Genomic DNA, 126141 nt, shown 5'->3' on the forward strand with positions numbered 1-126141 from the left:
AATACTACTAGGCAATAAAAATGAATGTACTATACACATATCAACATAGATGCATCTCAAAAACATTTTGCTGAACATAAGAGCCAGGTCCCAAATAGTACATACTATGTGGTTCTATTTATATGAAAAACTTTAACAGAAAAACCAGCAGTTGGCTGTGACTTGAGTGAGGAATCACTGCAAAGGGGCATGAGGAATTTTCTGGAGTGATGGAAGTGTTCTGTATTTTGATTGTCATGGTGGTGGTTACATGGGTGTATGCATTTTTAAAATCTCAGAGTTCTACACTAAAATGAGTGCATATTATTTACATAAATTACACCTCAATAAAGTTAATGGAGAACTATGGCCTCTCAATAAAAGCAGGGCCACTAAGAATTTAAACTTTTGGCTGGGCGCAATGGCTCACGCCTGTAATCTTAGCACTCTGGGAGGCTGAGGCAAGAGGATCACTCAAGGTCAGGAGTTCGAGATCAGCCTGAACAAGAGCGAGACACCGTGTCTACTGGAAAAAAAATAGAAAGAAATTAGCTGGACAACTAAAAATATATAGAAAAAATTATCTGGGTGTGGTGGTGCATGCCTGTAGTCCCAGCTACTCGGGAGGCTGAGGCAGAAGGATTGCATAAGCCCAGGAGTTTGAGGTTGCTGTGAGCTAGGCTGATACCATGGCACTGTAGCCCAGGCAACAGAGTGAGACTCTGTCTCCAGAAAAAAAAAAAAAATTTTAAACCCACAACATTGAAGGTTTGGATCACCACTAGGTTTAGGATCTCAACCAGCTGAGATGCTGGCTAATAGCACAGAGAACATGGAGAGGGTTAGTAAAAGAAGAAAATCACTCATATTGACTACAACTTCAAAACCAGTTGTATAAATGAAAATTGTAAAAGCTACGCATTTTCTTGTTTTTCTGGTGTGTATAAAATAAGTTTTCCTTCTTTCTCTTCCTTATTATTTATTAAGCAGTTTTGGTAGTAATTTTCGTTAGTTTTTGGGTCATAGAATTTCCAGGTGAATCAGAAAAGGATTATTATCCAGACATTGTTATGGTGACTACTAGGACTTTGTCTTCGCCCTTCTGGGAGTGAGAATGAGAGCAACTCCTGCCCCCCCCCCCCCAGTATGGTAACATCATGTTGAAAGGAGCATGAAGTTTTTGCCATTTTTGTTGTGTACAATTTTCAATATAGCTAGTGAGGTATGTAGCAATGGTGAGTTAGTTGCTAAAGGAGTAAACTGTGAGTTATGTATATGTTGTCATCTAGCTTCATATTTACCTTTTTGTTCCTTGCTTTATTACTGGAGCTGGGAGTCTGCAATCTACATTTCCTAGATATTTTGAAAGCTGGCTTTGAGTCAGATCCTGACAATAGGAGGCACTGGCAAGAGATTAGAGTTGAGGAAGACAAAATACCTTTTGCTGTTGGCTCAGACAGCAAGTAGTGGCTTAGCAGCAGTGGAGAGGGGTGTGCTGAACTCCTGCAGCCCAGGCAGTGACAAGGCCACTTCTGCAGTCCTGGCACCTGCAGCATAGGAGTGGGAGTAGCTTCTGGATTCCTGGGTATCTCACCTTCCTTTTGGCTCTTCCAGCACTTTCAACTCATTGGTAACCGATTCCCTATATAAATTTCTCTCTGTTTAAATATGTAGTGTGGTTTCTGTTTTCTCGACTGGATCATGACTAATAATAACTTACAGTATCAAAAACTGTGATCTGGTCAAGATGGCAGATAGAAAACATATGTTCAATTTCCTTATCTCCCAGAACCCACCTAAAATAAGGGTGGGTTTCCAAAACTTATGAACCCAAATAGCAAAAAGAACAAGAGGGACAAATAAATATCAACAGGTAAGAGAGTTCAATACATTTACCGAAAATTAAATGTGGATAGAAATCTGTTAACACTTGAAATGGGAGAGCCACATTCCAGACACAGTGGTTATCAGTAGGTGACTGTCTTAGCTCAGGCTGACACAACACAATACCATAAACAGAAAGTAAGTTCTCACAGTTCTGAAGTCTGGAAGTCTAAGACCGAGGTGCAAGCCCACTTGATTTCTAGAGAGAGCTCTCTTCTTGGTTTACAGACAGCCTCCTCGCTGTGCCCTCACATGGTAGAGAGACAGAGTGACTTCTCCTTGTCTCCTCTTATAAAGATACTAATCCTTTCAGAGCAGGGCCCTGCCCTTATGACTTCATTTAACCTTAATTATTCCCTTACTCCAAATACAGTTACATTTGGGGTTAGTACTTCAACATATGAATTGGAGGGAAAGGGTGATTACCATTCAGTCCATAGCAGTGGATCACAAAAAAATACACTCTCTAATTCCTACCTCTGGAAGCTCTCAGATTCTTTATAATGTAGATTATACTAGTGATGTTTTGGCATCTCAATTAAAATTTTTTTTTTATCTCAGCATATTACAGGGGTACAAATGTTTAGGTTACATATATTGCCCTTGTCCCAACTGAGTCAGAGCTTCAAGTGTGTCCATCCCCCAGACAGTGCGCACCACACCCCACTTCCACCTGCCCGACACCCGATGAATGTTATTACTATATTCAATTTTATTAGGCCGAGGTTTTAGTTTGTCAGGCAAACAAACATTAGAGTCACTCCCCGTTGGTGGAGTTAAGCATTTAACCCAGAATCTCAGGAACTGGCATGTAATACTGGTAAAATTTTTCTAAGTTAACAGTATATTCCATCCTCACTGAACTACCATCTTTAGAATCATTCCCTACACATGTCATCTGTTCCTTATGACCTAATTTAACCTTAATTACCTCCTAAATGCCCTATCTCCAGTATAGTCACATAGGGGGTTAGGTCTTCAACTTACGGATTAGGACACAATTCAGTCCATAGGGAAAACTTTGGGTGGAGATGTGAGTTTTCCCCGTCTTCATTCCCCTACAGGCCATCCCAATCAGAACGCTAATATCTATTTTCAGAGAAAAGTTCTCTTCCCCATTTTCTGTTCTGAATCTATGCTTCACCCCTGGCCCCAAGCCATGGGGCCTAGGACATCATTCTGCTCTCACTGTTTTATACAGCCTCTTTCATCTGACTATTTCAAAGAGTCCTCCCAACATTAATTAGGTAATGAATTAATCAACAAAGTCGCTGGTTAATTGGCTTTCATTTTTGGAAATACTTCCAGAAATGTCAGGAGAAATGACATTTGTCAGAGTTTAAAAATGCGTTCCCCAGCCTGAAATGCTGGACTACATAAGTTTTCCTGCCAGGCCAGATCTGAGTGCACAGTGGGAGATGGAAGTAGGCAGGATGATTTCTCTGTTTCTGTGGCAGTCTGTCACAGTCTAAAGTATCCTCTGCTCTTGGATTCCACTTCAGCAGGGTAATAGGAAAGAGCACTACGCTCAAAGTCAGAAGACCAAGGTTTTAGTCCCTGAGTACACCCCAGCTCTGTCACTAACCAGTTGCCCAACCTTGCATGCCAATGTCCTGAGCCTCATCCATAAAGTAGATATAAATTACCTGGTCTAGCTTTTTGAAAAGACAAATGATTCTGTATGTAAAAGGACTTTGTAAACTGCAAAGTATAATTATATAGCCCTTTTTACAGGATGGACATTTAACTCAGGCTGGGGTAGGGAGGATGGGGGAAGGCTTTCTGGAAGAACTAATAACTGAGCTGAATCATGAAGGCTAAGAAAAGAAAAGGGGGACATTCTGGGTCAAGAAAGCAGCATGGCAAAGGTGATAAAGGCTTGGAACATCTGATAAAGAGCCCAAAATTTGCAGAGCTACGTTTAAAGACTGAGGAAAATGTGTGTGGGAAAAGGGATGGTAGGGTGACATCATGAAACACTTTGCACACCATCCTAAGGAGTTGAGACTTTCGATGGATGTGGAAAACAATGAAAGCACTTGATGAGGGGAGTGATGTGATCAGATTTGTATTTAGAAAGCTCGATTGGGAGGCAGTACAGAAGATGGACTGGAAGTGGTCAAGACTAGGCAGAGATCACTCAGGAGGCAGGTACAGTAATGCTGCAGAGGACCTAAGTTACAGCAATCATGACAGAAATGGAAAGGAAGAGCTATTAATCCAGTGGTTCTGAGAAGGTGAAATCCACAAAATGAATGGCCAGTGAGCTTAGAGGTAAAGGAAAGTATACTCCCCAGTGTCTGATTTGGGCTAATGGATAGATGGTGGTGGTTATACTCAGTTCTACTACTAGAAGAAGCAGTTTTGAGGAAAAAGAGTAAATTGAGTTTTAGAATGATAATCCGTGGGGTAAGAAGTAGAGATATTTAACAGGCTGTTTAAATATAGGGTTTTGAACATAGGACAGAGCTATGGGATGAATAAATATAAGATGAATATAAGACAGTATTTTGTTGTTGGGCTCACTAAGTTACAACTAGTATGAAAGATACGCTAGATTCAGTAGTTTTTCAAACTCTGCAACCCTATTCCACAGGATTTTTTAAAAGGAAATCAAACAGGGAACACCCATATCTAAAATATATTTTAAAGGTTCTTTAGACAGTTTAACTCTTCATCTTACACAGATCATGGTTTAAAGACCCTCAGATTCATAACAATCTACCCTAGGAATACTGCTGCCTAGATAAGCTTTTCCAGGATGGAGAATCCTTAGTACCATCGCCAGTGTGACATAACACTTAGTCAAGAATTTCCCTTTGCATCCAACATAAATCTCTTTTGTCTAATTAAGCCCATTGTTTTGGTTTGAGTCCTCATTGGAAATAGATTAGTTTCTTGCTGTTGGCTTAGACAATAATACTTGACAACCTTAAACCCGTGATTGGACTATTCCAAACATATGGATGACAAATTAAAAATGCCATTGTTTCTAAATTTCAACCAATTAACATTCTTTATATGTTTCCCATGCTCCTAGAATAGGAACCAAACTATCATTATTATTAGTATTATTATTTTAGCAATAGGGTCTTGCTCTGGTGCTCAGGCTAGAGTGCAGTGGCATGATTATAGTTCACTGTAACATCAAACTCCTAGGCGCAAGTGATCCTCCCACCTCAGCCTTCCAAGTAGCTAGGAGCACAGGCATGTGCCCCCACTGGTGGCTAATTTTTAAAAATTGTGTTTGTAAAGACAGGATCTTGCTATATTGCCCGAGCCGGTGTTACATTCCTGGCCTCAAGCAATCCTCCCTTTTTCACTTTCCAAAGTGCTAAAATTACAAACATGAGCCACCACACCCGGCCAGGACCAAAATAGTTTAAATGGTCCAGAAAGCCCTGCATGGTCTGGGCTCAGACTGCCTTTTCAGCCTTATTGCACAGCCTCTTGCCCAATCTTCTCCTGTCATATTGGGCTTCCTTCCATTTCTGGGAGGCACCAGGCCTTATTTTCATTAACTGCATCTTTATAATGAGAGCAAAAGCTGATATATAATTTAAGATCAAGGGCAGAAATATCACTTCCTTCTTCTTCATCTATAAAATAAGAGAAGAGAACTAGATTGGGGTTAAACTCTAAGGTTGGGATCCCCGGATTCCCAGGGGCCCTCAATGATACGAATGTAGAACTTAATAAAACCAAACATTTGCCCATGGAAAGGCTAGACAAGAAATAAACATTTACTAAGTACCCACTTACCAGGCTCATTTTTCCTCATGGTTACTTAAAAGCAGTTGTTGTTACAACTATTTTATCATTTCCATTAGCAGATAAGGAAATAGTCCCACAAAGAGGTAAGATGGCTTTACTAAAGCAGAGCTAGAGTTAACAAGGCTAAATAAACCACAAACCAACTTTCTGTTTTGGAAGGGAGGGAGTTCATTTTTGTAGAGACTGTCTCTCACTATGTTGCTTAGGCTGGTCTTGAACTCCTGGCCTCAAGCAATCCTCCTGCCTCAGCCTCCAAATTTCTGGGATTACAGACATGAGCTCCCACACCAGGCCACAAAACCAACTTTCTTTGCTTTTAAATGGAATTATATAAATTCAATAATGTAACTAAGAAAATCCAGTTAGAAAAAAATAAAGGAAAAAAGTGTATCCTTGTTTGACAGATAACTTTCAAAACATAAATGCAGAGGGGGAGGCAGATAATCAGTAGTATCCTTCTTGATAAAAACTTAGAACCACTGCAATAGATATTTTCTAAAGCAGGGACCTTCCAGTTAAAAAGTACCAGGATTCTAAGAAAACCTGTTGACATAATATATCCACTGACAGCCAGCTGCCACGAGATGGCACAATTCTCAGTAAAAGAAATGTTGGTCCAAGTCTGAAATCTCACTTCGGCTTTCTCCACTTAGAATATACTTTTTCCTTTAAAAATTCAGTCTTTATCTTTCAATTTAATAAGAACTAGCTTACATAAATGTGGTTATTCCTTTGAACTGGAATCTCTCTCACTCTTTCTTCCCTCCTTCCCCTTGCTCAGTCACATTCACCTTTAGTTATCACCTAAAACATTTTCTTATAGAATCTCATCTCCCTAGACTAGGTTTGTTCCCCAACCACACACTCCCAGAATGTCTTTCCTTTAGCCATAATAATATTTCATATTCTTGAAATTTCTAACTTCTAGTTTTAAGTTTCATGTAAGGGTAAGGAACTATATTGATCTTATTTGCAGTTCAAACCTAGAGGTCAACCCAGTGTTTAAGTCACAGTAGGTATTCAATAAACATTTGTTCAGTGAATAAATTAGTGATAGACTAGTGACAGAGAAATAGATAACCTCTAAAGTTTCTTCCAGACTCAAACTTAAAAATTTTAGTGGAAAAAAAATCTTCCCATCAAAAATAAACAAAAGATCAACCTACAGCTACCAACCAAGTCTCTGTCATATCTGGTCTGTATAATGGTGAGAGATTAGCAATGCTTATGAACTACTTAATAATTCTGTAGTGTCACACTACTATCCGTAATTGTTAATGTAATTTAACCGTCAACTCATGGGGCAGTCATCTTAGAGTAGTAACAACTGAGTCTCTGATGGAGGATGAGAACAGCTTAGCTTGGCAGCTGAATTACTTTTCTCCCGCAGCAGAGGCCTGAAATGTGGCATTCCCTGGAGAAGTGTGCTGTAGCTGCCCTGTACCTTCAAGCCAGTCCAGTTTGGTGTGTCCAAAAATCCTGCCCACAATCCATCAGGAAGCCTTTAATATGATTCTGCTTTTTCATTTGTGTGCTAATTTCAATTTTCTCAAATTAAATTTAATTCCACACTAAGCACCTGCTGTGTGCAAGAAACTGTGCTGAGTGCTTTAGGTTACGGGTCCCTAACCTATGGAGAGCTGTATAATTATTTCATTATGATTAATTATCAATCATTATTATTAATTATATAATAATTATTAATTATTATATTATTATATTTATAATTATTAATAATTATATAATCAATAATTATTATTAATTATTAATAATTATTATTACAATGTAATAATAATAGAAATGAAATGCACAATAAATGTAATGCACTTGAATCATCCTGAAACCATCCTCCCGTCCCCAGTCCATGGAAAAATTGTCTTCCATGAAAATGGTCCCTGGTGCCAAAAAGGTTGGGGACCATTGCAATATCAAGGCATGAATGGCAGGACTCTTATCCTCGAGAAGTTTCCAATCTGGTAATTTTTAACACTATGATTCTATAATTAACAACTTTATAGTTTGGACAAGTGATTCTTAATCCTCAGGAGAATCTAATAGGTTCTTGTGTTAGGTGGCAGGTGGCAGCAGGGGGAAGTCATAAAGTCACTGAGAAGGGTATATTCAATATGTTCTTAGTGATTTTATCCTTCTAACTCCAGAAAGTAAAGCTCAACAAAACAATTCTTTAGAGGAGATATGCACAAGATTAAAGGCTGAATAAATATTGATTATATGCATTTAAAATTTTAAAGGTGGTATCAGACTCTGATGTACAATGTGTTGAGCACAGAGGTATCCTGTTTACAAAATCCTATCTCTAGTTTCACCACTCCAAATATGCCAGCAATAATCTACTTGCTAACAGTTCCCATTTAATGAATACCCATCCTGGGCTTTAGAATTAGCAAGTACAATTCATACTGTCAGTTTCCCTCATATCCTGTGCCTTCCCATTTGCTGTTGCCTCTGTTTGGGCAGCTCCAGTACCAATGGCTTGGTAAACCACCTAGCTTTAAAACCCAGCCCAAGCTTTAAGTCCTCCCAGGAAGCCTCCCTTCTCCTCTGGGGCTTCAATGATCACTTTGTAGTCACTGCTTGTTTGTATAGACACTGCCTGCCCCCACCCCAGACTGTAAGGGTAGGCACCTTGCCTCATTTCTACAGTACTTCCAAGCTCTAGCTAGGGCCTCCGGACACTGAAGTGCATCATTCCCTCCATGTGTGCTCTACATCTTCCATAGATGAGGTGGGAGCCCTTGTAAATCAGGAGTCAGAAATTCTTTATCTTCCCAACATATTCATAGCTATGGCCCTAAAATACAGATTACTTATAATGAGAAACTGTCCTATAGGATCTCAAGAGGTCATCAGATGACTAGAAATATTAGATTGAATATTATTCTTTCATTTGCATACTATTTTCTTAATATTAAAGTACTTTAGGTGCATTGTTTTCTTTCAACTCTTACAAAAACTGTTTTAAGAATCTTAAAATCATAAGAGCTGGAAGAGACCTTAAAGATCACATATAGGCCGGGCGCGGTGGCTCACGCCTGTAATCCTAGCTCTCTGGGAGGCCGAGGCGGGCGGATTGCTCGAGGTCAGGAGTTCGAAACCAGCCTGAGCAAGAGCAAGACCCCATCTCTACTATAAATAGAAACAAATTAATTGGCCAACTAATATATATATATATATATATATACAAAAAATTAGCCGGGCATGGTGGCGAATGCCTGTAGTCCCAGCTACTTAGGAGGCTGAGGCAGAAGGATTGCTTGAGCCAGGAGTTTGAGGTTGCTGTGAGCTAGGCTGACGCCACGGCACTCACTCTAGCCTGGGCAACAAAGCGAGACTCTGTCTCAAAAAAAAAAAAAAAAAAAAAAAAAAAAAAATCACATATAACCCTCTTTCAAATGAAAATTAAGGCCAGAAAAGTTATGACTTGTCTCAAGTCCTAAGATTTTACAAGAAAAGGAAGGTGCATTAGTTTTCTATTACTGCATAACAATTTACCACAAATAGAGGCTTAAAACAACACCAATTTATTAGCTCACAATTCTGTAGCTTCTAAGTCCAGCGTAGCGTCGGAGTCTCACAAAGCTGAAGCAAGATGTCAGCTGGGCCGAGTTCTTCTCTAGAAGTTCTGGGGAAAGACCTGCTCCCAAACTCATTCTTGTTGGCAGATTCAGTTCCCTTCAGTTGCAGGATAAAGATCCCGTTTCCCTGCTGGCCACTGGCTAGGGAAGGCTCTCAGCTCCATGTGGTCTCCTCCACCAAGGCAAAACAATGCATTAAACTCTTCTCATTCTTCAAATCTCTCTGACTTCTGCTGCTGCTGCTGCTGCTGGCCAGAGAGAATTCTCTGCTTGTAAAGGTCTCATGTGATTAGGTCAGGCCCATCCATATACTCTCCTAATATCAACTTTGCCATGTAACGTTTACTGCCATGTAATCATGGCAGTAAAATCCATCAAATTCACAGTCCCAAGGATTATAGAGGACTTTGTGGCGCATAGGGGTGGCAGGGAGGGAAGTCTTAGAAGACACAGAATCCTGCCTACCACACAAGGATTTTGGAATCATAGACATGGATTTGATAGCAGCTTTACCACTCACCATCTCTGCAACTGGACAAATCATTAAATTTCACTAAGCCTATGTTTCTTCATCTTTAGGATGAGAATAATAAATACCCATGCAGGGTGCAGTGGCATGTCCCTGTAGTCCCAAAACTTGGGAGACAGAGATGGAACAATTGCTTGAACCCAGGAGTTTGAGGCCAGCCTGGGCAACATACGCCCCAACTCTAAAAGAAAAATACACCAGCAGGTTTTTGTAAGGGTCAATGAAAAGATGGATGCAAAAGTGTTTTTTAAGGTATGAGGCACTACCTAGCAGAGTGTAATTGATGAATATGTGCAAGTGTATGGCACCACTAGACCAAAAGTTGCTTAAGGTTTGAGGCTGCTTCTTTCAACGTGACAAAATCAGGGGCTGCCTCCCCTGTGGTGTGAGCCTTACTATAGATGGAAGTCACAATAAGATGGAAGTTTAGCACACCAAGAAACAGAGAGCAGATAAAGGGTTTCAAATGGCCGTTTGGTTCCTATCCAAGATAATGCCAAACCATATTCAGATATATCTGGAGTGCTTCTGGCCCTCCGCTGAAGGTGGGATTTCTTCAGCCCTGGACTCCCAAGCTGGCATGACTCACCTGGTACAGCTGGGAACTAACTCAGAGGACTGTCCTACAGATTAGAGCAAGGCACTGCAGAGACGGCCAGGCCAATGTTTCAGCAAAGAACACAGCATGTCTACCCCTCCTTGCTTCCAAACATTCCTTAGGGCAGAAACTGTGAATTGTGGTAACATCTGATCATAACTCTTAATTGAGAAAACTGAGGGGCAAGATTCTTTACTGTCTGAAAGAACCACCCTAAGCAGCCCAGCATAAGCATCTCTTGGAGCCCCATTTTTCTCTTCCTTCAGTGTGGCTTAGTTTCTAAGAAAGGAGCACACAGACCGTGATGCAACTTGCTTAATACTGATCATAGGACATTAACTCCATTTCCCTGTAAGTAGGAGAAATCATTATGTGATGTCTCCCTGAACCCTTTCTTGCTAGAATGCACAGAATGTAACACAGAACCTGGCACATGGCAAATAGTTCAAAAAGCTTTGCTGAATGTCTGAGTCTATAAAACAAACCAGTGAGCTGGAACTCTCCCCATCTACTACTCTTTCTATTACATCACTCTGCTTCCCACTATACTAGCCTGGTCAGTGTCTTCTGAACAGTTTTAATAAGCAGGTCTTAAGGCTCCAGCTAAATTTAAATGTACTAGCTCCGAAGCCCCCTAGAAATTTCAAGCCAGCCTGTCAAGTTGAAACTGTCTCTAGAAAATAGCTGTGCAGCTGAGGAAGTCAGCAGCCACATTGCCCATCTGTTGCCTTTCGTCTCTGGGGAGCTGAGTTGAAGGAATTCAAGATTAATGAGCTTTCTCTGGCTCATGTAGCCTTGTACAATCTGTGAGTCTGGTCTCATCCACTTTAGAAGATAAACACACTTGAAATGTCTTGGGTGTGCACATGCCTATACATTGATTAGAGTTCTCTTGAGGTAGTGACTTGTGAACTTTTTAAAGGCTATAAAGACATAGTGGGAAACTACTTGGCTTTTGTAGTCAGCTCTTTGTAGTTCAGGGTTTCAAACCTTGATTCCTACACTTATTAACTGGGTAACTTTGGTTCCTTGTACCTCTCTGAACCTGTTTTTTCATGTATAAAATGGGAATAATAAAAATAGTTATACCTTACAGGGCTATCATGAAGATTAAATGAACTCAGCATGCAAAGTGCTTAGTACAGAATAGGCCTTCAATGGGCTGTGATTATTGGTAAATAACTAAACTCCTTCTTGAATACCTACACATTTACTTCCTCAAACTACCCATGGTATTGAAATTAAAGGTTATGAAACCATCCCATAAGCACTAACTGCATCAGTAACTGCACCGGGTGATTAAGACTGAGACAAAAAAGAGGATGGGACAGAAGGGGGAAGAAATTATCACTTATTGAGAACCCATATTGAAGTAGGCCCTGCAGTATGTGTTGGGAATCCCAGGCAGTAAGTCACAGCATTTGAACCCACACGTATTTTCACGTATTTACCAGACATTGTGTTTTGTAAATTGTCATGACTTTTGCCCATTTTGCAAATTGTGCAAGTACTTTGTTAAGTGCCCTTTGTGGATTGTGAATATTTTTACTAATTTATTTATGTCTGTTAATATTTGTTTGCTTTTTTTTTTTTTTTTTTTTTGAGACAGGGTCTACTTTGTTACTCAGGCTGGAGTGTAATGGTGAAATCATAGCTCACTGCAGCCTAGAACTCCTGGGTTCAAGCAATCCTCCTGCCTCAGACTCCCAAGTAGCTGGGACTGCAGGCATGTACCCACTCACCAGGCCAGTTTTTATTTTGTTTTCAGGAAATAATTTCGTTTGTGGGGAATTTATGGCCACAGAGAAGATTTAAATGTTTTTCTCAAAAACATTTGCAGTGTTTTAAGCCATTAAGTCAGTGGTGATTTGCTATGCAAAGCTGTCTAAGATATGATAAGTAAAAAACAGATTATGAAACCATATTTATGACATGATTTTTGCCTTTGATGTCATGCTTAGAAATTTTTTCCACCTAAGGGTATAAAACTTTTCACTAATTTTTGTTCCAAAATTCTCATGGTTTTATCTTACATTTACATTTTAGTTGTTCTAGAATTATTGTGTTGTAAAATAAAATGATGGCTGTGGTGACTGTGACAAGGTTTTTCCTAACATTGAGTTGTTCTAGGATAAATAACTCTAGACCTGTCTTAAAAATGAGTAACTTGTTACTATATATTTGTGGAGAATATGCTTCTTAGTTTTCATTTCACATATTCATTCTTTAAGAAACATTCAGGACATAAAAGCTCCTGTGGCTTTCTAGTTACTAGAATCTCTTCTCTGAATCTCACTGGAGCAGAAGAGTATACCTCAGACATTTGTTTTACATTCCAGTCCGGCCTGAGCTGTCTCAGCTTCTTACTCCTCCCTGTCTTCAGTTGCCCATTTGCAGTGATGAATGACTCCACTTCCTCAGCAGAAGCCTCAGTGCCCTTAGCCTTAATTTTATTGCTTTGTGTTGTGGCAAAATCATCCTGCCCTCTTAATCAAGGTCTTTTATGGCTTGGTCCCTGTCTCACCTCCTCCTGGCCCATTGTGCTAATTTATTCTTTGCTGTCAATTTGTCTCAAATAAGTCCTCTCATATAATGCTATTACAGCACAAGTGACACACTTTCATAAAACTTCAGAAAAAAGTAGGCATCACTGGAAAAAAAGTCCTTAGAGAACCGTATGATGAAGAAGTCTGAGTTCACTAATCAAACAAATATAAATTAAAACAATGAGAAATAATTTTTCACCCAGTATATTGGCAAATATTAAATTTATGGGTAATGCCAATGTTGGCAAGTTATATACACAAACCAGCATCTTCATACATTTTTGGAAATGTAAGTGGACTTAGTTTTCTAGATGGCTATTTTGCAATATGTAAAATTTAAAAAAAGATTTAAAAAGTATACACCATTTGACTCAGCAATTGAGAAGTCACAAAGGTATCCTTATTTATATAAGGATATCCACTATAACACTGTTTATAATAAAAGAAAAATTTGAAACAACCTAACATTCATAGTGGGTAGTTAAATAAACTATGTTCCAACTTTACAGTGGAATATTATGCTACCATTAAAATTATAATAATTCTCTCTTCCTTGTTGGATTTAAAGAAGTAATCTTCCATGTTGTGAGGTCTATGGAGAGGACTCCAAGGCAAGGAACCGAAAGAGGCCTCTAGGAGCTGAGAGTAGCTCCTTGTTGATAGGCAGCAAGAAAATGGGGACCTAGTAGTCTATAGCTGCAAAGAGATGAATTCTGCCAATAACCTAAGGGCATGTAAAGTGGACCTTTTCCCAGTTGACCCTCTGATAAAGACTGTAGTCCCAGACAATATCTGAATTGTAGTCTGGAGACAGAAACTGTGATAGGACTTACAACCCACAGAAACTGAGATAATAAATACGCAGTGTTTTAAGCTATGAAGCCAGTGGTTATTTGCTATGCAAAGCTGTCTAAGGTATGGTAATTAAAAAATAGATTACGAAACAGTATTTATGATATGATCTTATTTAAAAATACACTTACGTTGGAATAAATATTCACAGAAAAACGTTTTGGACAATATATTCAACGTGTGTATTCTTCATACTTTTCTGCCTTTCTTGAAATCTATTTTCAATGAACATGTATTTTACAATTAAAGACAGACATATTCCCATTTTTAAATAAAAAATATATATTCAAAACCTTGGGAGGAGAGTTTATCTGCAATGGTGTCATTTTCATGTCATGATGATGTAAGAGTTTTAAGCCCTTAGAAATTTAGAAAACTAAAGAATTTATGTATAACATAAATAATATAGCTACCATTTTTTCCACTGGGAAACCTTGTTATTCAGCTGAAACTCCAAGAAGGTTGTTAGGTAAACATGGGATGAAGTAAAATTGAATAGGGTTTTGCATATATTAATCAAATTTTTGGTGGAATACTCATTCACATTGCAGGAGAGAAATGAGGTATACACAGACCAGATTTCCCATAACAGTGCTAAATTTAAAATACTAAGTTATTTAATTTTTGGTTACAAAATATGATCCCAATAACTACAGAATATATCTTCCAAGTGACTGAAATACAATATTTATATCCAGTTATAAGATGTGAAAAAGAAGTAACAAGATGAGTTTGCTAAAGAAAACATCACATATGACTTCTGTCCTTGATTGTGCTCTCCATCCAATCTTATAATCTTTTTATGGATTCAAAGGGAATTCTCCCACCTCTTCCATAGTGGGGATATTTAAACACTCACCTCAACTCTCTATTATATTACTTTTCCTCTCACTCTTGGCAATAATCCAATTGCCTAACTAGAGTCACACATCCATCTGCTGGTTGGGGGAACATAGGGCATCTTAATAATACCAACAAGACTACACATAAGGTGGAGAACTAATTCCCCCAAGCAAGAGAAAAAATGGATGTTAGTGGTCAATGGATGCAAACTCCCTGGCATAGCATATATGATCCATCATGACAGGACACTGCCTATTCTTCAGTATGCTCTGCTACCCCTTCTTTCTTAATATCCAGCAGTCAAATATGCTACCTTCTTTCCCATCAACATACGTTTGTACTATCTGATCCCTTTGCTTGGATCACCATTCCCCTTACTTTGCTTGGTCCTCTCAAGCTTGATTTTCAAGACTCAGCTCAGGCATCATTTCTTTAGAAAGTATTGTCTAACAAGTCCCTCTTTTTTCTTCTCCTCCCCTCCAGGTTGGATGCCCTTCTCATGTGCTCCAAATACAGTTATCATGATATGTTCAAATTGTCTGTCTCCTCATAGACTGTGGGCAGGGCAATGTCTGACTCACCTTATTAACTGTTGATGCTTAGGGCAGCACAATTACACAACAGGCATTGTTTATTAAATGCACAAAGCCAATCCTACTGCATATTAATAAAACCAAGTATGGGCACTATTCTTCATTAGATAATGCTGAGAAATATCGACAACTTTTTCAAATCTCTTTTACACCGTTTACTAAAAATGTTTTTTTTTTCACATTACATATTGGTGTTTAGATGCAACAATATTTTTGCATTGCTGTATATTACATAGGGCCTGCTTCCTGAGCTACAGGCCAGTGTCTTACCCTCATCTTGTTTGTCCCTTCTTGTGACAGCTTTAGACAGTAATCTTAGTACAGAAAATTATATTCCTTAGGTCCATGTGCTTGCAACATCATGCAGCCAACTCCTATCAAGCCAGTTGATATAACTAAAAGCCCCTCTGCATTGTAATTTGTCACCATTTATACTCTCCAGTGTCATCTGCATGAGGCCAATAATACCTGCCTTGCAGAATTAAATAGGAAGATATAAAGCATCTAGCACAGGGTCTGGCACAGACTTATGTATTAAATATTTGCCTAGTAAGTTGTTCTGCACACTCAGGAGGACTTATTTCTATTGAGCTGTGTGAGATACAGGACCACTTGCAAATTCATTCTTCCCTTCTTCTTTCAAAGGGGATTTAATTAAAGGCAGCGATGTGCCTAGTTAAGGCATTTCCCTGCTAGGTGAGGCCATGTTGCTAAATCAGTCTACAAGATGTAGGTAGAAGTTGTTGGGTGGGGCTTCTTGAAGGGTCCTTTCTAAAATAAGGACTGATAGCTGGAATTCCAACTACAACTTTGGCCCATGAGGTAAATTTGTGCACGGGAACAGGCTCCAAGGATGACAGAGCCGAACAAGTCTGGGTCCCTGGGGGTACCCACCTAACAGTTTCTTTTACGGGAGAGGGAAAATACCCTTACGGGTTTAGGATACGGGAATCTGGGGTTTCCGTGACACGCAGGCGAACCCAGTCTTGCTCTCATCCACCGATCTGCTCTTTGGATTTCTCTGGACTATGCGGAGCCAACTGGAGGCCAGGATGCCGGCAAGGGCTGGGCCGAGGACCAGCAGGAGAAAAGGCGGGGACGAAGCGCGCTGGGGGCTGGTGAGGTCAGACGTCTGGTTCCGTCAGCGATACTCCAGAGCTCTCCATGCTCGTCCTCCTTCACCCACCTCCGCAGTCTGCGTCCGCAGAGCGCCAGAAGCCAGCGCGGCTGAAGTTGGTCCCCACTGCCCGGCGCCCCTCGCTGCCGCCGTCCCCGCACAGTGCTTTCATGGCCGGCGCCGTCCCCTCACCGTCCTCGCGCCATCCCCTCAAGCTGAGTCCCCTCGCAGTCCCCTCACGCTGGGTGCCTCCCTGTGCCTGCGCCATCCTCTCCTAGTCGCCCGCGCCAGTTCGAAAGCACCCGGAGCCGCCGGTACCATAATGGGCCACTTCGGGCCGCCATTGGTGGGAGAGTGTCGCGTGCGGCGGGCGGCGGCTGCCATTGGTGGGGAGCGGCGCGCGGAGGGCAGCGCCGCGGACGAGGCGCCTGCGCGAGCGCCCGGTCACGGGGCGTGGCCGAAGCGCGCCGCAGGGACAGACGTTGCGCGGCTGGCAGCGCCGGGCAGGGCAGGGCGGGGGCGGGGTCTCCTCTGCCCTCACTGTCCCCTCTGCCCCCGGCGCTTCGGGGGCGGGGCCGAGCCGTGAGGGCGCGCGGGCTGCAGCCCGGCCTGGTACCCGCAGACCCTCCGCGGGGTAGCGCCTCCGTGCGGGCCGCGCCCTAGTCCGCCTGCGCCCGCCGGCCCCGGACGACGTGACAGACGGACAGCGCGTCCTGCCGGCGGGAGAGCTCGGAATCCGGAGCGGGGAAAGGTTCGGAATCCGCAGTTAGCTGCTCTAAAAGATTTGTTATTTTAAGCGTCTAATTTTTAGGTGATGCGTGCTTGGAGGCAGATCATTGAGGGCCGTGAGCGTCTGGCTTTGAGAGTCGCACATTCAGATGGCTGCAGGGGCGGGTGCGGGGAGAACGCACACTCTGGGGAGGGGAACGCCCTTCAGCTGCCGCTGAATGATCGGCTCTTTTGATTTTTTATGAGAAGTTGAATATCTGAATTTTTATGTGAAATCTGATTTTTAAAAGTTAGCAACCAATAAAAAATCTCAAAAAACCTGTGAGCCAAACAAAAGACATTTATAAGCTGGTTCCAGTCTGTTTGTGATCTCAAATTTAGACCTAATTCTGCCAGTAAATTAGTCACATGATCTTGACCAAGTCGCTTCTCTCTCGGACATGCATTCTCAACATCGGTGATATTGATCATGTTCTGGAGGGGCAAAAAGATCTTACATAATATGATGCTTCGTGGCCTTCCAAAGGGCCAGAAAACAAACAGATAAACAGTATATCTGTGGCATTGAAATTGTATGGGGCAGTAGATTAGGAAAGAAAATGTCTAAAAGGTCTAGGAGGAGAGGAGGAAAATGAAAAACAGGTTGAGAAACACTGCTTTAGGGAAATAGATGAGCAGGTGTCATATTAATATATGTCAAAGGATTAAGACACACCGGCGTAGACCATTCATAGACTCAGAGCTGGAGGAACTGGGGAGGTTCTATACAAGTTTCATGCCAGGTACGTCAGCCAGCGTGCTTACAGGTACATACATATACGCACACACATATAACCATACAATTGTGTTTGATCTCCACAACAAAGTAAATGTCATTCCGTTTTCTATACGATAAAACAAGCTCAAGGTTTAGATGACTTGCTACAGTGAGAGCTATTAAATAGAAGAATTGGGTTTAAACCCCAAGTTTTTATGGTTCCCAAACCACCCACTAATCATGTTGTCTCCCAGCCTCCAGTCCAGTTGTGTCCAAACCTCTATGTACAAAAGTGTTTCACCTTGTGGCTTTTTTAAAATGCAAATTCCCAGCCACCACTCCAGAAATGTGGATTCAGTATTTGGGACTGGGCCTAAGGATCTGTGTTTTAACAACCACCTTGGGTGATTCCCTTTTGATTGTCCAGGGACTATTTTGAGAACAAGTGCTCTAGTCTCATTTCCCACCCAGTCCCAATGTCTTCATGGAGTTGTACCCAAAGGACTCAAATTCCCAAGCAGACAAGCCATCTCCACTTGCAGATAGGTGACCATCCAGTTTTGGAAGGAAATTCTTTGTTGGGAGAAGCAAAAGTTTAGGAGACAGCACCTGGCACTGTAGACCCACTCTCATTTTGAGAAAGTCCTTACAATTTTGCTTTGCTTTTTTATTTTTTATATGAGGTATCTTCAATACTATTCTGATCCTTCTTAAAAACGAGGCTCAAGACATTTATTTTAAAGTTAATATTAAACTTTTAAACACGGTGAAAAAAAGTTTAAAAGCCACAATTCACCCTTAACAGTAATCTAACAGTAATTTTCATGTTCTGTTGTATTGCTATACTATTAATTAATTAATGATCTCCCCGTTGTTAATCACTTAGATTGTTCAGGTTCACAAAATTTAGAAAATTCTTCTAAGAGATGGGATTGAACTTTGAAATTCCATCTGGAAATCTGAAAATTATCCCAAGACTAAACTGTAAATCACAGTTCTCTTAAAGGCACATCTCATCCTTTTTCAAAACCAAAAACTGCCTCAGAATCTGAATATTTTCTTTTGTTCCAAATTAAGGAATATAGTGGATGCAAAAATGTATACATTGAAATATTTCTTCGGAATCATCTTTTCTTGTCACTTTATCTGTTGTTTCCCTTATCATTTTAACCTCACCAAAAGATAAATTTATTTAATTTACTTACATATTTGCTGTTCTAAAAATAAGTTGAATAATCAAAACATTTCTTTGCAAGTATTATCTGGATCATTTAATGTACTTAATGTATTGATACTGAAAAAGGTACACTTTGTTCTTCTGGTTCTTGTGGAGGTAACATAAGGTAGAGGAAATAACGTGGGTTTTGGTTTAAAGAAGAACTGGTGTTCTCATTCCAATTCCATGACTTTCTAGTTGTATGACCTTTGGCCAATGACTTTCTCTCTCTTATTCTTACTTTCCTAATCTTTAAGATGGGGACAGGCCTCCAAGGTTATGAAAATTATATGAGATAAGATGTCCTGGTAGAGTGCTAAGCACAACTGTTTTTCTATTAATATTAGTTCTGTTTCACTCTCTTTAGAGCAAATTTGTGAGTTCTGGTTCTGCTGTAATATTTAAGATCATTTTCCTAAAAGGTACCTTTTGTGGGAGGATATAGTAAATATATATTTAGAATATAGTAAATATATATTTACTATATGTGAAACAAATTATGTAAAAAGAATGAAACATCTTTTTAAAAACATTTGCTGAGAAAACTAAGAACACAATGACTCTAGCTCTTTATCATGTTTTGCTCTCTATGACCAAAATTAACCATTTGTTAATTCATCAAATATTTATGAGCACTTATTATGTACCTGGCACTATGTAGATGTATGTGACAAGGTATCTGATTTAATAGAAATCATATATGAAAAAGACAGTAAGCACATAAAACAAGATAATTACAGATTATAAAAAATGCTTAAACAGTAAGTCTATAAATAATGTCAGTGAAGTTAACATGGTGAAAACAATGTGCTCCTTAGGAGTTTAAATTTTGTGACAAAATATTAGTTAGGAAAATCTCTTGAACTCTGAAGTCTCAATTAAGATTGTGAAATTAAATTGTGTGTCAGAAAACAGGGGATTTAAGGAAAATAAATGGGAGCACAGTTAAAGATTGCCCAGGTCTGACATTTTTTACAATTGATCCAGGAGATGTGATTTACATTTCTTTCATTATAATGTCAATGTTTTCATAATTCTTTTGCTTAACTTCTAAGAAGTTATAATTTTTTTTGGAAATCATTTCCTTTAATAATAATTAGCACAGGCACCTATTTTGTTATAAGATTGTGTCCAAAAAAATTTTTTCTCAGTGGTTTCCCTGAATTTTAAAAAATTTATTACAAATTGACAATTTATAATTGTGTATATGTATGGGGTACAAAGTGATGCTATGATTTATGAATACAATGTGATATAATTAAATAAAGCTAATTAACATATCCATTACCTCAAATACTTGTTGTGGTGAGGACATTTGAATTTAGTAATTTCGAAATGTACAATGAACTATTATTAACCATATTCACCATGCTGTGCAATAGATTTCAAATACAACTTATTTGTCCTTTCTAACTGAGGCTTTGTACCTTGATATCATCATCTCCTCCTTCCCCACAACCCCAGCCTCTGGTAACCCCACCATTTTATTCTCTGCTTCTATGAGTTCAAGTATTTCAGATTCCTCATGTGAGAACATGCAGAATTTGTATTTCTGTTCTTGGCTTATTTCACTTTGTTAATGTTTTCTAAATCCATCCATGTTATTGAAAATGACAAAACTTCCTTCTTTTCTAAGGCTTAATAGTGTTCAATTGTGTATATAAACCATATTTTCTTTATCCATTTATCTGTTAATTGGACACTTAGGTGATTCCATAACTTGGCGATTGTGAATAGTGCTGCATTGAACAGGGCATGCAAACATCTCTTGGACTGTTTTAAAATCTTTTGGGTAAATACTCAGAAGTGGGATTGATTGCTGTATCATATGGTAGTTTTATTTTTAATTTTTTGAGGAACCCATGCTCTTTTCCATAATGCCTGTGCTAATTAATATACATGCCCACCAACAGTGCACAAGGGTTCCCTTTTCTCCACATCCTCAATAAGTCAAAATACTTACCTTTTGACTCTGTGATAATGGCCATCCTAACAGATGTGAGGTGATATCTCTTTGTGGTTTTGATTTACATTTCCCTCATAATTAGTGAAATTGAGCACCTGTTGTCATGTACCAGTTGGCCTTCATATGTCTTTTTTGGAAAAATGTCTATTCAGATTTTTTGCTCATTTTAATTAGATTATCTGGGGGGTTTATGACTTTTTTCTTTTTGTTTTTGTTTTTTTTGGTTTGTTTTTTTGCTATTGAGTGATATGAGTTCCTCATATATTTGAGATATTAACCTCTTATCAGATATATGGTTTGCAAATATTCTCTCCTATTCTGTAGATTGCCTTTTCATTTTGTTGGTGGTTTCCTTTGCTCTGCAAAAGCCTTTTAGTTTATTGTAGTCTTCCTTGTTGATTTTTGCTTTTGGTGCCATATCCAAAAATCATTGCCAAAACTAATTTCAAGGAGTGTTCTCCCTCTGTTTTCTTCTAGGACTTTTATAGTGTTAAGTCTTACATTTAAATCTTTAACCCATTTTTTAATTTTTATATGTGGTATAAGATAAGTTTTGTGTTTGTTTTGCATGTAAATATCTAGTTTCCACAACACCATTTATTGAAGAGACTGACCTTTCCTCAATGTGTATCTTTTGCACCCTTGTCAAATATTAGTTGACCGTGAATGCATAGATTCATTTAGATTGCTTTTTGTCATGGCTTAAAACCTACAATTAGTCCCTTTATGTGGTAAACCTCATAATTTAATTCATAACCCCTTGAGTGGCAGGTTCTGTCACAAGGCCATCACCTAGCCTGATTCTGACTGCTACAAAAGAATACTTCCTCTCTTTGTTGTTTTTGTGTGGGGATAAATAAATATTAGTATCAATCTCTGGATCAGACTTCCCTGGCTGGATATTCCAGTGTTTTTAGTACAGGGAGCTGGCCACTCTAGGTGGAGAATGGTTAGTAATAATTACTTGAGGGAATAATTACTTGAGGGAAACAAAGTCATGTTTTTTCATGTCTAAGAGTCATTTCTATTCATTACAGTTCAAGCAGCACCATTTGTTCTGCTGACACCTATTTTATCCAGTAATTTGTAGCATTCTATCCTTCAAAAGGAAAGTTGCCTTGCCCTGTATATGAACTCAGGACATTGTTTCATCAAAAAATTTTGAACACTTACTATGTGGCAGGCATTGTAATAATGGTTTAAATGGATCTACTAGGAGATTCCATGGCAAATTCCTGTATACTTAAGGGGCATGCAACCTTAGCTATTTGTGAAACATTTTCTCATTTAGGGTCATGCCTTTGCAGAGTCAATCTTAATATGTTACTTTTGTACCTTATAAAGATTAATTCAACTCTAGGTGGAAAATGTTCTAGAGAATTTACATTTTCTCCATTTTCTTCTGTTTTATGAATTAAATTAAATTAAACAAACTGTGTTTGTTTACTTAGTGTTATGGCTGTTTTTTTATTTTATTCTGTTCCCAACACTGTTTCCCAAGAAGTTTGCAGTATTATATAATTGTCTTTTAAAAATAATATTTTTTCTTTCTCTGTAATATGAATTAAGCATCAAATTTAGAAAATATAAATAATCAGAAAACTAAAACCACCCATAATCTACCCTGTTAACATTTTGGTGTGTATTCTTCCAGTTTTTAGTCTATGTACATTTTTTAATATGTATGTTTCTTTTATAAATATGAGATCATAACTCTGTGTTCTATTTTGTGGCTTGTATTTTTTATCTAATAATATATGATAATAAGTATACTTTTTACTCACATAATTTCAATTCTCTTTAAACATATTTTTTTTGCTAGAATTGAGACCAGAAGAATCCTGTTAATAAATTACTATACAGGATAGATTCAGAAACCCACACTATGACCAAGAACAAAATCTACTTCTCTGCTCCTTTCCTTCCCTCATTCCTGTTCCACCGCAACATAGGAGGGTTCCACTGGAGGAGCCTCTGAAGGAAGCTTTATCTAGTTAGACATATAGTTAACACTTTAAGTTCTCTTTTTTGTAAAGCTTTTCAGCCAACTTTTCAGAATATTTTTATTTTTACTCTATTGCTGCTAGAGGCAAAGCTTTAAGAATGAAGTTAAGAGGATTTGGAGTACTATGGGAAGGTCAGTGCAATCCCTATTAAAATACCATCATCATTTTTCACAGATATAGAAAAAATAGTTTTACACTTCATATGAAACCAGAGAAGACCCCGTATAGCAAAATCCATCTTAGGCAATAAAAACAAAATAGGAGGTATTAATTTACCTGACTTCAAACTATACTACAAGGCTGTAGTCATTAAAATAGCTTGTGGCTGACACAAGAACAGGGACATTGACCAGTGGAACAGAACAGAGAACCCAGATATAAAACCATCCTCATATAGCCAACTAATCTTCAACAAAGCAGACAAAAACATGCATTGGGGAAAAGAATCCTTATTCAATAAATGGTGCTGGGGAAACTGGATAGCCACATGTAGAAGACTGAAATAGGACCCACACCTTTTACCTCTCACAAAAATCAACTCACACTGGGTAACAGACTTGAACATTAGGTGTGAAACTATTAGAATTCTAGAGGAAAACATTGGAAATACTCTTCTAGACATTGACCTAGGCAAAGAATTTATGAAGAAGACCCCAAAGGCAATCACAGCAGCAACAAAAATAAACAAATGGGACCTGATCAAATTAAAAAGCTTCTTCACAGCCAAAGAAACTGTCAAGAGAGCAAACAGACAACCCACAGAATGGGAGAAAATTTTTGCAAGCTACACATCTGATAAAGGGCTGATAACTAGATATATCTAATATATTTAGAACTCAGGAAAATCAGCAAGAAAAATCAAACAACAAATGGGCAAAGGACATGAACAGAAACTTTTCAAAAGAAGACAGAATAATGGCCAACAAACATATGAAAAAATGCTCAACATCTCTAATCATCAGGGAAATGCAAATCAAAACTACAATGAGGTATCACTTATTTCCAGTAAGAATGGCCTTTATCAAAACGTCCCAAAACAATAGATGCTGGCGTGGATACAGAGAGATAGGAACACTCCTACACTGCTGGTGGGACTGCAAACTAGTTCAACCTCTGTGGAAAGCAATATGGAGATACCTGAAAGCGATACAAGTAGATCTACCATTTGATCCAGCAATCCCATTACCGGGCATCTACCCAAAAGATCCAATGACACTCTACCAAAAAGACACCTGCACTCAAGTGTTTATAGCAACACAATTCACAATTGCAAAGCTGTGGAAACAACCCAGTGTCCATGAATTCATGAGTGGATTAATAAAATGTGGTATATGTATACCATGGAGTACAATTCAGGTTTAAGAAACAATGGTGATATAGCACCTCTTGTATTTTCCTGGATAGAGCTGGACCCCATACTACTAAGTGAAGTATCCCACGATTGGAAAAACAAGCACCACATGTACTCACCAGCAAATTGGTATTAATGGATCAACACCTAAGTGGACATGTAGGAAAAACATTTATCAGGTGGTGGGAGGGGGAGGAGGGGATGGGTATATACACACATAATGAGTGAGATGTCCAGCATTTGGGGGATGGTCACGCTTGAAGCTCTGACTGGAAGGGGGGGCATGGGCAATATATGTAACCTTAACATTTGTACCCCCATAATATGCTGAAATAAAAAAATTATTAAAAATTCAAGTTTTAGGGCCGGGCGCTGTGGCTCACGCCTGTAATCCTAGCTCTTGGGAGGCCGAGGCGGGCGGATCCCTCAAGGTCAGGAGTTCAAAACCAGCCTGAGCGAGACCCCATCTCTACTATAAATAGAAAGAGATTAATTGGCCAACTGATATATATATATAAAAAAAAAAAATTAGCCGGGCATGGTGGCACATGCCTGTAGTCCCAGCTACCCGGGAGGCTGAGGCAGCAGGATCACTCGAGCCCAGGAGTTTGAGGTTGCTGTGAGCTAGGCTGACGCCACGGCACTCACTCTAGCCTGGGCAACAAAGCGAGACTCTGTCTCAAAAAAAAAAAAAAAAAAAAAAATTCAAGTTTTAGATTTTTATATTCCAAAGAAAATGGCCTGATTTCAAAATTCCATTTTGCCTTTTTATATGGCCTCAAATATTCTAGCAATATTGTTATATTCTACTGCTAGCATAAAAATATATTTGATTGTTAAATTATCCCAGTTTTGACATACTCAGTATTTTTATCTTCATTCTAAATGTCTTCAGAGTATTCTATGAGAAATTCTATACAAATGAGGCCAGGCCACAGATTAAATTTATACTAGGTATTAAAAACAATGGTAGGGATGTATTAATTAACATTTTAAAATGTAGCATGAAAGTATGTTCCTAAAAAATGTATATAATAGTAACCAATGCAATTATAGTCATTTAAAAATTGCATTTTTATTTCCTATAAAAGTATAATATTGAATATGAAAATTTGGAAAATATCAATAAGCCAAAAAGAAAAAAAATCCACTTATAATCCCACCACTATTATTCATTAGTTTACTAATCTAATCTTTCTTAATCTATGCTAGATTCTATTCATAATAGTAATATCAAATGACAGCTCTTCTGTGAGTGTTTTTTGACCCATGTTAAAAATAAAATTTCAACAAATTTAGTTTAAAGATTTACTAGGGATTTATGAATTGTGCAGCATTCCATCTAAAGATTTTGAAAGCCACCCTAATGAGCTGAGCAGAGGAGGTGGGCTTTATAGGCAGAAAAACGCTGAAGGAAACAAAAAGAAGCAACAAAAAGCTGATTGGTAGTTAACAGAGTTACTTTCCTTATAGTGTTAAAACAGAGGAGAATTCCTTATTATGACATCTCAGGTAAACTCTGCCCTTTCCTATTGGTTGCTGCAAATCTCTTGTTTCTTTTTCAAAATTGGCTTGTTGCAAAGTTTGGTTTGATTAGGTTCATGAGTGACTCCACATGGCCTCTGATCATTTTTATTTAACTCCTTCTTTATTAGAATTGGGTATGTATACACTAAGTATTTATTTTAGCTTATTCCATAAATGTATGGTCTTATTCCTTTTTAAGGTCAGAATTTTTTGTCTACCTTGTATATAAACTACAGCAGATTTTTAATTCCAGGTTGACTTGCCCTGGATAACTATAGACATCTGGGCCATCATGTCTTTAGGGAAAGGTATGAGTAACGGAACCTTTTAAGTTTGTTTTAGTCATTTGAATATAATGATAAAACAATTATGTATGCAGGAAAAGTCAGCCATACTCTCATCAGCAGCACTTTGGTCAATGTCTTTCAAGTCCCTTTTCTATGCATATTTATTTTTACAGACTTGTACACAATTTTATAGTTGACTTCCCTTAAATTATAGAAGTTCATACCATTTCTAAATTGATTTTTAATATTTAACATATTGTTGAAATAATGTACTGCACCTAATATCAGCACCTGTCTCTCCCACTCCTCCTATCTGAAGTCTCCTACAGTCTCCTCCTGCCTGAAGTCTCCGAGATGCTGACCTTCCTGACTTGGATCATTTTTATAATATTCACTAACATCATTGCTATCATTTCTTATGTAAATATAAAGTACGCTTCTTATGTACTTTCTATCAGTGGCTTATCTGAATAAGCATACCTTCACCATGCCCTATTGATCGCTATTTATTGGACTGCTCTTTCTTTCTACCCCATAGCTGAGTTAATGTTCTTATATTTATATTCTTATATTCATGCTTACTAATGTCCACGTCTTCCTCCATTCTATATACCTATTTTGCAAAAGTCCTAGCATGCTTCTAACTTAGCCTGCCTTGTTTTGCTGGTAAGAGGCTGTACAGAATCGACTAACTCTAGTTCAGTGTTTTCTTTCCTTTGAGCAAAAGCTCTTTGAAAACAGAAATGATAAGCAAAAGACCACAGGGGAGGCTTTCTTCTCTCTGTGATTAGTTGTGTGTGTTCCCTGGTGCACATGGGAAAAGTATTCTCATTTAGATCATTTTCTTCTCTTCCATCTGATGCAACTGATTGGATAGTTCAAAACAGGGAAAACAGTTCTACTAATTATTTGTGGATTTATAAAGTTTGAATGCCCTTAATGATTTAAATTTTTATAAAGAGATTATAGAATAATTACACTTTTAGACTCTATCTTCCAAATTCTGTTCTATAAATGATTATTACGTGGTTCAGTGGTAGACCTTGACAGACAAATCAACTTAAAAACCCCTCATATTGTACAGATGGCAATAAAATTGAACTATTTTTCTCTATATTAAATTTTAAACTTTTATGTTTTTATACTTTTTAAAAATTAACTTTTCTAGGTGATTATCACAATAGAGAATGGAAGTAATATCTTTTTGTTACATAATTATGGTGAAATATATTGATTTCAGCAGAGTGAATCTTATGTTGGGCATTTGGGAAAGAGATCGTAACTTATATTAATCACTTGCTTTGTGCTAGACATATAGTCCAACTCTGCCTGTTGGAGAATTTATCCTTCATTCTTAAGTTTGTCCCTCAAATCATGGTAAACAAATCTGATTCTTTTACCATACAACGGTCCTTTAAATATTTGGATTCATTACTCTCTGGCCATATTCTTTCATCCTTTCTACTAAAGAGTTAGCTTTTAAAGTAGTCCTTCAGAAGCTATTTTATTTATCCTTGCATTCCTCTCTGTCTCTCATAGTTCTTGATACCCAGTAGAGGCTCAACTACTGATTAGATTGGATTAGACTATTGTTAATGTGAGCTCCTGACCTTGTCTTTTCTCCTCTGAACATGCTCCCGTTTGTCTGTGTCCTTTTTAAGTTCTGTTCCTGGTATATTCTATCCGCCTACCTTAAACAAACATACCTGCTCAATAACACACTTTTATATGATTAAAAGTTGGAAAAATATCAAAGATGACTAAGTTCTATTACTGTTGTGCATATCAAGGTTTTCTTTTGCTGGCCAGTTATAACTGAATACTGCATTATTTATTTTGTTACTCAAATTGTTCCAGCTTTTGCCATTGGGGGCTCTTTCAGTTGGCTTCCGTATCTCTCTGACATTCCCATCAGTCTATATTTTGAGCACTTTCCTACTTTCTGGCACTACAGGATGCTCCAGGCTTATCTTGTATATTTCTTGCTCCAGCCCTAAAATCATTTAAACAAGGATCCCTGGTTCCTGATTTAGGAAAATGGTATTAGAAATTTAGGAAATGGTATTAGAAGCAATGACACTAGAAGCAATGACAGGTGTCATTGCTTTTAGGCCCTGTCAGCTAAGAAATATATGTATGTAGATTAACCTGAACTAGGAAATTTATGTATGTAGATTAACAAGTATATGCATAAATATCTGTATTCTATTTTTACTCATCAGTATCTGTATTAAGTGAAACATCCTAATGTCTTAGAACCTAACTCAAAACTACATGGTTCATTATAGTCTTTCTCCCAGTCCACAGTGAGAAACCTGGCTTTTACCATTCAACAGCTCTTTATTCATTTTGCAATCCAACAATACATGTTCAGCAGTATCAGAGCTGTTATCTTGAACCACTGTAAGAAACAACATTGCTAACTACATTACAGTGCTTAGCAAAGTTACTTATACCTCATTCTCCCTATCCCCTTCAGTGAAGTATGTTGTACAGGCATACCTTATAGATATTGTGGGTTTGGTTCCAGACCACTATAATAAAGTGAATATTGCAATAAAGTGACACACACAAATATTCTGGTTTCTCAGTGCCTATCAAAGTTATGTGTACACTGTAGTGTAATCTATTAAGTGTACAATAGCATTATGTCTAAAAAATTACCATGTGTTAATTTAAAAATACTTCATTGCTAAAAAAGACTAGCAATCAACTGAGCCTCAGCAAGTCCAAATTGTTTTGTTGGTGGAGGATCTTGCCGCGATGCTGACTCTGACTGATCAGGTTGGTGGCTGCTGAAGCTGAGGGTGCCTGTGGTAGTTTCTTAAAATAAGACAACAGTGAAGTTTGCTGCATCAATTGACCTTTTCACAAGATTTCTCTGTAGCATACAGTGCTATTTGATAGCATTTTATCCACAGTAGAACCTCTTTCAAAAATAGAGTTAATCCTCTGAAACCCTGTCACTGCTTTGTTAACTAAGTTTATGTAATTTTCTAAATACTTCATTGTTGTCATTTCAACAATGTTTGCAGCTTCTTCACCAGAAGTAGATTCCGTCTCAAAAAACCACTTTCTTTGCTCATCTGTAAGAAGCAACTCCTCAGCCATTCAAGTTTTATCATGACATTGCAGCATTTCAGTCACATCTTTGGGCTCCACTTCTAATTCTGCTTCTTGTCCTATTTCCACCACATCTGCAGTCCCTTTACTGAAGTCTTGAACCCCCTCAAAGTCATCCATGAGGGATATACTCTCCCTCCAATCCTAAATCTCTGAAAATGACTGCTGTTAACAGTTATTTGGCATGTATACTGCCAGTGAGGGTTGGAATAGGCTTCTTCGAAACTCCTGTTAATTTTGAATGTTTTTCATTTGTGATTCATAAAAGAAAGTTTCTGTTACTTTCCATCCTTGCCAGCACTGGATATTGTTAGTTTTTGTTGTTTTTAGTCGTTCTAATAGATGTGGAATGGTGTATCATTGTGGTTTTAGTTTGCACTTCCCCTATACGGAGCATCTTTTCACATACCTATTTGCCATCTATATTTTTTCTTCAGTGAGGTATCCAGTCAGCTCTTGTGCCCATTTTTTTTATTTCATGGGAAACTTTAAGAATACAGTATCAAGGTTTTATTTGTAATTTTAAAATGATGTCATTTCTTTATTTTCACATTTTCAGCAGTTTATTAGTTACATATACTCATAGCAAAAAGCAGGAAAGTACTGTAAGCTATGCTGCTGGCCCACACAGGGATCGCACTTGGCAGCAGAGAGAACGAACAGGTGGTGTAGGGGAAAGGCTTTGTATTCCTACTATCAAGAAGGTGAGGGGCCCCTTGATTGCCACAGGAGAATGTTATTGGTTTATCTGAGTAATTCTGTGGGCTGGCAAGGAATCTGGAACGTGTTAGACTACCAACTTAAAAATAATTTGGGTAGGCGGGGTGCAGTGGCTCATGCCTGTAATCCTAGCACTCTGGGAGGCTGAGGTGGGTGGATCGCTCAAGGTCAGGAGTTCAAAACCAGCCTGAGCAAGAGTGAGACCCTGTTTCTACTAAAAATAGAAAGAAATTAATTGGCAAACTAAAAATATCTAGAGAAAAACAATTTTTTAATAATAATTTGGAAGTAAAGTTCAAATAATACAGAAAGGTATAAAGGGAATAACATATGATATACTCTCCCTCCAATCCTAAATCTCTGAAAATGACTGCTGTTAAAGTCATTTGACACATATGCTGCCAGTTTTTCCCCATTCTTCTAGTAACACAAATTCATTTTTCTCTTTTTGAAAGTTTTTACACATAGATTTGACTACACTAGAATTATTAGTCTGCAACTTGCTTTTACTCTTTTAATTTATCACTATATTAGTCAACTTTCCAGGTCAGTACATAAAAATATAACTTGTTAAAAATATAACTGGTTTATTTTCCACGAGGAATATATGCTATAATTTGCTCAACCATTTCTTACTAAGAAATATTAAAATTATTACCAGTATCTTTTCTGCAACAAAAATACTACAGCAAACACACGTTTACACATACTAATGGTCTTAGGACCTGTGCACTTTAGGTTTTTACTTAAATAAAAATGTAATATATAGATATCTGTAATATCTATACTTTACCAATATGTAAACAGAGAACAGAGTAGCAGACTTCTTGGAAATGTCATTTTCTCTCAATCTTAAAATATTTTCTTCTCTCTCTCTCTTACTGTTTGCCCCTTTTTAAGTTGAATTGCTTATATATGCTGGATTCATATCCTGATAAGTTATGTGATTCGCTGATATTTTTTCCTAGTCTGTGGCTTGTCTTTTCATTTTCTTAACAATGTCTTTTGCAGAATAAGTTTTTAATTTTAATTAAGTTCAACTTAAAAATTTTTTTTCATGAATTTTGCTTTTGATAATATATTTTAAAACTCATCAGCAAATCCAAAATCATGTAGGTTTTCTCCTATATATTCTTCTAGAAGTTTTATAGTTTCTGCATTTACTTTTAGGTCTATCATGCATTTTGAGTTAATTTTTATGTAAGATGTGAGGTTCAGTTTGTTCCATATGGACTTCCAAATGTGTTGCATCATTTGTTGAAAAAATTCTTCTTTCTCTGTTGGATTGTCTTTGCACCTTTGTCAAACTTAGTTAACTATATTTTTCTAGGCCTGTTTCTGATCTCTCTATTATTTCCCATTGATTGATGTGTTTATTCTTTTGCCCTCTATATTCATTACTGCAGCTTTGTGATGACTCTTGAAATCAGGTAATATGAATCTTGCAACTTGGTTCTTCTTTTCCATAATTGAATGGGCTATTCTAGTACCTTTCCCTTTTCATATCAGTTTTAGAATAAGCTCATGTGTGTCTACATAAAACCTGGCTGGGATTTTGATATGAATTTCATTAAACCTATATAACAATTTGGGGAGAATTGACATCTCTACTATGTTGAAATCTCCAATCGAGAACACAAATTCTCTCTCCATTTATTTAGAATTTCTTTGATTTCTTTGATCAATGATTTGTAGTTTTATATAGATATTGTGTTAGCTTTATATTTACCTACTTCATCTTTGGGGGTTGCTATTATATATGTATTATTTTCTAATTTCAAATTCCAAGTATTCATTGCCACTATATAGGAAAGCAATTGACTATTTTGTATTGACTTTGTATCTTGAAACTTTGCTCAACACTTACTATGTGCAGGAGTTATTTGGTAGATTCTTTGGGGTTTTCTTCATGCATAGACAATCATGGTAGACTATCATGTCTGTGAGTACAGACAGCTTTATTTCTTCCTTTCTAGTATGTATCTCTCTATCTCTCTCTTTCTCTCTTTTCTTGTCTTATTAACTTAGCTAAGACCATCAAGTCTCTCACTATTAAGCATGATGTTAACTGTGATTTTTTTTCTTATTTCAGCATATTATGGGGGTTACAAATTTTAAAGTTTCAAATAATGCCTTTGCCCCCCCCCACAAGTCTGAGCTTCAAGCATGACCATCCCCCAGATGGTGCACATCTCACTCATTATGGATGTATATACCTGCCCCCTTCCCCCTCACAATACCCAATTAATGTAGTTCCTATGTGTCCACTTAGGTGCTACTCAGTTAATACCAGTTTGCTGGTGAGTGTATGTGGTGCTTGTTTTTCCATTCTTGGGATACTTCACTTAGTAGTATGGGTTCCAGCTCTATCCAGGAAAATATAAGAGGTGCTATATCACCATTGTTTCTTAGAGCTGAATAGTACTCCATGGTATAAATATACCACATTTTATTGATCCACTCATGAATTGATGGGCACTTGGATTGTTTCCACAGCTTTCCAATTGTGAATTGTACTGCTATAAATATTTGAGTGCAGGTATCTTTTTTGTAGAGTGTCATTGGATCTTTTGGGTAGATGCCCAGTAATGGGATTGCTGGATCCACTTGTATCACGTTACAGTATCTGCAAATTGCTTTCCACAGAGGTTGAACTAATTTGCAGCCCCACCAGCAGTGTAAGAGTGTTCCTGTCTCTCTGCATCTATGCCAACATTCATTGTTTGGGGACTTTTTGATAAAGGCCATTCTTACTGTAAATAAGTGATATCTCATTGTAGTTTTGATTAGCATTTCCCTGATGAGTAGAGATGTTGAACATTTTTTCATATGTTTGTTGGCCATTATTCTGTCTTCTTTAGAAAAGTTTCTGTTCATGTCCTTTGCCCACTTTTTGATAAGGTTGTTTGATTTTTCTTGCTGATTTTCGTGAGTTCTAAGTAGATTCTAGTTATCAGCCCCTTATCAGATGTGTAGGATGCGAAAATTTTCTCCCATTCTGTAGGTTGTCTGTTTACTTTCATGACTATTTCTTTGGCTGTGCAGAAGCTTTTTAATTTGATCATGTCCCATTTATTTATTTTTGTTGCTACTGTGATTGCCTTTGGGGTCTTCTTCATAAATTCTTTGCCCAGGCTGATGTCTAGGAGAGTGTTTCCAACATTTTCCTCTAGAATTCATACCTTAGGTTTAAGTCTGTTATCCAGCATGAGTTAATTTTTGTGAGAGGTGAAAGGTGTGGATCCTGCTTCAGCCTTCTACAAGTGGCTATCCAGTTTTCAAAGCACCATTTATTGAAAAGGGATTCTTTTCCCCAGCGTATGTTTTTGTCTGCTTTGTCAAAGATTAGATGGTTATAGGAGGATGGTTTTATATCAGGGTTCTCAGATCTGTTCCACTGGTCAATATTTCTATTTTTGTGCCAATACCAAATTGATTTAATTACTACAGCTTTGTAGTATAGTTTGATATCTGGCATATTAATACCTCCCATTTTGTTTTTATTGCCTAGAATTGCCTTTGATATGCAGGGTCTTCTCTGGTTCCAAACGAAGCATAAAATTATTTTTTCCATATCTGTGAAGAATGACATTGGGATTTCAATAGGTATTGCATTGAATCTGTAGATCAGTTTGGGTAGTATAGATATTTTAACAGTGTTGAGTCTGCCAACCCAGGAGCATAGTATGGATTTCCATCTGTTTATATCTTCTGCAATTTCTTTCCTCCATGTTTCATAGTTCCCCCTGTAGAGGTCTTTTACCTCCTTGGTTAAGTATATTCCTAGGTACTTTATTTTCTTTGTTGCTATTGTGAAGGGTATTGAGTCTTTGATTTGGTTCTCAATTTGATTGTTGTTGGCGTATATGAATGCCTCTGATTTCTGTGTATCCTGAGACTTTACTAAATTCATTTATCAATTCCAGGAGTTTCTTGGTTGAATCCTTGGGGTTTTCTAAATATAATATGATATCATCAGCAAACAGTGAGAGTTTGATCTCTTCTGCCCCAATTTGGATACCTTTAATTCCACTTTCATGTCTATTGCTATAGTCAGGACTTCCACACTATGTTGAATAGAAGTGAAGGTAGTGGGCAGCCTTCCTGGTTCCAGTTCTAAGTGGGAATGCTCTCAATTTTTCCCCATTCAGTATGATGTTGGCTATGGGTATGTCATATATGGCTTGTATTTTTAGGTATGTCCCTTCTGTGCCTATTTTATTAAGTGTTCATATCATGAAAGGGTGCTGAATTTTGTCAAAAGCTTTTTCTGCATCTATTGAAAGAATCATATGGTCTTTGTTTTTGCTTCTGTTTATGTGGTGAATGGTGAATTACATTTATAGATTTATGTATGTTGAACCATCCCTGCATCCCTGGGATGAAGCCCACTTGGTTGTGATGGATTATTTTCTTGATAAGCATCTGGATTCAGTTTACTAGGATTTTTTTTGAAAATTTTTGCATCTATATTCATAAGGGATATTGGTAGTTTTCTTTTTTTGTTGCATCCTTTCCTGGTTTTGGTATCAGGGTTATGTTCACTTCATAAAAGGTGTTGGGGAGGCTCCCATTCTTCCCGATGTTGTGGAATAATTTCTGGGAGATAAGCACCAGTTCTTCTTTGTAAGTGTGGTAAAATTCAGATGTGAAACCATCTGGGCTGGGACTTTTCTTTTTAGGAAGATTTTTAATTACTGTTTCTATTTCGGCTCTTGATATTGGTCTAGTCAGGAATTCTGTTTCTTCCTGGTTGAGCCTAGGGAGGCTGTGTGTTTCTAGCAATTTGTCTATTTCCTCCACATTTTCCAGTGTGTGCATAAAGGTTTTTGTAGTATTCATAAATTATATCTCCTTGGGATCGGTTGTCATATCTTCTTTTTTGTTCCTGATGGAGCTTATTAGAGATTTCTCTTTTCTGCTTTTCGTTAGCCTAGCCAAAGGCGTGTCAGTTTTGTTTATTTTTTTCAAAGAACCAATTTTTGTTTTATTAATCTTCTGTATTGCTTCCCTGTTGTCAATTTCATTTAGTTCTGATTTGATCTTGTTAATTTCATTTCTTCTGCTGGGTTTGGGGTTGGTCTGTTCTTCTTTTTCCAGCTCTTTGAGTCAATTCATTAGAGTGTCTATTTGTGATCTTTTTGAATTTTGGTTATAGGCATTTATGGAAATAAACTTTCCTCTCAGTACTGCTTTAGTTGTGTCCCAGAGGATTTGATAACTTGTCTCGCCATTGTCATTTTGTTCAAAGAATTTTTTTATTTCCATCTTCATTTCTTCATTTATGAAGTAATTATGTAGTAGAAGGTTGTTTAAATTCCACATTTTTGTGTAGAAATGTGAGTTTCTGTTAGGGTTGATTTCTACTTTTAATCCACTGTGATCTGAGAAGATACATGGTATGATTTCTATTTTTTTAAGATCTTTTGAGACTTACTTTGTGTCCTAGGATGTGGACAATCTTAGAGAATGTCCCGTGAGCTGATGAGAAGAACGTATATTCAGTGGGTTTTGGGTAGAATGTCCTGTAAATGTCAGTCAGTCCCAATTGTTCTGGAGTTTTGTTTAAGTCCATTATTTCTTTATTAATTTTCTGTTTGGAGGATCTGTCTTGTGCCGTCAGTGGGGTGTTGAAATCTCCAGTGATTATGGAGCTGCTATTAATCCAATTGCTTAGATCCAGTAAGGTTTGCTTTATGAATCTGGGTGCACCTAAGTTGGGTGCATATATATTAAAAATTGTTATATCTTCTTGTTGAACTGTACCCTTAACCATTATATAATGACCATCTGTGTCTTTCACTACTTTTTTTGGTTTAAAAACTAAATAATCTGAGATCAGAACTGCCACACCAGCCTTGTTTTGGCTTCCGCTTGCTTGAAATACTGATCTCCATCCCTTTACTTTTAGTCTATATGCATCTTTGCAGGTTAGATGTGTTTCCTGAAGACAGCAGATACTTGGCTTGTATTTTCTTATCCATTTAGCCAGCCTATGTCTCTTGAGTAGGGAGTTTAAGCCATTCACATTTATTGAGAGAACTGATAGGTGAGGCAGATTACTGTTCATTCTGTTGTGTTGGACATTGTTGCTTTGTTTTCTCTCTTGAGCTATTGTGATATCTGGCCTTTAATCTTTAGGTTTTGAGTGTTTTTATGTTCGTGAGTATTTATTATGCTGTTCTGTGCGTAACACTGTTTTGAGTACTTCCTGTAGTCCTGGTCTTGTCTTGGTGAATTCCCTCAGGCTTTGCTTATCTGAGAATGTCTTGATTTCTACTTCATATATAAAGCTTAGATTTTCAGGGTACAAGATTGTATGCTGGGCCTTATTTTGTTTCAAAAGAGTGAGAATGGGGCCCCAGTTTCTCCTTGCTTGTAATGTTTCAGTTGAGAAATCTGGCGTTATTCAGATGGTTTTCCTCTGTATGTAACTTGCTTCTTTTGCCTTGGAGGGTCTCTTTTGTTGATATTTTGGTCAGTCTGATGACTACGAGTTGTGGTGTTTTCCTGTTTGGATTGTATCTCCCAGGAGTCCTCTAGTCCTCTTGTATTTCTAATTCTAAGATATTGGCCAGACCTGGGAAATTTTCCTCAATTATTTCTTCAAATAGCTTATCCAACCCTTACGTTTTTTATTCCTCCTTCTCCGGAATCCAGTGGAGCCGCAGGTTATTTTCTTCGTATAATCCTACAATTCTTGTAAGCTTTGCTCATGTCTCTTATTTTTCTGCTCTATCTCTGTGATTAACTTATTTGATTTGAAGGTGTTATCTTCAGTCTCTGACATTCATTCTTCTGTTTGGTCCACCCTATTTTTGAGGCTTTTTACTGGTTTTGTATTTCCCTGAATAAATTCTTCATTTCCAGGAGATCGGATTGATTTTTCTTTAAGATCTCAATTTCCTTAGTGAGTTTTTTTTCCAAGTCCTGAATTTTCTTTGTGGTTTCTTTGTGTTGGTTATCCATTTTTTTCTTGCATATCATTGAGCTTTCTTACAATCCAATTTTGGAATTCTTCTATCATTTTAGTGTTTTGGGTTTAGTCAGTCTCCATTTCTTGAGAGCTGGTGTATCTCTTTGGGGTAGTGTTTTCGGTTTGATACTTCAAAGTTCCAGAATTCTTTCGCTAAGTCCTCCCCATCTGGATCAGCTGATAGTTTTTTGTATGATGCCCAGGGGTCCTCTCTTCTGTGGTTTCTTGATCTGCCACTGGGTGGAGCTCTTCCACCACACTTGGAAGGTTCTCCTGATGGGAGGGGTTACTTGTGGAACCTATTGTGGCATCTTTGGGGGGATTTGTTCCTTGACCACAGCCCTGACTTTGGCCACTGACAGGGGAAGGAGATCCAGTTCCAGTGTTTTGATCAACTGGGTGACCTAAACTGTTCTGGGAAGCAAAGTCATTTATACTGCCCGATTTTGAATGGCACACAGGCCCAGCGGATTCTCCCTAGATCTGGGGGAGAGTGGCTTTTCTTGTCTCACCCCGCCTCCAGGGGTGGAGCCTACCACTTTTGGTAGGAGAGATTCAGGCTAGGGGGAGGAGGTAGCCTCCCAGTCTGCCCTGCACCCTGGCGCCCCAGTGGCTATAACTCACCTTGATGTTAGTCTTCTCAGTAGCCAGGCTTGGCGAGCGATAGCCGCAGATTGTGTAGGGGTGGAATTTGTCAGGAGAGTCCCTAGGCTGGGGGAGGAGGTCTACCCGCCGCACCATATCACACCACGGCAGGTGGGCTGTGGACCCCCTCAATGGCAACCGCTTGCCCACTCGCAAGGTACCAGCACTGGGGGCGACTGGTTAGGAGGTTGCAGGTGCCAGGTTAGGGGTCTGGGTCATCAGGACGCCCCATTGCCTCCTCTATGCCACCTTCCCGCAGACTCACGCCTGTTCAGCCATAGTTCTTGCTCTTACTGACCCACCTGTGCAGACTTATTCACCTGAGGCAGTTCCAGCTTAGAGTCCCCGACTTAGTGAACAGCTCTGTAGTGCTGGCCCCGCTGGTTACCAGAGGCAAGATATCTAACTGCCTCCCCTATCAGCTCAGTCCAGTTCCCTCCCCTCTTAGAGCCGTCCTAGCTTGGGGCTCCGAGGAGTTCACGGTGCTTTCCACTAATGAGCGCACTCTCCAGCACCCTCTTCTCCTGCCGGGATTTCGCACCAACTTCAGACAGGTTTCTGGCTAGGTGGGTGTGGAAGTCAATGGGGAAGCAAGGAGTTCTCCTGTGGGTCTGATCCCACTTCACCCCTGGCTCGGTGGGCCAGCGCCCTCCCACGCTCTATGCCCTATTGTTTGTTTTGGGCTCTCCAGAGAACACTATCTTATCTCCCAATCACCTTGTTTTTTCCTTTTTTGAAAGTACTGCGCTGTGTCCCTCTATGGATTCTCAATGCTGTCCTTGTAGCAGGAAGATCCACTTGTGTGTAGGAGACCACGATCTGTGTCTCCTTCTCTGGGAGCAGGAATCTAGGGGGTTACCTTTAGTCTGCCATTTTTTCTCCTCCAACTGTGATTTTTTTAAAAGAATAGTCTTTATTAGGTTAGGGAAGTTCTTTGTCTAGCTTTGGTGTTAGGTCAATCCTGGCCTTGCAGAATGAATTGGGAAATTATCTCTACTCTTCTATTTTCTGGAATAGATTGTAGAATTGGTATTGTTTCTTCCTTAAATGTTTGGTGAAAATTCACTAGTGAAACCATCTGAGTCTGGTCTTTTTCTTTTTTGGAAGATTTTTTTTTACTACTAATTCAATTTCTTTTGTAGATATAGGGCTATTCATAAATCTATATCTCTTTGAATGGGTTTTGGTAGTTTGTGCCCTTCAAGGAAATCATCCATTTTACCTAAATTATCAAATTCATGGGGTTAGATGTGTTTGTAGTATTCCTTTATTATCTTTTTGATGTCCATGCGATTAGTAGTGATGGCCCCATTTTTATTCCTGATACTGGTAATTTATGTCTTTTCTTTTTTTCTTGGTTAGTGGTTTATCATTTTCTTCTTTTTGCTTAAGTTTGATTTGGTTTTCTTTATCTAGTTTCCCAAGGGGTGGAAGCTTAGATTATTGATTTTAGATCTTTCTTCTTTTATAAAATGTGCTTTTAATACTATAAGTTTCCCTCAAAGTGCTACTCTAGCCACATCCCATAAATTTTGATGTTGTATTTTCCAAAAATTATTTTTGATTGTGGTGAAATACATATAACATAAAATTTACCATCTTAGCCATTTTAAGTATACACTTCAGTGTATTAAGTACATTCATATTGTTGTGCTAGATAAGTTATATTTTCACTTTTATTTAGTTCAAAATATTTTTAAATTTCTCTTAAGACTTCTTAACCCAGGTGTTATCTAGAAGTATGGGATTTAATTTTCAAATATTTTTAATTACCCAGCTGTCTTTCAGTTACTGATTTCAGTTTAATTCTGATGTTGTATGATTTCTATTCTTTTACATTTGTTTGGGGTTTTGTTTTTTGTTTTTGAGACAAGCTCTGTTGTCCAAGTTAGAGTGCAGTGGTATCATCACTGCAACCTCAAATTCTTGGGTTCAAGTGATCTTCCTGCCTCAGCCTCCTGAGTAGCTAGGACTATAGATGTGTGTCACCATCCCTGGCTGATTTTTCTGTTTTTCGTAGAGACAGGATTTCACTGTGTTGCTCAGGTTGGTCTTGAACTTCTGGGCTCAAGCAATCCTCCTACCTCGGCCTTTCAAAGTGTTGGGATTAAGGTGTTAGCCATCATGCCATGCCTTATTCTTTTATGTTGTTAAGGTTTGTTTTATGTCCCAGAATGTGGTCTGTCTTGGTGAGTGTTTCATGTGTACTTTTGTTGTTGGTTGAAATGTTCAGTAAATATCCATTAATTCAAGTTCATTAGTAGTGCTGTTCAGGTCGTCTGTATCCTTACTGATTTTGTGCTTGCTTGATTTATCAATTACTAACAGAAGGATGTTGAAGCCTCCAACTATAAATAGTGGATTTTTCTACTTCTCTTTCATCTTTGCCTTATGTTTATAAGTTTATGGTTTTGGTTTTTGCATTTGGGTGTATGACCAATTTTGAGTTAATTTTTGTACGTGGTATGAGAGGTTGAGCTCATCAACACATTTTTATAATTATTGCCTTATGTAGGTATCTTTTAAAACAGATCAAGAAAAGAGTTATGTTTATGTGTATTTTTATAATACCTATTTAGATACCTTTATTGGTGTTCCTTATTTCTTTGTGTGGATATGAGAGTTACCATTTAATGTTCTTCCATGTCAGCCTAAAGAATTCCCTTTAGTATTTCTTGTTGAGCAGGTCTTCTAGCAACAAATACTCTCAGGTTTGGTTTTGTTTTATTTTAATCTGGAAATGTTTTAATTTCTCCTTCATTTGAAGGAGGGTTTAGCTGGATATAAAATTCCTGGTTGACCATCGATTTCTTTCATTACTTTGAAGAAGTGGTCATCTCACTCTCTTCTGACTTCTATCTTTTCTAGTGAGACACAATCCTCTATGTTACAGAGGAGGTACCTACCTCCTGTAGTACCTTCTTTATAGTCATATTCTGGACTACAACTTCCCTCACTCAGTTTTAGTTACTTCTTCATTTTCATGGGCTTTCTGTCTTCCAAAAACTTACTGAGATAGCTAATCCATTGATAACCCACTCCTGCTCTATGGGCTTATTCTTTTTTAAATTTCTGTAATGGTTTTAGGAGGATGGTGTGTGAGCTTAATCACTACTTAAATCAGACATCCTATGTATCTTGCTATGGAAGATCTGATCTAAGTCTGGGAATTCCCAGGAGCCTTACACCTGCCTGTGTTTTAAGTCACCCAGGCACCTGAAGTATGTTTCCCAGAATAACAGTGTGGGAATTGAAGAGGTAGAAATCTTGTTATCCTTCCTTGTCTATATGTAAATAGGAATAGTAAAGTGAAAATCAAACTCTTCTTTACCTAGTATTTTCAGGTTTTCATGTTGAACTAGTTGAAATTACTAACTGAAAAAAATTTTAAACAATGTTATAAAATATGTATTTGAAGATGAACATAATTATATATCCACAATATTTATATAGTTATTAAAAAGGATGTTATCATAATGAACATATATTGATCAGGAATTCAAATTATGGTGTCCAAAACAGTGTGGCACTTCACCAGAAAATGGCTAATGTTGTGGGTAGTCTTTGATTTTGTTGATACTACCTATGTAGCAATGCCCTGATTTTAGGTGATGTGTTTGGTTTAAAACAGAATTTTGGTAGCCAGTTCTCATTGAGGAATATGAGTCTCTTTCTAGATCTGGTTGATGATGTGGGGCTTCTTAATGTATTTCATTGGCTCGGGAACTGTAAAAAGTAGGGTTTTAATGCTTGACAACGAAACAGAACCCTGGAAACAGACCTTCACAATAACCTATATGAATATGAATACCTGCTGTTAGGAAAATGCAAACTGCTTACCTAGTGCAGGGGTTCTGAAAGCATCAGCCTCACTTGGAAACTAGTTAGAAATGCAGATTCTTAGTCCCACCCTAGATCTACCCAGTCTGGAAACTCTGAAGGTTTGGCCCAGCACTCTGGGTTTTCAAAAAAGCCCTCCAGGTGATTCCAATGGGTGTTAAATTAGGAATTGTCAAGCTGTTGATGAGCTTAGAAGTATCTGTGCTTGTATCTTTGCTTTGAGGTTAGGTCAAACTATAGGAATAACTAGCCGTGTGTGGCTGCTTGTGGGAAAAGAATGCGGAATAGGAAACCCTGGTTGTAATTATGAACATTTAACATATTTGCTTTATCATAATGTGTTTTCTCAAGAATCTTAATCAAATGGCATATTTGTTTAAATGATGAAATAGCATGGTTCCTGCTGAAGCATTGTTTTTCTCTGATCTGTGACTAGTCTCCTGAGAGCCTTGCAGCCTTCTCTATGGTGTATTTCAGGTATGAGATCACAGAAGCCAGTGAAGTTTATAGTGAACTGCCAGATATAATGTATTTTCAAGGTGGCTCTTAGTCTTATCCCTGAGGACTAACCTTGTTAGAAATGTTGCGGTGAATAAAAAAAGAAAAGGTATTTTTTAAAATGTTGCCTGCCTGCCTGTGGGGTGATTTGAAAAGAAAGAGGATTTTATATAGTTCTGTCTTTTGTTTGTTTGTTTGTTTGTTTTTTAGGTTACAAATTCAGAGGTAAGGACATTTTACTTTAAAAGAAATTTGTTGTCGTTTTGTTTTACTACATAAGGAATCATAAGTGCTCTAATTCTTTAAGAAGAAAATACTGCCATAGTATTAGGAGGCTGTTTTTATAGCATGTGAGCCACATATACCTAGATAAACCTTCACTCAGCCCTATATGATGAGGGAATGTGAATAAAATATGCAATTAATATAACAGAAGACATCCTAAACGAAAGAAAATTTGGCTGAGGGTTGAAGGTAGTGTCATCATGCATATGTAGCTGAAAAAAAAAACAGATTCACTCCTCAGAGTAGAAAGAACACAAATCTAACAGATAAAATATGAACAAGAAGTTAGAAACATAAATGTTATCAGGAAGACTAAATAAGGATAAAGCTATTCCTTGTATTTGCGTAGTATTGCCACATAATTGCCACATATATGCTCTGAGCAATAATACTGAGATGAGTAAGGCATGATTATTATTCCTAGTTTACAGATGAAAAAGCTAGGATTGAGAGAGATTAAATAATGGGGGGGCAGCTGCCTTTTATTGAATGTTTATTCATGTATTGAGTACCTCCTGTGTTTATTCATGTATTGAGTACCTCCTTGTAGGCTTTGGAGAAAAAGCAGTTGACAAAGCAGACAAAATCTGTCATCATGAAGCTTATATTCGTGTAGGGAAGGCAGACAATAAATAAGATAAATAAAGAAATTATATAATACATCAGACATGTTTTCTTCACCGGTACTATGAGAAAAATGAAATGGGGAGTGATTTAAATAAAGTGTTGTGGAGAGTTTTGAAGAGAGGGTGACAGGACTGACTGAGGTTCACAAGATCTCCGTGGCTGCAGTATTGAGCATGGGCTGAACAATGTGTCAGGCATGGAGTTAGGTCTGTATATAGGCTCTCATGTAGTCTTCACAATGACCCAGTAGGGTAGGTAGTAAGTTGCAGAGATGTTAATAAGTGTGTCTAAGACCACAAAGCTAGTTAAAGTGCCAACTGCTATATAGAAAATGTGTTTGACTTTTAAAATCTTATGTGTAGACTAGCTGTATTCCTGTTTCTGTTAGGAGGGTAAAGGCTGACATTTGTCTTTGGAACAACAGTGAATGAAGATTTGGGTGAAGAATCAGTAAATTATGTGCACAAAGCAAAACAAATTTGAAAATCTCACTGTGAATCTCAGGATCTGCAAAGTTTCATGTGAACAAAGGAATTATAAATGTAAATTAACAGTGCAGAATCCAGTATAGCTGATTTAAAATTCATACAATAACAGTGAAATTCCCCATTATTTAGTGTGGGATTTGTTAAATAAAATCTGTAGGAGATTTCTGCACTAGACCCCAACAGTCCAAATCAATATGAAGTGACTTATGCTATGTGCCATGTAATCAAACAGAAACTTAAAAACAAAAACCAGGAAATCCCTGAATAGGCCAAACTAGGAGACTTGTAGCAACCAATCAAAAGGGACCTACTCAAATTGGCTGGCATAATAGGGAATGCTTAAACTCATACAAGGAAAGTAACCTGATGATAACCAATCTATTTGTACTGAGCTGTTTCCTTTTTTTTCTGCTGCGAGCTGGCTTATAAAATCTGATTGTTCTGCCATACCCAACAGAGCTCCTTTCTGTTCTATAGACTGGATGCTGTCTGGTTCATGAACTGCTAATAAAAGCCAGTTAGATCTTTAAAACCCCATGTATTGAAATTTTTTTCATTGACAGGTCTTTATTGTTGAGAAGCTATATGTATAGTGGGTAAGAGCACAAACTCTGGAGCTGAACTGTGTGATTTCACCCAACTCTCTTTCTTGATAGCTGTGTGACTTTAGGCAAATTATTATCTCTCTTTGTCGTAGTTTCCTCATCTGTAAATGGGGATAATATACAGAATTAAATATATGTTTGTCATATGATCTAGCAATCATGATACTTGGTATTTATTGAAATGGGCTGAAAGGTCCACACAAAAATATGCACATGAATGTTTATGGAAACTTTATTCATCATTGCCTAAACTTGGAAGCAACCAAGATGTGTTTCAATAGGTGAATCGATAAATTCTGATATATCTAGACTATGGAATATTATGTAGTGCTAAAAAGAAATGAGGTACCAAGCCATGTTGTTTTTGGCAGAACACTATGTGCCTGGAAAATAGAAGGGAAAGTAGTGACCTAAGAATTCTTCAGTCCATTTCAGAACCCAGTCTCTTGTCTGAAATGACTTTTTTATGAAGTAGAACATTCTTTATATGTCAGACTCTTCGTGACTGCTCTTAACAGTATAAGTAATAGTCCACTGCTACACTTAAGTTTTAAGTATTTTAGGTATTAATTAGTGAGCATGTGACTAATTCTAAGGAGGAGACTTAAATGCACATTACTAAGTGAAAGAGCCAATTTGAAAAGGCTGCATAGTATATGATTACAACTCTGTGACATTCTGGAAAAGCCAAACCATGGAGACAATAAAAAGATCATTAGTCTCCAGGGCTTCAGGGAGAGGGAGAATCTTAGTCTGTTTCTGTTGCTATAAAGGAAAACCTAAGGCTGGGTAACTTATAAAGAAAAGAGGTTGGCCCACAGCTCTACAGGCTGTACAAGAAGCATGGTGCTAGCATCTGCTTCTAGTGAGAGTCTCAGGCTGCTTCCATGGTGGGAGGCAAAGGAGAGCAGGCATCACATGGTGAGAGAGGAAGCAAGAGAAGGGGTGAGAGTACCAGACTTTTCAACAACCAGCTCTCCTGGGAACTAAGAGTGAGAACTCACTCTTGCAAGAAATGGCACCAAGCCATTCATGAGGGATCCACCCCCAAGATCCAGATACCTCCCACCATATCCCACCTCCAACACCACCATGTTGGGTATCAAATTTCAACATGAGATTTGGAGGGGACAACATCCAAACTGTAGCAGGGAGAGATGAATAGTTGGAGCACAGAGGATTTTTAGAGCTGTGAACCTACTCTTTATGATACTATGATGGTGGATACATGTCATTATACCTTTGTGTTGACAGCGGGGGAGGAAGTGAGGGGGACAAGGGCATGATGGGAAGCCTTTGTACCTTACCCTCAATTTTGCTGTGAATCTAAAACTGCTCTAAAAAATACAGTCCATTTAAAAAACAAATGGGAATGAAAGTGGTACTGAATAGTGTGTGGGAAAAATTAGATAAGATATATAAAGCACTTGGAACAGTGTCTCACATAGAGTAAGCTTACATGATTTGGTTATTATCATTATGTAATTAAGGAACATAAAAATGTTTAAATAGCTTTCATAAGTTTACTCAGGTACTTGAGCTTCCATCCCTATCTTTTGCCTTCCAAGCTTATGTTTTTAGCCTCAAATTCTTCCACTATGATTGCTGTCCAGAATCTAATGTTATTGACAGTATTTCTTAAAGTGTGGGCAGAGGGCTTCCTACATCGGAATAACCTGGAGTGTAAATTGGTAATACTCTTCCGGATTTACTAACTCAGATGTTTTGAGGTGGGGGCCAAGGAATTTGCATTTCTACAAGCACCCAAGGCAATACTAGTGCCTTCCAAAGTTGGAGAGCTAGTGCTGTGAGAGTCTGGGAAGGGTGTACCACTTATGACCTCCCAGGCACTGCTTAATACAGTTCCCCACAAATTCTCTCCAAAAAACACACATGTTGATTTTGGCAGAACACCATGTGCCTGGAAAATAGAAGGGAAAGTAGTGACCTAAAAATTTTCAGTCCATTTCAGAACCCAGTCTCTTGTCTGAAATGACTTTTTAATGAAGTAGAACATTCTTTATATGTCAAACTCTTCGTGACTACTCTTAACAGTATGAGTAATAGTCCATTGCTACACTTAAGTTTTAAATATATTAGGTACTAATTAGTGAGTGTGTGACTAATTCTAAACAGTTGAGTCATTTTGAGGGCTTTTAGGGATAAAAACAAACTGTAGGAGAGAGTGAGCAAAATATCTGTCACTGACAACAGGAAATGAAATTAAGTAATATGTAACTATATAGTGAAGTGATAGGATTATTATTCAAACCCTTCTTCTCACTTTACAACCAGGGATATGAAATAAATATAGTTGTGATTGGAGATAATGTTTTCATAATTCTTCTTGAGGAGCTCAACCATCACTAACTACTAGAAGAATTGTTGGACAGATAATGAATATAATTTTTTTACAAATTCTTATAAAAATAAGAGGAAAGTAAAGTGAATACAGACAAAGAAGGGAAAGAAACAAAAAGATAGTACAGCTCTTGGTTTGCAAATTAAAATACTAAGTAATTGTTGAATACCTATGTGCCACACTTTGTGCTAGAAACACGTGCACACATACACAATCTTCCTTCATTCTCATAACAACCTAGTAAAGTAGATACTACAATCCTCTTTTTACAGAAGAAATTGAAGCTCAGCACAGTTCATATATCTGACAGTGAACAGAGTTAAGACTTTAAACACACCCAACACAACTTTTGACTCTGAAATATAGTTTAACATACTTAAACTATAATTTTTCCTCAGCGATTATATACAATTGGACTATGAATTAATATTTTTATGCAAAAGCTTTGCATAGTGGGCACTGTTTCAGAGTTCTTCTGGATTTGAGTTATTTGAAGATGGCCAGGGAGGATTTCTGCTTCTAACCAAGATGAAAAACGAAAGACTAGATTTACCTTCCTACTTTAAATAACTAGAAAACCAGACAACATATACAAAAAATGGTTTTCAAGTGTTGGAAAGCAGGCAGCTCAGTACTGTCATTTCTGAGAGAATAGAAACAAACACTGCACCAGCTGTTGCGCTGGGGGCAGTTTCCAGGGGACCCAGACAGCGCCTTTCCAGAGATGCGCAGAGAGCAGAGTTCAATGTGCCCAAGGCGGCTAGAATTTGCAGAGTGGGGTCCTGTAGAGAAGGGAGCAGCACGGGAAGCCCAAACGTGTGCAGAGGGCCCTCAAGGCTTTGCTGGCCCTAGGTGTTGGTTGAGTACTGATCTGCCCAAACTAATGGAGGGTGGGAAAAGATACAGGAAAGAAATAGAAAAAATCCCTGGGTTCTCAGAGTGCTGGTAGTGGTTCCCGTTCCCACGAGCTGTGAGAGGAATGCCTAATATTCAGAAGAGCAGGCAGAATCCTCAGAAAGATGTTGCCTTAGCAGCGGGTCTAAATTAGCCTAAAGGCTGCTCAGGAGCTGCCTTAACAAAATTTAAAAAGCAGACCTTGAAAGGATCCAAATGATTATTAACTAGTCTAATAAGAGAGGGAAAAGGAGTTAGTAGTTGAGACCTGTTGAATAAATTATGGGATTTTCTTGAGCAAGGTAGACTGGAAGGAATTAAGTAAGGTAAAAAGAAAGAATGTTATCACCAGTGTTTGGGCAAAGAGGAAAGCTATTTAATTTGTAAAGCAGTGAAACTGAAGCACCTAGATTTTTAGATGAAGGCATATGATTGGCAACAGCAAGAAGAATGAAAAAAGGAATCTTCACATATACTCTTGAGGAGTATACAGATAGAGCTTATTTTGTACTATAACTCTTAGACTTTGAAAGGTCTTGAAACTGATGTTTTATTATGTAGCTCAGACCTTTGAAAATTAGCAGTTTAACTGTAAGCATATATATAATAACATGAGTAATTAGACCATTAAAGAAAATTTTCCATTCTTTTACTTTTTACTAGGATGGAAGAATTATTTTTTTCATAAAAAGCATCTGTTCATGTTGTTTAATAAAAACATAGTATTGAAGCTTTACAAATGTAGATAATTTACACATAAATCATTTTTTTTCTCTTTTTAAAGACTAATTTTATAATAACATTAGAAAATACATGACATTCTTTGAGGGTGGACCATCATTAATTCTGTAAATTAACTATTAAATTTTAGCAATATTATTGCCAACCTGCAACAAAAGGACAATATTTATCACCCCAAAGTCAGAGACATTCAGTTGGGATTTATATCTTGAATTGGAGAAGCCTTTTTTATTGTGGCACTCAGGCCAGAAAGTTAAAAGAAAAATCTTACAGGTTGGACTACATGGAAAAGTAAGGCTGCTAGGCATAACACACCATTATCATAATTAAGACATCATAAACTGATTTAAAAAAAAACGTTTGCAATATATATGATGAAAAATTGACATAAATGATGTCAATGTTAAATGGTGATATAAGAAACAATGTGTCTGATGAAGGGAGGGGCAAATACCCCTGTAGGAAAAAGGACAAAGCTCTGAAGCAGGCGCTTTATTAATAAGAAATTCCTATGAAAAAACCTCTGAAAACCTATACTACTAAGTAAAGAAATGCAGAATAAAACAATAAGGAGGTAATTTTGTTACGAAGATTTAAAATGCCCAGCATTAGTGAGGGTAAGAGAAAAGACACACCTTTTAATAAGTTGTGTAAATTGATCTAATCTTTCTGTTGGGCACAGTGGATTGGTATAAGAACATCAGCTTTGTAGGCTAGATTCACATGATCTCAAACAAGGTTTCCCATCTAAGAAAATAGAGATAATAATAGTACATACCTCACAGAGTGATTCCATGAGAATGATAGGAATTTTATAAAGTAAAGCACTTAATATAAATCATGGTACATGTGCACCATCAATTTTAGCTGCTGAAGGGAACATTAATTTGCATATTGAAAGGGCCCACCAGGAACTAATCAAGGTGAGTGAAAAAGACCTGCTCCCAATACACATCCTTGTATAATTTCAGAACACCAAAGTAAAAGATCCTTCCTGAAAAGTTTACCTGTTACAAGTCTCTGGCATCAAACTTCTCATCAGCAATATTGTTTGCTATAACGCAGTAGAACAATGCTTTCAAAATTCTGATATGGCATGGCTTTCAGCCTAGAATTCTGTAAGTAGCCAAATTATCAGCTGAATATGTGGATAAAATAAAGATATTTTCAGAATGAAAAGACTTAGAAAGTTTAACTTCCATTCACTCTTTCTGAAAAAAAAAATTATTTGATAATAAATTAGCAAAGCCAAAGCAGAATCCAAGAAACAATAGGGCCTCAACTCAGAGGTGCAATTAAAAGAAACCCCAGGCTGACAGCTATGTAGTAGGCCTAGGAAACTTTGGCCCTCATTAGAGTGGGAATTCAAAGGTCTCAGAAAAGAATCTTGAAAAAGCAAGTAGATAATATGATTATGATACTATGATTAAGAAGTCTAAATAGCATAGAGATGTAGTGAAGATTTATGTAACTTTTGTCAGTAAGAAAAAAAAATTAAAAACCAGAAGGAAGTCTGTATCAGAAATGTATTGTCCAAATTTGCAGCAAAACAAAATATGCTCTTGTTTTAAGCAACTGATGGAATGAAAGAAAAGATAATCCATTTGATACTGATGTTTGGAATGTTTTACTTTGAGCAGACATATTTGGTGATACAAGATTATACTTTTCTGTATTATATAGATCCAAGTGTCATACTTGGTTTAAAAAAATGTGTATAGATTGTATGAGTATTATATATAATGTAATTATAGATAATATAATTATATATATTATATTATATATTATATATATTTATATAATATAATTATATATAATTATATATAATATATATAAATATATATATAATATTATATATATAATTATAATTATATTATATATAATAATTACATTGTGTTATGTCTCACATTTTAGAATAAGCCTATAGACAAGCATGAGAAAATTGTAGATTTAACTGAAACTTAAAAGTTAAAAATCTTAATATAAAAGAAATGGGCAGAACTTGAAAATAGAAGGGAAGAGATAATGGACAGTAGTACAGGTAAACTAATTTACTTATTTTACAAAGGAATCAAGATACTATTGAAAGTTGATAGAATAAAAGATGGCTAAAGGATGTTAACCTTTTAAAATTTAAAATGTGCAAAGATAATCCAAATTTAAAATTACAAAGATGATCAGAAGACTTTAAAATATTGTGTTGTATTAAATGGGGGAAGGTTTGGCATAGTGCAAGGTAGGGTGTAAGAGCCAATTTCCTCATCTTTTACACCTGGAATTCAAGACTGTGGTTTAAAGATGGTAGCATAAGGACCAGAGATCTAAGTATAGAGATTACCCCCCCAGAATAACTAAAAGGAACATTTAAATTGTTTACCTCTGAGGAATAAGAATTGGCTTGGGGGATAGGAGGTCGAGACTTTCACTTTTCATTCTGTATTGCTTATTCACTTCAAACTTTTATGTATGTTTAATTATCTTTAGTGAGTATCTATTTTTTAACCTCAAAATATATTACAAATAAATTTTGGGCCAACTTTTTTCTTTGACTGTTATATCCTGATGTGTTTTCTTTTTTTTTTTCTTTTTTTTTTTTTTTGAGACAGAGTCTTGCTCTGTTGCCCGGATTAGAGTGCCGTGGTGTCAGCTTGGCTCACAGCAACCTCCAACTCCTGGGCTCAAGCAATCCTCCTGCCTCAGCCTCCCAAATAGCTGGTACTACATGCATGCACCACCATGCCTAGCTAATTTTTTCTATATAGATTTTTAGTTGCCCGGCTAATTTCTATTTATTTTAGTAGAGATGGGTCTCGCTCTTGCTCAGGCTGGTCTCAAACTCCTGACCTTGAGCAATCCTCCTGTCTTGGCCCTCCAGAGTGCTAGGATTACAGGCATGAGCCACCATGCCCGGCCTCCTGATGTGTTTTGAGACTACTGAAAGTACTGATATAATCATAGGCCACATATACTATTGAAACAAGGGAAGTGACTGATTTTGTTTTATTTTTGATCATCAGACCACATCTGGGGAATAAACTTTAGCCTGGGCACTAGAATATTAAAAACTACAGAGTGTAAACAGAAAAGGACATCCAAAATGGTGAGGTGGTCTAGAACCATTACATATGAAAAAGAATAAAGGGAACTGCTGATGTATCATATAGGAAAATAGAAATTGGACTGAAGGGAACATAATCACCAACTTTACATGGAAAAAGGATGTATTGTTATATGTGTACAGACATAGGACCAGTGGGTAGAAATTACAGAGAGAGGAAGCATTATAAAGAACTTTCTATCTACCAGAGCTGTGTAATGATGTCACTGTTATTGTTCAAACATTGATATTTTAGAGATTATGCTCACGTTTAGTTAGAATTCTGCTAGAGCAGCAGTCCCCAACCGTTTTTGTCACCAGGGACCAGGTTCATGGAAGATAGTTTTTCCATGGACCCAGGAAGGTGGGGGTGGGGGATGGTTTTGGAATGATTCAAGCAATTACATTTATCGTGCAGTCAAAGCTCTCTGCTAATGATAATCTGTATTTGCAGCCACTCCCAGTGCTAGTATCACTGCCTCAGCTCCATCTCAGATTATCAGGCATTAGATTCTCATAAGGAGCACACAACCTAGATCCCTCCCACATACAGTTTACAGTAGGGTTTGCACTCCTGTGAGAATCTGATGTCCCCACTGATCTGATGGGAGGCAGAGCTTATGTGGTGATACAGGTGATGGGGAGCATCTCTAAATGCAGACTGTAGTACTAGAGACTTGTGAGGTTCCTTACAATTTTGAATTTCTGAGGGGATAGTTAGAAATTTTTAAAATAGTTCATAATCATACTTGTACTCTTTGTGACCCAAAAAGGTATGATTAATTCAACACACACTTTTTTAATAGGCAAGTTTTCAACAGCCTTTAGGAGATAGAGATAAATAAGACATGAATAGATACAAGGAACTCAGTCTAATTGGTCCACTTCGGTTCAGCAGATATGTCATGACCATGTCCCATACAGGCCTTCCCCTTCCCTGGAGACATAAACATGAACCAATCATGGCTTCTCCTCTTCTGACCCCATGGTTCACAAGGGAGACAGTAAAGTAGACTTGTTTCATTACGTTGCAGCTGAAGAACGAAGGGTGGGAATAGGGAAAGCTTCACAAAGAAATCGATGACTGGTCTGAGCTTGTCACCAACACACTGTCACTTTACATACTGGAGCATCTGGGACAAAGCAGGAGTTTTCTCTGGGACATGGTTCATAACTTCTCATTTGCAAAATAACCAGGGCCAGAATCTCAATTGCTCCAAAATTTTGTGATTCTAATATAGTGTTAATTGTTTTTCTTGCCAAAGTATGTTTTTAGAAAATAGTCCAGATTATGAAACATAAGATGGTAAAAATGTTTCTTCTAAGTCTAATCTTAGTGGATATCCTTTCAAATTAAGTTTTTGCTAATGCGTGTCTTGGAACAGCTGTTCCATTAGTCCTTTTACTTCATGTCTTTATGTAACATTCACTTGAAATGTTATGGACATTGATAAAATTTTGCATTAATTAGTATGATACCCAGTTTGTGGCATTATTAATATTTCAGGAAGCATTCTTATTTCATTTTAAATCACCCCTATGATTTTAATTCTTATATTTCTTTTGAAGGGATACAAATTTATCAAATAGGATATTAGATTTTAAATTTTGTGCCTTTTGAGCATGTAAAAATTGCTTTTAGAAGTAAAATTTTAGTGAACTTGAAATTCTCAAAGAATCACTGAGATTTGTGAAGTGCCTTTTTTCTCACAGTAATAAAATGCTCCAAGGAAAAATATTAATTAGGGCTGAATATAATTATCACTGTTAATTTATTGGTGTAAGAAGTTTCAACAAGTTTTTAAGTCCTTTTAAAAAATTCATGGCCATTTATTAAGCTAATAAAATTATAATGTTTGACCTCCCAGTCATTAATGCTGAAATGATAAACATTATTTTGCAAAGAAAAATATTAAAATTATTATTTAGAAAAAAACGTTAAGAATTATATATGACTTTCTCTTGTATGATGATTAATTCCATAAACTTTTCTGGGTTATGTGCTTGCATCTTATGAAAATAATTTTGTAGGCTGGGCACGGTGGCTCATGCCTGTAATCCTAGCACTCTGGGAGTCCAAGTCGGGTGGATTCCTGAGGTCAGGAGTTCAAAACCAGCCTGAGCAAGAGCGAGACCCCGTCTCTACTATAAATAGAAAGAAATTAATTGGTCAACTAATATACATAGAAAAAATGAGCCAGGCATGGTGGCACATGCCTGTAGTCCCAGCTACTCAGGAGGCTGAGGCAGGAGGATTGCTTGAGCCTAGGAGTTTGAGGTTGCTGTGAGCTAGGCTGATGCCATGGCACTCACTCTAGCCTGGGCAACAAAGCGAGACTCTGTCTCAAAAAAAAAAAAGAAAAGAAAGAAAAGAATTTTGTAGTTTATAAAATTCCACAACTGATTTTTATTTGTTTTCATCAGTATTTCAGTTGAGGTACAGTAAGTCTATGACTATAGAGTTAACTCACACATTTGTTTTTCTGGAAGCTCAAAAATGTTGAGATCATCTTTCTTAGGATTTCTTTCATTTGCAACCATGCACTAGTTAGAAAAAAAATGAACTTGAAGCTGAAAGATGGGATTAACTGCCACCATGCCATTTAGTGTGCATGTTAACTGTACTGAAACGACTTCTACAGCTTTAAGAGGGGACAATAGCTACTTTGTACAGTTCTTATTAGAAAGAAGTGATTTAATATTTGTGTCTAGCACATAGACAAAACTTAAGAAAGGTGTTAATTTGGGGGTTTTGACAAATAAAAAGATTTAATTAACTTTTCTCAATGGAAACTGTACCAATTGGGCAATATAGATAGCACTCACTTAACCATATAATTTAGCATGAGCTTGATGAAGACTGTTAAATACAATTAATGTCCTAAAAATGCAGTAAGATAAAAAGAATCAGGGGGAATTACTTTAATAATATATTTTATTTAACCAACTATATAAAAAATAATTATTTCAATATGTATTCAATGTAAAAAATTATTAATGAGATATTCAACAATTGGTTTTTTTGGTACAAGATCTTCAGAATCTTGTGTGTATTTTATACTTACAGTGCATCTCAACCTGGACTAGCCACATTTCAGGTATCAGTCGCCACATAGCTAGCATATTATGGATGATTAGTAAATGAATATGCCAGAGAAAAATTTCAAAAAATAATTTTTTTTCCCAGCAGACTACCATGGCTGCAGGAGTTTTGCCTCAGGATGAACAACCATATTCTACTTTGGTGATTAACAGCGGGCATGCTGAAAACATGAAAGGTAGTAACTCTTTAATGTACTTTTTGTTTCTCTGTGCAAAGTAATTAACTAGTATGAATTACTTTTAATGACACTGTTACTAATTATTAAAAATAATTATGTGAATGGAAATGAAAGAAAAGGCTCTGTTCTTCATATTGGAGGCCCAAGTTGCAGGCATTACTTACAGCCTTTTGTTTATTTCTGCCTTACCATTTTGGCCTGTTAGAATTCCTGTTTGACATCCTGAATAATGATCTTGGCTTTTTAAGAAGGAGTGTTCCAAACAATGTTTGTCTCCTGGGTTATTATCACAGACTGAGATTATGCATTTGTTCCTATCATCCAACGCCAACTTGTGACTCAAGCTTTTGTTTCTTTTGTCTTTCCTTACTTATGAGTGTCACTTATGAAGCACATTGAGAAGCACTCTAGCCCTACTTCTTCAAGTGTTTTTTCTCCCATACCCTTTTGATTTTTATATGGCACCCCAGGCAAGGACAAGTACTGTGACTTGAACTCTTACTTACAGCCATACTGACCCCTCACTCATTCTGTCGAAAGCTCTGAGCTGGGGGGCACTCTGATTCTGCTTTGACATTGCTAGTCTTGCTGCCATCACCAGCAGAGATGTTGAGTAATTTCTCCTGGCAATATTTTCTAACTCTCCTCTCTGGGTTTTGCCCAAGTTCACTTTAGCCATACTGTATAGGGAGCTTTGAAGGATTTTGTCCCTTAGTGTGGATTAGATGATAGAAGAAAGAGTAAAGAAGTAAGGGTCTATCTAAAAAAGATACTGAGTTCAGCACTTGCTGGGAACAGTTCTCAAAGTTGATTGAGTTCTTGTTGGAATCTGACCATGCCACCAGGGGGAGTTCTCCTTCATCAAGAAAACCAGTGTTTCCTACTTCTGATCTTGTCTAAACTCCAGATCCTTGTAGACCCTTCTTCATCCTTCTATCCTATTAGTACTCTAGAGGTGCTAATACTACTGGTAACTACCATTTGTGGACACCTTCTGTGTGCCAGACTTACTATGTCAGTTTTCTTGGTCCTAGAAAGAAGTACTGTCCAAAATAAACACAATAATGATGTCTCCTGGCTGCTCCCCTTATAAAATACCTCAGTAACTCTCCAGCTAACAACTCCAAGAGTCAGACAAACCTTTCCCCCTATTCTTTCTTCTGCTGGAATATTACCTCTTAGTTGGTGTTTCTCAATGGGGGTTCTATTGGCTTTTGGAGTGGGACAACTCTTCATTGTGAAGGACAGCCCAGAGCACTTGAAGATATTTAGCATCCCTGGCCTACCCACTAAATTCAGTAGTATCCCCAGCTTCCAGTGACAATGAAAAAACCCTGGATATTTCCAAAGACCCCCCAGGAAGGCTGCACTACCTCTGTTGTGATCCACTAGGTAAGCTGATTTTTACCTTTCTAAAATACTTTTTTAATTAAATTTTCCTTTTGATATAAATGTCGCTAATTTTTAATTAGGAAAAAATATGGAAAAAAAATTACGTCATATGTAACTTTCTTAAAGTATATGTCATATAAAGGTAGTCAGTTATACCTTGTTAGGTTTGGGAATGGGAAGAATTTTTTTTAAATATTAGCTAATGAATCATAGGAAATTTTAATGGGTGAGTACATAAAGTATTTAATTTATTTTTAAAGGAAAATAGAAACTCATCAAGAACTAGCTTTGCAATGAGACAGACCTAGATTTAAATCTTGATTGTACGCTTTAAAAAAATTTTATTATGGAAAATAGCAAAACATTTACAAAAGTATATAGAATAAAATAAAGATCTCCATATATGTATCATCCCCCTGTTATGTACCACCCCCACATAATGTACCATTGCTCAAATATGTACCATCACCCAGCATTAACAAGTTCAGTCATTCACTGCCTCTGCTCAGTTCCCTGCATCCATATTACTTTGAAACAAACTCAAGGTATAACATCATATTATTCATTAAATAACCACATCATATTACCATACCTAAAATAATCAACAATAATTGTTTATATCAAATACCTAAATAGTGCTCCAATGTCTAATTGTCTCATAGATATATTTCATAGATATATTTACATGTAACATTTATATATATATATTTGTTTGAATTGGGATCCAAAAAGGTCAATACATTGTAGGTGGTTGCTGTGTATCTTAAATCTCTTTTAAACTTGAGTTTCCTTCTGTCTCTTTTTCCTTACAGTTTATTTATTGAAGAAATCCAGATTTTTTGCCCTGTGAGAGATTGCCACAGCCTGTATTTTGCTGATTATATCTACATCATATTTCCTATAAATTGGTAAATGGATGTAGAGTCTAGTCAGATTGTTTTTTTCAATTGGCGAGAATATTTCATGGGTGGTGTTCAGGATCTTCCCTCAGGATGCCCAGGCTGTCTGGTTGTCTCACTTTTTGTGATGTTAATTTTTTATTTTGAAATAATTTCAAACTTAAAGAAAAATTGTAAGAAAAGCACATAAAAAACCTTCTATATACTATTCACCCAAAGACCCTCATTCAAGTTTTGTCAACTGTTCCAGTAATACCCTTTCTTGACCTTTATGGTCTTAAAATTTTTTTTAAGATTACAGGCTAGTTATTTTGTTGCATGTTCCCCACTTTGGGTTTGTCTGCCATTTCCTCATGATAAGATTGAGATTATGCATTTTTAGTTGAAACAGCACAAAAGTAACTCTATACTTTTCTCACTGCATCTCATCAGGTAACATGAGATGTCATTTTGTTCCATTACTAGTGATGTTAAGTTTGATCACATCCTTAAATTTGCACATCCTTAAATCACATCTGTAAGATTTATTCATTATAAATTATTTTCTGTTTATAATTAATATTTTATGGAGAGATGCTTTGAGATTGTATAAATATCCTATTCCACATCCAACTGTTACCAAGCAGTTTTAGCATCCATTGCTGTTTCTTGCCTGAATTAGTAGTATGATAGATAACCAAATGGAGATTTTCTAATTCCATCATTCCTGCTTCATTTATTAGTTGACCTTCTACTGCTGTAAGGAAGAACTTCTCATTTATTTGTTCAATTATCATTTTCTAAAATTTTTTGTTAAAAAAAATTTAACACAGCAATATCTTCCAGCTCATCTTATTGTTTCTCTGACCTGGCCCTGAAATCAGCCATTTCTCCAAGGAGTTGTGATTCCTTTTAGTGGAAAATGGTACATAGAAACCAAGATCTAGGCATGCTCACTACTAGGGGAATGAGAGGGGACAAAGCTAGGAAATATGTGTTCATACATATACATATTTACCTACTCATTTTACATGTATAGTCAGCCTTTTGAAACTCATGGATCTGCCCAGTTCAAACCCGAGTTGTTCATGGGTCACCTGTTTATTTCTGTTTTGATCTATATATATTGAAAACCATGAGTTCACATTGTTACTTCCAATTCTAATCCAACATTATACCATTATAGCTTTTCCTTTTTTTATAATTCTCTTCTCCAAGAATGAGAAATGTGGTTCTTATTGTCCCCAGTATGTTTACTTATTTACTCAGCCCTCCTTTGCTTTTTTTTTTATTTCGGCATATAATGGGGGTACAGATTTTAAGGTTTCAATAAATGCCCTTCCCCCCCCAAGTCTGAGTTTCCAGCATGACCATCCCCCAGATGATGCATATCTCACTCATAATGTATGTATATACCCGCCCCCCTCCCCGCTGCCCAATACCCTATTACTGTAGTACCTATGTGACCACTTAGGTGCTACTCAGTTAATACCAGTTTGCTGGCGAATATATGTGGTGCTTGTTTTTCCATTCTTGGGGTACTTCACTTAGTAGTATGGGTTCCAGCTCTAACCAGGAAAATACAAGATGTGCTATATCACCACTGTTTCTTAGCGCTGAATAGTACTCCATGGTATACCACATTTTATTAATCCATTCTTGGATTGATGGGCACTTGGGCTACTTCCACAGCCTTGCAATTAGGAATTGTGCTGCTATTAACATTCGAGTGCAGGTGTCTTTTTTGTAGAGTGTCTTTGGATCTTTTGGATAGATGCCCAGCAATGGGATTGCTGGATCAAATGATAGATTCACTTGTATCACTTTAAGGTATCTCCATATTGCTTTCCACAGAGGTTGAACTAGTTTGCAGTCCCACCAGCAGTGTAGGAGTGTTCCTCTCTCTCCGCATCCACGCCAGCATTTGTTATTTGGAGACTTTTTGATAAAAGCCATTCTCACTAGAGTTAAGTGATATCTCATTGTAGTTTTGATTTGCATTTCCCTGATGATTAGAGATGATGAGCATTTTTTCATATGTTTGTTGGCCATTCTTCTTTCTTCTTTAGAAAATTTTCTGTTCAAGTCCTTTGCCCACTTTTTAATAGGGTTATTTGATTTTTTCTTGCTGATTTTCGTGAGTTCTAAGTAGATTCTAGTTATCAGCCCCTTATCAGATGTGCAGGATGCAAAAATTTTCTCCCATTCTGTAGGCTGACTGTTTACTTTCATGACTGTTTCTTTGGCTGTCCAGAAGCTTTTTAGTTTCATCATGTCCCATTTATTTATTTTTGTTGCTGCTTTGATTGCCTTTGGGGACTTCTTCATAAACTCTTTGCCTAGGCCGATGTCTAGGAGAGTGTTTCCAACATTTTCCTCTAGAATTCTAATACTTTCATACCTTAGGTTTAAGTCTGTTATCCAACGTGAGTTGATTTTTGTGAGAGGTAAAAGGTGTGGGTCCTGCTTTAGCCTTCTACAGGTGGCTATCCAGTTTTCCCAGCGTCATTTATTAAAAAGGGATTCTTTTCCCCAGCGTGTGTTTTTGTCTGCTTTGTCAAAGATTAGATGGCTATATGAGGATGGTTTTATATCAGGATTCTCACATCTGTTCCACTGGTCAATATTCCTATTTTTGTGCCAATACCAGATTGTTTTAATTAATACAGCTTTGTAGTATAGTTTGATATCTGGCATATTAATGCCTCCCATTTTGTTTTTGTTGCCTAGAATTGCTCTTGATATTCGGGGTCTTCTTTGGTTCCATACAAAGCGTAAAATTATTTTTCCTATATCTGTGAAGAATACTGATGGGATTTTAATAGGTATTGCATTGAATCTGTAGATCAGTTTGGGTAGTATAGACATTTTAATGATGCTGAGTCTGCCGATCCACAAGTATGGAATGGATTTCCATCTGTTTACATCCTCTGCTCTTTCCTTCCTCAGTGTTTCATAGTTCTCCCTGTAGAGGTCTTTTACCTCCTTGGTTAAGTATATTCCTAGGTACTTTAATTTCTTTGTTGCTATTGTGAAGGGTATTGAGTCTTTGATTTGGTTCTCAATTTGATTGTTGTTGGCGTATACGAATGCCTCTGATTTTTGTGTATTGATTTTGTATCCTGAGACTTTACTTAATTCATTGATCAGTTCCAGGAGTTTCTTGGTTGAATCTTTGGGGTTTTCTAAATATAATATGATATCATCAGCAAACAGTGAAAGTTTGATCTCTTCTGCCCCTATTTGGATACCTTTAATTCTACTTTCCTGTCGGATTGCTGTAGCCAGGACGTCCAGCACTATGTTGAATAGAAGTGGAGATAGTGGGCAGCCTTGTCTGGTTCCAGTTCTAAGTGGGAATGCTTTTAGTTTTTCCCCTTTCAGTATGATGTTGGCTATGGGTCTGTCATATATGGCTTGTATCATTTTTAGGTATGTCCCTTCTATGCCTATTTTCTTAAGTGTTCGTATCATGAAAGGGTGTTGAATTTTGTCAAAAGCTTTTTCTGCATCTATTGAAAGAATCATGTGGTCTTTGTTTTTGCTTCTGTTTATGTGGTGAATTGCATTTATAGATTTACGTATGTTGAACCATCCCTGCATCCCTGGGATGAAGCCCACTTGGTCGTGATGGATTATTTTTTTGATAAGCATCTAGATTTGGTTAGCTAAGATTGTGTTGAAAATTTTTGCACCTATATTCATTAGGGATATGGGACTGTAGTTTTCTTTTTTTGTTGCATCCTTTCCTGGTTTTGGTATCAGGGTTATGTTCACTTCATAAAAGGTGTTGGGGAGACTCCCATTCTTCCCGATGTTGTGGAATAATTTCTGGGAGATAAGCACCAGTTCTTCTTTGTAAGTGTGGTAAAATTCAGGTGTGAAACCATCTGGGCTGGGACTTTTCTTTTTAGGAAGATTTTTAATTACTGTTTCTATTTCGGCTCTTGATATTGGTCTAGTCAGGAATTCTGTTTCTTCCTGGTTGAGCCTAGGGAGGCTGTGTGTTTCTAGCAATTTGTCTATTTCCTCCACATTTTCCAGTGTGTGCATAAAGGTTTTTGTAGTATTCATAAATTATATCTCCTTGGGATCGGTTGTCATATCTTCTTTTTTGTTCCTGATGGAGCTTATTAGAGATTTCTCTTTTCTGCTTTTCGTTAGCCTAGCCAAAGGCGTGTCAGTTTTGTTTATTTTTTTCAAAGAACCAATTTTTGTTTTATTAATCTTCTGTATTGCTTCCCTGTTGTCAATTTCATTTAGTTCTGATTTGATCTTGTTAATTTCATTTCTTCTGCTGGGTTTGGGGTTGGTCTGTTCTTCTTTTTCCAGCTCTTTGAGTCAATTCATTAGAGTGTCTATTTGTGATCTTTTTGAATTTTGGTTATAGGCATTTATGGAAATAAACTTTCCTCTCAGTACTGCTTTAGTTGTGTCCCAGAGGATTTGATAACTTGTCTCGCCATTGTCATTTTGTTCAAAGAATTTTTTTATTTCCATCTTCATTTCTTCATTTATGAAGTAATTATGTAGTAGAAGGTTGTTTAAATTCCACATTTTTGTGTAGAAATGTGAGTTTCTGTTAGGGTTGATTTCTACTTTTAATCCACTGTGATCTGAGAAGATACATGGTATGATTTCTATTTTTTTAAGATCTTTTGAGACTTACTTTGTGTCCTAGGATGTGGTCAGTCTTAGAGAATGTCCCGTGAGCTGATGAGAAGAACGTATATTCAGTGGGTTTTGGGTAGAATGTCCTGTAAATGTCAGTCAGTCCCAATTGTTCTGGAGTTTTGTTTAAGTCCATTATTTCTTTATTAATTTTCTGTTTGGAGGATCTGTCTTGTGCCGTCAGTGGGGTGTTGAAATCTCCGGTGATTATGGAGCTGCTATTAATCCATTTGCTTAGATCCAGTAAGGTTTGCTTTATGAATCTGGGTGCACCTAAGTTGGGTGCATATATATTAAAAATTGTTATCTCTTCTTGTTGAACTGTGCCCTTCACCATTATATAATGACCCTCTTTGTCTTTCACTACTTTTGTTGGTTTAAAAAACTAAAACGTCTGAAATTAGAACTGCCACACCAGCCTTCTTTTGGTTTCCATTTGCTTGGAATACTGATCTCCACCCTTTTATTTTTAGTCTGTGTGCATCCTTGCAGGTTAGATGTGTTTCCTGAAGACAGCATATACTTGGTCTGTATTTTCTTATCCATTCAGCCAGCCTATGTCTCTTGAGTGGAGAGTTTAAGCCATTCACATTTATTGAGAGAACTGATAGGTAAGGTTGATTACTGTTCATCTGTTGGGTTGGATGTTGTTGCTATGATTTTTGTCTTGAGCCATTGTAATATCTGGCCTTTAATCTTTGGGTTTTGGTTGTTTTTATATTCGTGGGTTATTATTATGATGTTCCATGCGGAACGCTGTTTTGAGTACTTCTTGTAGGGCTGGTCTTGTCTTGGTGAATTCTCTGAGCCTTTGCTTGTCTGAGAATGTCTTTATTTCTTCTTCATATACGAAGCTTAGTTTTGCAGGGAATAAGATTCTAGGCTTGGCATTGTTTTGTTTCAAAAGAATGAGAATGGGGCCCTAGTCTCTCCTTGCTTGTAAAGTCTCATTAGAGAAGTTTGGTGTTATTCGAATTGGCTTTCCCTTGTATGTTACTTGCTTCTTTCGTCTTACAGCTCTTAGAAGGGCCTCTTTAGTTGATATTTTGGTCAGTGTGATGACTGTATGTCGTGATGTCTTCCTGTTTTCATTGAATCTCCCAGGGGTCCTCTGAGCTTCTTGAAGTTGTATATTGAGATTTTGAGCAAGCCTGAGAAATTTTCCTCTATTATATCTTCAAATAGCTTGTCCAACCCGTGAGTGTTGTCTTCTTCCCCTTCTGGTAACCCTATGACCCTCCCATTAGGTTTCTTCACATAATCCCACATATCTTGTAGGCTTTGCTCTTTTCTCTTGTTTCTCTGCTCTATTTCTGTGACTGATTTATTTAATTGGAGGGTGTTATCTTCAAGCTCTGAGATTCTTTCTTCTGTTTGATCTACCCTGTTCTTGAGACTTTCCACTGTATTTTGTAGTTCCCTGAATTGATTCTTCATTTCCAGGAGTTCGGTTAAACTTTTCTTCATTGTGTCTATTTCTTTAGTGAACTTTTTTCCCAGATCCTAGAGGCTTTTTGTGGTTTCTTTGTGTTGGTTATTGAGTTGTTCTTGCAGGTTGGTGAGTGTTCTTATGATCCACACACGAAATTCCTCTTTTGTCATTTTGGTTGCCTGATTTTGGTTGGTGCGTGTTTCTAGGGGGCTGGTGCTCCTCTTTGGGGTGGGTGTTTTCCATTTGGTTATTCATATTTCCTGAGTTCCTTCGCTGATTTCTTCCCATGTCCATCAGTTGTTGTTTCTTTCCTTTAGGTTTTTGTTTGGGTATTCACACACCTTGTTTAGTTTCTGAGCCCATAGGTGTTGTCTGTGGGTGAGATTTGACCACCCTGTATAATGAGTCAGTAGGTGTCATTAAAAGGGTATGCAGGATGCTCTCCTTGTCAGTAGGTGGCGCTTGCTTGGAGGAACAGGCTATGCTGTTGTTTTTATGTCCTGTTATCAGCTCTTGTTCCTGTAGAGAGAACTCTAATGCCTCAGGTGGTGGGTGGGGCCCTGGGACTTCCAGGTCTGTCCTTTTCTCCCCTTCAGTGAGGGCTGGTCTAGGAGTGAGTCTGGGCGGAGCTGTGTTGGGTAAGCCTGCCCTCAGGCACCACCAATGTCGTTAGCAGGGGTCAAAGTTCTGTGCTCTGCTTCCAGGAAAAGCTGTCAGGGAGGGGCTGGAATGGCCCTGCTCAGCCAGAGAGTCTGCGTGTGGGGGTGGGGCTGTCTGAGACTTGCAGTCTGGAGCGGGCCTGGCTTCTTTCCACCCTCCCCAACTCCGCGGCTACTCCTGGGCCTCTGCCAGCAGGCCAGACTACACGCCACCAGGCCTCCCCTCGCTGTGCTGCCGGCGGGGAGGTTCCCTGTGCAGAAACGCCACCTGGGCTGGGCATACGGCCTCCTTTTGGAAGGAGGGTTGCCCTCTAGGCTGCTGATCTGCCCCTGAAGGCACACACACCTCCGTAGGCTGTTCACAAATATCCTTTCTGTGCCCCAGGCAATGGGAGACCTGGGTGCACGGGATGTGGTCTGCAGGTTTGACCTCTGGGTCCCAGAGTTCAAACTGTTTCCCCGCCAGGGAGAGCAGTGCCAGTCCCAATTCACCCACAGGGAGCCCACGCTGGGTCTATGTCTCTCAACCTCAGGGTCTGCCCCGTCTCTGGGATCACCGTGCCAGCAGCACCTGGGAGGGCTGGTGGGTAGGGAGCTCACAGTCTGAGTTCCCTTTAGTCAGCTGTAGGGCCCCAAAAGGGAAGGTCCCATTCGCTGTAGGTGCCTCCGGCTGGTGGCTGTATTGTCTCTCTGGGAAGCCGTGGGTAGGGTCGGGGGAGAGGAGGAGGAGGCAATATGGCGTCTTCCACGTGGCTGGGGTCTGTGCACACGGAGGTGCCCCGAGGGAGTTGGGAGCCTGGTGCTGCGTCCGCTACTGGCTCACTGCTCACTGGCAGCGGCCATCGCTGGGATGGTGTCCGCAGGTCTCTCCACTCGCTGGGGAGCCCACCAGCAGTCCGGGATGTAGGGGAGGGGAAACGGCCTATCCACCTACACTTCCCGCTGGTCTCCGGGCTGCTCCGGGGGTCCCAGTTCCAGTTCTCCTCCTTGACCTCCTCCTGTGGAGTCTCCTGTGGTCTCAGGTACTCCTCCTTCCGACCCTCATCCGATGTGGGCTCGTCTTCTTGCTTCTTGCTTCTAATTTCTGCTAGAATCTGTCTTTTCTGCAGAGACCCTCTGACTGGTGGTGTTTCTCATCCGCCATCTTCTCTCATCAGCCCTCCTTTTCTTAGTCAGTCCCCCAACTCTGCCTGGCCATCACCCAACTCAGCTCTTTTCTATACTTGAGACTCATACCCTGCCACGCCCCATATCATACACCCTACCAGTTGCCTTCCCTGCCTTGGCCCTGACCTCTGTTAGATGATCTTTGCCTGCACTTGCCTAGTGGCATTTTTCCTTGATTATATATACATCTTTAATCAAAGTATTGAGATAATTATACATTCACATGCAGGTAAGAATTAAACCTATAAATTGATTTGAGGAGATTGCCATTTTACTATGTTGAGTCTTCCATTTAATGAACACACTATGTCTTTCCATTTTATTTGGGCTGTGATTTCTTTACTCTTTGGCATAAAGATCCATATATGTTTTGTTAGTTTATACTTAAGTATTTCATTTACTTTGGAGTAATTGTACTGGTATTGTGTTTTTAATTACAGTTTCCACGTGTAATTTTTTTGTTTGTATGTAGAAATGCAGTTGACTTTTGTGTGTTGACCTTGTACTCTAAGACATTGCTGAACTCACTTTCAGTTATTGGAGGTTTTTGGAGATTCTTTAGGGTTTTTTATATAAACAATCATGTTATCTGCAAATAAGGTCAACTTTGTTTCATTTCCAATCCATTTGCTGTTATTTTTTTTTCTTGCTTTATTGTAATGGCCTAGTTCTTCTACTAAGCAGACTAAAAATCATAAGAGCATATGTCTTTGTCTAGTTTCTGATCTTAGGAGGAAAGCATTCAGTCTTTTTACCTTTCAGTATAATGTTAGCAGTAAGTTTTCTATAACAAGTTTAATTAGTTCCCCTCCATTCTTAACTTACTGAGAGTTTTTATCATGAATGGGTGTTAGATTTTATCTAATGCTTTTTCTGTGTCAATAAAAATAATCATATGATTTTTCTTCTTTAGCCAGTTGATGTTGTAGGTTATATTGATTGATTTTTGAATGTTTAAACTAGCTTTATATAAGTTTTATTTTGTAATAAATGTTATTTGGTAATGGTATATAATTCTTTTTATGCATTTCTGGGTTTGATTTGCTAATATTTTGTTGAGGACTTTTTGCCTGAATTCAGGAGAGACATTGGACTATAGTTTTCTTTTTTTGTACTATCTATATCTCCTTTTGGTATCAAGGTAATCTTAGTCTCATAAAGGGGTTTGGAAAATGTTTCCTCCTCTTCTATTTTCTGGAAGACATTGTATAAAATTGGTGCCTATTCTTTAAATGTTCTGTAGCATTCTCCAATGAGGTCATGTAAACCTGGAAATTTCATTTATGGGAGGTTTTTTTAAAATACTTTATTGCATAATCTGACTTGTCACTTAACAATGTGTGAAAGCTATTTTACATGTCTATACATATCCACTGGTCCTTTAACAACTTCATCCATCCTGATAGAGGTTTTATTGTTTTTTTACTGTTGAAATCAATGCTGTGATGAACACTTTTATACATATCCTTGTTCATATGTAAATGTTACCCCAAAATAAGTTCCTAGAAGTGGAATTACAAGGTCTAAGAAAGCACACATTTGAATTTTTAATAGATATTTTGAAATTATTCCTCAAAAAGATGATAAAAATGGAGCCTCTGCAAAAAAGATACACATTTTTTCCTAGCAACTGCCATTATAAGCATTTAAATAAAAATATTTTATCTTTCTATTCTCTGTGAAAGGTCAGTTTCATTCTTTATATTATTTGACCAATTTGTAACATCTGACAGAATTAATGACCCCTTTTTCCATGAAACACATCCTTCACTTGTCTTCTAAGGCAGGCTACTCTTGGGATTTTCCTCATAACACACTGTAATCTTTTCAATCTTCCCTCCTGGTTCCTCTTGTCTGCCTGTATTCTAAATATTGAAGGGTTCTAGGTATCATTCCTTGGTCCCCTTTCTACCTACTCATACCCTTGGCAGGATCTCATCCAATCTCATGGATTTAAATATGAATTCTCCACTTGAATGTCTAAGAGACATCTATAAACATCTAAAACTGAATTCATAATCATACCTCCAAAACCTGGTCCTTCCACAGTGTTACCTTACTTCAGCTCAGTAAATGGCAGTTCCATCTTTTCAGCTGCTCAAACCAAAACCTTGCTTTCTTTCTCTTACTCTCCAAACCTTCTCCTTTCTTTATTCAGGTTTTGCTACAGTCAGATGACTAGAAACCTCTTACTACATTTTTGAAACAACACTTCCCTGCTTCTCACCATTATTCTCTATCCTCTTAGCTTGCCAATTTTTAAAATATGGCATGTCTCAATCTCTAAAATCAAAGTATATATTTCTTTACTTGATCATCATCTCTCCTAATAGAATGTGACCTGAGGGCAGAAACTTTGCTGGTTTACTAGGGTATCTCTGGCATATAAAGCAGTGTTGTTGGCACACAGTGGCCACTCAGTAATTATTTGCTCAATCAATGAATGGCTTTTATAACTCACACATAGATATTATAGCTGAAAACTAGCTTGTTGAGAAGGTAAAGGCAATAGATTTAGAGATGAAGCATCCCTTAGGGTATATTATTCTTCAAAGTCTATTGCCCTACCTGTAAAATGGGGTTTATGCCATCTTCCTCAACACATATGAAAGGTGATAGTCAATATCTATTTGGTACTATAAGACATAAAAGATTCACTACCTGCAATTTACCAGACACATTTGCTTCAATTTTCCTTTTAACTTCCCTTGTTCGGGTACCTCACAATATGAGAGTATGTGTTCTAAAGTCCTTATAATACCTGTATATTATTATATCATTATATTGTATGTTAAGTTTGTACCTTAATGTGTCCATTTATGCAAACTTTAAGAATGGTAAAGTAGAAGTTAATTACCAGAAAAAAAAAAAATAGATGGTCGCACAACTCTGTAAATACACTAAAAATCATAGAATCCTGCAATTAAAACAGGTGAATTTATGGTATACATATTATACCTGAAAAAACTGTTAATGAAACAAAAAAGAGATTCCATAATTTCATATATGGGGCTGCTGTAAAATATTCTCAGAATTTAGGAATAAGGAAAAAATTCTAAAAGCCTCCAAATTTAAAATCACTGCAATAGATGAGCTCTGCCATTAGTTAAAACAGACTACCCTAATAAACGGCGTATAAAAGAAACCCAGATATCTGGTCAAGTCCTAAGTGACCTGAACAACCATCCTCAGAACTCTGCAGGGATGACTGTGCCAGAGTGCAGTAAGAACGCAGCCTGGTTCCTCGAGCAGAGCAGGCAGATCCATCCGACTCAGGAACTCGCCCGTCAGTCCTCACCAGCGACATCCCAGCTGCCCTGGTCTCGTCAAACTCCCCGAGCAGTCGCCCAACCGCATTTCTTCCCCAGCGGACGTCTGTGGGGAGGGAGTAAATGTCCGCCCTTGATGGTCAACTGACATCTAGTTTTTGGAAGGCCCATGTCCGTTCTCCAACCCCAGATTTGCTGAGGGGGAGCTTACAAAAAACCTGGACTTGCCAAGCTGACGACCCTTCCTGTGCCCTGACAAGCCTCGGGGTGACTCAGACACCAAGGGGGCCACAAGAGGTCCAGCTCCGACACCTTTCCAGCTCTGCGGGGCCTGAGGCGGCAGCCTGCATTTCAGCCTTGGCTGAGCACCAGAGTCACCCAAGGAGATTTTAAAAGCACAGTGAGGGGAGCAACCCCAGACTCGCCGAGTCGGCACCCGAGCGGGTCTTGACGCCAGCCTGGCAGCGCTGGTGTGTGGAAAAGCCGGAGGCCGCCCCGTGCTCTCCAAGCGCGACATCTGCAGTCCAGTGCGGCGCCCGCCGCCTTCCGCGAGGGAACCGCCCAAACTCTCGGGAGACACCCGGCGCCCTCCGCCCCAGCACAGCGCCCGGAGCCCAGGCGGATGCCTATGGGAGCTTTTCGTTTATCAGTTCAATTTCTTTAATTTTATAGGACTATTTAAGTTGGCTCATTCATCTTGGTTGCGTCTTGTTAGTTTGCAATGTTTGAGGAATTGATATGTTTCTTCTAAGTTGTCAAATTATGAGCATAAAGTTGTTTGTACTACTTCCTTATTATGGATGCCAGATTTGTAGTAATAGCCCCTGTTTCATTCCTGATATTGGTAATTTGGGTCTTTTCTTTTTTTCTTTTTATCAGTTTTCCTAGAGGTTTATCAATTTTATTAATTTTTTTCATAGACCCAGCTTCTTGTTTCAACTGACTTTCACTGTTGTTTTCCTGTTTTTAATTTCATTAATTTGTGATTTTTTTTAACATTCTCTTTTATTTATTTATTTATTTAATCCTGCCCCACCTTTCTAAGCATTGATGTCCATTATGTATTTTTTTAGAATTTCAGAATACTGTGGGGGTACAAATGTTGTAGGCTACATGGATCATTTTTGCAATGTTTGAGTCCTGGCTATAGGTGTGCTTGTCACCCAAATAGTGTTCATAGTACCCCTTAAGTTGGTTTAATCCCTTCCCCTCCTCATCCCTCACCTGTGATTGATTTCCACTGAGTTTTACTTCCCTTTGTGCACATGTGTGCTCATCGGTTAGTTCCAATTTAATAGTGAGTACATGTGGTGTTTGTTTTTCCCTTCTTGAAATACTTCACTTAGGAAGATGGTCTCTAGTTCCATCCAGATTATTGCAAACAGTATTAATTCATCTTTTTCTATGGTTGAGTAGTACTCCATGGTATACATATACCACATTTTGTTAATCCACTCATGAATTGATGGTCACTTGACTTGCTTCCACATCTTTGCAATTGCGAATTGTGCTGCAATAAACATTCAAGTGCAGGTGTCTTTTTATGAAAAGTCTTCTTTTCCCTTGGATAAATACCCAATAGTGGGATTGCTGGATCAAATGGTAGGTCTACTTTTAGTTCTTTGAGGAATCTCCAAACTGTTTTCCATAGAGGCTGCACTAATTTCCAGTCCCACCAACAGTGTACAAGTGTTCTTTTCTCTGTGCATCAACACCGGCATCTATTGGTTTTGGACTTTTTAATGGAGCCATTCTAACTGGGGTAAGGTGATTATCTCATTGTGGTTTTAATTTACAATTCCTTTTTTTTTTTCTTACAATTCCCTGATGATTAGTACTGTTGAGCCTCTTTTCATAAGTTTATTAGCCATTCGTCTATCTTCTTTTGAGAAGCTTCTTTTCATGTCTTTTGCCCATTTTTTAATAGGGTTTTTTTTCTTGTTGCTTTGCTTGAGTTCTTTTGTAAATTCTTGTTGTTAACCCTTTATCAGATGTGTGGGTTGCAAATATCTTCTCCCATTCTGTAGGTTGTCTATTTGTTCGATTGATTATTTTCTTAGTTGTGCAGAAACTTTTTAGTTTAATCCAATCCTATTTATTAATTTTTATTAATGCCATGATTGCCATTGAGTTCTTAGTCATAAATTGTTTGTCTAGGCCAATATATAGAAGACTTTTCCCTACACTTTACTCTAGAATTCTTATGGTTTTATGCCTTAGAACTAAGTATTTTATCCATCTTGAATTAATTTTTGTGAGTGTTGAGAAGTAGGGGTCCTTTGCATTCTTCTGCATGTGGCTATCCAGTTTTCCCAACACCATTTATTGAATGGGGCTTCTTTTTCCCATTGTACATTGTGTCTGCTTTGTTAAAGATCAGTTGGTTGGCCGGGCGCGGTGGCTCACGCCTGTAATCCTAGCTCTCTGGGAGGCCGAGGCGGGCGGATTGCTCAAGGTCAGGAGTTCAAAACCAGCCTGAGCAAGAGCGAGACCCCGTCTCTACTATAAATAGAAAGAAATTAATTGGCCAACTGATATGTATATAAAAAATTAGCCGGGCATGGTGGTGCATGCCTGTAGTCCCAGCTACTCGGGAGGCTGAGGCAGCAGGATCGCTCGAGCCCAGGAGTTTGAGGTTGCTGTGAGCTAGCCTGACGCCACGGCACTCACTCTAGCCTGGACAACAAAGCGAGACTCTGTCTCAAAAAAAAAAAAAAAAAAAAGATCAGTTGGTTGGCCGGGCGCGGTGGCTCACGCCTGTAATCCTAGCACTCTGGGAGGCCGAGGCGGGCGGATTGCTCAAGGTCAGGAGTTCAAAACCAGCCTGAGCGAGACCCCGTCTCTACCATAAAAAAAAAAATAGAAAGAAATTAATTGGCCAACTAATATATATAATATAAAAATCAGCCGGGCATGGTGGCTCGTGCCTATAGTCCCAGCTACTTGGGAGGCTGGGGCAGGAGGATTGCTTGAGCCCAGGAGTTTGAGGTTGCTGTGAGCTAGGCTGACGCCACGGCACTCACTCTAGCCTAGGCAAGAAAGCGAGACTCTGTCTCAAAAAAAAAAAAAAAAAAAAAAAGATCAGTTGGTTGTAAGTAAATGGTTTTATATCTGGGTTCTCTGTTCTGTTCCATTGGCTCATGTCTCTGTTTTTGTACAAATAGCCATGCTGTTTTGATTATGATAGCCTTGTAGTATAGTTTGAAATCTGGTAATGTGATGCTTCCAGATTTGTTATTTTTGCTTAAGATTGCTTTGGCTATTCAGTCTCTTTTCTAGTTCCAAACAAGGTGTAGAATTATTATTTCTAGATCTGTGAAGTGTGACTTTGGTAACTTGATAGGGATTGCATTGAATTTGTAAATCATTTTGGGTGGTGTGAACATTTTAACAATGTTGATTCTACCTATCCATGAGCACAATATGTTTTTCTATTTCTTTGTATACTCTGCAATTTCTTTCCTCAGAGTTTCATAGTTCTCTGTGTAGAGATCTTTTACTTTCTTGGTTAAGTGTATTCTTAGGTACTTTATTTTCTTTGTAGCTATTGTAAATAGTTTTGAGTCTATGATTTTACTATTGGCTTGACTGTTATTAGTATATATAAATGCTGCTGATTTCTGTACATTGATTTTTCTATCCCGAGACTCTGCTGAATTTATCAATTCTAGGAGACTTTTGGTGGAATCTCCAGGGTTTTCTAGATACAAGATTGTTTTACAGCAAAGAGCAATAGTTTGACCTCCTCTTTCCCGATAAGGATACCCTTTATTTCTTCTCTTGCCTGATTGCTGTAGCAGGCTAGGACTTCCAGCACTATGTTGAAGAAAGGTGGTGACAGTGGGCATCATTGTCTTGTTCCAGTTCTTAGGAGGAATGCTGTCAGGTTTTCCCTATTTAGTGTGATGTTGCCAGTGGGTTTGTCATGTATGGCTTGTATAATTCTGAGATATGTTCCTTCTATGCCTAGTTTGTTGAGGATTTTTTATCATGAAGGGTGCTGGATTTTGTTAAGTGCTTTTTCTCCATCTGTTGAGATGATCATATGGTTTTTGTTTTTGTTTATGAGGTGAATCATGTTTATTGATTTACTTATGTTGAACCATCCTTGCATCCCTGGGATAAAGCCCACTTGGTCATGCTGTATTATCTTTTTGATGTGCTATTGAATTTGGTTTGCTAGTATTTTATTGAGGATTTTTGCATGTATATTCATAAGCGATATTGGTCTGTAGTTTTTTTGTTGTGTTGTTCCTGGCTTTGGTATCAAGATGATACTGGCTTTGTAGAATAAATTGAGGAGTAGTCCCCCCTTCTGAATATTATGGGATAATTTCTCTATTATGGGTACCAGTTCTTCTTTGTAGGTCTGATAGGCTTCAGCTGTGAAACTATCTGATCCAGGGTATGTTTTTGTTGGGAGGTTTTTTTTATTACTGTTTCAATCTCACAGTTATTGGTCTGTTCAGGAGTTCTCTTTCTGTCTAGTTGAGTCTCAGGAAATTGTGTATTTCCAGGAACTTTTCCATTTCCTATATGTTCTCTAGCTTATGTGCTTTAGAGATTTACACAGTATCCATGGATATTGCTTTATATTTCTGTGCTAGCAGCTGTGGTCACCTTTTTCATTTCTGATTGAGTTTATTTGGATCCTTTCTCTTCTATTCCTGGTTAATCTAGCAAGAGGTCTGTTGATTTTATTTATATTTTTAAAGAACCAACTTTTTGTTTTGGTAATCCTTTATATCGTGTTTTTTGTTTTGTTTTATTTTCCAATTCATTTAGTTCTGCCCTCTTCTTTTCTTCTGCTGCCTTTGAGTTTGGTTTTTTCCTTTCTTTTCTAGTTCCTGAGGTATGACATTAGGCTGTTAATTTGTGATCTTTTTTTTTTTTATGTAGGCATTTAAGGCTATGAATTTTCTTATGAGGAATGCTTTTGCTGCGTCCCATAGATTTTGATAGCTTTTGTTCCCTTTGTTGTTCAATTCAAAGAATTTTTTATTTCCATCTTAATTTCATCCTTGACCCAGTAATCATTCAGGAGTAGGTTCTTTCATTTCCATGACTTTGTGTAGGTTTGAGTGTTTCTCTTGTGATTGATTTCTTGTTTTATTCTACTATAGTCTGAGAAGGTACATGGTATGATTTTTATTTTTTTGAATTTGTTGAGTCCTGTTTTGTGGCCTGAAATATGATCATTCTTGGGGAATTTACCATGTGCTGCTGAGAAGAATGTGTATTTTGTAGCTTTAGGGTAGAATGTTCTTTAAATGTCTGTTAGTTCCATTTCATTTAGAGTTTGTTTTAAGTCCATTGTTTGTTTATTTATTTTCTGCTTTGATGATTTGTCAAGTTCTGATGGTGAGGTGTTGAGGTCCCCAGCAATTACAATGGTGCTATTTATTTCTTTGCTTAGCTCTAGTAAAATTTGCTTTATATATCTGGGAGTTCCTGTGTTGGGCACATATATATTTAGGATTGTTATGTCTTCTTGTTGAATTATCCCCTTTACCATTATATAATGACCTTCTTTGTCTTTCTTTACCTTTGTTGGTTTAAAATCAATTTTATCTGACATAAGAATGGCTACACCTGCTCTCTGTTTATTTCCATTTGTGTGGAATATTTTTTTCTATCCTTTCATGTTGAATCTGTGTGCATCCTTATGGTTTAGATGTGATTCCTAGAGACAGAAGATTTTGGGTTGTGTTTTTTCATCCATTCAGCCAGCTTATGTCTTTTGAGAGGAGCATTCAGTCCATTAGCATTCATTGATAGCATTGATATGTGGGATGTCAGTCTGTTCATCCTGTAAGATCCTCCCTTTTTGATTTGTTTTACCTCTTGTTCTATTTTTCTGTGAGAGTTGTGAGTTTGGGGATTTTTAAAGGTGAATTTACACTGGTAGGAATCTGTTGTGCTGATTTGTAAACACCGCTCTTCTGAGTATTTTATGCGGAGGAATAGCTCTGGTCATGAAATTCCCTTAGTTTTTGCTTGTCTGGCAAAGACTTTATTTCTCCATCTATTGTGAAACTAAGTCTTGCAGGATATGAAATTCTAGGCTGGCAGTTGTTCTGTTTAGATCAATCGAAGATGGGGCCGCAATCCCTTTTAGCTTGTAATGTTTCCACTGAAAAGTCTGCTGTTTAGTTTAATGGCTTTTCCTTTGTAGGTTATTTAATGCTTTCATCTATCTGCTTGTAGAATTTTCTCCTTCATTTTCACTTTGGCCAGGTTTATTACTATATGTCTTGGAGACAGCCTGTTTGCTATGAATCTTCACAGTGTTCAATGTCCATCTTGTATCTGTATGTCTAAATTTCTGGCAATACCAGGGAAGTTTTCTCAATAATTTCCTCAAATAAGTTTTCCATGCTTTTAGCTCTTTATTCTTTGCCATCAGGGATACCTATAATTCGAATGTTAGTTTGCTTCACATAGTCCCATGTCTCTCAGTGATTGCTCAGACTTTTTTATACTCTTCTCTGCCTCTTTGAATGAATGGGTTATCTTGAAAGCCTTGACTTCAAGCTCTGAGATTCTTTGTTCTCCCTGGTTTAGCCTGTTTTTAAAGCTGTCTTCTGTGTTTTGAAATTTCCTGAATGACTCTTTCCTTTCTTTAAGTTGTATTATATCCTTTCTTATGTTGTCTACCTCTCTAATAACTTTTTCAGTTTTTTCATTGATTTCCTGAAATTTCTTATTTGGCTTCTTTTTATTGGTTTTCAACTTTCTCTTCAATTCCATTAATCTTATTTGCCATCCATATTTTGAATTTCATTTCTGTCATTTTGGCAATTTCCTTGTGGGTAGAGTCCACTACTATAGCTCCAGCACTGCTTTGAGCCTCATCAGGGCTCCAATGTTGTTTTCTGGGCTGCTATGGTAAAACTACTGCGAGGAGGGTAAAGCAGGCTCTCCAGACCAGGAAGGCTGCTTGTGATGGAGGGGCCACAATTCACAGACAGCCCAGGTGCCTAAACACATTGTGCTTGGTTGCTGTGGCACAAGGGCCTGAGATCTTCCCTATCCTAGTCCAACAGTGGCTTGGGGCGGGGGATAGGCTCCCAGATACTCACATCTCGGACCCCCACAGTATTCTCCTGTCAGTTCCACCCACGTGGACTTCCTACCTCCCTAGTCCATCTCTCAAGCCTCCCTCCTGTGTCCTCTAGCAATGAGCTTGAGTCCTGGGAGCATGGGATTCAGCCTGTATGTGTGACCCATTGGCAATGTCTCTGAGACACACCAGCAGCAGGGAGCTCCCAGATCAGGAACCCTGAGTCCACTGCAGGTCCTCAAGGGGAAAGGCATGGGTCCCACTGTCTGTGGGAACCTTGGGCTGGAGCACATGCCAGCTGGGGAAAGGAGGCTGCCCACCAAATTTCTCAACTCAAATGGCTCTCCATGTTGCAGTGGGTGGAGGACGGGTGAGAAAGGATAAGAGTCTGAATGGGAGAATGTAGAGAGCTTCCTGTTTATCCCTGTAACACCATCTGATGGGAGAAGTAGAGTCCACTTCCTCTTCTGCAGAGCAGGAGCATTTGGTAGGTGATCAGATCCCTGTTCACCCCCTCTGAAATTGTGGGGTGGAAGATGATATGGCATTTTTATGGGTTTTGACTGGGGTAGCATGGATATTTTCAGGGAGCAGGCTTTCCTTACAGCTTGTTTTGGGTTGAAGGATTCTGCAGCACCCTGTTTGGGTATATGGGAGGCAAAAAGGAATCCCAGGGCGCTCACAACCATATCTTTCCTCAAGTCTTGAGGTCCCTAGACAGCTCCGCCACTCAGAGTCTTCCTATATTTGTCTGCTCTATTGTGTCCAAGAGTTTTTTAGTTGTAAGACATAGAAACTAGGGGAAATAGGTCTACTCTACCTTGACAGAACCAGAAGTCTGCCTAGTGACATTTGATTTATCTCTTAAATAAAGGGTAGCAGGAGAAAGGGAAAATTCCCTTTAACTTCTTTGGGGTGTAATTCACGATAATTCACCCATTTAAAATAGCAATCCAAAGTTTTCAGTGTATTCACAGAGCTAGGCAACCAATACACTAATCAATTTTAAAGCATTATTATCACCCCATAAAGAAACCCTGTACTCTTTAGCAATCACCAGCCCCCATTCATCTTCCCCTTCACCACTAGCCCCAGAAACCCCCAGTCTAATTTCTGCTCTGCAGATTTCCTTTTTCTTGACATTTCATGTAAATGGAATCATACAACACATGGTCTTTTTTTATTGCTTTGTTTACTTAACGTAGTGATTTCAAGATTCATTCATATTGTGGCATGTGTCAGTGCTTCCTTTTTATGGTTGAATTATTTTCCATTGTATAGATATACCACATTCTTGTTTATCCATTCATCAGGTGATGGGCATTTGAGTTGTTTTCACTTTTTGGCTATTAAGAGTAATACTGTTTTGAACATCTGTGTGTAAGTTTTGTGTGAACATATGTTTTCATTTTTCTTGAGTATATACCTAGGAGAAGAAGGCTGAGTCATATGGTAATTCTTTGTTTAATCATTTGAGGAACTGCCAGACTGTTTTCCAGTGTTTGCTCCATTTACATACCCACCAGCAGTGTATGAGGGCTCTCATTTCTTTATATCTTCACTAATACTTGTTGTCTGACTTTTTGATTATAACCATCCTAGTAGGTGTGAAGTAGTGTCTCATTGTGGTTTGAATATGCATTTCTCTAGGAACTAGTGAAGTTGAGCCTCTTTTCATGTGTTTATCAACCATTACTATATCTTTTTTGGAAAAATGCCCATTCAAATCACTTGCACATTTTTTATTGTTGAGATATAACTCAAATACCATAAAATTCACCCTTATAAAGTAGTTAGTGCTTTTACCTGTATACACAAGGCAGTGCAATCATCATTACTATCTAAGTTGAGAACATTTTCATCAGACCAAAAAGAAATCCTGTACCAATTAGGACTTAAGAATAGAGAGGAATAAACAAACTCAGTTTCTCCTACTATACTCACATACCATGTTTCTGATGCTAGATGTATGGGGAGGGGGTTCCCCCCACACCAAACAAGTAATCAATTGTGCAGCAGACACCAGCTGGATATCTTCCAATTCAATTCCAACACTATCTACTTAGAGATAGCATCAGATCCCACAGGTTGTGGGCTCAGTCCCACAAAACTGCCCCACTCCACCTGCACTTTTGATACCAACAGCAAGCCCTAGGTTGTTTTACATGTGCTTCTGACCTACCGGCTATAAATCAGGGTTCCCAAAGCCCCATCCTTGGGTTTAATTTGGTGGAGCAGCTCACAGGATTCAGGAAAACACTTATATTTACCAGCTTATTATAAAGGCTTTTACAAAGGATACAGATGAAGAGATGGATAGAGTGAAGTATGGAAAAAGTGGCACAGAGCTTTCATGCCCTCTCTGGGAACACCACAGCCTCCAGCAACCTCCACATGCTCAGCTGTCTGGAAGTTCTTTAAACTGTGTCCTTTTGGGTTTTTATGGAGGCTTCATTATGTAGGCATGATTGATTAAACCATTGTCCATTGATGATCAGCTTAACCTTCAGCCCCTTTCCCCTCCCCAGAGGTTGGGAGTTGGGGCTGAAAGTCCTAACCCTCTAATCCTGCCTTGGTCTTTCTGATGACCAGCCCCCATCCTGAAGCTACCTAGGAGCTGTCAGCTGCCAGTCAGTTCATTAGCATACAGAAAGATACTTATTATGGAAGATTCTAAGAATTTTAGAAGTTATATACCTGGAAACAGGGACAAAAACCAGATCAATAATAATATTTCACAATATCATAGCAGTTAATTCCCATTCCACCCACTTCCTAGTCTCTGGAAGTCACTAATCTACTTTCTGTACCTATGGATATGCCTCTTCAGGACATTTAATATGAAATATATACTATCTTCTATAATTTACTAGTGTCCTTTCTTTCATGAGGATTCACATTAGTCTTGGGTAACTTGCTTTTAACCTGAAGGACTTCCTTTAGGATTTCTTATAAGGTGAGTCTGCTAGCAACAAAATCTCTGGTTTTTGTTTATGTGGGAATGCCTTTATTTCCCCTTCATTTTGAAAGATAATCTTGCTGAATGTATGATTTTTGGTTGGCAATGTTTTATCTTTTGTACTTTGAGTATGTCATCTCTCTGCTTTTTGGTCTTCATTGTTTCTGATGAGAAATCAACTGTTAATCTTATTGAGGTTCCCTTGTATATGAGGAGTCATTTTTTTCTTTGAGTATTTTTACTAGGATATGTCTTGATGTGGATCTCTTTATGTATATCATACTTGAAGTTTGTTGAATTTCTGGGATGTAAATGTTATTTGTTAATGTAAATGTAATTTCTGGGATTAATTTTTTTCATTACATTTGGGAAGTTTTAAGCCATTATTTTTTCTAATATCTTCTAATATTTTTTCTGCTCTTCTTCTGGTACATTCATGAAGAGTATGTTGGTACATGCAGTGGTATCCCATATTTCTCTGAGGCTCTGTTCATTTTCTTCATTTTTTATTCTCTGTCTTCTTCAGAGTATATAATCTCTGTCAGTCTATCATCAAGTTCTCTAATTATTCTACTGTTTCAAATCTGCTCTTGAGCCTCTCTAGTGAATTTTTCATTGTCTCTTTATTAACATTCTCTATCTGATGAGACACTGTCTTAGCTTCCTTTACTTCTTTATGCACAGTTTCCTTTTAATTATTTGAACATACTAATAATGGCTGCTTTGAAATCTTTGGTAGATATGTTGTCTGGGCCCTCTCAGGTAGTTTCTATTGACTGTTCTTTTTTCCTCTGTATGGGTCAGACTTCCCTGTTCCTTTCCATATCTCCTTTTTGTTGTTGAAAATTGGACATTTTAGGTGACATATTTTAGCACCTCTAGAAGCTGATTCCCCTCTCCCATCTCCAGGCTTTTTTGTTGTTGTTTGCTTGTCTGTTTGCTCAGAAACTTGACTAGGCTGTCTTAGTGAAGTTTTCTTCATAGTTTGAAGCCTGTCATGGCCTTGGCCAAGCAAACACAGTGACCCTGAGATGACAGTGATTTTAGCAGGGCTTTCTTTCTTTGTTTCTTTCACCAATTTCTTGGCTATCTCTCTCTCAACTGTTAGCATACCAATTCTTGGGTTCCACTAGTTGCCCACTGATTATTCTGTTGTGTTTTACAAAGCCCTGGAGCATCTGTTTCCCCACAGTCTGATCCAATTGAATTTGGGCAGTGATCGTTTTTGAGGTCAATATTTGAGGTTGGTTCTTACTCCAGAGAGTACTTCTTAGTTGTCTCTTTCCCTGATTCTCTCTGGTAAGCCAGTTAGTGTACAGTTTAGTTTCTTGCTCTCGTGGAGCTACCAGGAGCTTCTTAATTGCGTAAAACCAAAACCTCCATTGTTTTTGAAAATATCTTTAGGCTTGAACTTCCCCATATTATGTTTCAGATAAAGATACTATCTTGGGGGGGAGCATTAGAGTTCTCTGTGTTTAAGGCTTGCTTCTCCCTCTAGCCAAAATGTCCTAGTCTTGGCTCTGGAGCTTGAAGCAGGGAGAGTAGCCCACTTCTGAGTGATATCCCTGCTCTGCAAGCTGAGCAGAGATGGTAGCTTCTGGTCTTCTTGGCTAGCCTGAGTGTGGAATCTCTGACCTACAAATGAGGTAGAAGGAGGGCAGTTGGGAGAAGCCAAGTAGGATGAGGAGGGAATCCATATGGAAGGGCAGCCCACCCAGCAGTGATGATGCCTGAGCAGGATAACATCTGTGTGGGAGGGTAACCTGGCCAGAGTGTTAGAACATTCCAGGGGCTCAGAGCTCGGGTCAGGTTAAAAGGGCTCTTACTTGTCAACATGACCCTGAATGGGATAGTAGAACATAGGCAGGGTGAGGAGAGCATCCATAGCAAGGTAGGTGTCTACAGCAGCCTGGCTCAGGTGTTGGAGTCCAGATGGGGTGAGGGAGGTATCTACATAGAGGAGGGAGCGGTGGTAGCGATGGAGATCACTTCCACATCAAGGGCTTGGTCACATAGGTAAATACATTAGGAGTAATGGTAGTCAGGGTTCTCACTGAGTGATTATTATAGGTATAGTTGTAGAAAGAGGGAAATTAGAAGGAACCCTGTGGTCTTGGGTTAAAATTGGTACTATCAGGGTAAACTCTTGGTTTTCAGTATGTATGTATACATACATAAAAATAAATGTAAATGTGTGGTAGTGTGTACGCCTGTGTATAATACATGTGTTCTTTAGTTCTGTCCACCAAGAGGGCCTGGTAGCAATAACACCCTAATAGCAATGAGCATACATACCTAACAAGCAGATATTGGTTTCTAGATACCATTCTTCACTAATAAATAACAGGGCTTCTTGAATTTAATCATGAGGAAACACAAATGCCCAGATTGAGAGATATTCAATAAAATAACTGGCCTGTACTCTTCGAAAACTTCAGGGTCATCAAAGTCGAGGAAAGACTGTGGAATTTGTTCTAGTGTGAAAAGGTAAAATAGACAAGACAACTAAATATAACATAGTTCTGCACTGTACCCTTTTACTTTAAGCAACATTTTGAGTCATCTGTGAAGCTTTAATGAGATCTGAGGAATAGAGGGAAAATATTAATGTCTTGATTGTAATTTTCTGATTTGAGGGAATTGTGGAGATTGTCTTTGTGGGAAATATATACTAAATTATTTGGATTAATAGGGCAGCATGTCTGCTACTTTCAAACCATTCAAGAAAAAAATATTCTTTGTACTGGTAACTTTTCTCTAAGTTTGAGATTGATTCAAAGTAAAAAATAAAATCCTCTAAAAAATATATTTAAAAACTTAAACCAAAGCTTTCAGTTGTGTTGCATGCTGCTGAGCACTCAAAGAGATGAAAACTAAAAGAGGCCACTTTGAAACAGGTCACTGGAGACCTTGGCAAAGACCCCAGCTGAATAGGCTAAGAATGAGACAGTTGAGAAGTGGAGACAGCAAATGCCGTCACCTCTGTTTAGAGGTTCAACTGTGAAGAAGAGAGAAGTGCCCTTAGAAGGAGAGGAATTATGGTAGAAGATCAAGAAATAATGACATATACTAGGAATGTTTGAAAAACTGAGATTTAGTACAAATAAGGAACGTTTTGGAGAAGTCTGTCTTTAAAAACCTTACAAGTAAAAAAGATGCTTATTTTTTTTCGGAGGGAAGAACTAGAACCAATGTTTATGGAGAAATGGATTTTGACTCAACATTAGAAAACATTTTGAGGCTGGGCATGGTGGCACATGCCTGTAGTCCCAGCTACTCCAGAGGCTGATGCAGGAGGATCGTTGGAGCCCAGGAGTTTGAGGTTTCAGTGAGCTATGATTGAGCCACTGCACTCCAGCCTAGGCAACAGAATGAGACCCTGTCTCTTAAAAAAATAAAAGAAGGAAAGACAGAAAAGAAAGCATTTTGAGCTAACAGTTGAATAGTCAATTGTCTTGTGAGAAGTGAAAGAAAAGTAGAGAACAGGAGCTGGAAAGTCAACTGTGCAGCAAATTCCTGGAAGCAACTCCTGCAGACTTAAGAATGCAAATAGATGGCCCTCCCACTCCCACTGGGCACCCACTACATTCTTGGTCTGTTGTTGTATGAGTTTTTTTGAATAGGAAATAATGAGCCCTTTCTGAAATCTTGAGTGTAGAAGGAAATTACAAGTTCTTGGTGTTCCAGATCTGCTTAGGCTTTTATGTGTTTTAACCACCCACTTGTAGAAATTAAGGGGGAAAAGGCTGAGTAATCTTTGGTACCGTTTAGTGGGTTTCTTTGTTGTGTTTCCTGTGCTTATCACAAGTGTAGCTAATTTTGTGTTTGTGGTGACCAATATATCATTTATTTCCTTAAATATTTTTCTGAATTTTGTTCTGCGTGATGGCCCATCAGCAAATCGTCCAGTGGCCACAAAAGTGTTATGGTCTGGAGACTCAAGCACAGTACCTGTTATCTTTCTACTTCAAGAAAGGCCTGTTAGGTAGGTGGTCATGATTCCAGGAGCTTGGGGGAATTCAGGATTAGCCAGGTGACTTATCTTTTGTACTGTTTTCCTACTTTTTCTTGGAACATGCCTTTTTTCTAGAGATAACATATTTGGAAGTGGGGAGAAGAATAAGACAATAAATGTGACTTTATGCTTATGAAATATAGAAAACTGAAAATTTTCTTCTTATGTATTTAGGAAAATACATTGTCAGAGGGGGAAAAAATAGATCAGTTGTTAGCAGGTAAGTGGGAAAACAACAGTAGGGTTGGTTTTTGTGACTGACAAATAAGGTATAACCATGGAGAAAGGAGAAAAGGAGCTCCCAAATGTAAACACAGTTTAAGTCAGTGAAAAGTTCTAAGGATGCTATCTGTGGCCTCCATAAAGAAAAGTCTTTACCTTTGTGTGTCTGTTGAAAGCATGGTCCTTCATAAAATTATTCTCACTCTAAAACTTTCTATTTCATATAAAACATAAACTGGAAATTAAAATAGTCTTGCTGTTCCTGTTTATCTAAAGATAACCCTTCTATTTTTTTCTGTAGGTGATTTTAAATAAAATTCAAATGTTATTTCTGAGAGTATAAATGATTCATTATTAGCAGTTTATAATTCATCCCACAGCAAAGGACAGATCCTCCAAACAGAAAATTAACAAAGAAATAATGGACTTAAACAGAAATCTAGAACAAATGGGCGTGACTGACAGGACATTCTACCCCAAAACCACTGAATATACGTTCTTCTCGTATACATTCTTCTCTAAGATTGACCATATCCTAGGCACAAAACATGTCTCAAAAATTTTTCAAAAATAGAAATTATACCATGCATCTTCTCACATCACAGTGGAATAAAATTAGAAATTAACCCTAACAGAAACTCTCATTTCTACACAAAGTTGTGGAAACTAAACAACCTTCTTTCTGCCAAACGATTATTTCATAAATGAGGAAATCAAGATGGAAATCAAAAGATTCTTTTAAACTAAATGACAAAGGAGACACAAGTTATCAAAATCTGTGGGACACAGCTAAAGCAGTTCTGAGAGGAAAATTTATTTCCATAAATACCTATATCCAAAATACAGAAGATCACAAATAGACAACCTAATCAATCATCTCAAAGAACTGGAAAAAGATAAACAGACTGACCCCAAACCCATTATTTCATTATTATGAAAATAATAAGATCAAATCAGAACTAAATGAAATTGACAATAAAAAGCTATATGGAAGATTAATAAAACAAAAAGCTGGTTCTTTGAAAAAATATACAAAATTGACACGCTTTTAGCTAGATTAACCAAAAGCAGAAAAGAAAGAACTCTATAATAAGCTCCATCAGGAATGAAAAAGGAGAAATTACAACTGATGCCACAGAGATACAAGATATCATCTATGAATACTACAAAAACCTTTATCCACATAAAGTGGAAAATGTGAAGGAAAGGGATAAATTTTTAGAAACACACAGCCTCCCTAGGCTCAACCAGGAAGAAATAGAATTTCTGAACAGACCAATATAAAGTACTGAAATTGAAACAGCAATAAAAAACCTTCCTAAAAAGAAAAGTCCCAGACCAGATGGTTTCACACCCAAATTTTACCACACCTACAAATTAGAACTGGTGCCTGTCTTGCAGAAATTATTCCACAACATTAAGAAGGATGGAATCATCCCCAACACATTTTATGAAGCCAACATAACCTTGATACCAAAACCAGGAAAGGACGCAACAAAAAAAGAAAACTGCAGAACAATATCCCTTATGAATATAGATGCAAAAATTTTCAACAAAATCTTAGCAAACCGAATCCAGGTGCTTATCAAAAAAAATAATCCAGCACAACCAAGTGGGCTTCATCCCAGAGATGCAGAGATGCAAACCTATAAATGTAATTCACCACATAAACAGAAGCAAAAACAAAGACCATATGACCCTCTCAGTAGACACAGAAAAAGCATTTCACTAAATTCAACATCCTTTTATGATAAGAACACTTAACAAAATAGGCATAGACTGGGCTTACCCAATGTAAATTTTTTAATCAGTTTTTAAGTGGCTGAACAAATATGCTTTCTTACAGATGTGTGAAGTCACAAGTGTAGTATATTTAACAAAATTGACTCACAACATTAATAAAATAAGAAGTATTTGAAAAGAATATAAAAAGAGAAACCAGTTTGATACAAGTATAAAATTGTTTATTCTAACTAAGAATTGGGAAATAATCCCTTTAAAGTTGTTTTTGTGATTGCTTTTTGGCCACATGCTATAAATAAAAATGTGTGCTTACAAAGCAACAAGTGATGGAGGTAATGGAATTTTTGGAGTAAAGACAGTTGGCTCAAAAAGTTATCTGAGATGATGTCTTCTTTATGTTTATTTTAATGCTGTATTTCTCTCTTACTTCAGAAAAAGCATTCATTGAGTTGCTAAAAATGTTCACTCTTTCAGCTTCTTCATACTTGGATCTTAATACTTGTAGACTGAACTGAAAAATACAAGCTTTCAAAATTAATTTTGCTCACCAGTGATATTCCTAGGAATTTATTAAAGAAGAAACGTAGATATAAAAATTTCTTGTCCTGAAAATGTGTATTGTCTTACTTTTAAATAAAAAACATTGATAATAGCCTAAATGTCCAATAGCTAAGAACTCATTAGGTAAAGTATGATGCATGAGGTTGATGTGTCCTAATCATTGTGCTTCCATTAAATGAAAATTGCGAGAAGACTTTTAAAAGCAAATGGGAAAATGTTCCTCTACTGATTAGAGAAAGAAAAAAAACAGGAAAAATGTATTTGCAATATGATTACAGATAAGCAGAAAATCCATATGTATGTGGACAAGGACAGAAAGGGAACCAAGAGAGAATGTTGGGCAGGGACTGAAGGTACATTTTCCTATTGTAAAGCTATTTGTGGCTTAAATAAAACTAGTTTTACAAAGTAGATTGTGCTGTGAATTGGACGTTTTGCCAAGGAATAGTTTTGGAGCAGCCTTTCAGACAAGTGGGGAAGTTGATGCACTCATCTCTCATGTCCAGGCAAATTTCACTTCACCTGCCAGATCAATGCAGGGTGTATTCCCAGCGCCCTATTGTTGGGAATACCAAGCAAACATGCCATGTTGCTTACACCTTACAGATGCCTGTTGGCATTAGACTTGAATTCCTTAGATACTGACACAGCACAGGGTCACTGTGTAGTAACTTGGGTTAGCTCGGTTGTTCTGTGTTTATTTGAAGTTAGCTCAGAAATTATTCTTGAAGTAGTATATAAACCATCCCTTCATTAACTTGATCCAAATAACTCCTACCCCTTATCTAATGAAATTATCTTTTGAGTTTCCTCTGTAGATGTCCTTAAATGCCATTTCTCCATGCATCACTGACTAAGACCTCCTAGTTGCTACCTTAAATACTTTGCATCTCAAATGGAGCATGCTGATTTCTCTCCCACCTTCTGCACATGGACTCCTGTTTTTGCCAACTGCAGAATCTCACCACTCACTAAAGCTGGAGTCGGGCATCACCTCCAGCTCCCTGTCCTCTAGCACCATGGCAGTCTACCTCTGAAGTATACCCTACCTATGTGACTGCTGGCCATGCCCATCCACAGGCCCCCATGTGGGCTTGTCTCTCTCCAGGACTGTGTTAACATGCCACCCACTTGGAAGCACAGAGACCTGCCTGGAAACCTTCTGAGACCCCCCAGTACCCAGACAGCAAATGCACAACTCCTTAGTTTGAGCATTTAGGACTTCCTGCCATCAGGTTCGCTTTCCTCTCACACAGACCTCTGTGCAGCTGTTGCTCCCGTTGCCCTGAGGGTCCTGAAGGCCTTGCCTAGAATATTCCTCAGACCATTCCTCCAACGGGAAAGCTGTGCTTCCTGGATTGGTGACGTTAAAAAGATTTTTTTTCCATTACCACATTCTAAACTAGGGCATGATACTACACATGGAATAAGAATTTGGGCACCATTTGGGATTCTGTGTCCCTGTCTTATTTGACAAAAGTGCATATTGTTGGGAGGATGAGGGTAGCATTTAAAAAGGAGCTTGCTTATAGCCTTAGTAATCATTAAAACAAAACAGAAAAGAGCCTTATCTGTGGCAGTGCAGTAGTTTGTTTCTGTGCACACACAACTGAAATACCGTTTGTGCAGAGAGACAGAGAGCGAGCGCGGTGGCAGCCTGACATAAACAAGTGAGGAGGCGGACAATGAGTGCATTGGCGGTTGTTGCACTTTTTGTTTTCTTTATATCCTTTATCCTCAAGAGTTCCAACCTCCCCCTCATCCAGTTCCTTAAATAAATGTGTTACTTAATGAATTTTTCTTCATATGCCTCTGGCAGGACATTGTTGAAGCTTCTTTTTCCCCCACTACAACAAAAGGCAGAGAATAGTGTTTTTGAGCTTTTGAGAGGCCTGGCTACTGTATCCAATAGAGGTATAACCAAGAATCGGGTTTTCATATTTTTGAAAATAAAAATATGAGATTAAATGTCTTCTGATAATATATCAGCTCTAAAAAATGTCTTTATTTGTTCTATCTAAGTGTTTCTTTAATAGTTCTATTAAGAAAATATGGAGGGGGTTGGTTATGAAAATTGAATATTTTAATAATGTTGTAAGGTGTCCCACATATCCCACTTTTTTTCTACCATGTTCCAGAGAGGAGTAGAAAGAGAATTTTTTTCATAATATCCAGAGAATGACTGTGAAAGGGATAAAAGAATTTAAACCTTTTAATATATGTGTAAAAAATAGTGTTTGCATCATGAAGACATTTTTCTAAACTCATTACAATATTGGGGAGGTAATTCTTTAAGTGATCAGATCTTTTAAGTGTGTTTGAGAAACAAAATAAAGTAGTCTCGATTTAGGAATTAGCTATTTAAAATGCATATTATTCATCCCTATATTTGAACAATTTGTCCAAAATAGAGTCCGTTCATATAGGATTTTTCCTGTTGAGAACTCAGTGAGAATCAATCAGTACTTTCTTTGTTTGTCACCATGGAAACCAGTCAGCCTATCCGGAATGGCTGTTAGATCATACAGAACGGTGCTCCTGCCTCAGCCTAACTTCCTCACTGAGTGAGCTGGCGCTGACTGCTCCCGGCCCGCTCTTGCCTCCCGGGAGCCCAGTGCCATGCCCGTGCAGGGCGCGCCCCGGCGGCCCTCGGCCGTGCACTTCCTCAGCGCCTTCCTCCAGGGCCGCCGGCATTCCACCTCGGACCCCGTCCTGCGGCTGCAGCAGGCCCGGCGCGGCTCTGCCTCCAGCTCTGCCACGAAGCTCTTGTCCTCATCCTCCCTCCAGGTGATGGTGGCTGTGTCTTCAGTCTGCCGTGCCGAGGGGAGCCCAACTTTCCCCGAGAGAAAAAGTAAAGCTGTCTTTCTTATTGATTGCCACACCTTTGTATCTAAATTTAAGGAATGTGACTAGGCTATGTTGTGTTTATACCTTTGTAAATATTGGCAATTAATTCTGTGTTATACTTTTTACTGTTTGTTATGCTAAGTACTTTAGTGGATATGTAAGAGGAGATAAAATGATGGAATGTTTTGTGGTTTTTAATGATCATGTAGTTTTGAACAAAACTCATCCCCTTGTAAAAGCTCTGCCTTTACAGTTTCTTCCTCTCCTTATTCATACGTGTGGAGATTATTATATGCGAAAGCTTCTTAAATATTAAGAGATAGTGCATTTAAATGAAAAGGAAATGGTTTTGTTTTCTTAACAAGCTGAAGGGGAATTAGCTCCGGCTTGTCATCTGCCATCCTGATATAAAATGGAAGCTGTTTCCCATGTTGCTGTTTCATTTGGTGAGTGGAATTGTGAATCTTCCCTTCCCTGTATGTTCTAGGAAATTCAGAACGTCCAACACCAAAGTACACAAAAGTAGGAGAGCGTTTACGGCATGTCATTCCTGGACATGTGGCATGTTCCATGGCGTGTGGTGGTAGAGCATGCAAGTATGAGAACCCAGCCCGCTGGAGCGAGGAGGAGCAAGCCATTAAGGGGGTTTACTCGTCCTGGTGAGTAGGCCTGTCAGTCTTGCACAGCTCTGTAAGATGAAGGAAGGAAGCTGTGTGAGCTGAGAGCCATGCCACATGGAAGGGGCAGTGTAAGGCTTTGAAGTCAGGACCTCCCCTTGCCAGTCAGGTCTGGCTTTGCCCTAAACCACCTGTGTGATCTTGGCCTCTTGAACCTAAGTTTCTCCATCTGTAAAATAGAGATGATAAAACCAAAATCATAGAATCTTTTTTAATTAAGTGAAATTATATATATATGTAAAACATCCTTATAAAATGGCTAATTAGATAGCTCTTGAATTTCAGAAATTGCTAGAAATAATAGAAGTGTTCAGCTATAAGTTTGAGAAAATTATGAGATACCTATGTAAGTTTTTCATTTCATGCAGGTAAATTTTAGCCTCACTTTTATGTTATTCCTTTATTCTGTAGGAAAGGACACATTTTCACACAAAAATCTTAATACAAGTGTTACAAGTTGTCAGCGCAGTCGATAATATAAGATGCTTTCATTGTTTATGGTGTGTAAGTGCAATTAATATCATTCTTGAATCATAATACTTGTTAGTAGTAACAGTAAACTAGTCAGGTGTGCCTTTCTTATATAGTGACATCCGAAAAATTGTTAATCAAATCAGATCATATTGAAACACACTTAAAGGAATTCACTGTTTAAAGAATTCTAGCCATGAATTATTTTGTACAGCAACAATCCATTTTTAATTAGATATTTGTCAGCCAGCTTATCTGACTTGCAACCTGTACTTTTTCATATTGGATTTGCTGGGTACATCTGTAGTGATCCAGTCTGGGGTCTGCCATCATTATTGTTCTCCACAGATCATGTTCTGGTCTATCACTGTCACACCAGTGATAAGAAGAAGTAAACATTAATCCTGAGGCATAGTCAGACAAGAAAATTTCTAATTAGCGTAAGGTCACATTAATATTTTTTCTTTTTCACCTCTGCTGCTTTCCTGTCACATCTCCCCTTATTGTATACTAAATATCATTAAATTTGGAGGGCCCTAAACCTTTGGGGTCCATGTTAAATGTCATGCATTGTTCCAGAGGGGGAGATGCTTTTTAGATCCTGCCCTGCTAATCTGATGTCTTTGTTACTACTCTGAGATTCATGTGACCCACAACTTCCAATAGCCTGCCTTGTGTATCTTTAACCAGGCCACTGATGAGACATTTGAACAGAACAGAATAAAGCCAGAGCCCAGAGGCCTAATAAAAGTGACAGCCATTTATTGGACCTCTACACATCCATTCGTTCAGTAAACATTCATTTGGCTAAAGGCCAGGCACTATGCTAGATGCTTACAAATTATTATCTCTCATCTTCATAAAACTCTTGTGAGTTGTTAATGCCATTCTGTTGACAAAGAAATTGAGTTTCAGAGAGACTAAGTAATTTGCTAACAACCTAGAAAGTAGAAAAGCTAGCCTTTGAAACCAGACCCAACTGACTCCAGAGCCTGTATTTGTTGCAAAATTACAGTAACTCAGCATTTATTTATAACCATGTGTCAGGATTTGTGCTAAAGACTTTACACCCACATTGTATTGAATTCTCACACCAATCCTGTGAGGCACGCATTATTGTCCCTATTTAACATCTTAGGTTACATGTTCCCATAGTTGAGTAACTAAAAATGCCTCCCAGTGGTCCTCCTCATTTAGTCACTAACCATTGGATAACTAATTAGATAACTAATCCAGCCTTTGCTGCCCACTGAGGTTTCTCCATCATGTCGACTAGAATGTCTTGAGGGTCCTTGAAAACACTTTGTTGAGTCTAAAAATAATTTATGACCTGGATTTTTTGTGGGGATTTTAAAAACTAGGGTTTCTTTAGAGCTCTAATCATGATGTAAAATTGAAACCAGATTTGTCTAAGAATATTCTTAGACAGTTTTTGAAATCATAGAAAAAAATCAGTCTCAGTCCTTCCAGATGGAACATTCTAGGTTCTGTGCATCTCACCAGATTCTCTCCCCATCTGCAGGGTCACTGATAATATCCTGGCCATGGCCCGCCCATCCTCGGAGCTGCTGGAGAAGTACCACATCATTGAGCAGTTCCACAGGTAAATGCTGTGTCCTTCACACACTGGAGTGAGCAAACTCATGTGTTTTCTTCTTTCCTTGCTTTCGTCTTCAAGTGAAAAAGTGCTTTCATTTTAACAGTTAACAGTGAAGAGCTTATTTCAAATAAGAAATTAAGGTTTTGAGAATAATTTATAATAAATGGCTAATTTTTTAAAATGCTAACTCCCAATATGATTAATTGCTCTTTTTCCTTTAAGCCATGGAATAAAAACAATAATCAACCTGCAGCGCCCTGGTGAGCATGCTAGCTGTGGGAGCCCTCTGGAACAAGAAAGTGGTTTCACGTACCTTCCTGAAGCTTTCATGGAGGCTGGCAGTAAGTTCCTTCCCACCGTCCTCTTCACGAATTATCAAGGACAGCTCTCAGAGACTTTTGTCTGCTTGGCCCTTAGGTTGAAAGGTGATGGTAATAAACACTTCCTGCATAGTAATAGGGCTCATGAAAAGAGAAGATGAGCTAACTTTGACTTTAAATAATGCTATCGTTCTTCTTTGATGTTGCTGTTGAAAGTACAAGGTTTCTTTTTTCCTGGGAGAGGGATTTTGGGAGGAGACCCTGTAGTATTAATGGTTAACATGTAGTCACTGATTGCAGTATGCCAGATGCTGTTATCTAATTTATTCCTTAAAGCAGCTGTGTAACATAATTGTTATTGCTGTGTTACACATGAGACCACAGGGGCTTAAAGGGTTACAGATTTGCATGAGGCCACACAGCTTAGAAATGCAGTTAGGAATGGAACCTAGATGTGCTCATGCTTTTACTGCCACCCAGGCCTGCCCCTGGGAGGATACCCAGGGTTCCTCTTGTGACAATCCCAGAAGCTCCTCAGTCATAGGAGCTTTAGGATGGAATCTACTCAACATGTTTCCTTCTAACCAGGCTAGAAAGCATAAACATGTGCAGTCTTGAAACTAGTTTTTTTTTTGTTTTGTTTTGTTTTTTGAGACAGAGTCTCACTTGTTGCCCAGGCTAGAGTGAGTGCCGTGGCGTCAGCCTAGCTCACAGCAACCTCAAACTCCTGGGCTCGAGCGATCCTTCTGCCTCAGCCTCCCGAGTAGCTGGGACTACAGGCATGCGCCACCATGCCCGGCTAATTTTTTATATATATATCAGTTGGCCAATTAATTTCTTTCTATTTATAGTAGAGACGGGGTCTCGCTCTTGCTCAGGCTGGTTTTGAACTCCTGATCTTGAGCAATCCGCCCGCCTCGGCCTCCCAAGAGCTAGGATTACAGGCGTGAGCCACCGCGCCCGGCCCTTGAAACTAGTTTTTAAGAAGCTTGTGTCTAGCTTTTCTTTTTTCTTTTCTTTTTTTTTTTTTTTTTTGAGACAGAGTCTCACTTTTTTGTCCAGGCTAGAGTGAGTGCCGTGGCGTCAGCCTAGCTCACAGCAACCTCAAACTCCTAGGCTCGAGCGATCCTTCTGCCTCAGCCTCCTGAGTAGCTGGGACTACAGGCATGAGCCACCATGCCCGGCTAATTTTTTTTTATATATATATCAGTTGGCCAATTAATTTCTTTCTATTTATAGTAGAGACGGGGTCTCGCTCAGGCTGGTTTTGAACTCCTGACCTTGAGCAATCCGCCCGCCTCGGCCTCCCAAGAGCTAGGATTACAGGCGTGAGCCACCGCGCCCGGCCAGCTTTTCTTTTTACACTGGGTAGAAAATCTGTATATACTATTAATATTTTTAGCCATTTATCAGTCATTTAGTTTCCCTGCTTAAACAAGATTATATGCTTTCTCTTCATAGCTGAGTGACTTTAGTGTAGATCATTGACTTTATTAATTTGTAATTCTACTTTTTCATAATTTTTTCCAGCTGAGTTTCAGCAGGAAATGTCTTAAGTAATATAGAACATGCTTTGTGAGGAAATTTTAACAATAAACTTACTGGAAATGTAAAAAACCTATTATTTTAGGCCTGTATATCCAATGAGATCCACATACCTTACATCTTTATACTTTTCATGAATTCACTCATTTTCTTCAAATGTCTTTGGAAGTGTTTTTCCTATGTGTTGATTCTTTTTTCCCCTTTTCTCTTTTTCATTACCTAGTTTATTTCTACAATTTTGGATGGAAGGATTATGGTGTAGCGTCTCTTACGACCATCCTAGATATGGTGAAGGTGATGACATTTGCCTTACAGGAAGGAAAACTAGCTGTTCATTGTCATGCAGGGCTTGGTCGAACAGGTAAATTCTAAGAGGTGGTTTTTATTGTCTTGTAGGCATATTTAAAACATAAAAGGAATATGATTTCCTAATTCTAAGGCTAAATATTTTTCAGAATTCTGTCAAAGCTTTGGAGTCAAGTAGAAGCAAATAAAAGATATTTGAAATATCTTAAACAGGTAGTTACAAAGACCATATGCTGGTGAGGTATATTTGAATGACTCATCATATTTAGTAAACAGATGGGTTGCTAAAACTAGCTAACTGACCACTCTGTTTTCTGATTTTCTTATCAGTGAAAATAGCAAGTTGTTTCACCTACCATGTTCTAAGCATTTTACAATTGCTGTCTTTTAAAATCTTTACCAACAGTGTGAGTTGAAGAAATTCCAGTTTGAGAAAAGTTAAGTAATTTGCTACTTACTAAGTTACGGGGCCAAGAATTAAATCCATGGCTGTCTGACTCCAAAGCTCATCTGCTTTGTCCTTTCAGAAGTATAAGGATTTTGTTTGTGAAAGAGAGTCTATCTGTGCCTAGAATTCTATACTGAGTATGAGTAACTAATGAAAAGGTAATAATTAATCACTTGTTGAAATATAATAGTCAATATTAAAGTAAAAGGAAAATCAGATATACTTGTGTGATTCACAAGTTTGTGAATATCTTGTGTACTTATATATGCGTACGTGAAAATCAGAACCTCTGAAAACAGCATGTTCTCTAGTTCATAGTAGGGAAGAACATATCTTTCTCACCAGGACATGGCAGATTAGTGTAAGTGTAAAATATCTGCAGAGCTATCATGCTAATGCCCAGGAATAGTTAGACTTTGGCTATTCCTAAGAGCTAATAGTCCCATAGAATTCAATATAAAAATTAGTGATTTTACACTAATTCAAAAACTTAGCAGAATCTCATTACAGTGCTGGGTGTTAGGGTAAAAATAAAGGCCTATGAGTGAAATCTTCATTGTCATCTGGTCCAACCAAACACCTCCAGCTCAGCACAGTGTACCTGTACACCTGCCCAGGGATCTGCCACCTGCCCAGTTATCTTCTACCTGCCTGGGGATCTGCTACCTGCCTGGGAGCCTCTTCAGGGATGGGACTCAATTCTGCTGGAGACTCTTAGCTCTTAGGATCAAGCCAAAGACTCTCTATTCCTGGGCATTAGCATGCTAGCTCTGCAGATATTTTACACTTACACTAATCTGCCATGTCCTGGTGAGAAAGATATCTTCTTCCCTACTATGAACTGGAGAACATGCTATTTTCAGAGGTTCTGATTTTTATGTACACATATACAAGTACACAAGATATTTACAAACTTGTGAATAACACAAGTATATTTGATTTTCCTTTGACTTTAATATTGACTGTTATATTTCAATGAATTGATTAATTATTACCTTTTCATTAGTTACTCATTTTAATTAGATGCTAATAAGACTACATAATGTTTATAGTCTTGAGGCTAGCTTCCTTAATATTACTTAATTTTCCATAATTACTTACAGAAAAGTAGAATAATATTATGGTCCAAAGAAAAACACATAATAGCGTAGATACAAGTCTGGAACAATTGTCAGAAAGAAAAATAGGCTGTGAATGTGAATAATCTCCAAAGAGGAAAGCACCCAAGCAGGGAGAGTACCAAGCCCAGACGTATTAGCAGTTGGTGGCAAAGATGTCAAGGCGGGAGGTCCTCGCACAAAGTAGATGGATTGATTATATGGAAATTCTAAAGAGCTGTTCTTCTCTGTTACAGTTGGGTAGAATCAGGAGGATAGATAAGCCAGATGTACAGTTCACTCAGTCTCCCTCCCCTCCTGCACACTCACCTGTACTATGCCAGTGCCTGTGTTAGTCCATCTCTGGGGTCCCAAGATCTCAGTCATGGGGATGGGGTGCCATGTAGACAGGTAAAGTTCTACACAATAAGGGGAGTGCAATAAGAAACACCTGTACAAAAAGTTACAAAGTTATCATCATAATTGTCCTTGAAATGTGCCTCTTTTATATGGTTTCTTAATACATACTCAAGTTTTAAATCATCAAAGAATGATAAATAAAATAAGTAAATAAAAATATAAGCTTTTCTCATGCCAGTCTTCTCTCCTTCACTTTTTTAGGTGTTTTAATAGCCTGTTACTTAGTTTTTGCAACAAGAATGACTGCAGACCAAGCAATTATATTTGTGCGGGCAAAGCGACCCAATTCCATACAAACCAGAGGACAGCTACTCTGTGTAAGGGAATTTACTCAGTTTCTGACTCCTCTCCGCAACATATTCTCTTGTTGTGATCCCAAAGCACATGCTGTCACCTTAGCTCAATATCTAATTCGCCAGCGTCATCTCCTTCATGGTCATGAGGCACGACTTCTGAAACATGTGCCAAAAATTATCCACCTTGTTTGCAAATTGCTGCTGGACTTAGCTGAAAACAGACCAATGGTGATAAAGGATGTGTTTGAAGAACCTGGTCTTTCTGCTGAAATCGAAAAGACTGTGTCTGAGATGGTCACAATGCAGCTGGACAAAGAGTTACTGAGGCATGACAGTGATGCATCTGACCCGTTTAACCCCACTGCAGTCGTGGCAGATTTTGAGAATCAGGATGTGATTCTTTCCAGTGAGCAAGAGTTTGACCCCCTTTGGAAGAGGCGGAATGTTGAGTGCCTTCAACCCCTGACTCATCTGAAAAGGTGCCTCAGCTACAGTGACTCAGATTTAAAGAGGGCTGAGTCCCTCCTGGAACAAGGGGAGACTCCAGGGACGGTGCCTGCCCAGGTCTTGCTTTGCCACAACCCCAGGCAGCAGAAGCCTATTAGCCACTGCTATGTCCCACAGTCTCTAGGACTAGATTTACACAAGGAAGCATTGGTTCGCAGCACATTTTCTCTGTGGAATCAGTCTAAGTTTGGAGGCTTAGAAGGACTCAAAGATAATGGGTCGTCACTTTTCCACATGAGTAACATTCCAAAGGAAGCACAGCAGAGTAGAGCTTTCTCTGAAGGTGTTTCAGGCTCACACAGCCCTGTGGAACCAGTTTCACCCAACTTTCCAAATGCCCATAAGGATCTAAACCCTTCTCACCAGCAAGTAGCACACTGTCGGTGTGAAACTCATGGTGATTGGGGTCCTGGCTCTGTCAAGGAGGACAGCAGGACTCACCGAAGCCCTCTGGACTGTGGCTCCAGTCCCAAAGCACAGTTCTCAGCTGGACATGAAACCCAGGACGACAAAGATCTTTCCGAAGCAATTCCACACTCTGCTTTGCTGTCTGGATTGAGTGTGGAAGCAAGAAGAATACTGGCAGCCAAAGCCCTGGCAAATTTAAATGAGTTTGCAGAAAAGGAGGAAGTGAAAAGGAAGGTAGAAATGTGGCAGGTACTCATATTTCATTTATGTCAAAGCAAAAGTATAATGCATTTTCCCAGATGTATTTTCTACAGAAATATGAAGATATGTTGCATGACACTTAATTTTTGAGCTTCAAGACTCAGCTCTCATGTGAGCCTGATGTTATAGACCTAAGGGGATGTTTGTGTGGTTTCGTTTAAATCTCCATGTACAAGAAAGCACTTAGCATGATGCTTGACCTGTACAAGGCATTGGCATTGGTAGCTTCCTTCTTTCTTGCTGGGTTTGTGGGGGCAGCCTGCCCACAGCAGATAGCGTTAGAAATCTGACCTGTCTCTAACCCGAGGCCTGGCATGGGGGCCACACGTTGAGAACTACTGACAGAGACATAAATAAAGTTATTTTCTAAAGCTTACCAGCGTCAGTGTTGAGATAAGAAGAGTGATGCTGTCTCCTCTGCATCTCTCCTTCAGACTTGCTGACCCTGCTCCAGTAGGGACACTGTGGGAATCAGGAGAGCAAGTGGGAGGAAGCACAGACTGCCATTGTGCCATTAGTTTTAACTGAGATGAGGTCTTTTGGGTATATTTCTTGGATTTTACTTAAATTAGAATGTGAAGTTATAAATTTTAAGTCCTTCTTGTGTTGTGCTTTTACTAGGAAGACAGTCTTAAGTCAGCTGCACTCTCTTTGCCCCAGATGAGCACCTGGTTTAGAGAAAAGACAGGCCTGTAAACCTAGTTACCAGAAACAGGCAAACAGCCCCCAAGGGGCTGACTCAGTGAGCCCTGACTCAGTGAAATATTGACTTTTCAGCCCATTTTCTATTATGAATTAGTTTCATAGCTCTTTTCCACAGTGTACTGTTAAGGCATATAAAATTTCTAAGAGTGCCAGTGTCTCTTCAGACGCCAAAGCATGAAAATTAAGTTTTGAGTTTTACACTGACTTCCAACTGCTCGATGGGAGGAGAGAACTTTTGATGAAAGCTTTGTTCATCAGAATTGTAGTGTTTTGCCTAATTAGTAGTTAAGTGTATTGCATTCTTCCAAGATGAGTTGCTTATTTACTACTCCAAACTGGAAAAGTCTTCCATCAGTCAGCAAATATTTCCTGTGCATTACTGTGTGTCAAGAGTTAGCAAGCAAGAGGGTCTTCCATTTCTGATGGAACATCTGTGCCTTCACTCCTGGGTCAGCCCTGAGTGCTCGCAGCTGAGTGACCACGTGAGCTCTGCTTGTGCTGATGATGAGGTCAGGACTTGGTGTGGGACAGACTGTTTCAACATGTAGCATATATGAAAGCATTTTTGGAGGTGAACCTTTTATGGGGATATTTTTGCCTTTTTTTTCCTTTCTAGATTTTATTTTAGGCCTTGTAGTAATAATAATAATTTAAAAAACCCAATGAATTCCAGAAGAGAGTAAACATTACTTGAGCAGTATAATGCTGCCTGTGCCTCTACTATACCCTTTCACATATATTACTTCTTGTGATTTTCATAATAGTCCTGGGAGGCAGATGATACTATTTATGTATTCTTTGTTAATCTTATGAATTCAGTATCACAGATGAGGAAACTAAGGGTGACAGAGGTTAAGTGACTTGCTCAATGTCACATGTATGTGACAGAGCAAGGGTATAGCTCATGGGTTTAACACTTTCTATGATCCCCGGATGTCTTGCCTAACATCACTGGAAAGCCTCAGGGAACATCATGATAGTCCTTTGGGGAAAAAAGTTGTTGAGTAATATCAGTTCTGCCCAGCTTGTCTCCTTATTAGCTGACAAAATTGAATAAAAAGGTACTCTGTTGTGTACATGATCTATGGGATGGGAAGGAGTATGAACAAGTAAAAGCATTGGCTTAATTTATAAGATAATAAAGAGAAACCCAATACCAGAGGGTCCTTGTGGTATGACAGAGACAGAACAGACCCTGGAGTAAGGCAGAACTGGGTGCAAAGACCTCCTTCGCTGTTTTCTAGCTTTGGGCTCTCAGGTAAGTAATTTCATCTTTCTTGAGCCCCAATACATTTATTTGTGAGGGGCCTCCCTGCTGGGTGCTATGACATTCAGAGATCAATCGTGTGTAATAGTTTCTGCCCCCCTGTATGCATGCTATAAATATTGGATGGGTGAATGAATAAATGGTAGCAATTATTACACTTATTACTATTGCAAAAATATATTTGATTCACTAAAGCATAAATCTGAACCCTGTCAAAAATTAATTAAAATTCACTTTTCCCTTCTGTCTGTGAGGTGAAGTTTTAAAATCTCATGCTTAAATTGTCTCCAGGAATTTGGAGTATTTAGCAAAACCTTTTAGTTATTTTCACCCTATCAAATTTCAGGATGCAGAGCTTGTTATCTGTTAAGTTCTACAGAGGATTCTAAAGAGGCATTTGAAAGAAATACACATACTCCATTTACCAACTTTCAACTTTACTGACTTTGCATATGTCGAAGTTTCAGTCACAAGCTTTTCCTCAAATCCTAGGTTGATTTACAGATGTTTCCTTATTTATGCTTCTCCTATACCATTCTACTTTGCAGTAAATATTTGTTTTGTTTGCTAGAAGCCTGAAGAGGAAGACTCACTCTTCCTGAACTGTCTCTGTGGTTTCTGAATGAAGGAGAGAAGGTGGATTAACTCAGCCCCTTCTCTGTGCTTTAACGATCTTATCTCAGCCAATTAGCCCAGTGTGAGGCAGGGCATAAGCTTCATAGAGGGAACTAAATCTTAAAGAAGTTCAGTGTCTTAGGCCAGTGTCCACTGGGAGGAGTCCCAGATCCATACCCTATAGCTTGAGCTTTCACGCTCGCAGGTAGCCTAAGGATCGCCCGTGTCAGTGGGCGTCTCCCTCTCTTCTGCATGTCTCTGTCTCTCTCCCTTTCTCTTCCTTTTTAGAAAGAACTAAATTCCCGAGATGGAGCTTGGGAAAGAATATGTGGCGAGAGGGACCCTTTTATCCTGTGCAGTTTGATGTGGTCTTGGGTGGAGCAACTGAAGGAACCTGTAATCACCAAAGAAGATGTGGACATGTTGGTTGACAGACAGGCAGATGCCGCGGAAGCGCTGTTTTTCTTAGAGAAGGTAGAGCTGCTGCTGGACTAGTTAATGACTTTAAGGCCCTCAGTATAAATTTCACACACTAAAAAAAAGAAATCCATGATAGAAAAAAAAAAAGGGACTGCATACTAAATCCCATATCTAGGTCTAATTTAATAGTTTTTTCAAGATAAGAATAGAAATTAATACCCACTAGAAACATCTAGAAAATATAAAATAAAACAGGAAAATATCAATAATCTTGGGAGAGCCACTATAAACATTTTCAATTTTTCTTTTAATCTTATCAGCACAAATATTAAATTAGTAAAAATTATTTTAACATACAACTTTACATTTCATTTTTGCTTAAAGTTTTAACATAGGTATTTTCCCATGAATAGTGTAAGCTATTGACTGGAATGGGCATGCGATGCTCTGATGTGAGCCTATGCCATAGTTAACCACTTCAGCACTGTTGGGTATTTGTTTCCACTAAGTATTTGTTGTTACTAAGAGATAATGGATGTAGGAAGGGGGGCTAGAAATTGTATGAATCCTTTTATATAGTTTAGTATTTTTAACCACATAAAGGTGCTAAATTTTCTTATAAAAATAGGCTTGTTCTTGTTTTAGGAAACAATGCTATATAATAATCAGCCTTGAGTTACCTACTGTGCTATAATATAAGCATCTCCTCTTTGTTTCCAAATCTTCATTAAAAAATTTGTATAATTGCTGTACACACATACACACCAGACACACACACACACATGCTCACAAACATGTACATACAGAAATACAGCCTCACACACAGACATGTGCACACACATAAACACACACCACAGTTGTGCAATGCACATCTTTTTTAAGAAAAGATTTTTCCCGTATCTGGAGTCCTTTTCTTAGAATATTTTCTCAGAAATTAAATCGCAGAGCTAAAACAGGAGAGGATGAAAAGGGAGAAGATTAACCTTTGTCAGGTGGCTGTGGACCAACCCTTGGAGGCTGGGGCTGTCACTTTCTTCATCTAACCCCCTCCCTCCATAGCATCTGCAGTGGGCTAGGTACACAGGTACTGACCGCTCAGTGCCTGACTGGTTAGTCCACATATCACCATGACATGTCAGCGTTTACTAGCTGAACCAAAATGATTATATCCAGAAATAACAAGAATAGAAAAATCAATCCTGTTCACTGCAAGAGAAACATCTGGTTTAAAATTGTACTGATCTTCAGATTCAGTCGTATATTGTACACTAACTAACCAGCTTTGGTATTATCTCCTGAAAGCTTTTCAGATTTGTTAACACATAACAATAAACATTTGGTAGAGCTCTTGGTAGATATTTTAGCATTTGAGATTATGAATAAATACCTGGTCACAAACTAATTCTCAACTCTACGATTGTTCTGAATAGATTTCTTGAGGCATTTTTCAAACAACTGTTTTAATTCTGATTTCTGCAAAAAACAGGGACAACACCAGACTATTCTCTGTGTGTTACATTGCATCGTGAGCCTGCAGACGGTTCCCGTGGACGTGGAGGAAGCCTTCCTTGTTCATGCCATTAAAGCTTTCACTAAGGTGGGTCACATTCTTTTTCTCCTTCCGTGCCACAGATCAGCAACATCTTTGTAAGTCAGAATCCAGAGGTCACCATCCTCTAAAACAAAACTTTTAGCTGTATTTCCCCTTTATGGAAATATCTTTGACATTTCTTGAAGTTGTTGCAGAATTCCACCCTCAAAAAAAAAAATCATTTTCCAAACAGTGATAGTAGGAAGAGCTGAACTGAGGGATTTTTAAAGGAAAACATTGAAACAAAGAGCTTTTATAATGGAGAAGAGAAACAATTGGGTGTTGAGTACATAATTTTAAATCATGTGCCTTGTAGGAGTCAGGGAATCTTTGCTTGTTGAGCCAGTTCTACCTTGGATTTAAACAAAAAGCCATCTATTGAGAATTAAACATCAAACATTGCCAATTTGGTATGGTGTCATGGTTGACATATCCTAAGGAAAGAGTAAAAAACTGTTTCCTTTCTAAAAGCACATCCTATTGGCTCATAGCTGTTTTTCCTACCTGAAATAAAAAGCCAGGTTCATGCCAAGAGCAAAGGTTCCCCTCACCCTCACCCCTTCAACTAATTTATTTGGTATCTCTCGTATACAATATGAAAATGCCATTAAACAAAGAACCCAGATTTTGAATGACAGTATCTGGTAACATTAATGATAGCAGTTATCATTTGTACTCATTCCTAAGTTGTGAAGATTCTTTCTTTTTAACATTTGTCCAAACTCCTTCTCCTCCACTCTTTCCAAAGTGATGTTCTTCCTGCAGTCTTCCTTGTTCCTTGTCTGGATATTATGGTATTATCCACCTGACATCTTTTCAGTCTGTTCTTCACAGTGTCCAGAGTCAATGGTCCCAAATCCAGGTCATGTGATCGTTTACATCTATATTTACGTTTTCATAGACTGAGAAGCTATCTACCACTCGAGAGAGGTTGTGGTTTGATGTTTAAGAAAGTAAACAATTCAAACCATTATTAATATTAATAAGGAGTTTTTGTAAATAGATAGACAATGTAGTGGTCAAGATAAAATTAAATCTCTGAGTTTGAACAAAAAAATCCTTAATATTGGTGTATCTGAAAGTGATAGGATTTTTTACAACTATTGTTAGCCTTTTAAGGGGATACTAATGAAGAGTTAGATAAGCAGTTGTTTAAAATCTGTCTATAAAAATGTTAGAAGGCAGTTCTCCTTGGGTCTCTCATATCGCTGCACAGTCTGAGGAGCAGGTATACTGACAGCTTTCTTTGGGGACCAGCTCTTCATGGAAGTCTGTCTAGCTCTGCCTGTAGGGCAGAAGGCGCGTGGTTCTGCCTTCCCAGGATATTGTGATACTTCCCTTCAGAGCAAAAGTTGGCAGGTTTGCTTGCAGTCCCCTTATTAAACATGGGGATTTCTTAAGCTTAGGGCTCCTCAGCTATGAAGCAAACCCCCTGCTTGTGTAGCCTCCAGCTGGGCCTCTGCATTGCCCCCACAGGACGTGGGAGGCAGGAGGAACCCACGTGAGTATGAAGCACATGCAGCCATGAGGAATAAAGCTGTTTGTCTTTGACCCAGCAGCCTTGTATCTTGTACCAGTGTGATACCATCAAGCTAAGTAGGGTAAAATCTCAGATCTTTTATAGTTATTGACAAAGGAACAACCTTCCCTTTGTCAGAATTTATCAGAGAGGGAGAAATTCCAGAAGAGGAGAGGCGGTGATTGTGTGACCCTGATTCTTTCTTAGTGAGTCACACATTCTGGGGATGGGGTGGGGTGGGGGACTGGAGTATTTACTCTGGTTCTCTATCTACCCTCACTCCTAACCCTGAGTATGGTAAACTGGGACAAAGAATCCAAACATGTGTGCATAGTACCTTCCCATCAAGGGGAAAGAAACTAACATTTATTGAGGATTTTTACATGCCAAACTTATGTTAGACTCTCATGGATACAAAATCCTAAGGAAAAGGATATTGTGGTCCCTGTTTTACAGAAGATACACTTGAGGCCTAGAGTGGCTGGGTGTGAGATGAGGACACACAGCTGGCAGGTAGAGAGCCAGGCTTTCTGTTCAGGTTGCTCTGACTCTGCCCCACAGTGGCCACAGGGCCTCTTAGCAGGACACTTACAGCTGATGTGCTGTGTTCTAACAAGGAATACTTTCCCTTATACCATTAATGATTAGCCTCTGAATTAAAACCTTACTTCACACTCACTATTGACTTGCTTCATGACTAGGTATATGTGATTATACTAAATATCCAGGCACTAGATTTGATTTTGAGTTTTTATTCATAAGTTTGGTATTGGCATGGTTGGCAGTTCTAATATGGTCTTTCAATTGAAATGTGCAAAATGTATTATGTATTTTTAAAATTATATATATTTATGTTTATAAGACTTTTTTCGCTACCTCCCTCTTTTTTCCCCAAATAGAGACTGGTTAAAATTCTTGTTATACTGTCCTGAATATAAATTTCTTTGTGACCAGGTTAATTTTGATTCTGAAAATGGACCAGTAGTTTACAGCACCCTGAAGAAAATATTTAAGCACATTCTGGAAGAAAAAAGAAAAATGACAAAAGACAGCCCTAAGCCTGGTCTCTAGTGAAGCTGACTTTCCTCATGATGAATACTTCCGACCTAAATATCCAGTTCATATGAGAATAAGTTGAAGTTTGTGGAGCTACTTTTTCCCATAGCACTTTACTTTGAATGCTTGTCATTTGTGCTGACAACGATCATTCCTAGTTGGAGCAATTATTTATTTTAAAGTATCCTTGAGCTACATTTTTGTTTTGGAAAATTGCCATAAAGTTGGTGCCACTTTCTTTTATTTATTTGACTGAATTTATGTTGTTGTATTAACATTTTAAATGTGTGGTGTTTACATTCTTATTCTTTTTGACGTTTTGGAGAAAGTTGTAACTTGTCTTTCCAAAACAACCATTTTCTTGACAGAACTCTTCCTGGAGTTTTTACCAAATAGATAATTTCAGTAGTCAAACCTCACTGTGTATCCGTCCCCCTGACATATGACCTAAGAAAGTCACCAAGTGTCTTAAACTGTTTTATATTTGTTACTAAGAAGGCTATTGATACAATATTTTTAAAGGATTTTTTTAAAACTTTCTTTGAAATTATTTGTTTTTCCTTTTCATCTTACAAATGTGACCAAGGGTTTCAAAGTGTGTTATTTTTCAGAGTGATTTAGCTTTACTTTAATGGAGTGACTGTGAAGTGGTTGGGATTTTTACTTGTAGTAAGTAGACTTGCTCTTTGTCAGGCTTCCAGACAACTTTGCCAGCCTCAGCTGTCACAAGGAGGCAGAAGCAGTTCTCAACACACCAAGCCTTATTCCCACTCCTTTGGGTTGCTGCTGAGCTAAACAGCATCTTTACAAAGGCAGTGGATCAGAGGCGGGCAGTGTGGGAAGTTGCTAAGAAGCAGGACTTGCCTCTGTTTTCCCAGGGATTCCACAGGGACAGTCTTGTGGGGCCAGGGCTCTATGCCAGCCCTGCTTTATCAGGGTGCTGTGGCCACTCTGCAGAGGCAACTCTTGGAGCTGGAAGAAGTCAGGGCTGGGCCACTGCTCATGCTGATGGTATAATTAGCATGAGCAGCCTGGCCCTGGCCCTACACTCCCAAATCTGCCACTCTAAAGACCCATTTGCCTCAGGGCTCTACCTTTTGCTGCTTTTTTACCATGAGAATTAAAATTTTTAAATTGAATTTGACCCTATGCAGGTTACTTGCACCCTAACTGACATCAGATAAGAAAAGATGTCTACCTAAGCTAGTTCATTATAGACCAAACTGTCTATCAGCAATTGAAGCCATGACTTTTGTTTAAATTAATATGTAGTGATACAAGAGGCCATGCCATGGACAGGATAGTAGTTTTTCCCCATAAAGATGATACTAATCAGACCAATTTCATACTGAAGAAGCTACTATTAACACTTAATCTTAAAAATGGAATTTCAGGGGAAACAAGACTAATTTAGAACAAATAAAATTTCTCCAACTCCTACATTTCTGAATTAAGATCTAGCACATCAAAAATATTTTAGTCATTATCAGTCTAACTAACTCTAATGGCAAAATGCTAAATGCAGCATTCTTCCACACTGTATTTTCTTGGGAAATCAAATCCAAGTTAATGAACTGGGTTGCCCACTCCTGAAATGTCTTATTCTCAAGTGCCTGGCCTGGGAAAGACAGAAGGAAACAGTTGCATTTCATCCAAGGTTATATTATAAAAATAGGGTTTTTACCCCCCAAAATAGTTTGTTCTCAGTCAGCTACACATAGGCAAGTGACATGACAGCTCTTTTGACAAGCCAGATGTTCGTTTGCCTATGCATCTGAAACACTTGTTTCAAATTAGGGAGCAATCATGATGTGACCACAGCACTGCATGTCTAAAAGTCTAAGCACACGAACCTGGAAAGTCTGAAAAAGAGATATGATGGGGGAAATTAATCAGGCTACAATACAAGTATTGTATTTATTGGAATAAAAGTGAAAAAAAATCCTAGTCTTGTACTTCTTTACTTTGATACTCTTGGGCATCGTGCTTACCCTGATGATAAAGACAAGGTGTTGCTCTTTGATTGTCCTGGTGGGCAGATTGAAGGCTGAGCACTGAGCCAGCCAAACTCTAGTTAGTGTCAGCAACCTCTGTTGGTTCAGAATGGCCAAAGATGGAGGGGACCAGGATGGACCAGTTCTAACAGGAATGATTGAAGAAAATCTTTAGGCTGACAAGATTCTTGCTGTCCTGTGTTTGAGTAGATGAGGAGTTTTTATACCCCAGAGGACAAAAATCTCATGTATTAAGAGACATTACAAGTTGCAAAATTAAGCTCAGCAGAAATGGAAATGTCAAGAGCACACACATACTAAGAACTTACGTGGGCCAACCATATCTGTTACCTCACTGAATTCTCAACAGACTGAGACAGACATCTTAATCATACCTATGTGACAAAGGATGCCAAGTCTGATGGACTCCACTCTGTGCCCTCCTCCCTGCTCATGCTGCCTGCCTATGGGACTCTTATCCAGGCGAAGCTGCCCAGTGCACAGCACCGTCAGGGACCTTGAGGCCCTTTTAGCACAAGATTTCATGACAGTGTTAGAGAACACCATATTGTCCATAACGTCAGTGAAACCATCACACATCTTCTGTCCTCTGCAAAAGACTGATCTTGCTCTGTTACTATCATGTGATGATCTCTAGCATATCACACTTAGAGGAAGTGCATATTTTCTTCCTACTTCAGAGAGCTGGCTAATGCCTGCTGACAGGTGTTGCTGCTGCTGGTGTTGAGCTTGTGTCATTCATTTGCACACCTCAGACATTCTATGCTGATTTACTTAGTCATCTCTTTAACCAGCTTCCCAGTTTTACCTGAGAAAGAGTATTTGCTTTGTCCCTCTAGATTCTGTGAAAATGACCATATATCATAATTCAAGAGATAGATAAAAGTGTCTTTTTTCTCTGAAATGGAGAATACTTGCTGATATGCTCAGGTACTGTTTCAGACTGTTCTCAAGATGCCTGAAGAAAGTATTCAGGGACAGTGCCTTGTAGCAGAGTGCATGCCCCAAGTTTTTTACTTTGACAGCCTTCAAATATTTATTTTGAGGGTTGATGAAAAGTGATAACTTCCTCATGGGATCTTTATTTTTGTTCCAAATTAACAAGGATTAATATATTTTCAGTGCAGGTAAATCAAGAATGACATTTCCTTTGGTACTTTTTATTTTTATAAATGTAGCCCCAAGAATAGCATGTTACCTAAGGGAGCCCTTCTCAACACTAGATGGTTAAAAATTGTCTACAGATAAAGTGGCAGAAGAAAAATTCAACAAAATCCTGCTCCTTAGTGGTGCATTATTTTTTTAGTTATGCTTTCAGGCATGAACTGATCTCTGATTAGCCGAACACTGACAATAAAACTGATTTATGAGTAATCACAAAGGAGCCATTCAGTAGTGGCGCTTGACAAGCTTTTGTTCTCAGCCATTCAGTCATTAAAAGTAATGTCCCAATAAGACTTTAATGTCATGAAACCCTTGCAGTGAAAATAAAATTTCATACACCCACTATAATTTATATAGTGAGAGAAAGCTGCCAAGCCCTTGCCTCCGGCTTTCTTGATTAAAATGGAAAAATATTTTACTCATAAGATTGCCTGTTTGGGGGAGAAGTTTAATTTTGGGGATGGGTTCCTACCTATACCTGACCATTAGGTTGTAGTCTGTGCCAATACCCTCTGGTTTTGATTTAGTGGATTGCTTTATCATTTTTTTCCTTTTCTTAAAAACACACCACTCAGGTTTTGATTTAGTTTCAACCATATGTAGTGGCTATTTTTAGGTAAAAAGTTACCAAGTATTGGCCATTTCATATGGTTCAATCTAATACTAAACTTAACATTCCTGGGCCTGGTGGGTGCCATTTCCTGAACTAATTTTTTGTAAGATCTATATTAGATCATTGTTTTTTAAGACTATCCTGCATGCTCACAGTGGAGCTCCAACACAAGAGACCAATGTGAAATTAATTCTCTCAGCAACAGATTTGTGCCTCTTCTGCTTAGCTCCCTCCCGAATCTGGGGACACACAGGAATCATTTATTCAGTCATTCATCCTTCCATTTAGGAGATAAGTTGCTATGATCTGACTGTGTCCCCCAAAATTCATGTGATGGAAAATTCCCAGTGCAATGATGTAGGGAGCTGCAGCCTTTTGGGAGGTGTTCAGGTCATAAGAGGGCCTGATGTAGGAAGTCTAGTCCTTATTTGCCTTCCATCTTCTGCCACGTGAGGACACAGGGTTCCTCTGCTCCAGAGGACACCGCACTCAAGGCACCATCCTGGACGCAGAGAGCAGCCCTCACCAGATGGCGCTACCTTGATCTTGGCCTTCCCAGCCCTCCAGGTCTGTAAGAAGTAAATGTCTGTTGTTCATAAGCTACCAAGTCTAACGTATTCTGTTACAGTGGTACAAAATGGACCAAGGCATAAATTGGTACCAGAGGAGTCAGGTGTTGCCATAACAAATACCAAAAAATGTGGGAGTGGCTTTGGAACTGGGTAATGGGCAGACACCGGAACAGTTTTGAAGTGAATGCTGGAAAAAGCTTACATTACCATGAGTAGAGCATTAAGGGTGATTCTGGTGAGGGCCCAGAAGAAGAAGAAAGCTGTAGAGAAAATTTCATTCTTAGAAATTATTAGTAATTATTAATATATAAGTGGTTGTGAACAGAAAGTTGGTAAAAACATGGATAGTAAAGGCTGTTCTGATTAGGTCATAGACAGAAACGAGGAATATTTTATTGGAAATTGGGGGAAAGGCCACCCTTATTAAAAAGTGACAAAGAGCTTGGCTGAATTATGCCTGTTTTGTAGGACTTTTAAGAGGCAGAGCTTGTAAGCAATGGACTAGGATATTTGACAGAAAACATTTCTAGGCAGCAAAGTGTTCAGCATGCTAATTAAGTGGCTTCTCTTAACTGCTTATAATATAATGAGAGAAGAGAAATAATTTTAAAACAGAATTTATGATTAAAAGGGAAGCAGAACATAAAGATTTGGAAAATTCTCAGCCCAGCCATGTACAGAATTAAAAATGTGTTTGGGAGAGAACACCAAGGAAGTGGCCAAGCTACCATTTGATAAGATCAGTGTGGATAGAAGCAAGCCAGGTACTATTCATCAAGACTTTGGGAGAATGACCCCAAAGGCATTTCAGAGATTGGGGGGAGGCGGTAGCCACACCCATTAAAGGCCCAGAGTGCTGGGGACTTAGGGGCAGAACAATTTTGAGGAGGGGCCCAGGGTGCCCATGGACCTGAGCACTCACTGCTGAGGGCTGCCTAGGGTCTCTGCTCCCTGCATTCTGAAACAGTGCTACTTGACCACACCAGCACTGACTCAAGCAGGCCTGGATGTGGCTCAGGCCACGACTCTGGCGGGCACAAGAAGTGAGCCTTGGCAGTGTCCACATGGTGCTAATTCTTCAGGTATGCAGAGTGCAAGGGCAGTGGAGGCATGGCTTCCTTCACCTAGATTTCAAAGGGTGCCTCACAGAACTTCAGTGCCCAGGCAGATCTGCTAGAGAAGTAGAGCCACTGCAGAAAGTCCCACTAGGGCAGTGCCTAGTGGAGCCACGGGAGCAGAGCTGCCCCGGAGACTCCAGAGCCGCCAGCCTGCAGTGCCAGCCTGGGGAAGCTGCAGGCTGTGATTTCAATGTGTGAGAGCAGAAGCATGGGCTATGCCCCAGCAAAGCGTTGGGGTGGGCCTGCCTGGGGCTGCGGGGACCTAACCTCCCCTCCAGTGTGTCAGGAAGGTAGGACATGGCATCAAGATTTAATGTTTGTCCTGCTGGGTTTGGGACTTAGTTGGGACCTATTACTCCTTAATTCTTTCCTGTTGCTCCTTTTTGGAATGGGAATGTTTATCCAATACCTGCCCCACTACTGTATTTTGGAATTATATGACTTGTTTGATTTCACAGGCTCACAGGTGGAGAGAAGTTTGCCTCAGGATGAATCATACTTTGAGTCTCACTCATAACTGATTTAGATGAGACTTTTGAGTTGGTGCTAGAACAAGTTAAGACTTTGGGGGCTACTGGGATGGAATGAATGTATTTTGCATATGAGAAATGTCAATAGAAAAAACCCAAACTCTGTAAAATAATTTAAAGAGGTTTATTCTGAACTGACCATGGCTTGAAGAGCCATGTCCAAGAAGCCTTGAGCAAGTGGTCATGCTGTGGTTGGGTTACAGTTTGGTTTTATACATTTAGGAATACAGGAATTACACATAAAATCATAAATCAATACATGGAAGGCGTACATTGGTTTGGCTCAGCAGGTATCTTGAAGCAGAGGGCTTACAAGTTATAGGTGGGTTTAAGATTCTTGTATTTGTAATTGGTTAAAGAAATGAAGCTTTGTCTAAAAGCTTGGAATGTTTTAAGTTAAGATGAGGAAGTCTGTTAATCAGAGACTCATGAGATCTGTTAAGTGAATTGATGATCTGCAGTTGTGGTATAACCTTTGTCTTACATGACCTTACTATCTTACTGTTACAAAGAGTAACTCCGGAAGGGAGGGGGTGTAACTTGGCATCTCTGACCTCCCTTCTCCTCATGACTGACTGACAACTCAGCTTTAAGGTTTTTCTGGGGTCTCCTTGGCCAAACGGGAGACCATTCAGTCAGCTAGAGAGTGGGGCTTAAAATTTTATTTTAGTTCACATAAGGACATAATTTGGGGAGTCAGGAGTAGAATGTTATGGTCTGAATGTGTTCCCCAAAATTCATGTGTTAGAAACTTAATCTCCAATGCAACAGCATAGGAAGGTGTACAGTCTTTTAGGAGGTGTTTAGGTCATGAAGGCTCTGCCCTCATGAATGGATTAGTGCCATTATAAAAGGGCTTGACAGAGTTTGGTCTTTTTTTGTCCTTCCACCTTCTGCCATGTAAAGCCACAGGATTCCTCCTCTCCGGAGGATACAGCATTGATGGCACCATTTTGGAAGCAGAGAGCAGCCGTCACCAGACAGTGGTGCCTTGATCTTGGCTTTCCCAGCCTCCAGAACTATGAGAAATATATGTCTGTTGTTTATAAGCTACCCACTCTCAGGTATTCTATTATAGCAGCGCAAAACAGACTAAGACACAAGTCTGGTGTGTATCCATATCTACTAGTCCAGTGCTTGTCTGTGCCATCTTTTGTACCTCTGTTGTCACCCTAATTAATTCTGCATTGTCTACCACCTAGATACCTCCTTCAATCCACACTGCAATTCTTTCTATACAGTGCTGAAAAAATAATACTGAACACTTTATCATCCAGTTAATTCCAAATGTCCTTCAAAACTCAGCGGTTTCCTTGAAACAGAATATATGCTAATTAACTTTTTGTTAAATATAATTAAATTCAACTACCTAAGTACCCCACAAGCCAAAGGGAGGTGTTATGTACCTTATGTTTCCTCCACAGAATCCATATGGTGACATTCTAATCCCTATCACCTTAGAATGTGATTGTCTTTGGAAATAGGATCTTTAAAGAGATAATTAAGATGAAATGAAGTCATTGATGTGTTCCCTATTTCAATCTAACTGGTGTTCTTATAAGAGGAAATGAGGACAAAGACGTGGAGAGAGGGAAGAATATGTGAAGACAAAGGGAGAAGACAGCCATTTGTAAGCCAAGGAGAGAGGTCTCAGAAGGAACTAATCCTGGTGACACCTTGATATCTCAGACTTCTGGCCTCCAGAACAAATTTCTGTTGTTTAAGCTGCCTAGTCTGTCATACTTTGTAATGGTGGCCCTAGCAAACTAATTCAGAAGACAAAATTCCCTGCTGTTCCTCACTGTTTCCACTATACCTTTATAATTCTATCTTAAACAACATATTGCTTGGTTTTGCCTATTTGAAAACCTTACATAAATAAAAAAAATACAGTGCATATTCTCCTCTGACTTGGTTTTTTTTGTTCAACATGTTACATTCATACTGATGTGAAAAGTTATAGTTCATTTGTGTTCACTGCTGCACAGGATTCCATGGTGTAGATACTCTAGAAATTATTTCTTTTACTTGTGATGGACATTTGGCTTGTTTATATTTGCACATGTCTCTGAGTGCACATGGGCGAGTCTCTCTAGGCCATGTAGCTAAGAGTGGAATTTAGGAGCTTTAGGGTTCAATTTTCTATGCAATGACAAATTTTGCCAGTTTATACTCCCAATAGCAGTAAATGAGAGTTCCCACTGCTTTGAATTCTTGTCGACACTTAGTATTGTCTTTTCTTTTTTTGTCTTTTCTTTATTTCTGTATTGTCTGTATTTCTTTATTTCTGTATTTCTGTATTGTCTTTTCTTTATTTTACCATATTATGGGGGTGCAAGTGTTAAGGTTACATATATTACCCGTGCTACCCTCCTCCCTCGAGTAAGAGCTTCAAGCGTGTCCATCACTTAGTATTGTCTGACATCTTGATTTTTGCTGGATTCAGATGGTGTGAGATAGTACCTCAATGTGTTATCTTATTAAATGTTTTGAGACATTTTTTTTCCTTCTTCTATCAAGGGCTTATTCAGCAATGTATTTTAGTTTTGATTGTAGAAGTCTTTCACTTCTTTGAATAAGTTAATTCTAAGTATTTTACTCTTTTTGATGCTGTTGGAAAGGGAATTATTTTTATAATTTCCTTTTTATATTATTCACTGTTAGTGTGTAAAAATGCAGCTGATTTTTATGTGTTGATTTTGTATACTGCTACTTTGCTGAATACTTCTGAAACTTCTAAGAAGATTTTTGCAGAATCTTTAGGGTTTTCTATATATAAAATCATATCATCTGCAGAGATAATTTTACTTCTTCCTTTCCAATTTGGATGCCTTTATTTATTTATTTTGCCTAATTTCTATGGCTAAAATTTCCAGTACTATGTTGAATGCAAGTGGCAAAAGCAGACATTTTTGCCTTCTTCCTGATACTAGAGGAAAAGTTTTCAGTCTTTCACCATTGAATATGATGTTCACTGTGGGTTTTTCATGTATGGTTTTTATTTTGTTGAGGTAGTTTCCTTCTATCCTTAGTTTGTTTAGTATTTTTATTATCTCATCAAATGCTTTTTCTGTAACAACTGAGATGATCTTATAAGTATTTTTCCTTATTCTATAATGTGGTGTATTACATTGATTGATTTTCATATGTTGAACCATCCTTGCATTCCTAGAATACATCCTATTTGATCATAGTGTATACTCCTTTTAAAATGCTGCTGAATTTGATTTGCAGTATTTGGTCAAGAATTTTTTTATAAATATTCATAATGGAGTACCCAAAGAATGGCTAAAGGTAATTATCTAAACAGAAGCAAAGGATAACAGAAGAAGGGTTGGAAAAGGACATTGGAATGAGTAAATATAATGGACTATCCCTCTCAGTTTATTCATTTATATTTAATTATTGAAAATTATAGCACCATTTGATGTGATATTCAATGCATATAGAGGAAATACCTAAGGCGATTATATTTAAGAACTAGGGAGGGTATGAGGACATTACAGGACCAGGGAGGACATGAGGACTATGGAGGGTATGAGGTTTCTTTACTTCATTCAAAGTAGTAAAACATCAACACCAATAGACTGTGCTAAGTTACATTTGGATATATGCAATACTTTGAGTAATCACTAAGAAAACTATACCAAATGATATGCTCAAAAACTAAAATAGGTCAAGATGGAATTTTTAGAAAATATTCAAATAACCCACAGGAAATTATGAAAAGAAACAGAGGAGTGAAAAACACAGAAAGTAAGTGTAAACTAAAAATAAATGTCTAAGCCCCCTGGCAATTGAATGGACATCCCCGCAGAAAAACTTTAAAACTGAGTTCTCAGCCATAAAGGGAAAGGAGGTCAGAGGTACCTCATTATACTCCCTCCCTTTTGGAGTTGAATTGCAAACAGGACCTAAATCCATGCAAGGCAAAAGGTTAAGTCACACTGACAGGGCATCTATTTGCTTACCAGTTCACTTTGAGTCAGTATATTGTGACTTGTTCTCTGATTAACAGATTTACTTATCCTAAAACATTCCTTTCTACTTATTCCAAGCCTCTAGACAAAGCTTTATTTCCTTACCCAATTACAAATCAATCTCTGAACTCACTTATAACCTGTAAGCTCATGCTTCAGGATGTCTCACCTTTTCAGGCCAAACCAATGTATACCTTCCATGTATTGATACATGATTTTACCTGTAATTCCTAGCTCCCTAAAATGTATAAAACCAAACTATAACCCAGCTGCCTTGGAAGCATTTTCTCAGGATCTCTTGAGATATGTTCCCCAGGCTGCAATCACTATTTGGCTCAGAATAAATCTCTTTAAATTATTTTATAGTTTTGGTTTTTTCTGTTGACATAACCAGAACACAATAAGATGGCTAACTTAAGCACTAACATATCAATAAATAATTTAAAGTCAAATGATTTAAATACACCAATTAAAAAATTGACTTAATGGATAAAAAAGTGACTTCAAAAACTCACTAAAACATAATTATCTTCAGTAGGTTAAAAGTAAAATGATAGAAAAAGATGTATCATGCAAACATCAATTTTTTAAAAAAACATATTATTAGATAAAGTAGAATTTAGAGCAAAGAAAATTACTAGACAGTACACAGTGATAAAAGGATTGCTTCATTAGGGACACATAACAATCCTAAATATGTACACACCAAGTAACAGAGTTTCAAAATACATGAAGCAAAAACTGACAGATCTGAAAGGAGAAATAGACAAATCCACAAATGTAGCTGGGGATTTCAACACCCAACTCTCAGTAACTGATAGAATTGCTAGACAGAATCAGCAAAGATGTAGAAGAACTGAAATGTACACATAGTGTAATGGCCGCTACTGTAGCAGTCCTAACTTTTTGTCTCAGGACCCCCTTGCTTATCTAAAGATTATTAAGTTCCTCAAAGTTTTGCTTATGTGTATTATATCTGTTGATATATACATATTAGAAACTAAAATGGAAATGTCTGAAGTAATAACTCACATTAAAGGAATATAATTAACTCAGGACTAGTTAACAAATATTTTTATGGAAAATATATATTCAAAAAATCAGTGAGAGGAGTGGCATTGTTTTAAATTTTTACATGTCTTTTTAACGTCTGACCTAATAGAAGACAGCTAGATTCTCATAGCTGCCTCTGCATATAATCTGTTATAGCATCACACATTATATAGCCTCTGGAAATTTCCTCTATACATTCATGAGTGAAAAATGTACATAACATCTTATTATTATAATGAAATAGTTTTAACCTTTTAGATACCTTGAAAGGGTCTCAGGTCTCCCAAATATCCCTGATAATGATACTCACTCTATAAATTCTCAAGACTAATGAACAAGCCAAAGCTCCTTTCCAGAAAAGCCTCCCACTAAGAAGATACTGCTGGGAGTAGAATTCAGTTTAATGAAGAAGGAGAAATGTGGGGGAAAGGATAGAGAAAGTCAAGTTAAAAGTAAGAAGAGAAACAGAAAGTTCATTTTTGGGTCACTTTTTGAAACCACAGAGAAAGAAGCCCTTGAGCCATGAAATTAGGAAATCAGTCCTGCCGCAATTCAAATAGTGTGGGCAGTAGTAGAGGTCCACAATTAATCCCATATAAAAACTACTAAAAGAACAAAAAAAAGTAATGGATGAATGTGCAGAATAACTTCCCTATGAATGAAAGTATGCCAGAAATATGTACTCACAAAATAAGGACCTAACATTTCAAAATGAAATTTAAAAATTAAGAAAATGGGGTTGGCTTTAGTTCAAGTGGTTACTTCCTGACACAAGACTTTCCAGCCATCTAAAAATTAAGCAAATTATAGAAGTTATAATTGAACACCAAAATTTAGAATTTGAAAAACTCAAAATAAGATGACTAAATAAAAGGAAGTTCTGAAAAAAAGATGATGAACTCAAGAAAGAATTAGAAATGAAAGAAGAAACTTTCAGAAACTAAAGATTAAACTAGGTGAAACACAAGAACGAATAAATCAAGAGAAATGTCTTCAAGAAAACTAAGAGGTGGGAAGGAGAAAAACAAACCAAATTTTTTAAAAATAAAGAAGGATGAATAAGATTTGAAAACAAGTCATAGATATAGAAGATAGGCATTAAAGAATCAATCTAAGTAAAATAGGAATATCCAAAAAGAAAAGGTTTCCATTTCCCAGATGATTAGAGAGATGTTGAGTATTTTTTCATATGTTTCTTGGCTATTAGTTTGTCTTCTTTTGAAAAGTTTCTGTTCATCTCCCTTGCCCACTTTTTAATGGGGTTATTTGATTTTTCTTTCTGATTTTCCTGAGTTCTAAATAGATTCTAGTTATCAGCCCTTTATTGGATGTGTCATATGCAAATATTTTCTCTATAGGTTGTCTGTCTGCTCCTGTGATAGTTTCCTTGGCTGTGCAGAAGCTTTTTAATTTGATCAGGTCCCATTTATTTATTTTTGTTGTTGCTGTGATTGCCTTTGAGGTCTTCTTCATAAATTCTTTCCCTAGGCCAATGTCTATAAGAGTTTTGCCAACATTTTATTCTAGAATTCTTATAGTTTTCTGCCTTAGGTTTAGATCTGTTATCCACCATGAGTTGATTTTTGTGAGAGGTAAGAGGTACGGATCCTGTTTCAGTCTTCTACATGTGGCTATCCAATTTTCCCACCACCATTTATGAAACAAGGATTCCCTTCCCCAGTGTATGTTTTTGTCTACATTGTCAAATATTAGATGGATATATGAGGATGGTTTTATATCTGGGTTCTCAGTTCTATTCCATAGGTCTATGTCTCTCTTCTTGTGCCAGTACCATGCTAGCTTAGTTACTATAACCTTGTAGTAGGGCTTGAAGTCTGGTAAATTGATACCTCCCAATTTGTTCTTTTTGCTTAAGATTGCTTATTGCTATGTGGGACCTTCTCTCATCATCAGGGAAATGCAAATCAAAACTACAATGAGATATCACTTAACTCTAGTGAGAGTAGCTTTTCTCAAAAAGTCCCATAACAATAAATGTTGGCGTAGATGCAGAGAGATAGGAACACTCATACACTGCTGGTAGACTACAAACCAGCACAACCTCTGTGGAAAGTAATATGGAGATACCTCAAAGAGCTAAAAGTAGAACTACCATTTGATCCAGCAATCCCATTACTGGGCATCTACCCAAAGGAAAAAAAGACATTCTATAAGAAAAAGACATCTACAGCCAGGCGCGGTGGCTCACGCCTGTAATCCTAGCTCTCTGGGAGGCCGAGGTGGGTGGATCGCTTGAGCTCAGGAGTTCGAAACCAACCTGAGCAAGAGCGAGACCCCGTCTCTACTATAAATAGAAAGAAATTAATTGGTCAACTAATATATATAGAAAAAATTAGCTGGGCATGGTGGCACATGCCTGTAGTCCCAGCTACTCGGGAGGCTGAGGCAGGAGGATTGCTTGAGCCCAGGAGTTTGAGGTTGCTATGAGCTATGCTGATGCCATGGCACTCACTCTAGCCTGGGCAACAAAGCGAGACTCTGTCTCAAAAAAAAAAAAAAAAAAGACATCTACACTAGAATGTTTATAGGAGCACGATTCACAATTACAAAGATGTAGAAACAACCCAAGTGCCCATCGATACATGAGTGGATTAATAAAATGTGGTATATGTATACTGTGGAGTTGTACTCAGCCACAAAAAACAATAGTGATCTAGCGCCTCTTGTATTATCCTGGGTAGAGCTGGAGCCCATTCTACTAAGTGAAGTATAACAAGAATGGAAAAACAAGCACCACATGTACTCACCATCAAATTGGTATTAACTGATCAACACTTAGGTGCACATATAGTAATAACATTCATCTGGTGTCATGCCAGTGGAGGGGAGGAGGGGTCGGTATATTCACACCTAACAGGTGCAGTGCGCACCATCTGGGGGATAAACACGCTTGAAGCTCTGAGTCAGGTGGAGCAAACACAATATACATAACCTAAACATTTGTACCTCCATGATATACTGAAATAAAAACATATTTATATATTTTTATAAATATATATTAAGAAAAAGAAGAAAGAAAAGGGAAATAGAAAAGAAAAGAAAAAAGAAAGGAAGGAAGGCAAGCAGGCAGGCAGGAAGGAAGGGCGATGGGAAAAAATAACTATTAAAAGACTATAACACAAAAGATATGTTTTTCAATAAAAGACATAAAACTATATACTGAAAAGTGACTCCATTTACATGGAAAAATCAACCCAGCTGGCTCACAATGAGAAATATTCTAGTAAAACTGCTGGATTTTAAAGAGAAAAGAAAAATCCCTTTGGACAATAAGACAAGAAGACCAAGTTGTCTATAAGGGAAATGACACTAGACTGACAGGCTCTTCAACAGCAACATATGCCGAAAGGCAATAATTTAAGACACTCAAGTAATCTTCTTGTTAAGATGTCAGTATTGCCCTATGTAATCTACAGATGCAATGCAATTCCTATCAAAATTTCAACAACCTTTCTTTACAGAAATGGAAAAAGCATTTTCTATCCAGCCAATGAAACTTTTTTTAAGTGGCAGGGTCTTGCTCTGTTGCCCAGGCTGGAGTGCATTGGTATGATCATAGCTCACTACAGCCTCGAACTCCTGGGCTCAAGCAATCCTTCTGCCTCAGCCTCCTGAGTAGCTGGGACTACAGGCATGCCCGGCTAATTTTTTTTCTATATATATTAGTTGGCCAATTAATTTCTTTATATTTATAGTAGAGACAGGGTCTTGCTCTTGCTCAGGGTGGTTTCGAACTCCTGACCTCGAGCAATCCGCCCGCCTCGGCCTCCCAGAGTGCTAGGATTACAGGCGTGAGCCACCACGCCTGGCCTCATTTATGTTTTTAAAAGAGTCATATATTTTAGAGATACAAACTGAAGTATTTACAAATACAATGATGCAATGTCTCCAATTAGTTTCAAAATTATTTAGTAGGGGAAAATTGTACCCATAAGATCAGGACACAGGCAGAGAAGTGAGCATTGTTACAGATGGAAAAACTTGGCTATAAATTAATCATTGTTAAAGCTGGGTAATGGATACATGGCGATCTATTCTATTTTCTCTATGTTGCATACATTTGCAATATTCCACAATACAAAGCTAAAATAAGCAATATACACAGCATAATTTTTTTAAGCCTTAACAACATATGACTTCTCCTTCTAGCCAGGATAAAGTAAGAGGAACCAAATTTACCCTCTCTGAAATGACCAAACACAACAACAACAACAATCTATAAGACACAAAACCTCAAATAATGAAAGACAGTGATCCTTGAGAGATGGGAAACAAACATCATGAGTTGCACAACTGCCACAGTTTACTACCTTCAGAGTTTCTAGACTGTAGCAAAGGGACAAGAAACAAAGCCAGAACCTGGCAGATCCCCTGTCTTAAGGAGATGGAGCTAAGAGTCTGGGAGACCAAGGTGGCTCCAGCTGATGGGACAGAGTCTGGGAGGAGAAGATGCACAGGCAGAAAGCCCCAGAGATCTGCAAAGGGACACCCTGGAGTGTTTGGCTGAGCACTGATCACTAATGAGGAAATTACCATATTAGTAGAGAAATCATGCAATAATCTTGACACACAGAAACGGCATTTGACAAAATCCAACAACCATTCTTGATAAAAACGCTCAGCAAACTAATAATAGAAAGTTTCTCAACCTGGTAAAGGGCATCAACAAAAAGATTCCATCTTACACAGTGATGAAAGACTTAATTCTGTCCCATGGGATCAGGAACAAATTCGGTACATACACCCTTGCCATTCCTATTCAACCTTGCACTGGAGGTTCTGGCTAGTGCAGTCAGGCAAGAAAAAGAGAAAGCATGGAAAGTAGAAAGTAAAGCCATTTTTATTCTCAGACATGATTGTGTATGTAGAAAATCTGATGGAATATACAAAAACAAAGCTACTGGAACTAATGAGTGAGTTTAGCAAAGGAGAGGGATACAATATCAATATACAAAATCAACTGTATATTTATGTGCTGGCAATGAATAATCCAAAATTAAAATTGAAAAAACAATGCTACTTACCATAGATAGCATCAAAAAGATAAGATACTAAGAGATAAATCTGCCAGAAAATGTGAAAGACTTGTTGTGTTCGTTTCCTGTGGCAGCCACAACAAATGATAATAAATGTAGTGGCTTAAAACAACAGAAGTTTATTCTCTAACAGTTCTGGGGCCCAGAAGTCTGACATCAAGGTGTTAGTAAGGCTGCAGTCCTTTCAAAAGGAACAATCTTTTCTTTGCCTCTCTCTGCCTCTGTTGGCTTCAGATGTTCCTTATGTTTGTTGGCACATGGCTGCATCACTCCAGCCTGCCTCCACCTTTACATCCTCTCCTCTCCTTCCTCCCTGTTTCTCCTTTGTGTCTCTTATAAGAACACTTGCCTTTGGATTTAGGTCCATCTGGGTAATCCCAGATGATCTCCTCATCTCGAAACCTTAATTACATCTGCAGAGATCTTTTTTTCCAAAAACGGTCACATTCTGAGGCCCTAGGGACTAGGACATGGACATATCTTTGTTTGGGAACATGATTCAACTCATTACACTGTACATTGGAAACTACAAAATATTGGGGAGGGGAATTAAACAGACCTAAATTAATGGAGAGATTCACCTTGTCTGTGAGTCAGAGGATTCAAGATTGTTAACATTTCAATCACTACCCCCTCACAATTTATCTATATTCATTGCAATGCTAATCAAAATCCAAGCAGGCTTTCTCATAGAAATTGACAAGCTGATTCTAAAGTTCATGTGAAAAGGCAAAGCACCTAGAACAACCAAAACAACGTTGAAATAGAACAAAGTTGGAGGGCTAACACTACCTGATTTCAAGAACTATTATAAAGCTACAGTAATCAAAACTGAGTATTATCAGTGTAAAGACAGACAAATAGATTAATGGAACACAATACAAAGTCTAGAAATAGACCCACACATATATGGACACTTGATTTTTGACAAAGGTGCAAAGGCAATGTGGTAGAGGAAGGATAGTGTTTCAACAAATGGTGTTGGGACAATTGGATATTTATATGTAAAACAAAACAAAAAAAAGAACTTGGATCCATATCTTGCATCATATATTAAAAATCAACTCAAAATGGATCATAGACCTAAATGTAAAAATTAAAACTAAAATTTCTAGAAGAAAACATAAGAGAAAATATGCATAACCTTGCATTGACCAGAGGTTTGTTAGAAACGACACCAAAAGTACAACCATAAATTGGTTGGTAAATCAGACATCAAAATTTAAAACTTTTGCTCCTTAAAAGACACCATTAAGAGATTGAAAAGACAGGCCACAGAGCAGGAGAGAATCTTTGCAAAGCATGTATCTGATAAAGGACGTGCATCAAGACTATATAAAACCTCTCAAAACTTAACAATAAGAAAAAAAAGTCCCGTGATTAATGGTAGATGGTTGTGTCTGAGGTTTGCAACCACAGACATCCTGGTAATCAGGTTCCCGGAGTTCAGAGACCTATCTTCTAACTTGAGATTCTCTCTTGACCCCAAGGACATTGCTTTTATCTTTCTCTTTGTAAATTACCCATCCAATTTGTCTACTAATTCTTGGGCAAACATCTCTCAGCTCCATCGCCACGTCTCTACCTGCCAGGCCAACTTCTGGGTCCCTTTCCACTTCCCTCCATGCTGCTCACAGACCAACGGACGTGTCTTCGTCACATCCTTCCCCTGCTTCAGAGTCCATGTTCTCCTTGGCTGACACGTACCAAAACGGGCCTCAGCCAGAGCCCAGCTTGTCCCCATGAGTGAGGGCTGCTGCCCCTGCATCCTGCACTGGTGTAGTCCCTTCACCTCTCAGCCCCTACTCCTGCTGGTTTCCACCCTTCCTCCGGTGACATCTGTCCTCCTGGGCCCACCTTGGAAGACCTTCTCTTTACACAGCTTCCCCAGACGCCAGGCCAGTGACCCTCTCTTTGGGCTTCAGAGAACGTGGCAAATCCTCCTCCTCAAAGAGTGCTCAGTCCCTGTGGTGGGGTCTGGGGTTGAGTTCACTCCCGCCCCAGACTGCAGGTGCCTGGAAGGCAGGGGTGGCTTCCAACTGAGATCTCATCCCCAGCCCAGCAGAGCCTCTGGAGGTGTCCAAGGGGTCGGAGGAGGAGAAGAATCTGCTGCTGGAAGGGGCAAGTGGAGAAAACTACGTTACGTTATGATCCGACAGTGCAGGCGGGAGCAGGGGGAGTCAGGCAGAGGCAGGAAGGGCCCGCCTCCGTGTCAGTCAGGGCAGCCTCTATGCAGGAGCAAAGTGGGGTGCCCTGAGTAGCCCCTGGCCCGCTGGCAGCTCCCTCCTCCTCTGCCCTCCCTCCGAATCCCAGCATGGGCCCCATGTCGCCTGCCCTGCCGAGTCCTGCTCTCTCTTGAAGGTCACAGGTGATGTCTGAGACTCCAAACTTCCGCCCCCTGCGACTACCCCCTCTCCTGCCCCTGCACCTCCAGCTGCTCCGAACTCTTTTTTGGATCCTGTTCCTCCTCTTGCCCCTGAGTGTCAGTGCTTCCCAGTACCCTCGCTCCTCCTGGGGAGGGGTCACCCCACTGCACTCACCCCTTCCAGCCACTGTGGCTCCCGAGCCACACTCGCCACCCAGAGCTAAACACGTGGGGTCCACCTGGATGAAGGCCTGGCGCCCCTGCAATCTCCTGCACCCTGTTTTGGTTTCCATCTGTAAAAGCTGGTGCCAGGAATGGTGGTTTCCAGGTTTTGGGGGATAGAGAATGAGGAGTTGTTTAATGGGGACAGAGTTTCAGTCTGGAATGTTAAAAAAATGTTCTGGAGATGTACGGTGGTGATGGTTGCACAATAACGAGAATGCACTTAATGCCACTGAACTGTATGCTTAAAAATGGTTAAGATGGCAAATTTGGTTACATATATTTTACTAGAATTTGTTTTAAAATGAAGGAAAAAGTAGCACATAGTGCCTGCTTTGCATAGTTGTCTTGCTGATAAAATAGAACGACACGTGTGGAATGCCGAGTGCAGCTCCCAGCGTCCGTAGCAGTGATAGGTCAATACGGGACCCCTAGGCTGTCTCTAGGTCTCAGTCACAGATATCCAGTTCCCTGCTGGACACTGCTACTTAAAATGCACAGTACCTCACGTTAGAGCACTTAAGCAGGACGTGTTCACAGGGCTGACACAGCCTGGAGCAGAGCCTGGGCGGAATCTCACTCCACTCGCCCCTCGGTGGGCGGGTAGCAAGGGTGGCTGCCACTTGGAACGTGGTCTGCAGAGAGTGAGAGTGAGTGTCTGGAACCTATGTCCGTCTGACCATGTCTGATGAACAGAATAATTTAAAAGTTCAGTTTGTATTCTGGATGGCTTCTTTTTCATTTTTCCAGTCATTTTATATTATAAAAGTACTGACTCATGCTATATTGGAAATTTTTAAAAAGAACTGGCCCATTACCATAGTTTAATAAGCCCGAGCTAGGCTATGCCACAACAGATCAATTTCTAAATCTCAGTGCTTAACTGACAGTAGCTGCTTCTTGTTTGAACTCTCACAGGGCTGGAACAAGAGGCTGCTCCGTGTCCTAGGACCAGACTGACCATAGAGTCTGAGGGAGGCTGGGAAACACAGTGCAGCAGGTGGCTAGTGGGTGACAAGGAGGGTCTGCCACCACGTAGTTCTGAACCTGGGGTCCTCCTCCGCAGGACTCCCCAGGGAGACTCTGCCCCTATGAAGGGGCTGGGTCTTCGCTGTCATCAGGTGCCAGAGTCTGGCAAAGAGCCATCTGTGACCCCCACCTGCCCCCCTTTGCAGGTCCCACCTCCAGGGCTGCTGCCAGCTCTCAGGCCAGCCCCCAGCCTCCTCTCTCTTTCCTGCAAACCATCAAACACTTGCTCCATTTCCTCAGTGCCAGTAAACTATTAACACTATTGTTAAATAAAATTACTCACTCTCTCCATCATGTATTTTGTGTTTTCCATCTCCATGCCTTGGCTCAAAACAGTTCCTTTTCTGAAATACGCCTCTTCTCAACCCATGCATACCCAAACAAGACCCATCCTTCAAGCCTCAGCTCTAATGCCAAGTCCTCTAGGAAGGCTTGTGCACAAGCCAAGCAGTAAGCAGTAGAACACCCAGCTGACAGTGGCTTCAGTAATGAAGACGTTTATCTTTACTTACAGGAAGCCCCAGGTGAGGCAGTTCCAGGGTTCTCTCATCAGCTCACTGATGTCAGTGTCAACAGTCTGAGTCGGCATCTCTGCCGATCTTTGGGGCTTTGCTTCTTGATTGGAAGACGGCTGTTGTAGATTACATCTTGGCACAACTGCATTCAAGGCAGGAGGAAGGGGAGGCAGCAAGTGAAAAAAGGGTGGGAGATGTTCCTTCTTATTCAGAGGGAAACATTTCCTTGTAAACCTTCTAGCAAAGTTTCCCTGACATCTCATTGGTGAGAACTAGGCCAGGTAGCCAAGCCTGCCCTAAATGTTCAGTGACTGGGATGGTGTCTAGCCGAGGGTGGGGAGTGAGGGAGGGTGTGGATGGCACCCAGATGGTCTTGTCCCAGCCAGGGACTCGTCTCAGGATAGGGCACTTGGGCGTCCAGATAGCAGTCAGGGTTCACTCAGCAAGACAGAAGGGATCCTCTCTAGTGGAGTGAGTGACGCACAGTGTCTGCTATGCCTTCCACAATCCTTTCAGTCCTCAGCTGCAAATGATCGTGTATTCTCTAAATGTACAATCTTATCGTGCAGCTTCTTATCTCTCATGGCTTATAATATTTCCTACCATTTTTTTTATCAGTTAGGACTCAGACTCACCTATAGTGGCTTTGTTGTTGTCACATAATAAGTTGGAGGGAGATGAGCAGGGGTGTTGGTCCAGCAGTTCACTATTCTATTGGTATATTCCCTCATGGCTACAGTATGGCTGCTGCAGCTACAGGTTTGAGGTCTTCATACAAGGCAGAAAGATATGGGGAAGTGTGAAATTTGCATCTGTCTCCTTTATCAGGAGAGCAAAAAAGTTTCCCCCAAACCTCTCAGAAGACTTCAATGCATGACTTGCTGGACAAAAGCATATCCTACAACACCCTTGGATGTCAGAGTCTGCTGAGGTGAGTGGAAGATGGCCAGGAACATCATGACTGGTGGGCCAGCTCTCTTTCTGTGTCTGTCTTCCCCATTGGACTGAGAGCTTCTGGGAACAGGGATTTGCCTTATTTCTTCTCTATGATTTAGAACTGATGACACAGTGTTGCGATGATAAACGGAAGGTGCGTGCTGAGAACCGGCATGCGACGAGCCCTCAGAGTGGCCACCACCGTTGTGAACACTGAGCACCTGCAGTAGCACCCTAAGGCCCTCCACAGCCCTTCTTGTTTGCTGAACGCATTTGACGCTGGGCACGTGTGTGTTGGATGTGCGCTGAGCACATCAGGCACAGTGTTTTGCCCCCTTCTGCCCGCCGTCTATGGTCTTGTCAGCACTTGCAGCAGTGTGACACAGCCACACAGCCGACCCAGAACCTTTACATCTATAGGATGATCTCATCTGGGAGGTAACAGCCTGGTAGGAGCAAGAAGAGCCGCATGGAACAGCACATGCTGCGCCTTGTAAGGCATTCTGCCTCTCTGTGCCTCGGTTCCCTTGGCTCAAGTGAAGGCTGAACCCTCGAGCCTCTCAGGGCTGTGGAGATGAAATGAGAGGGACACATGACAATGTAAGTGCTCAATTAGTGCTCCTTGGTTAGACTACCTGAGGAACTCCTAGGTGGCTCAGGGAAGATGTATACCCTGGGGGCTAGGAGAGGTCAGGTGACATGTGCCACGTGCACAGAGATGTGCCCAGGGGTCCGAGATGACCTCGTTCAAGGTGCTGTGGGTAAAGAGCAAGAGGGGCCAGAGGCCACCTGCCCAGATGGTCCAGTGGGGACGGCGTGGGGTGGTATGGTGGGGTGGCCCAGCCGCTGCCCATGCTCCCCTGCCCCTGCACCCGCTGAGCCCCGAGGCTGGGCCGGCTGTGCTCAGGAGGAGGCGGGACTCAAGCTGTGCTCATCTTCTACATCACAGGGGACCGCAGACTCTTTAAAAGCAGGAAAGTAGATATTTGAGACTGTGGGCTGCAAATCGTTTCTGTGGCATATCCCTATTGTTGTTGGTTTTGCTTTTTGTATTTTAGAGTCTCTTAAAAATGTAAAAAGGCATTCTTGGCTCATGAGCTCTACAGAAAGGAGCTGCGGCCGGATTGGGCCAGCTGGCTCCTGACATGTGCTGGTGCCCAAGGCGGCCGGAGAGCGTCCTTGCTTCTTCCCCGCTGAAGAACGCCAGACTGGTTGTGGCTCTCTTGTGACCTGGCTCCTGGAGCGAGTTCCTGGCTTGTTCTAGAAGCCTGGCAGGCAGCGGCCTGAGAGCCATGGAAGCGCCGGGGGCGGCATGGTGCTGCCCCGGGTGCACCGAGCTGCTCTGGCCCCCAGGCTGCTACTCTCCTGCTGCCACGGCTGCTGGCCAGGGGTAGTTCTGGTGTCCAGTGTGTAGAAAGTAAGGAGATTCAGGGTCCTTCTGCTACATGAGCAGACTTCTTCCTGGTCCAGTCCTCAGGCTCTGGCCCATGGAAGAACTAGCAATGCTGGGCCTCAGAAGGAAGGCCCAAAGGGTTGTCAGGATATGGGTGGGAGCAGGCAGCTCCTTTAGGCTTAGAAGACACAGCAGCACCAATGGGGAGGAACTACAGGAGGACGTGCACTGTGGCTTAAGTTTGGAGAGAATGTTCTCCAAGAACGGCTGAGAGATTATGCCAACTTTCACTCATCCTGAATGTGCTGGGGTAGGGGTGCATTTATTAGCACTTGCTAGGTGCCTTGGCACTGTGGTAGGATACCAGAGAAACAGAGCTCATGAGGACTTGACTTAACTTCTAGGTTTCAAGGAGAGATGAACAGTGCACACAGTGAATGTCTCATGGTGCGTGTCTGAGGCACGCGCGGGGATAGGAACGCTTCAGAGCGGGCGCCTGCTGGGTAGAAGCTGTAGAGCGGGACGGGAAGGCGACCCAGGAAGAGAAAGTGGCAAGACCAAAGGCCAAGGACAAGACCGGGGACAGGGGTGCTTGCGGGGCCAGCCAGTAGATAAGAAAGGCTGGAGTGCAGGGTGCTGGGGAGACACCTGGGGATTCGGGTGCCCACCAGAGGGGAGGAGAGGGCAGATTCAAGGAGGCCTTGCAGGTCAGGCAAAGGGTTTTGCAATTTCTCCTATGAGCAATGGGAAGCCAGAAAAAATGTTTAACCCGGAGAGGGTCATCATAGCATTGACTATGTGCACCATGATATACATGACATATTCTCATAGAAACTTTTT

The 126141-nt window shown here is 38.9% G+C and overlaps 1 protein-coding gene across 4 annotated transcripts; it reads left to right on the forward strand.

The window, feature by feature from the left end:
• Positions 1–16800: 16800 nt before the first annotated feature.
• Positions 16801–102982, forward strand: PTPDC1 (protein tyrosine phosphatase domain containing 1). Of its 4 annotated transcripts, none has more exons than XM_020289223.2 (10): positions 16801–17062; positions 54239–54329; positions 87698–87869; positions 89881–89961; positions 90181–90299; positions 92047–92184; positions 94296–95554; positions 98442–98627; positions 100060–100170; positions 102638–102982. In XM_020289223.2, exons 2-10 carry the CDS (start codon positions 54248–54250, stop codon positions 102752–102754), a joined length of 2265 nt encoding a protein of 754 aa, XP_020144812.1. In that variant the 5' UTR covers positions 16801–17062; positions 54239–54247; the 3' UTR covers positions 102755–102982. The 4 variants fall into 4 exon arrangements, with proteins under 4 accessions (XP_020144812.1, XP_012593963.1, XP_012593965.1 ...); XM_012738509.3 differs by having other exon boundaries at positions 54242–54329; XM_012738508.3 differs by lacking the exons at positions 16801–17062; positions 54239–54329 and adding an exon at positions 62694–87214.
• The last annotated feature ends 23159 nt before the right edge of the window (positions 102983–126141 follow it).

This window comes from Microcebus murinus, chromosome 12 (genome assembly GCF_040939455.1).
Source record: "Microcebus murinus isolate Inina chromosome 12, M.murinus_Inina_mat1.0, whole genome shotgun sequence".
NCBI lineage: Eukaryota > Metazoa > Chordata > Mammalia > Primates > Cheirogaleidae > Microcebus > Microcebus murinus.

Bases quoted from the DNA above. Each gene is read 5' to 3' on its own strand.
- PTPDC1 (XM_012738508.3), top strand. From the start codon at position 86,983: ATGCCCGTGCAGGGCGCGCCCCGGCGGCCCTCGGCCGTGCACTTCCTC. The intron at 89,962-90,180 runs GTAAATGCTGTG...TTTTCCTTTAAG, and splicing joins ATCATTGAGCAGTTCCACAG to CCATGGAATAAAAACAATAA. The intron at 100,171-102,637 runs GTGGGTCACATT...CTTTGTGACCAG, and splicing joins CCATTAAAGCTTTCACTAAG to GTTAATTTTGATTCTGAAAA.